The sequence below is a fragment of the Eptesicus fuscus genome, chromosome 24, assembly GCF_027574615.1.
Source record: "Eptesicus fuscus isolate TK198812 chromosome 24, DD_ASM_mEF_20220401, whole genome shotgun sequence".
In the NCBI taxonomy this organism is placed as follows: domain Eukaryota; kingdom Metazoa; phylum Chordata; class Mammalia; order Chiroptera; family Vespertilionidae; genus Eptesicus; species Eptesicus fuscus.
Window position 1 is genome coordinate 4,007,566 of NC_072496.1, and position 121,896 is coordinate 4,129,461.

General features: G+C 55.8%; 5 protein-coding genes across 14 annotated transcripts; 2 read left to right on the plus strand and 3 right to left on the minus strand.

Moving 5' to 3' along the window:
• Positions 1-467: 467 nt before the first annotated feature.
• CAPN9 (calpain 9) lies at positions 468-20,091 on the plus strand. Of its 3 annotated transcripts, XM_054713004.1 has the most exons (20): positions 468-680; positions 4,556-4,625; positions 5,245-5,363; positions 6,393-6,526; positions 6,771-6,939; positions 8,315-8,398; positions 9,512-9,597; positions 9,923-10,000; positions 11,054-11,214; positions 11,872-12,029; positions 12,667-12,875; positions 13,313-13,349; positions 14,028-14,108; positions 14,923-14,980; positions 16,140-16,204; positions 16,519-16,587; positions 17,604-17,682; positions 18,377-18,493; positions 19,209-19,267; positions 20,065-20,091. In XM_054713004.1, the coding sequence occupies exons 1-20, from the start codon at positions 468-470 to the stop codon at positions 20,089-20,091; spliced, it is 2,073 nt and encodes a 690-aa protein (XP_054568979.1). The 3 variants fall into 3 exon arrangements, with proteins under 3 accessions (XP_054568979.1, XP_054568980.1, XP_054568981.1); XM_054713005.1 differs by lacking the exon at positions 9,923-10,000; XM_054713006.1 differs by lacking the exons at positions 4,556-4,625; positions 5,245-5,363.
• A 3,286-nt stretch (positions 20,092-23,377) lies between these two features.
• On the minus strand, positions 23,378-41,962 carry C24H1orf198 (chromosome 24 C1orf198 homolog). 4 transcript variants are annotated; one of them, XM_054713008.1, is made up of 4 exons: positions 41,603-41,962; positions 33,050-33,100; positions 26,120-26,581; positions 23,378-24,727 (listed from the first exon to the last, which is right to left on the minus strand). In XM_054713008.1, exons 1-4 carry the CDS (start codon positions 41,933-41,935, stop codon positions 24,671-24,673), a joined length of 903 nt encoding a protein of 300 aa, XP_054568983.1. In that variant the 5' UTR covers positions 41,936-41,962; the 3' UTR covers positions 23,378-24,670. The 4 variants fall into 4 exon arrangements, with proteins under 4 accessions (XP_054568983.1, XP_054568982.1, XP_054568984.1 ...); XM_054713007.1 differs by having other exon boundaries at positions 26,120-26,620; XM_054713009.1 differs by lacking the exon at positions 33,050-33,100.
• Positions 41,963-47,555: 5,593 nt separating this feature from the next.
• On the minus strand, positions 47,556-91,515 carry TTC13 (tetratricopeptide repeat domain 13). Of its 4 annotated transcripts, none has more exons than XM_028157957.2 (23): positions 91,209-91,515; positions 83,610-83,704; positions 82,315-82,390; positions 79,808-79,878; positions 73,643-73,708; positions 72,470-72,562; positions 69,182-69,298; positions 68,120-68,230; positions 65,006-65,088; positions 63,689-63,830; positions 63,314-63,488; positions 60,060-60,216; positions 58,596-58,726; positions 57,329-57,461; positions 56,252-56,344; positions 55,094-55,177; positions 54,685-54,769; positions 53,022-53,128; positions 52,611-52,746; positions 51,671-51,750; positions 49,654-49,732; positions 49,441-49,520; positions 47,556-48,391 (listed from the first exon to the last, which is right to left on the minus strand). In XM_028157957.2, the coding sequence occupies exons 1-23, from the start codon at positions 91,456-91,458 to the stop codon at positions 48,277-48,279; spliced, it is 2,559 nt and encodes an 852-aa protein (XP_028013758.1). In that variant the 5' UTR covers positions 91,459-91,515; the 3' UTR covers positions 47,556-48,276. The 4 variants fall into 4 exon arrangements, with proteins under 4 accessions (XP_028013758.1, XP_008148077.1, XP_028013762.1 ...); XM_008149855.3 differs by having other exon boundaries at positions 53,022-53,131; XM_028157961.2 differs by lacking the exons at positions 72,470-72,562; positions 73,643-73,708.
• Positions 91,516-91,531: 16 nt separating this feature from the next.
• ARV1 (ARV1 homolog, fatty acid homeostasis modulator) lies at positions 91,532-99,939 on the plus strand. 2 transcript variants are annotated; one of them, XM_028157962.2, is made up of 6 exons: positions 91,532-91,942; positions 93,311-93,430; positions 93,714-93,867; positions 94,926-95,150; positions 96,161-96,307; positions 99,855-99,939. In XM_028157962.2, the coding sequence occupies exons 1-5, from the start codon at positions 91,733-91,735 to the stop codon at positions 96,301-96,303; spliced, it is 852 nt and encodes a 283-aa protein (XP_028013763.2). In that variant the 5' UTR covers positions 91,532-91,732; the 3' UTR covers positions 96,304-96,307; positions 99,855-99,939. The 2 variants fall into 2 exon arrangements, with proteins under 2 accessions (XP_028013763.2, XP_008147994.2); XM_008149772.3 differs by lacking the exon at positions 99,855-99,939 and adding an exon at positions 96,948-97,498.
• FAM89A (family with sequence similarity 89 member A) lies at positions 99,920-112,287 on the minus strand. The gene is made up of 2 exons (XM_054713140.1): positions 111,961-112,287; positions 99,920-101,036 (listed from the first exon to the last, which is right to left on the minus strand). Exons 1-2 carry the CDS (start codon positions 112,240-112,242, stop codon positions 100,764-100,766), a joined length of 555 nt encoding a protein of 184 aa, XP_054569115.1. The 5' UTR covers positions 112,243-112,287; the 3' UTR covers positions 99,920-100,763.
• Between the last annotated feature and the right edge of the window lie 9,609 nt (positions 112,288-121,896).

Genomic DNA, 121,896 nt, shown 5'->3' on the forward strand with positions numbered 1-121,896 from the left:
CAGTCACATGTGCTGTTCCTTAGTGACATGTTCTATTCCTGAGCCCCCTTCTGAGGGCAGCACCGCCGTTCTCCGACTCAGGACCTGCCCTCGTCCTGAGTAAAACCGGCCCTGGCCGCCGCCTCCGGGCCCAGTGTGGGTCCTGCTCTCTCCCCATAAAGCCACCCCCCCACACCCCCGACCCCACTGGGTCTCCCCAGCGTTCGGCAGAGGATCCTGCCCCAGCTTGGCCCTGGCCGGCCTCACACGCCCTGTGGGTCTGCGGGAGCCCGGGAGGGCAGAGGGCTCTCCCTGGCGTTTGCCATCCGGGCGTGTCCCACCTCCGTCGGCAGGGAGGTTCCCGGGCGAAGAGGCAGAGCCAGGGCCTGGGCTCGGTGCCCCGAGCGGTTCCGTCCTGCCTGGCACTCGCGTCTCGCTCCTTCCTTCCTACCCCTCGCCGGCCCGCGTCCGCTGCCCGGGGAGCAGCCATGCCTTACCTCCGCCTGGCCCCGGGGCCTCAGGAGCACCCCACGCCCAGGGATGCCCGCGGCACCCACTCCTCCGGCCAGAGCTTCGAGCAGCTGCGGCGGGAGTGCCTGCAGAAGGGGGTCCTGTTCGAGGACCCCGACTTCCCCGCCACCAACTCCTCTCTTTTCTACAGTGAGAGGCCCCAGATCCCCTTTGTGTGGAAGCGGCCAGGGGTGAGTGCAGCGGGGGGCGGGGCGGGGCGGGGGGGCGACTCCTGGGAGGGGGCAGCAAGGAGAGGAGGGGCTGGAGGGGTGCCCACCCCTGACCGGCTCACCTGCTGTGACTCCTGCACAGACGCGGTGAGGGCAGGAGCTGTAACCGGACGACACAGGGGTCCGGGCTGCCTGTCACTTCTTGAGCCAGTTCAGCAGAGACAGGGCTGAGTCCTGGATGAGCGTGTATTCCAGTCCTGCGGCAGCGAGGAGAGCAGCAGGGCACCCACAAACCTCCGCTCTCCCCTCCATCCCCCATAAGCCAGCTGCTTATATTGGGTGGGAGGACGCGGATGACGTGGGGAAGCAGGAATGACAGGCGTGGGACAGGACGCACGGGAGCATTGCTACAGGTTGCAGGTCATGCGGGCTGGGAGGGGGGTCGCGGAGGGCGGGGGCCGCCGGGCACCCTGGGACCAGATCACAGCCGTAGGGGCTGGGCTGTGTGGGCCTCGAGGCTGTCCGTCTTTCCATGTGGGTGGGCGGCTCTCGGGACAGGAGGGTGGACGCATTCCGACGTGAGCGCCCATGTCCCGGGCATACGGCTCCCAGCCAGGGTGCAGGGCGCTCTCCCTACAGAACAGAGCCGCCACGGCTAACAGAGCACCGTGACTGTGTCTGGTCACGGCCGCTGGCCCCCCTGTTCCATTGCTGCCCCTGACAGAGTGACGTGCAGGGACACACACCAGCAGGTGGGGACGCAGGGGGCTGGTACCCCCGGGCCCCTGGCTGCGCCCCACCCCCAGCTCTCTGCCTCCCCCACAAGCTCAGGAGGCGGTGAGCGAGTGGGGCCGCAGCTTTCTCCAGGACAAGACTCAGGGGACACATCGAGGGGGAACCGGAAGATGGCGGGGGGCCATTCAGAGCCCCCCCCCGTGGGCACCAACGCTGAGTGGGCATGTGGAGTGCCCAGTGGCTTCTGGCCACTCTTTCCTGGGTGCTCAGTGGGGGGCGCACCCCGCAGGTGCCAGTACCGGTGTGAGGGAGGGAGGGAGGCCGTGAGCAGGTTCTCTCCCAGCCGGGAGCCTTCGTGCCCGAAGGGACCAGCATCCGGGCCGCCCCGCCCAGCAGCCCGAGGTCCCGAGGGCCGCCAGCCGGTGCCCGGGAGTCAATATTTGCCAGGCTGCTTCGTCAGGGCCGACCTCTGCCCGGGCAGCGCCGGCTCACTCCCTCGGGGTGGGGACTGGCCTGGGAGGGGCTCCGGGGGGGACAGGTCGCCGTGGGCCAGGAGGAGGGGCAGAGAGTGCTGGCCCTGAAGGTGAGACCTGAGTGCTGGCCCCACTCACCTGCCCTGTGACCCGAGCCTCAGTCTTCCCACCTGTGAGGTGGGTCAGTAAGGACCGGTGCGGACCCAGAGCCCGGCACAGAGGTTTCCAATCAGTGACACTGTTCTCACTGGGACTCTTCAGCCAACATCAGCTCCATCTCCATCGTCAGCTGAGTCTCGTCTTACAGGGGAGCCTCCTGAGCTCCCTACATTCAAGTGATGTCGATGTTTCTCACAAAAACCCCGGGGTTCTCAGGCCCGGCCCGAAGTGCACACACACTGTCGATGTAGTGTAAGCTCTGTATTGCTGTTTCCTGGTGGAGGCAGAGTGTGTGCATGCGTGTGTGTGTGCATGTGTGCGCACGTGTGCATGGGTGTAGATGCATGGGTGTGCGCATGTGTATGTGTGCATGTGTGTGCCTGGGTGTGCATGTGTACTTTGTACTTGTGTGCACGTGCATGTGTATATGTTTGCATGTGCATACGTATATGTGTGTGCATGCATGTGTACTTTGTACTTGTGTGCATGTGTATGTGTTTGCATGTGCATAAGTATATGTGTGTGCATGTGCTCGCCGACACGCCATCCTGCCGGGTACCGTGCTAGCTGCTTCCAGTTCTCTGGCGTCTCCCTGAGCCCGGCAAGGCGGCCCCGGGACGGCTGAGCATTCCTTCTGCGGAATCCCAGTAGCTTCCTCCCCTCCTAACTGGTCTCCCTGCCTGACCTACGCCCCCTACCTCCAGGGCTCCTGCCACCCCTGCCCAGCGCCCTCCGGGGGCTCAGCATAGCCTGGGGATGAGGCAGAGCGTCTCCCCCCGACCCCCGCTGCCCTCGCGCCCCTGCCCCCTCCTCACACAGCATCCCGTCCCCTCCAGCGCGCATGCTCCGGTGGCCCGGGAGGCCCTTCTCCCTGGGAGACTCGGACTCCCGCTCATGGCCTCCCCACGGGGCCTCTTTACCCCGGGCACCTGGCGGCTCTGTTCCATCCGGCCTCAGAACGTGCCCTGTGAGCCCCTTTGTCCCGAACCCCACTGTGCCCTCCACAGCTCACACCACCTGGCACAGTTCAAAGATGGCAACAGCCGACGGTTACCATGGCAACGGCCAACTGTTACTACGGAAACCGCCCACAGCTACCATGGCAGCAGCCAGTGGTCACTATGGCAGCTGCCAATGGTCACTATGGCAACAGCCAATGGTCACTATGGCAACTGCCAATGGTCACTATGGCAACAGCCAATGGTTACTGTGGCCAGGGCAACATTCCCCGTTAGCCAGGATTACTACATCGCTTCATCTCAAACAGAGCCCAGAGACTAATGCCGCCCACGGTGAGGGCAGCCCTCCCCTGCCGCTGCCTCTGTCTCTGTCCTTCAGGCAGAAAATGCCCCCCCCAACCTGACAGCCACCCCTCTGACAGCCGGGCCACCTTCTCTCTTTCTTTTTTTTAAAAAATATCTTTTACTGATCTCAGAGAGGAAGGGAGAGGGAGAGAGAGAGAGAAACATCAGTGATGAGAGGGAATCATGGATCGGCTGCCTCCTGCACGCCCCGCACTGGGGATGGAGCCCGCAACCCGGGCCTGTGCCCTGACCGGGAATCGAACCGTGACCTCCTGGTTCCTAGGTCGAGGCTCCACCGCTGAGCCACGCCGGCCGGGCTAGACCACCTTGTCTCTGATCCCCAGACAACGTCAGCCTGTGGGCGCTGATAATTTTCTCAGGGGTGCCCTTAGGGTCAGCGCCTGGGGGAGGGAAGGGGCAGAGCCGGGCAGGGGGAGCCGTGGTTGTGGTGTGGCCCCAGGCCGGGGTCAGCCAAGCGCACGGGGTGCTCCGGAGCTGGGAGGGTCCCTTGTATTCCACCCGCCCGCCCGCCCGGCTTCGAGTCTCTGTCAAAACTGGAATTTCTCCGAGATCAAACCTCGACACACACAGCTCATCCCCAGACACAGTTTCCTATTCGGGGGGTGGGGCTGGGGGAGGCTGGGGCTTTGCATCGTCCCTTACAGACTGGGGAATGGGGGACAAGGTGTGGGGTGGGACCCGGGTTCCGCTTGCAGGACGGAGCTCAGGTCCCTGGTGGGGGGGCAGCGGGGGCGGCTGGGAAATGGTCAGGTTCCAGCGTCCCCACCCCCCCACCCCCAGGCCTCTGTGGCTCAAGTGCGTCTGCATGTCTGTCTGCTCAGCACGTCTGTGGTGCGTGTCCTGCCCGGTCGGGGAGACCGTGGGGCGGGGTGTGCTCCCAGCACCACCCGCTTGTCAAACACAGCTGAGCTCGGGGGCGGGAGTGGCAGCCGGAATCAGACAAGTCAGGGGTCATCGCAGGGTGGGGGACAGCCAGCCTGGCCCTCCAGGGAGCCCGGCGCAAGGAGTCACCGAGGCGGATGTCCCAGGGTCCTGGCGTGGGGGGGTGGGGGGTGGTAACAGGCTCTCCCAGCGGGCGTGGGCTGCACCAGGCCTCGGGGAGGGGCTGTGGGCCTGAGTGAGTTGGAGCTGGTCTGGGATGGGATCTCCCAGCCTGAGGAGTCCGGGGTGAGTCCTGTTTTCAGAGGACATCTCACTCTTCCAGGAGATCGTGGAGAACCCAGAATTCATCCTCGGAGGGGCCACCAGGACGGACATCTGCCAGGGCGATCTCGGTGAGTGTGAGCGGAGGGAGCAGGGGTGGCAGGTGGGACAGACCGCCCGGGGTGGCCGGCCAGCGGGGCGGGGGGGGGCCTCTGGGGTTGGGGGCCATGCCTGCACCACCTCTGCTCCTCGGTCCCTCCTCCCCGCAGCCCGCCCGGCTGCTCCGTTGGAACCAGGGCTCTGGTTCCCTGGGGTGGAAGTGTCTGGGGTCGGGGCCCATGGCTGCGATGTGGGGGTCTGGAATGACACAGAAAACACTGTCTGATATTTGACTTCGTTTTTTTGTTTGTTTATTTTTTAATATATTTTTATTGATCTCAGAGAGGAAGGGAGAGGGAGGGAGAGAGAGAAACATCCATGATGAGAGAGAATCATGGATCGGCTGCCTCCTGCACGCCCCACACTGGGGATGGAGCCCGCAACCCGGGCAGGTGCCCTTGACCAGAATCGAACCGTGACCTCCTGGTTCCTAGGTCGATGCTCAGCCACTGAGCCATACCGGCCGGGCCGTCCGTTCTCAACACTGAGAGGACGTGCCCACATCCGGAGCGCCCACCTCTCCCGGCATAGCGTGTCCCCGTCTGCTGTGCACGGTAACGGGAACCAGGGTCTCCGACTTCCGTTCCGCAGGCGACTGCTGGCTGCTGGCGGCCATCGCCTCCCTCACGCTCAACGAGAAAGCGCTGGCGAGGGTGGTGCCCCCGGACCAGAGCTTCGGGCCCGGGTACGCCGGGATATTCCACTTCCAGGTAAGCGGGCGGGCCCGGCCCTGACCTTGCCCCTCCAGCTGCCGGGAGAGCCACCCGCCTGGGCAACAGCAGCATCCCCAACCGCGCTCTGTCAACCGTGTGGCAGCCGAGTCCCAAACCGTGGCCTGGGCAGGCCGGGCGGGCACGCGAGGCGAATCCTCGCAGACACAGGCAGCGAGACAGACGTGCAGCGATCGATGCCCAGCCGGAGGGGCTCAGGCCGGGGAGCATCGTCCTGTTCCCCAAAACGCTCCCGGTTCGATTCCCACTCAGGGCCCAGGCCCAGGTTTCAGGCTCCATCCCCGGTCGGTCGGGGCACGTCAAGGCGACAGATGGATGCTTCTCTCTCACATCGATGTGTCGCTCTCTGTCCCTTCCTGTCTCTAACCATGTCCTCAGGGGAGGATTAAAAGAAAAAAGAAAAAAAACTTGCAGTGATGTTTTGGCAAATCTACAGTAAAGGTCCGTGTTAAGAGCTTTGACTTTTGGAAATTCTTTCTTTTTAAATTTTATTTATTTTTAAAAATATATTTTATTGATTTTTTACAAAGAGGAAGGGGGGTTAGAAACATCGATGAGAGAGAAACATCGATCAGCTGCCTCCTGCACACCCCCCACTGGGGATGTGCCCGCAACCAAGGTACATGCCCTTGACCGGAATCGAACCCGGGACCCTTGAGTCCGAAGGCCGACGCTCTATCCACTGAGCCAAACTGGTTAGGGCTCTTTTTATATATATATATATATATTATTTATTTTTTATTGATTTCAGACAGGAAGGGAGAGGGGGAGAGAGAGAGAAACATCCATGATGAGAGAGAATCATGGACCGGCTGCCTCCTGCGTGCCCCCCACTGGGGATCGAGCCCGCAACCCGGGCATGCGCCCCGACCAAGCAGGTGGGCCCGGGGCAGTTGGGTGGGACGGAGGGAAAGCAAAGTGATGAGCGTCGGCCGTGGGCGGGACCTGCCGTGGGACTCACCCCGACGTCCGTCCGTCCGTCCGTCCGTCCGCCCCCACCGCCCGCAGTTCTGGCAGCACAGCGAGTGGCTGGACGTGGTGGTCGATGACCGGCTGCCCACCTTCCGGGACCGGCTGATCTTCCTGCACTCGGCCGACCACAACGAGTTCTGGAGCGCCCTGCTGGAGAAGGCCTACGCCAAGTGAGTGCCGCCCGCCCCCTGCCGGGCCGCCCCCTCCGGGGCCGCCCCCTCCCGGCCTCCCCCTGCCCTTTCTATGGAGCGGGGAGACTCCGCTCCGGGCCCACCTGCTGGGGCCGCACTCAGGGCCGGAGGTGGGAACGGAGGGGCCCTTGACCGGGAATCGAGCGGGGACCTCCCGGTTCGTAGGTCGACGCTCAACCCCTGAGCCACACGGCCAGGCTCCAGGCTCTCCCTGCCCTTCCAGGCTGAACGGGAGCTACGAGGCGCTGAAGGGGGGCAGCGCCATCGAGGCCATGGAGGACTTCACGGGGGGCGTGGCCGAGACCTTCGCCACCAAGGAGGCCCCCGAGAACTTCCACGAGATCCTGGAGAAGGCGCTGCGGAGGGGCTCCCTGGTGGGCTGCTCCATCGACGTAAGTCGCTCCCATCCCGTCCCGGGTCCCGGGCACTGCGCCGGGGCCAGAGGTCGGGGCCTGGTGCCCGGCCACCCCCACGAGGGACAGGACTTCCAGCGGGGAAGGGAGGGGGGGTACTCATTCTAATTAAATGCTCATTTATTTTAATTAAAGCAAAAGCTTTTTTTAAAAAATATATTTTATTGATTTTTTACAGAGAGGAAGAGAGAGGGATAGAGAGTTAGAAACATCGATGAGAGAGAGAGACATCGATCGGGTGCCTCCTGCACGCACCCCTACTGGGGATGGGGAACCTGCAACCAAGGTACATGCCCTTGACCAGAATCGACCTCGGGACCCTTCAGTCCGCGGGGCCGACGCTCTATCCACTGAGCCACACCGGCCGGGGCTGTTTTATGTTTTTCAAATTACAGAGGGAAGGCGTACTTGCCGTGTCAGGTACATCGATCCTGAGGTACCTGAAGGCCCGTGTCTGCCTGCCTCCCTCAGGCCAGCCCCGTGCTGCGTGGCGCGTGCCCTTCACAGCCCTGCCTCCCTCATACATACACACGGGCACGCACATATATATGCACACACAGGGTGGGCCGGCTTGATTTCCCTGAATCGCATCTTACGGTGGATACTTTCTCGAAACTTGCTGACTTTGCATCACGGGTCACGCAAAAGCCTATCAGTCGATAGAAGAAATAGAACAGCATTTAAAATAATTTCTTTTTTAATATATTCTGATTGGTTTCAGAGAGAGGAAGGGAGAGGCAGAGAGGGACAGACACATCCATGATGAGAGAGAATCATGGACCGGCTGCCTCCTGCACGCCCCACCCTGGGGGTCGAGCCCGCAACCCGGGCAGGTGCCCTGACCGGGAATCGAACTGTGACCTCCTGGTTCAGAGGTCGACGCTCAAACACGGAGCCACGCCGGTTGGGCAAATAATTTCTTTATTTTGATGCCAGCGCACACCTGTCATTGTACCCCGTGTGGTTTCCTGTTTCCTCGTGGGGATTTATTCTTTGCTTCTCGTTGCCTGTTTGGCGCGTGCGTTTTGGTTCAAGTTCGCGCTCCCACGTGACGGGGACGGTCGAGTTGTTCTGTTTGGAGGCAAGAGAGTGAACTGACCGCTAGCGTCCTAGCTGGGGGCGGGGTCTCCTGACCTGGGAGAGACGGGGACTTGGCGACCGTCACTGCTCGCCACCCTCGGGTGTCCTGGGCACCCATTTCACGTGCCCTGGACACAGAGTCCGCACCTCCGGGGCGGGAGCGGCTGGGCCGGGCACGGAGCTGGGCCGGGCACGGAGCTGGGCCTGGCCGGGTAGCCCAGGCTCCGACTGCCTCATACCGTGGGTCCAACGCCGCCGCCCTCTCGTGTTTTAGATAAAAAATTCTGCGGAATCGGAAGCCCGGACGCCCTTTGGTCTTATTAAGGGTCACGCCTACACCGTGACGGGAATTGACCAGGTAGGTGACGTGAGCCCCTGCGGGCGGGCGGGCGGGCGGGGTGCAGGGACAGACTCACCAATGCCGGTCCCCTGTGCTAACCTAGTGCCTTACAGAGGGGTCCCGGGTTCGATTCCGGTCCAGGGCACAGGCCCGGGTTGTGGGCTCGATCGCCAGTAGGGGGCGTGCAGGAGGCAGATTCTCTCTCATCATTGATGTTTCTCTCTCTCCCTCTTCCTCTCTGAAATCAATAAGTATCTATTTAAAAAAAAAAAGAATAAAGCCACTTTCAGGCATTTCAGAGGTGGTCTCATCGAAAGAGGTGGCTGGAATGCAGAGCAGAAAAGAGAGAAACAGGGGTCCCCTCCACCCCCCAGCACCAGGCCTGCCGAGCAGATGTTGGAACTGCGTCTTATTTTTCCCTTCCTTCCCTCTTTCCGCTCCTGTGAGGCTTTTCCGGAGAAACAGAACCCAGAGGAGACAGACAGGGAGGGAGGGAGAGCGACGGAGAAAGGGAGGTTGAGATTTCGTCCGAGGACTTGGCTCCTGTGAGGGCGGTGGGTGTCCTTCAAGTTCAAGGGCGGTGCCCAGTCTGGAGAGAAGCCCATTCCTTTGAAGAGTCCTGTGGACTCATTGCCTATTCACCACGATCCTACCTCATTTCCCAGACTCAGCGCCACTGCCCCGGGGGAGTCACGGGACGTCAGGGGCCGCGCTGGCCGCTGGGGGCAGCAGGAATCAGTTCCAAGGGCCAGTACAGCATGGATGAGTTTTGTTTTGTTTTGTTTTAATACATTTTATTCATTTTTTACAGAGAGGAAGGGAGAGGGATAGAGAGCTAGAAACATCGATGAGAGAGAAACATCCATCAGCTGCCTCCTGCACGCCCCCCACTGGGGATGTGCCTGCAACCAAGGGACATGCCCTTGACCGGAATCGAACCCGGGACCCTTCAGTCTGCAGGCCGACGCTCTATCCACTGAGCCACACCGGTCAGGGCGCATGGATGAGTTTTGACGTGTCGTTAGCATGTCGTTAGCGTGTCGTAGCCAAGAGGCTTGCGGCCCGGCAGGCAGGTGGAGCTCACGGTGACTCTGTCACTTCCCATTTCCCGGCGCCTTTACCATCTTCCAGGTCCGCCTCCGAGGCCGGAACACGGACCTCATCAGGGTCCGCAACCCGTGGGGGCAGGTGGAGTGGAACGGCGCCTGGAGCGACAGGTCAGCCCGCCCCGTCTCTCTGGCGGGTCCCCCTCCTCGGCGGTCACGGTCACGGCACACGGGCCAGGCTGGCGGGGGGCAGGGGTGCGAAGGCGGGGCAGCGTGTCCGAGGTCCTGGGGGCCTTTCCCGCCAGCTGCCGGGCCGGGAGGGGCCCCTGCCCGCCGGCCCCCAGGCCCTGGCACCTCGCCGGGCCCGGCGAGCTCTCACCGACCAGGACCCAGCCCCTGCGCTTGGCACACGCCGCTCCCCGGGAGGGGCCGCCTCCGACCGCAGCTGCCACCCAGGGCCGCCGCCTAACGCACACGCACACGTGTCTGCTCCTAGTTCCTCCGAGTGGCGCGCCGTGGGCCCCGCCGAGCAGCAGCGCCTGAACCACGCGGCCCTGGACGATGGAGAGTTCTGGTACAGACGGCGCCTCCGCCTTCCCATCCCGGCGTCAGCCTCGCCGCCGGCCTCGGGGCAAGGGGCACGCCGTCACCTCCCTGGGCATCTACTTCCCCGTCTTTGATGAATTCACTTATTCCTTACTTACTCATTTACTTATCTCCCTTCTCCATTTGTGTGTCTGTTTATCGTGGGCAGATCCGGTCCCTCTGTCTCCAACCCCCCCCTGTGCACCCAGGTTGGCAGGCGGCTCCGTCTGTTCTGTTTTGGGGGGGCCCAGCCCGTCCCCGGGAGTCACGGGGCTGCCGAGAGCGTGGCGTGGAGCCTCTCTCTCCAGCATCCCTTCCTCTGAGCGCCCGCCCGGAGTTTGGGGGTGAATTTGAAGACAGGGGGAGCAGGCTGGTGCTCACGGGGTCCCCTCCCTCCATGCCCACCTTGAGGACAGGGACCCTGAAGGCAGTTACCCTGAGAGCATGTGAAAGCATAGACCGAGCCAGTATCGCGAGAGGCAGGCACCTTCCCGAGAGGCAGGCCGTAATGAGTGAATAAGTGAGTGAATGAATGAATGAATAAAGGAAGGAACGAATGAATGAATGAATACATGAATGCATGAACAAGTGAATGAGTGAATGAATATATGAGTGCATGAACGAGTGATTGAATACATGAATGCGTGAACGAGTGAATGAATACATGAATGCAAGAATGAGTGAATGAATGAATGAATGAATGAGTGAATGAATATATGAGTGCATGAACGAGTGATTGAATACATGAATGCGTGAACGAGTGAATGAATACATGAATGCGTGAACGAGTGAATGAATGAATGAATGAATGAATGAGTGAATGAGTGAATGAATGAGTGATTGAATATATGAATGCATGAACGAGTGATTGAATACATGAATGCGTGAACGAGTGAATGAATGAATGAGTGAATGAATATATGAGTGCATGAACGAGTGATTGAATACATGAATGCGTGAACGAGCGAGTGAACGGACGGATGAAGGGGTGAGTTGCGCCGCCCCCGCCCCGCCCACGCCCCGTGTCCCCGCTCTGCCGCAGGATGGCGCTCAGCGACTTCAAGGCCCACTTCGACAAAGTGGAGATCTGCAACCTCACGCCCGACGCCCTGGAGGAGGACCTGCCCCACAAGTGGGAGGTGACGGTGCACCAGGGCAGCTGGGTGCGGGGCTCCACGGCCGGCGGCTGCCGCAACTTCCTGGGTTCGTCGTCCGCCCGCCACCCCCTCGCCCTCCCCGCGTGGCCGGCCCAACCGGGGACCTCGTGGGTCAGGGCCGGGACCCTAGAGGAAGCCTGAGCCGTGGGGTCAGACAGGAGGGTTTCAGGGATGGGTGGGGAAGGAGGGCGAGGGGCCACCTGGCGGGAAGCTGGGCAAGAACTGCACGGGGCCCTGACCGGTGTGGCTCAGTGGACAGAGCGTCGGCCTGCGGACTCGAGGGTCCCGGGTTCGATTCCGGTCAAGGGCATGTACCTTGGTTGCGGGCACATCCCCAATAGGGGGTGTGCAGGAGGCAGCTGATCGATGTTTCTCTCTCATCGATGTTTCTAACTCTCTATCCCTCTCCCTTCCTCTCTGTAAAAAATCAATAAAATATATTTAATTAATTAATTAATTAATTAAATATATTAAAAAAAAATAATTGCTCAGGGAAGCGCCCTGGTTTCACCACCGGGTTATTTTCCAATCCAGGGGACAGACAACACAACACACACAGTCCTGCACGTGTGTGTGTGCATGCGTGTGTGTGCGTGCATGTGCATGTGTGTGTGTGTATGTGTGTGCGTGTGTGTGCGTGTGTGTGCGTGTGTCCTTCACGCTTTTTAAAAGGGGGAAGACAATGTGCCTCTGTCCCACGCAGACACCTTCTGGACCAACCCGCAGATCAGGCTGTCCCTGACGGAGCGGGACGACGGGCAGGGGGCGTGCACGCTGCTCGTGGCCCTGATGCAGAAAGACCGCCGGAAGCTCAAGCGCTTTGGCGCCAACGTGCTGACCATCGGCTACGCCATTTACCAGGTGGGCGGGAGCCGCCGGGTCTGCGTTCACAGCACGACGTCTCGGTTCTCGGTCCCTCCCGGGCCTCGCGCCTGAGACGCAATGGCCGGGCCCCAAACGGGGTCCAAAGCATGAAAACCGCCCTCGATGGTGTGGGCCTGCGGACCTAAGGGTCCCAGGTTCGATTCCGCTCAAGGGCATGTACCTCGGTTGCAGGCTCCTCCCCGGCCCAGGGTCCTGGTCGGGGATCGTGCAGGAGGCAACCCATTGATGTGTCTCACATCAATGTTCTCTCTCTCTGTCTTTCCCTCTCTCTTCCACTCTCTCTAAGAAATCAATGGGAAAATATCCCCGGGTGAGGATTAAAAAATAATAATAACAAAGAGTGGAGCCCTTGCCGGTGTGGCTCAGTGGATAGAGCGCCGGCCTGCGGACTGAAAGGTCCCAGGTTCGATTCCGGTCAAGGGCACGTGCCCGGGTTGTGGGCTCAATCCCCAGTAGGGGGACGTGCAGGAGGCAGCCGATCCATGATTCTCTCTCATCATGGATGTTTCTATCTCTCTCTCCCTCTCCCTTCCTCTCTGACATCAATAACAATAAATATTTTAAAAAAAATAACACATAGTGGAAACCAACAGCCTTGCCTCTGGCCCCGCAGAGCCCCGGGAAGGAGGGCCGCTTGGACAAGGACTTCTTCCGCTACCACGCCTCCCAGGCCCGGAGCAAGGCCTTCGTCAACCTGAGGGAAGTCTCCGACCGGTTCCAGCTGCCCCCCGGGGAGTACATCCTCATCCCCAGCACCTTCGAGCCGCACCAGGAGGCCGACTTCTGCCTGAGGATCTTTTCAGACAAGAAAACCCTCAGCCGGTGAGTCCCGGGCTCAAGAATCCCGTTCCCCCGACGGCTCGTTCCCAGAGGAGTCACCGTGGGACCACGGCCCCATTATCCCCTTTCCCATGACACATCTGTGAAACGGGCAGAGGTGTTCTCTCTCTCTCTCTCTGTTTTTTTTTTTTTTTTTTTTCAGAGAGGAAGGGAGAGGAAGAGAGAGAGAGAGATAGAAACATCAAGGATGAGAGAGAATCATGGATCCGCTGCCTCCTGCACGCCCCACACCGGGCATGGGCCCTGACCGGGAATCGAACCGTGACCTCCTGGTTCATAGGTCGATGCTTAACCACTGAGCCACACCGGCCGGGCCAGGGGAGTGCTTACCCCATCCGCAAAGCAGGACACAGTTCCACTTGCGCTCTGCTCCTCCCCGCTCCGAACAAGCCATTAAAACGCGCTTCCTGCCTCCCCAGGGACCTGGATGGACACGTGGACATCGACCTTCCCGAGGTGAGCCTTGCCCACGTTGCCGTGGGGGCTTGTCACCAACGCGTCACATAAAACTCGGAAGCTCAGGGAAGGGTTACCTGTGGTCAGTGGTTGAGCGTTGACCTAGGAACCAGGCGGTCACGGTTCGATTCCTGGTCAGGGCACAGGCCCAGGTTGCAGGCTTGATCCCCAGTGTGGGGCGTGCAGGAGGCAGCCGATCAGTGATTCTCTCTCATCATTGATATGTCTATCTCTCTCTCCCTCTTCCTTCCTCTCTGACATCAATACAAATATATATTAAAAATAAAGTAGGTTGTGGTGATGGTTGCCCGCCTCTGTGAACATATCAGAAACCACTGAATTGCATTGACTCTATTGACCCTAAGCTCCTGGAGAATAGGGCTCTGCCTTAAAAAAATAATTATATATACATTGATTTCAGAGAGGAAGGGAGAGGGAGAGAGAAACATCCATGATGAGAGGGAATCATGGATCGGCTGCCTCCTGCACGCCCCCCACTGGGGATCAAGCCCGCAACCCGGGCCTGTGCCCTGACCGGGAATCGAACCGTGGCCTCCTGGTTCCTAGGTCGAGGACCAGCCCCTGAGCCACGCGGCCGGGCTCCGGCTGTGTCCACGGGACAGCAAATGCCAGTGGCCTTTGTGTGGCTCCAACGCGGCTCCTCTGGTTCGTTTCCAGCCCCGGAAGCCGGCGCCGCGGGACCAGGAGACGGAGGAGGAGCAGCAGTTCAGGGCCCTGTTTGAGCGCGTCGCCGGGGAGGTGAGGCGTGGCTGCGGCTGCCCAGGCCTGGGTGTCCGCCATGCCCCCCGCCCAGGAACGTTTGTCAGCTCCCCTTCCCCGAGGCGGGTGCCCCACCCAGAGCGATGCCCAGGCCTAGCGGGGCTAGACGCACCGTGAGACCAGCCCTGGTCCCCGAGAGCCCCCCAGACGGCCTCCCCACGCACCGCCCCTCCCGCACCGCCGGCGACGGGGCCTCGGAGCCCACAGGCGCTCGGACAGCGGAGGAAGCCCGAGGCGGCTCCTTCGCCCTCTGCCCAGAAACCGCCGCTTCCCTCCCCGTTGCTCAGGGGGGGGGGGGGGGGGGGGCGGGGGGCCACGGTTCCACTGCTGATACCTGTCAGCATGTTGTCCCTTCGCACCAGGGCCCTGGGGCCCCATCCCCACCCTCTGTCACGCAGCCGGCTCGTTGGGGGCCCTGGGATGTCCCCGTCCGTGTCCCCGGTCTCCTGATTGACCCGGTCCCCGCCCTCCCCCCCGTGTGGGCATTTCAGAGCTCGGGGCGCTGCTGCTGTGCAGGGCATGGGGCTCGGACCCCACGTCTCCAGCACAAGCGGCCGTGGCAGCCACGCCCGGGGCCCGGGAAACAGCGGCCTGGCCCCGCTCTCTCCCGCTTGCTGGGTTGGGTCACAGCCCCCAGAAGAGGAGCGAGCGGCCGCAGTGGCGGGGGAGGCGCACCTGGGCCCACCAGGCTCCGGCGGCCCGTCGGTCCCGTGAGCCAAATGTAGCTCAGAGCGGAGAGACACTCACCGGGCAGGTGCGGCGGGGTGGAAAGCCACTGTCTCCGCTCCCACAGGACATGGAGGTGACCGCAGAGGAGCTGGAGCATGTTTTAAATGCTGTGCTGAGCCAGAGTGAGTGCCCCCCTCCCCCCCGCATCGGGGTCCGGGCTCCCAGGGGGGGCCTGGGACGGCTCCCCGGCCCCGCTCCTCAGAGCCACAGGCTGCTGCTCTGCAATAATCTAACACGTGGGCATAACTTATTGCCTCATTCCTAAATGTTTCCCACCATAAAGACTCTGATGAGGCCGAAACCGGTGTGGCTCAGTGGATAGAGCGTCGGCCTGTGGACTGAGGGGTCCCAGGTTCGATTCCAGTCAAGGGCATGTACCTTGGTTGCGGGCACATCCCCAGTGGGGGTGGTGTGCAAGAGGCAGCTGATCGATGTTTCTAACTCTCTATCCCTCTCTCTTCCTCTCTGTAAAAGATCAATAAAATATATTTAAAAAAAAAAAGAATCTGATGAGAAAAATATATATATATATATATATATATATATATATATATATATATATATATATTGATTTCAGTCAGGGAGAAGGGGCTAGCAACATCAATGATGAGAGAGAGAGAGCATCATGGGTCGGCTGCCTCCTGCACGCCCCACTACTGGGGATGGAGCCCACAACCCCGGGGCATGTGCCCTTGACCAGGAATCTAACCCGGGACCCTTCAGTCTGCAGGCCAACGCTCTATCCACTGAGCCACACCAGCTAGGGAGATGAGAAAAGTCTTACTTGGTAACACTTTCCTTGGCCTTCTTTTTTTTTTTTTTTAATATATTTTATTGATTTTCTTACAGAGAGGAAGGGAGAGGGATAGAGAGTCAGAAACACCGATGAGAGAGAAACATCCATCAGCTGCCTCCTGCCCACCCCCCACTGGGGATGTGCCCGCAACCAAGGCACATGCCCTTGACCGGAATCGAACCCGGGACCCCTGACTCCGCAGGCCGACGCTCTAGCCACTGAGCCACACCAGACAAGGCTCCTTGGCCTTCTTAAACCTAGAATCAATGGGATGGAAGGATAGTCCCATTTTTAAGGCTTTTCCCACCTTTTTGCAAATTTTCCTCCCGAAAGGCCGTGTCCACTTCTCCCCGCAGCACCCTGGGAGGGCGAGCCCGTCACCCCGTCCCCCGGTCCCGGAGCTGACCCCAGGGCTGGGCTCCGGCAGACGGCAGCGGGCGCCCTGTCCGGGGGTGACCTGAATCCTGCTGTCTGTGTGATTTCAGAAAAGGGCATCCGATTCGAGAAGCTGAGCCTGATTTCCTGTAAGAACATCGTTTCTCTAATGGACGTATCCTCCCCAGCGCACGGGCAGAGGTGGACGCTAAGGTCTCTCTGCGGGGCGGACCTTCCTCGAAGGTGGCCTGTACCTACAGGGCGGTCATTTTTCTTTTTTTTTTTTTTAAGGAATTTTTATTGATTTCAGAGAGGAAGGGAGCGGGAGAGAGAGAGAGAAACCACCTCCCTCAAAGCCGAGACACTGTGTCCCCCAAGTTACCCCCCACGCCACCCCATTGCCCCTCCCCACGGTGGCCCCAGGCGGGAGGTCCCCCGAGGAGCCTCCATGGAAACACACTCGTGTCTTCCTTCACGCGCTCGGCACAGACCAGCGGCAACGGGAAGCTGGAGTTCGAGGAGTTCAAAGTGTTCTGGGAGAAACTGAAGGCGTGGATGGTATGTGCCGTGGGGCGCGCGTGGCCTCCAGGGGCCCCGCAAGCCCAGAGGAGAGGGGGCGCTATATTTTTCAATATATTTTTATTGATTTCAGAGAGGAAGGGAGAAGGAGAGAGAGAGAAACGTCAATGGTGAGAGAGAATCATGGGTCGGCTGCCTCCTGCACGCCCCACACTGGGGATTGAGCCTGCAACCTGGGTATGTGCCCTGACCGGGAATCGAACCCTGACCTCCTGGTTCAGAGGTCGACGCTCAACCACTGAGTTACGCTGGCTGGGCCAGAGGGGGTTTTAAAAGGCCGAAACGCAGCTGGCAGGGGGTCTGTGCTCAGAGGGTGCGGCTGGCCAGGGGTCTGTGCTCAGAGGGTGCAAGGGTGCAGCCGGCCGGGGGGGTTTGTGCTCAGAGGGTGCGGCCGGCCCGGGGTCTGTGCTCAGAGGGTGCGGCCGGCCCGGGGGTCTGTGCTCAGAGGGTGCAGCCGGCCCAGGGTCTGTGCTCAGAGGGTGCAGCCGGCCGGGGGGGTTTGTGCTCAGAGGGTGCGGCCGGCCCGGGGTCTGTGCTCAGAGGGTGCAGCTGGCCCGGGGTCTGTGCTCAGAGGGTGCAGCCGGCCGGGGTTCTGTGCTCAGAGGGTGCAAGGGTGCAGCTGGCCCGGGGTCTGTGCTCAGAGGGTGCAGCCGGCCCGGGGGTCTGTGCTCAGAGGGTGCAGCCGGCCGGGGTTCTGTGCTCAGAGGGTGAGGCTGGCCGGGGGTCTGTGCTCAGAGGGTGCAGCCGGCCGGGGGTCTGTGCTCGGAGGGCTAAGGCAGAACCCAGGATGGGACCCCAGCACTTGCTTCCGGTGTTAAAGCAGCAGCTCAGTGCAGCTGCCCAAAGACAAGGGGAAAGCAGGGACGCCTTCCTGTGGAGGCCCCCAGCCTTTGCTTCCCGCTCCTGTAAGGAACCGCCCTTCCCCGCCCCCCGTTAGTGCCATCGAAGGCGCCGTCGGGGCCTCTGTGGTCCTCACGGCCTCCGTGTCCCCCCAGAACCTTTTCCTTCGGTTCGATGCTGACAAGTCCGGCACCATGTCCTCCTACGAGCTGCGGACCGCGCTGAGAGCCGCAGGTGAGGCAGAGCCTGGCGTGTGGATACGGGCGGATGGGGAGGTGGTTTGAGGGGAGACTTCCAGAGGCCGTCAGGGTGGCACCCACTTCTCACGCCCTAGGAGGGGGCTGGTCTGTGACCTCCCGGGTTTGTGCTTCCTCAGGACACAGAGCCCGGCAGGCGTGGCTCAGTGGTTGAGCGTCAACCTCTGAACCAGGAGGTCCCGGTTCGATTCCCGGTCAGGGCACAGGCCCGGGTTGTGGGCTCGATCCCCAGTGTGGGGCGTGCAGGAGGCAGCCGATCCATGATTCTCTCTCATCATGGATGTTCCTATCTCTCTCTCCCTCTCCCTTCCTCTCTCTAAAATCAGTAAAAATACATCTTAACAAAAAAAACAAAAAAACAAAACAAAAACAGCTAAGACCATGAGCTCAATGAACTCTGAAGGGACAATCGTGACTTCACCTGCACCCCCCCGCCTGCCTCCCAACACACACAGAGTTGCCCTGACCGGGAATCGAACGGAACCGTGACCACCGAGCCATGCCAGGCGGGCAACTCTTCACACACACAGACACACATAGACATACACACGCACACATGCACACACACACACACACTGCCCACTGCATTCAGACCGGGTCTGGGAGCTCTGGTCAGCAGCTCCCCCAGATGCCAGTCACAGGGACTCAGCCCCGTCCCCGCCCGCCCACAGGCTTCCAGCTGAGCAGCCGCCTCCTGCAGCTGGTGGTGCTGCGGTACGCGGACCCGGACCTGCAGCTGGGCTTCGACGACTTCCTCAGCTGCCTGGTGCGGCTGGAGAACGCCAGCCGTGAGTGCCCCACGTCCGGGCGCGTGTCCCCGGCCCGGGAGAGGCCACGCCCCTCGGCCACCTCCCGGGACCAGGGACAGACAAACCTGCCAAAAAGTGGGGCCAAGACCGGGACCTCCTGGTTCATAGGTCGATGCTCACCCACGGAGCCACAAGGTCCCGGGTGACCGTCAGGGGCAGCGGGGGGTGACTGGCTGGACCACCTGGACTGAGAGGGAAACGGAGGCCGAGGGAGCACAGCCACTCTCTCGGGTTATTGGGAGACGCAGCACCCGGCTCAGACGGGCTCCTCCCCCGCGTGGGAGCACCCACAGGGCTCCCCTCTCCTCAGGGACTTCACAGGCTTTCAAGACGCTTGCAAACCTCCACCTGCATGCGCTTTCGTCCTGCGGGGAGGGGCATGGGTTGCAAGGGGTCTCAGCCCCCAAACAGCTCGGATCAGGAGATGTTTGGGACCCAGGAGCCGGCTGGATATTGTGGGTGACAACACGTGCCCCCCCCCCCCCCCAGGCTAAGGCCACCAGCTCCCAGAGTCACCTGAATTCCCCCTTGAGCGGAATCCCATCAGCAGGCCGAGCCAGGCCTGTGTAATACCCGTGCTCACCACCAGGGGGAGCAGCTCCTCTGCAGCCTGGGGGTGGGGGTGGGGGCGGTGCGCTGAGCCTGTTGAAGGACCCATCCCCTCAAGGATGCCTTTCTCCGTCTCTCCCATCAGGCGTGTTCCAGGCTCTCAGCACGAAGAACAAGGAGTTCCTTCATCTCAACATAAACGAGGTACGGCCCAGCCAGACCTCCCGCTCAGGGACCCAGGCAGGGCTGGGCCCGCGGTCTGCGCGCTCCATAAACGTTTGCCGAATGGATGCTGGCATGCGTTTAGCTTTGGGGCAAAACAGCAACACGCACACGGCTTACTATGTTCCTGTCCCGTGCACTTGGCCGTCCACATGAGGGTTACCATAGCCCCTCCGAGCTCAGGACGGAATAGTCTCCCCATTTTGCAGAAGTGGAAACTGAGGCAGAGAGAGATTCCTCCCCGGGAGCAGTGAGCTAGCAAGCCCCGCCTTCTTCTCCTCCTCCTCTTCCTTCGGCCACGAGGGCTCCTCAGCCTGCCCTCCAGGCCCCGATTGGCTCACGCCCCCTGGCTCCTGTCATCCCAGGGGTCTCGTGATTCCTGGCGTGTGCGTGTGTGTGTCTGTGCGCGCACACGTGCGCACGTAGGAAGGCATGCGCACGTGCAAACTCCTCAAAAACCCAGTGACCTGGGCTGATGACAGCAAAAATGATGGAGGGAAGGGCAGGGAAGAGGCGTGGAGGTGTGCATTGCCCCCTCCCAGCTGCCCCCTGCGGTCCCACAGCCAGCAGCGTGGGCGCCACCTAGGGGAGGCGGTTAGAAATGCAGTGACTAGAGGCAGCAACAGGGTCAGAGCCTTCAAAGCTGCTGAGCGTCTGGACCTTGCATGCCTCATGTCGAGGATGGTCAGAGGGCAGAGCTCAGGGGCCTGAGCCAACAGGTGGGGAGGTGGAGGGCTCACCGGCTCATCTCTCTCTCTCTCTCTTCTCTTTCTTCCCAGTTCATCACCCTGACAATGAACATCTGAGGCTTCCCCGAGGTGACGCAGCCGGTCCATTTGGGATCGGACTCTCTCCCCACCCGCTGTCGAGCCCTGTCCGCCCCCGCGGCCCCCACGCCACCTGATCTGGGAAGACGGACGTGGCCCTGCTGTGCTGTCCGATTTCATGCTGCTTCTCTGTGCCACCACTGCCCGGGGATATGGCGATGCCACCGCCGGTGCCTGGCGCCCGGGGCCGGGCCTCCCCACCCATTCCTTCCTCTCCCCCCCCCCCCCCCCGTTACTAATCTCCCAGCGTCCCAGTGTGCAGAAGGCTGGCGTTAATGTAGCTTCAACCACTGTATTCAAATATCCCGTAGGGCCCGGCCGGCGTGGCTCAGCGGTTGAGCGTCAACCTAGGAACCAGGAGGTCACGGTTTGATTCCCGGTCAGGGCACATGCCCGGGTTTCGGACTCGATCCCGTGTGGGGCGTGCAGGAGGGCAGCCGATCCATGACTCTCTCTCACCATTGATGTTTCTATCTCTCTCTCCCTCTCCCTTCCTCTCTGAAATCAATAAAAAATATATATTAAAATATATATATATATATTTTAATTGATTTCAGAGAGGAAGGGAGAGGGAGATAGAAAAATCAATAAAAGATAGAAATCAATAAAAAGATATATTGTCGCCGGGCCACGTGGACCGTTAGTGGGACCACTGTATTCAGTTGATTTACCTTCAGTTGCCCACCTGAACTGATGCCCAGGGGCCCTCCTGGGAAGGGGCCGGGCGTTTGGTCCAAGGGCCTGGGTTTGGTGCCGAGCTCCAGGGCACCAGAGCACGTGGCCTGGCTGGCAGGGCTGCGGGGGTCACGGGTGCCAGCTCAGTTCACACGCTGGCTCGCCTGTGGTAACAAAGCGCCATTATCCCGGGAGCCAGGGCCGGCTGCCAAGCGCCAGGGTGAGGCCTCGTGGGCTCCGCAGCTGTGAACTGGCAGCAGGCGGTGCCTGCTACCGATGCCCGATGCCCGCCGGGGGCACCTTCCCAGCGCCAGCGTGCCCTCCTGAAAGGGGCCGGGGCTGGGGGAGAGAAGGGGGAAAGGAAGAGGGGGGAGGGAGGGAGAGAGAGAGAGGCCACGTCCTTCCTTTCAGCATCTCACCCTGCTCGGCGCGCCTTCATCGTCTAAACTCAGAACTCGGCTTATGCATGTGAGCTTGGCCTTGCCTCTTGTCCCTCCCGGTTGACCGTTAAGTTCTAAAAGGATGGTCCCTAGCCCGTCTGGCGTGGCTCAGTGGCTGAGGGTCGACCTATGACCCAGGAGGTCACGGTTCCATTCCCGGTCAGGGCACAGGCCCGGCTGCGGGCTCCATCCCCAGTGTGGGGCGTGCAGGAGGCAGCCCATCGATGTGTTTCTCTCTCATCGGTATTTCTGTCTTTCCCTCTCTCTACAAATCAATGGGGAAAAATATCCTCGGGCGAGGATGAAAAATAATAAAGTACAATAAAAGCTAGAGGGACTTAGGGGGCTGGGAAATACCACAGGGGGCGCTTTCTTCCGCAGAGAACAATGGGCCCTGGGGTCCCCCCCAACGTGGGGTGCACACACCCTCCCAACTCAGACCCAGATCCCAGGAGGGTGGAGGTGGGCGGGGGAGGCAGCCGTCTGCCCGGGGAGGCGCCCGGAGCCTGCAGACGAGGCACATCTGTGTCCAATTATCGGGAGAACAGGGCACGTGGCTGAGTGTGCTTGCTCCCACGTGCAGGGAAGAAGTACAAGTGCGACTCAGCAGACACCCCCCACCCCCCCGCATTCCGGCTCCCTCAGAGCCTCAGCCCCCCGGGGTCCACCTATCACCTGGGTCCCCCCCCCCCCAAGGAACAACCCCCACGTACCCTCAGAGTCACATTGCTCGGGGCTGGATTTTGACAAGCCCTCCATCCGCGTGAGAAACCTGCAGCCAGGCCTGACTGGTGTGGCTCAGTGGTTTGAGCATCGGCCCGCGCTTTCATCTGGATGCACAGACCCAGGGACAGGTGGGTCTTTGGCCAAAGGCTTCGGGGAACCAGATTTCTGTGCTCGGCAGACTCGTCCTCACAGGCCTCCTGCCTCCCCCCCCCCCGCAGACAGCTCTGGACTCTCTGAAATGGCTTTATTAAAGGCTACTCATAGAAAATACAACCGGTTACAAGGAGACAGTAAGAACGTTCATCGTGGAAAACTGTGTATCAAAGAAGGAGAGGCTGGAAGAAAAGGAGGCCGCCACCCCCAGATCCCCCACGTGGGCGGCGCGCCCGGATCCAGAGCATGGGGGGACCAGGAGGGCAGAGGTGGCGGTGGCGGGGGAGGACTCGGGCCCGGGGCTGGCTTCTCGGGAGAGTCTGCCAGACAATCGCCCGGAGCAAGACGCTGGATCCTTGGGCTGAATCCGGGGCGCGGGGGCCGTGAACCCCAACACATATAGGCTTCCGCTGAAAAGGGTGTATTTAAAAAAAAAATAATAATAAACAGAAACTCCTGGTTTTAGAAGCTCCGTCCCGATGCCCAGGGAGGGAAAAAAGGTGGCAAGCATAAGAGCTTCATTTCCCCCGATTTGCAGGCACGGGGCATGGATTCCCAGGAGGACACAGGCTGCTGCGGATCCGAGGAGGACCCCCAGGTCAGGCGGGGTGCAGACCTCGGGCAGGGCCGGCGTCCTCCGGGCCGTTGCTTCTCTCTCTCCGGTTCCTTTCCTTCCCAAAGTGGAGCAAAGCAACAGGACTCGGGACCCCTCTGGGGTTTCCCAGGAGGCCGTGAAGGGGCTCCGTGAGAAAGTGGGAGAGAGATTTGCATCGTCTCCCAGGACAGACAGCCAGACATCACCTCGTGGGGATGGTCCCAGGACACGGATCTTTCTATCCTGCTACCAACACGGGGGAACGCAAGCTCACGCCTGCACGTCTCCCGGTTCTTAAGGGACCCCGCTTTCTGGGCTGGGGTCTGAGAGTGCTCGCTGCCCCCGTCGGGGCTGGAGGGAGGGTCCCCCCCACCCCCCCAACTGCTCCCGCCTGGACTTCAGGCTCCGTGCCCTAACACCTCGCTGGAAACGTCTCTGCCCTTGTCTAGTTCAACTACATTTACCCGGCACGGGAAGAACCTGTATTTGCCGCAATCAAGGTAGTCAGCAGCCCGGCCGGCCAGTGTGGCTCCGGGGTTGAGCGTCGACCTGTGAACCGGGAGGTCAGGGTCCCATTCCCGGTCAAGGGCACGTGCCCGGGTTGCGGGCCCCATCCCCAGTGCGGGGCGCGCAGGAGGCAGCCGATGCAGGAGTCTCTCCCTCCCCCTCCCTCTCCCTCCCCCTCCCTCTCTCTGAAATCAATACAAATATATTCTTTAAAAAAAACATGAGACAGTCAGCAGAAGGAGGAAGGTCGCATCCAGGACCCCAGGGGCCAGAGGAGGTTTAGGGACACGGAGCACTTGGCGGGAGCCAAGCCCCACACGGGCTGAGCCGCGGCCTTGGCAGAAACTCTCCTGGAAAAAACAACCCAGGAGCGTGGCCGCGGGCCTCCCCTCGGAGCCAGAGAAAACATTCTGGAAGTCCTTTCAGCTCTGTCCCGGGAAACAAAGAGGCGGGTTTAAAAAACAAAAAACCCACAAAAACACAGGCGTGGACCCTGAGCCCAGGTGCTGGCTGGCAGGACTGGCGGGGTTAAGGCGTCGGTGAGCAGAACACAGTGAGAGGGGCGGGTCCATCACGCTGGGGCGCGACCCCGGGGTTCACGCAGCTCTGGGCTGGAGGTGGGGGGGTGGGGGGCGGGTGCAGGGGCCGCCCTGCTCCCCGGGGCCGCCTGGGAGCCATGCCCACTGGAGCAGCAGGGAGCCTCGAGGTCCTTCTCCCACCGGGAGACGCCGTTGCTATGACGACAGAGGTCTCCACGTCCCCGCAGACACTGGGCTCCTGAGCTCCTGCGAGCGGGCGGGCGGGGCTCGGGAGGGTCCGTGATGCCCGGAAGGCGGACCGGCCGGGGGGGATGAAGGAGCCCCAGCCAGGGTCGGGCTGGAGGGTCCTTGCAACTAATCAGGGTCCTCGAGTGACGGACCCTGCCGGCATGCTGATGCCACCTTGCTGAGGACATCCCCAACCACCACCCATCCAAGGTCATCCAAGGTCATCCATCCAAGGAAACCCACAAGGAGAAAAAGGGGGGTGGGGGTGGGGAATGAAGGAGAAGGAGAGGGAGGGAGGCCACGTTTGTCACCTCTGTGACTGGTGGACAGAGAGCCCTTTCTCGGAGGCGGGGAACCCCCTGCGGCCGGAACACACGTTGGAGTGACAGGACGCGCGACAGGAATGCCCGACGGTCTTGACAAACCCCAAACGCGACACGTCGGGCGTCAAGTCGTGGAAAATGGCAAAGTCGTCGGGTCTTAGCAAAAAGGGGGGAGATCCGGAAATCTGGACTCGGCGATTCTCTACCAGTTTCCAAAAGATTAAAAAAAAAAAAAAAACTGCGTACAGAGACCGGGGGAACGCCCCACGGAAAGGCTGCCCGCTCCACCGGCCCCGCCGGCCGCACCGCGGCGGGGATCTCCGGGGGTTCTTGGTTTTTCGGTGGGGTTTGTGCGCGTGCGTCTGGCACGGTTTACCAGTTGTCCAGGAAATCAAACCCCGTCTTCAGGATGACGCTGCTGGCGCAGACCTGCGGGAGAGACAGAAACGCCCGCGGGTGAGCAGGCGGCCTTTTTTTAGCGCCGCGTAACCTAAAAACGGCGCCTCATTTAACATGACCCAAATGAGGGAGCCGGCTTCCGTGGGCGAGGCTCCCTGACCGCAAGTGGCCTCGGCGCTTGGAACCGGAAAATCTTAAAATCAGATTCAGTGCGACCGACGTGCCTCGAGGTGGGGCTGGGGGGACGAGAAGACATAAACCAAAGAGCGTGTGTACTTACAGCTCACAGCCCATGGACACGGGCAAAAGGGGGGTGAGGACCGGGGGGGATGGGTAGGGGCTGGGAGAGGGAGGAATGGGGGGAAGGGGAGATATCTGTAATACTATCAACAATAAAAATTAAAAAAAAAAAATCAAATTCAATGCTAGCTACACTCGGCCCGGATCCACTCTCCTCTCTGTCCCCAGACATGCCTGTGAGCAGCTGCTAGACCAACCTACACAGCAAAGACAGGCATGTGTACATGTAGTCATCACGGAATAAGAGAACACGTTACAAATAGTCTTTCTGATGTAACACACACACACATACACACACATGCACACACACACGTGCACACACACACACGCACACACACGCACACACACACAGCTTGCAAAGCTGAGAGAATAAAAAGTGTGGGGAGGCCGGCGGGCATGGCTCAATGGTTGAGTGTTGACCTATGAACCAGGAGGTCAGGGTTCGATCCCCGGTCAGGGCACACGCCCGGGTTGCGGGCTCCATCCCCAGTGTGGGGCGTGCAGGAGGCAGCCGGTCCATGATTCTCTCTCATCGTGGATGTTTCTGTCTCTCTCCCTCTCCCTTCGCTCTGAAATCAATAAAAATATATTTTTTTTTAAAAAAGAGAAAAAAATAACAAGCATTGGCGAGGATGTGGGGAAACCAGACTCTTCCTTGTGGGAATGTGAACGGGTGCTCCTCAGAGTTACACGCGGAGCCACCACCTGCCCCCGCGATGCCGCTTCTGGGATCTACCCCGGGGAACTGGAGCCCTGGCCGGTGTGGCTCAGTGGACAGAGCGTCGGCCCTCGGACTGAAGGGTCCTGGGTTCGATTCCTATCAAGGGCACGTGCCTGGATGGCGGCTCCATCCCCGGCCCTGGTGGTAGCTTGTGCTGGAAGGCAACCAATGGATGTGTCTCTCTCACATCGATGCTTCTCTCCCTCTCTCCCTCCACTCTCTCCGGAAAAATATCCTATCCTGGGGTGAGGATTAACAAAACAAAACAAAACCAAACCAAATAAAACCACGAAAGCAGGACCTCGGACAGGTCTGTGCTCACGATTCACAGCATCCCGGAGGTGGAAACGCCCAGGTCCCTCCCAGAGCAAGGCCCACCCGCCCGCAGCGGGACCCCCCACCTGTGCAGCGCCGGGTTCGGAGAACAGCTCATCCGCCGCCGTCTCCCCATCCATCGGGCCGGCCGCGGGGGAGAGCGGCTTGCCCACGGGCTCCGAGGGGGCGCCTTCCTCGGACGCCCCGGTGCCCGCCTGCACGGGCGGGGGTCCCTGGGGCGGGACGCCGGCGCCGGGAAGGGCCAGCGGCTCCGCGCGCAGGTGGCCGGGCCGCTCCGCCTTGTCCTCCTTGTCCCTCGGGGCGGGGTCTGGCCGGTAGCTGGCGGGCCGGACCTTTTCGCCCTTCTCCATGGACTTGATCTGGCTGGGGGTCAGCGAGGGGAACTCGGCCTCGGGGCCCTCCCCGCGGGACCGCTCGGCGTTGATCTTCCAGAAGGTGGCCTCCTCGTCCTTCCGGGCGGGGCCCAGGGCGTCCAGGCTGGAGGACTTGCCGCCCTGGGCCGGCCGGAGGGCCTGGGGGCCGGGCTCCTGGATGGATAAGGAGGAGATGCTGAACTCCATCTGGCTCTGCCGCGGGGCACGGGGGGGAGAGAACAGAGAGGACCCTTAGAACCCCGGCGACCGGCACGCAGCGCACACAGCCCCCAGCCCGGCAGCGAGAACCAAGCTTGGTGGTCCGTTTTCTAGAACTTTCTCTCTCTCTTTTTAAAATATTATCTGCATTGATTTCAGAGAGGAAGGGAGAAGGAGAGAGAAATAGAAACATCCATGATGAGAGAGAATCACGGATCGGCTGCCTCCTGCACGCCCCACACTGGGGATCGAGCCCGCAATCTGGGCATGTGCCCTGAATTCGAATGGAACCCTGACCTCCTGGCTCATAGGTCAACGCTCAGCCACTGAGCCACGCCAGCCGGGCCTCCATTTCCTGTATATGGGCTCCCGATACGGGTAACAGAGAAGCCCAAGTCCTGTGATGAGACCCAGGGTGGTGACAAGGCCACAAAGAACTCAAGTTCAAATCCCAAGCACAGAGCCCTGGCCGGTGCGGCTCAGTGGGTAGAGCGGCGGCTGCCCACGGACGGAAGGGTCCTGGGTTCGATTCCGGTCAAGGACGCGTACTCAGTTGCGGGCTCGAACCCAGACCCCGCCTGGGCCGTGTGCGGAAGGCAACCAACCCACGTGTCTCTCTCACCTCGATGTTCCTCTCTCTTCCCCTCCCTTCCACGCTCTCTAAAAACCAATGGAAAAAAAAATAATATATATATATATATCCTCGGGTGAGGATTAACAACATCCACCGCAAAAAGCCAGGGGCCGCGGGGAGGGGCGTCCGCGTGGACAGCCCGCAGCCTTGTCCGCAGCCCGACTCCTAGGTGAAGTGTGTCCGGGATCTCACTGGATTTTTACAAGCCTGTTTCTGAGTAAACCATCTGCACCCAGGGCCTTTTCCAAGTTCCAGGACAGAATAGATACAGAGATGATGGTCGCTTTAAATAAGCAAATGGCTAAAAACCAAAAAACTACAAAAAAAAACAACCCGACTCCGAGAACAGAGCCGACTTTGATGTGGAAATTGCAGTGTGAGGACAAGTGAGGCCTCCGTCAAGCCCCCGGCTTTTTTGGGAGCAGGAATTCCTCCCGCGGGGACCCTGCGGAGAAGCCTCCGGAAAGCCAGGCTGTTGGCCTGCGTGGAGGGGAGGGGGAGGGGAGGGGACGCTGGGCCGGGCCAGAGGCGCCGGGAGGGGCCCAGGCTGCGTGGGCGAGTGGGAAGGACACGCGGGCAGCACTGGGCTGGGTGTGACCTCCTCGAGCGGGGACGGGCCTGCTCCCTCGGCCCCTCGGGCACACGGGGACCCGTCCCCGCTCCTCCCGGGAGGGCGTCCCCTGGCGAGCAGAGAGGGCACTGCGGGCTGACCAGGTCTGGGGGCTTTGGGATGAAGATGGAGGAAAACATCCCGGAGGAAAACATCCCTGGGTATCTGACCCGGAGTCCGATCCCCCAGGCAGACGTGCAAATAAGATAGGACCACAACCTCCTTTAAAAAACAGCCCCTCCTGGCCCGGCTGGCGTGGCTCAGTGGTTGAGCGTCGACCTATGAACCAGGAGGTCACGGTTGGATTCCTGGTCAGGGCACATGCCCGGGTTGCGGGCTCCATCCCCAGTGTGGGGCGTGCAGGAGGCAGCCGGTCCATGATTCTCTCTCATCATGGATGTTTCTCTCTCTCTCTCCCTCTCTCTCCCTCTTTCCTCTCTGAAATAAAAAATATATATGTTTGTAAAACAGTCCTCCTTGACCAACTGTGAGGGTGCCGGCTCTCCGCCCACAGCCCCCCCAGATCGAGGGGTTTGTTTTTAGTGTTTAAGGCGCACCCCGCTGGGAAGGCCCCGGAGGAAGGGAGAGAGGGAGATGGGTCTTTTCTCCTGTTCGATCTCGTCTCCCTGGGTCTCAGGGCTCCAGCATTCCGAGACGGAGCGGGTCTGGGCCTGCCCGGGGCTGTGACCTCCTCCCCTCCGACCTGCCTCTGAAGGTCACGCCGCACGGCAGGTTCTGACAGGCAGGGCCCGTCGGGCCGGGGGACAGACCAGAGCGCGGGAGAGGGGCAGCCCTGGTGGGGGACATCCTCTGCACCCCGTGGTGAGCGCCCGAGAGACCATCAAGCTCCAGGGGCGATTTTCTCATTTCTGGGAAGAGAGTCCGTTTTCCAGGTGTGGAGAGAGCATCCTTGGGGGAGGAGGTGACCCCGCCCCGGACCGCGGTGCAGAGCCACGGGGAGCCCCCCGCCCGGGGAGACGGATGGGTGAGACGCAGCGGCCGCGGACGGCCGGGCAGGTGGGTAGGAGGTCCAGGTAGCCCTCCATTTATTTTTTATTTTTAATTGATGTCAGAGAGGAAGGGAGAGGGACAGACACATCAACGAAGAGAGAGAGCATCACGGATCAGCTGCCTCCTGCACGCCCACACTGGGGATCGAGCCTGCAACCCGGGCCTGTGCCCTTGACTGGACTTGAACCCGGGACCCTTCAGTCCGCAGGCCGACGCTCTATCCGCTGAGCCACACCGGCCAGGGCTGGCCTTGGATGTTTGAGAGGAGAGATGAGGGGTGAATAGGAAGCTCTCTCCCATCGGCGATGCTGACAGCCCCACCCGCAGTGTCCAAGCCCCACCAAGGAGCCGGCTGGGGAGGGTGTGCAGGGGGAGGGGTGGGGCGGGGGGAGTCGGTCCAGCCGGGACAGGGTGTCAGTGACCCCAGGGGGAACCGGGGCTCGGCTGGCCATGTCCGTTCTAAAAACAGAAAGACCACAGCGGAGCCCAGTGTCTATTTTTGGGGCCCACTCACTGCCGAGGAATGTGTAAGGTCCCAGGGACGGCGCGCAGGCGGCCAGAACCAACTGTTTGGCTTGGCGGCCTCGGCGGAGCTGGACGCCGAACAGCGGCTGCGGCGACGCCGTCGGGAGGGAGGGACCAGTTTTCTGGAGCAAATCCTAATAAATCCACGAACCCCTGAACGTCCACGCTCTCCGCGTCCCGCCAAAGAGGGGAGAGGACGGAGAAGAGGGGGAAATAGGGCCCGGCCGGCCGGCGTGGCTCAGTGGTTGAGCGTCGACCTATGACCCAGGAGGTCAGGGTTCGATTCCCGGTCGGGGCACAGGCCCGGGTTGTGGGCTCGATCCCCAGTGTGGGGCGTGCAGGAGGCGGCCAATCCATGATTCTCTCTCATCATTGATGTTTCTATCTCTCTCTCCCTCTCCCTTCCTCTCTGAAATCAATAAAAAAATACTTTTTTTTTAAAGGACAAGTCCAGACATCTTGGGGATGGAAAGTACAGTGGGGGTGGGGGTGGGGATGGGGGTGGGGTGAGCGACCAGCCCAGAGGCCGGGAATGCCAGGCATGCTCTGGGCTCCCGCCCCCTCCCCCCTCCCGGGAGCATTCCAAGTGCTGGGTTTTTTCCTCTCGAAATACCAGGAGCCTGAGAGAGGCGTCCACCGCGGGGTCCCAGGGGCACCCTCCCCACCCCCGCTCGCCTGCCAGGCCGACAGGAGGGGGAGGACGCCGGCCCGACCACCCCCACCCCAGTTGGGCCCCTGCAGCCTCCCTCTGAGCCCCGCTCCGAGCCTCCTTCTCTGATGGAGAAGTCAGAACAGAGGCACCTGGGTCAGCCTGGGAGGGAGGAGGGACGGGGAGGGAGGATGGGGGTCAGCTGGGAGGGAGGATGGGGGTCAGCTGGGAGGGAGGATGGGGGTCAGCTGGGAGGGAGGAGGAGCCAGGGAGGGAGGATGGGGGTCAGCTGGGAGGGAGGAGGTTCGGGGAGGGAGGATGGGGGTCAGCTGGGAGGGAGGAGGGACCAGGCGGGGAGGATGGGCTGGAAGACAGAGGGATCCCAGGAAGCTGGTGCTACACGGAGACCAGTCAGTGCCCCCATCAAGGGCTCTCCTGCTGAGAGCTGTGCTTCACGACCTCTGAACCCGAGCACTGGGCAGCGACCTCTGAACCCGAGCACTGGGCAGCGACCTCTGAACCCGAGCACTGGGCAGCGACCTCTGAACCCGAGCACTGGGCAGCGACCCCAGTCCCCACAGGGCACCAGCTCGCTCTCTGCAGGGGGAACCCCGGGGGCCGGCCTAAAGGAGGGAGCCCACAGAGGCGCCCTGGGGCTCTCAGCTCTGCCCGCACAGCGACCGTGACCGCGACCGCGACCGCGTGGCCGGGGTCCCCGGCCTCAGGTGTCCGACCATCAGCCCGAGCGGCAGAGCCGGGGCGCTGGGGGCACGCAGGCAGCCCGCACGCAGCAGCGGCTGACCTGAGTCGTCGGGGAGGACGGGAGCGTGCAGGTCCCAGCAAGTCACACACGTGTGGCGGGCGGCGGCAGGGACCGCTGTGCGGGCAGCCCTGCTCCTGCGGGTTCTGCCACCGCCCGCGGCTCCCCTCACCGGGCTGTTCCCACTGTGTGTGGGATTTGTGTTGATGTCAGAGAGGAAGGGAGCGGGAGAGAGAGAGATAGAAACATCAACGATGAGAGAGAATCATGGGTCGGCCGCCTCCTGCACGCCCCACCCTGGGGATCGAGCCCGCAACCCAGGCCTGTGCCCTGACCGGGAATCGAAACCGTGACCTCCTGGTTCATAGGTTGATGCTCAACCACTGAGCCACACGGGCCGGGCTCCAAAGGGGCTGCCCAGCCTGTAAGCCAGAAGGCAGAGAGTGGCCAAGTCCGGTCGCAGGGGGCGGGTGGCTCCGAGCCTAAGGCTGGGAGGGGCAGGGGGAGGGGGACTTCCTGGAAGTGGCCCTTGACTCATTGGGACACAGGACACAGGTGGGGACAAGCCTGGGAGGGGGAGGGGCCTCGGCTCTCTGGAATGCCCTCCACAGGCTCAACCCGAAACCACCCACGCCCGGCCCCCAGGTCAGCCCGAAGGTGAGGACGCGGCTGGGAAACCAGTGGCTCCGTGCGGAGAGGAGAGGGGACAGGCCTGGGCGGAGAGCGCTGACCCACAAAGACGCGCCCGGCGGCCGGGACACGGTGACGACGGGTGACAGACCAACTTGATTGTATCGCGCCTTCTCAAGTCACCGGGCTCCCGAGGGACCGGCTGGCGTCTGCGGGCGGTGACGGCCAGCACGAGGGGGACCCCCGCTGGCCCCGCACCCGCGGACTGTTCTCAGGGCCTTTTCCGGCACCTCCCCCTCACGTTGGCCCCGGGAGGGAGCCGAGTCCCGTGCCAACAGCTACCTGGGCACCGCCCCCAATCCTCCTCCAGTTAAAAGCAGACCAAACGGGCCCGGCCGGCATCACTCCGGGGTTGAGGGTCGACCTACGAACCAGGAGGTCACGGTTCGATTCCCGGTCAGGGCACGTGCCTGGGTTGCGGGCTCGGTCCCCAGTGTGGGGCGTGCAGGAGGCAGCCGATCCATGATTCCCTCTCATCATTGCTGTTTTAGCTTCTCTCCCTCCCTCTCCCTTCCTCTCTGAAATCAATAAACATATATTTTAACCCTTTGCACTCGGATGTCGAGTGTGACTCGACATGGTTAGCATTAGAATAAAGGAATCGAGAAAAAAGCAAGCGAGTGCAAAGGGTTAAAGAATCCTATATAATAAAAGGCTAATATGCAAATCGACCGAACAGTCGCTATGATGCACACTGACCACCAGGGGGCAGGCGCTCAATGCAGGAGCTGCCCCCTGGGGGTCAGTGCGCTCCCACAGAGGGAGCACCGCTCAGCCAGAAGCCGGGCTCATGGCTGGCGAGCACAGTGGCGGTGGCAGGAGCCTCTCCCGCCTCCACAGCAGCGCTAAGGATGTCCGACTGACGGCTTAGGTCAGCTGCCTCCCATCCCCCCTCCCCCAGGCCTAAGCTATCAGTCGGACATCCCCTGAGGGCTCCTGGACTGCAAGAGGGCGCAGGCCGGACTGAGGGACCCCCCGAGTGCGTGAATCTCGTGCGCCGGGCCTCTGGTAAAAATAAAAAATAATTAGCCGAAACCAGTTTGGCTCAGTGGATAGAGCGTCGGCCTGAGGACTGAAGGGTCCCAGGTTCGATTCCGGTCAAGGGCATGTACCTTGGTTGCGGGCACAGCCCCAGTAGGGAGTGTGCAGGAGGCAGCTGGTCGATGTTTCTCTCTCATCGATGTTTCTAGCTCTCTATCCTCTCTCTTCCTCTCTGTAGAAAATCAATAAAATATATTAAAAAAATAATAATAATAAAATAAAATAAAATAAAATAAAAAATAATTAAAATGAAAAGCTCCGCTCGCAGCTCTGCCCCACAGAGCAAGCCCTCAGAGCTGAGCCTGCCACACCCCAGGCAACCAGAGGGGTGCTAACTCCTCACCAGCCCTCCCCCTTCCTCGGCTCCCCCTCTTCACCCTCCCCCCCCGCCCCCCGCCGTGTGGGGCCGCTGCCTTCTGAGTCCGGCCAAGGCTGCACGGGACATACACGAGGACGCTGGTCCTCCTGAGAGGCCAGGCACGTCCGGATCTCATCCAACTCACCCTCGTCTCCCAGGAGAAAGGGGCCGAGTGCTCGTCCTGCCAGGTTATGTCCTGAAACGAGAATCCAAGAGGAAACCTGAGCCTCGAACCCGAACGCCCCCCGGCCAACGTCTGCCGGGGCCGCGGGGGGACCGACCTTTAGGAACCATCCAGGCCCCGGCTGGGAGCAGGCCTGGCGCTGGGACGCCCTGGGGCAGGCAGTGCTGACCGCGGTCTGGCTGTCCCCCCCCTTCCCGAGGCCGCGGGGGTGCACACCGCTCCCGGGCCAGGCAGACTGTGCTGACCGCCGGGGGGGGGGGTGTGGGTGGGGGGGCCAGGACAGATGTTGGGTGGAAAGGGAAGGGGCGTTAGGGCCCGGGGCTCAGCCCTACGAGCCGAGGGGCCATGGGATGACGATTAGCCTTTTGAGCCTCAGTTTCCTCGTCCGTCAAACTGAGGGGGCAGGAATAGCGAGGACGGTGAGAGACAGCCATCACGCTCTGTGAGCCGCGATGGCGTCGTTCTGATTAAAGGCCCGCGCTCACCTGGCTGGGAGTAGCCGTGGGACCTGGGAGCTCACCTGGAAATGTGGCCCATCCTCCGATTGACAACCTTGTTGCAGAGACCAGAGCCGCCCGCCCTTTGAAGACCCCCAGCCCTTTGCACACCCCCAGGCCTTTGCCAATGCCCGGCCCCCATTCCCTGGAAACTGCCCATTTGACGTACCCTTTTGCCTCCTTCCCCGTGTCATCTTCGTCCTCCCACCCAATATAAGCAGCTGGCTTATGGGGAGCAGAGCGGATGTTTGTGGGTGCCCTGCTGCTCTCCTCGCTGCCGGCAGGACTGGAATACACGCTCATGTATGACTCAACCCTGTCTCTGCTGAACTGGCTCAAGTCGTGACAGGCAGCCGGACCCCTGGGTCGTCCGGTTACAAAAGGAGACGCGGTCTCCCCTCGCAGGGCTGTGGTGAGGGGTCCGCGGGGTAAGAGCAAGAGAGGCCCAGCAGGGACCTCCCGCCAAGGCGGATGCCGCCGCGCCACCGGCCTCCCCACGCTGCCTCGCGGGCGGGGATCTGCAAGGCCCCGGGCGGCACAATCCGCGAAGAGAAGGCGTTTAATGCAAGTGCCTGACCATGACGCGCACGCTGACACCACTGCCCGCCCGCCCCGCGCAGAACGTGCTGGAGAGAGCCCTTCAGAGCCGGCGCTGGGAGCCGGGCCGCGGACCCACTGTGGGCCCCTGATCGAGCCTGCAACCCGGGCATGTGCCCTGACCGGGAATCGAATCGTGACCTCCTGGTTCACAGCTCAGCGCTCATGCCCAGGTTGCAGGCTCAATCCCTAATGGGGGGCGTGCAGGAGGCGGCCGATCCAGGATTCTCTCTCGTCATGGATGTTTCTCTCTCTTTCTCTCTCCCTTCCTCTCTGAAATCAATAAAAATATATTTATAAAAAAGTTTATAAAAATAATAAAAATGGGAGGGAGCGTGGGCCACCGCCCTCCCGTGTGGAATGTCCGTTAAACCCGAGTTATTTTCATTTACAAACTCCTTCCCTCCTAAAATGGCAATGGGCTGCTCGGAGGAATGCGCCTTAGCCAGCCTCTAGGACCCGGAGTCTGCAGCTGCGGGCTCCTGGGTCTGTCCCTGTGCGGGTGGGTGGGTGGGGGTGGGGGTGCGGGGGGGGGGGGCGGGGGGGGGGGGCAAAGTGCAGTTGAGCTAAATGACCCGAAGGTCCTACAATGCTATGATCTCAGAAATCAGGGAACAAGAGGGACCTTGTTGGCAGATGGGAAAACAGAGGCGGCTGATGGACTAACTCCTTTCACCTCGATTTGGGCCTGGACCAAGTGAAGGGGATTCGGGGGGGGGGGGGGGGCTCCTTCTGTCCGGAGGTGGGACAGCCCAGCGGCCACCTGGGGGGGCGGGACAGGGGGAGTGTGTGCAGGGGCAGGGGCGGGCGCGGGGCCCCTGGCCAAGGGCAGGGCACCCCGGGGCTGCACTCCCCTCCTCGTGGGACACGCTCTCCCTTCTAAACATCAGTGATGCAGGCCGAGTCCCTCTGCTGAGCCGGCTCACGTCGGGACAGGCAGCCCGGACCCCTTAGCTGTCCGGTCCCAGAGGGTGACTGAGTCCGGGACTCTCAGCACCAAACACTCGGCCTGGAGCTCGGAGAGCCAGCCGTCTCCCCGTCACAGCCGGCGGGGAGCTGCTGAGCCAAGGGGGTCAGCCGGGGAGAGCGTCTCGCTGCGATTTCTCCCCAATTTGGTGTCAAGTCGATAGCCTGCTGTTTGCTCCCGCAAGAAACTGAGTCAAGGGGCACATTCCTGAGATTGCTGCCATTCTGAGCTCATAAAAAAATAATAAAGTGCCTGACAAAAATAAACATGCCACACAAAAATGCGGCCGAAGCTCTGATGTCAGCGCTGGCCGCACGCTCCAGCCCTAGGCAGCGCGGGCGGCCGGAGCGGGCTCCCAGGCAGTGGGGGCGAGGGGGGCCAGGGGGGGGGCGGGCAAAGCTGCATCAGAACCGGACCCGCCACGGCCCTGATTCAGGGCGTCACCGGGGGCCTGGATGGGGCTACTGTTCCCACCCCCCCCCCCAAACACCCCTCCCTGCAGCCAGCGCTCCACATCCCACAGGAAATGTCATTCCTGCAATTCCACTTCTAAAGGGTCTGGGTATTTCACTTTTGAGATTTATCTGGTTGCAAGTAACTTCTATAATTGGCTATGATTTGTTTTAAATATGTTTTTATTGATTGCAGAGAGGAAGGGGCAGGGAGAGAGAGATAGAAACATCCATCATGAGAGAGAATCATCGATCGGCTGCCTCCTGCACGCACGCCCCCCGCCCCCCTTACTGGGGATGGAGCCTGCAACCCAGGCATGTGCCCTTGATCAGAATCGAACCTGGGACCCTTCAGTCTGCAGGCTGACGCTCTATCAACTGAGCCAAACCAGCTAGAGCTGACTGGCTATGATTTTTTTTTTTTTTAATTTTGTTGTTTTATAAATCCTCACCCAAGGATATTTTTCCATTGATTATTAGAGAGAGTGGAAGGGAGGGGGAGAGACAGAGAGAGAGAAACATCCATGTGAGAGAGACACATCGACTGGTTGCCTCCGGCACGCACCCCCGACCGGGACTGGGGATCAAGCCTGCAACCCAGGTACGTCCCCTTGACTGGAATCGAACCCAGGACCCTCCCGTCCAAGGGCTTAAGCTCTATCCACCGAGCCAAACCGGCCAGGGCTGACTGTCTCCGGTTTATCTGTGAGAGTCACGTCTATTCCAAATACATCCGAAAGGGAGACGCTCCGGACCGAGCGCTCACTGCGCACCTGGTGGAACCGCGTGAATATTCCCGTTCCCTGGGGGGGGGGGGGGGGCCTTGCTCAGAGACCCCGGAGCAGAGGCGTGAAAGGGAACGCCCCGATCGTGCACCGGTGGGGTCCCTCATCCTGGCCTGCGCCCCCTCGCAACCCGGAACCCCTCAGGGATGTCAGAGAGCCGGTTCCGACCTGATCCCCACACAGGCCAGGCCGAGGGACCCCACCGGTGCACGAATCGGTGCACCGGGCCTCTAGTAAAAATATAAAATAAAATGAACCAATAATGACGTCTACTAAAAAAAGAGGAGGGAGGAGTGAGGACCAATCACTACAATATGCTCTGCTTTTACCAAGTGCTTATTCTTCGGGGCTAACAGCCGCCCACGTACTTACGGGGTCCATGGTTTTCCCTTTGACTTGCAGTATATTTAACTCTGCTGACGGGAGCGCTTCCTCGAGCGGAGGACAGACGGCACTTCCGACAACAGAAAGGCGGTTCTGGCTGAGCTGCCGGGCAGCGTCCACCAGGAACACAAATGCCCGGCCCCCGCCTGCAGGGACCCCACAGAAAGCCAGGCCCACGTGGCAGTGGGAGCAGGGGGCACGTGGAGGGCAGATCCCGGGGAGTGAGCAGGAAGACAAGTAGGAAGTTTAAAAGGGCGGGTCTTGCCCGGCCGGCGTGGCTCCGTGGTTGAGCGTCGACCTGTGAACCAGGAGGTCAGGGTTCAATTCCCGGTCAGGGCACAGGCCCGGGTTGCGGGCTCGATCCCCAGGGTGGGGCGTGCAGGAGGCGGCCGATCCATGATTCTCTCTCATCGTAGATGTTTCTCTCCCTCTCTCTCTCCCTGTCCCTTCCTCTCTCTGAAATCAATTAAATGAATGAATGAAAGGACTGGTCTTATTTTTTTTTTTTTTTTTTCAAGAAATGGCTATTTTGTCCGGTACTGAGGGAACCTCTTGCTTAGAGTGTAAAAGTGACTCCTGCCAATCCAACGGTGACTCCAGACCAGCCAGGGTGCTCTCAGCGGCCCCCTCCCTGTCTGACGGCCAACTAGCCATTTCACTTCTCTGCCAAACCTGTTCCCCGGCAGCCGCGGGGGCCGGGGAGGGGCCTGTGCTGCTGGCTTTTCTCCCAGGAGCCCCAGGGGCAGGGGACCTGCCAGGTGCTGCTCTGGGTAGAGGAACCCCCCCTCCCCCCCCCCCCCCCGCCCGCCGCCATCTGCAGGGCAGCTTGTGCCACTGGCTCTGGACTCGCAGCCACGTTCTCAACTCCTGCCCAGAGCCCGGGCTCAGGACGCCAGGGCAGGGACACAGAGCCACACCATCCTGTCGTCTTTTCTAAAAAATCCACAGATCTGCCAGACGGCGGTGGGGACCATAATGACACATCCACATTCTTAAAAAAACAAAAAACAAAAAAACGAAACAAGTCCAGGATGCTGAAAAGCAACTCTCAGATTTCCCTTTTGCTTTTTCTGCCAAAGGCGGCCCTAGCCGGTTTGGCTCAGTGGTTAGAGCGCTGGCCCTCGGACGGAAGGGTCACGGTTTGATTCCCGGCCAAGGGCATGTACCTGGGTTGCGGGTTCGATCCGGGGCTCCGGGTCGGGGCTCGAGCAGGATGCAACCAGTCCATGTGTCTCTCTCACATTGATGTTTCTCTCTCTCTCTCTCTCTCTCTCCCTCTCCTCTCACTTAAAATGCTGCTATGGGGCCCGGCCGGCGTGGCTCCGTGGTTGAGCGTCGACCTGTGAACCAGGAGGTCACGGTTAGATTCCCGGTCAGGGCACATGCCCGGGTTGCAGGCTCGATCCCCAGGGTGGGGCGTGCAGGAGGCAGCCGATCCATGATTCTCTCTCAGCATGGATGTTTCTCTCTCTCTCTCCCTCTCCCTTCCTCTCTGACATCAATAAAGAAATAAATATATATTTTTAAATGCTGGGAGATGGGGACCCCAAACCCAAGACTGACGACAAAGCCCAGGCTCTATCTCACACAGACTTAGGGACACACTGGGGACCCACACACCGGGTCCTCTTACATCTCCTACTAACAAGGCCCATCCCTCCTCCTGGGCGTGAGACCACCGACTCCAGCCTGGTGCTGCTAGAGCAGGAGCTGGGGTTCCCCGGAGCACCCACCTGTCAGAGGTCCGTCCGGGGGTGCCAGGGCATCGAGCTGGTAAGGAACCGGAGGGCCCCGGGGAGCATTCTCCCAGCTGTGGTGGCTTCGGGGCCCCTGGGACCCCGTCAGAAGACAGATCACGTGGGAAGGGACCGAGTGCCCTGGTCAATCCGATTTGGGGCCCTTTTGGACAAATCTGGGGCCACCATGAGGCCTGCTCTATCCAGCAGCCGATGCAGGGGTCCCCCGCCCCCTTGTCCTTATCCATCACCTTTCGTGCCCGGGCACCAGTCCTCCGCCATGAACGGCCCTCCTCCCGGGCCCGAGACCACCGTCTCCACTCTGATGCCAACCTTTCGCCAGCTCTAGGCGACGCATTTTTATTTATTTACTTATTTTTAACTATATTTTCATTGATTTCAGAGAGGAAGGGAGAGAAAGAGACAGAAACATCCATGATAAGAGAGAATCACGGATCGGCTGCCTCCCGCACGCCCCACACTGGGGATGGAGCCCACAACCTGGGCCTGTGCCCTGACTGGGAATCGAACTGTGACCTCCTGGTTCATGGGTCGCCGCCCAACCCCTGAGCCACGCCGGCCGGGCTAGGGGATGCATTTTCAATTCCATATGGTGCCGTGAAGCCACGGCCACTGCAGGCAGGAAGAGACCCTGGACAATGTCCCCTGGCCTCTCCTCAGAGGCCGTGTCTGTGTCTGTGCTGAGCTGGGCAGGGCCTTAGCCGCCTGCTCTCGGCCCGTCGGGCACAGCCCAAGGCCGACAAACAGGGCAGGTTTGGTCTGGAAGCGCCTGCAGGTCCGGCCGGAACAGTTCCGCTTGTTCTTAAATCACACCCCCCGATGTGCACGTTCACCGAGGGCTCAGCCGGGCACCCGGTGCAGGAAGGACAGTCCCACGTGAACGTGGCCACATCTTCCTCATCAGGGACCCTGGGCCCTCGTCTGGCCGGGGCTTTCTGACGGTGAGCAGGCCCGTGGGTATATTCTTAGCCAGACCCCAAACTGAGGGGGACTGACAGTCACTCGCCAACATTTGGTTTGGTTTTTGTTTGTTTTTTGTTTTTAATATTTTTTTTTTATTGATTTCAGAGAGGAAAGGAGAGAAAGAGAGAGAATGAGAGAGAGAGGAACATCCATGATGAGAGAGAATCATGGATCGGCTGCCTCCTGCACGCCCCCCACGGAGGATCCAGCTCACAACCTGGGCCTGTGCCCTGGACCGAGAATCAAACCGTGACGTCCTGGTTCATCACAGGTCAACGCTCAACCCCTGAGCCACGCCGGCCTGGCACTGGCCAACATCTGTAAGTACAGTATTTACAGGTCAACGTCCTCTCGCATTTATTTCTCTATGACTTTTCCAGAGAGAGGAGCTGCCAGCATTTTTACCCCCCCCCTCCCCCCGCCTCTGAGCACAGACCCTGAGAACATCTTGGGAGAGATGCATATTTTCGCTCTGGAAAGGTCTCCGCTCTGGGAATATACATTTTCGACCTATACTGCCATCCCCGCGGCCTACCCCACCCTCTTTTTCCTGGCAAAGCGTCCAGAAGTTCATGTCTAATGGAGACTCTTTTTTTTTTTCCCCCCTGTAAATATATTTTTATTGATTTCAGAGAGGAAGGGAGAGGGGCAGAGAGTTAGAAACATCCATGATGAGAGAGAATCATGCACCGGCTGCCTCCTGCGCGCCCCACGCTGGGGATCGAGCCCGCAGCCCCGGCGGCACGTGGCCAGACCGGGAATCGAACCGCGACCTCCTGGTTCCTAGGTCGATGCTCAACCCCTGAGCCAGGCTGGTGCCAACCTCTCGCCAGCTCCAGGGGATGCATTTTCATTTATTTATTTATTTTTAACGATACTTTCATTGATTTCAGAGAGGAAGGGAGAGGGGGAGGCAGGAACGTCCATGGTGAGAGAGGCTCTTGGATGCTTTCAGAATGAATCCACAGCGGCCGCCTATTTCCGTCCCCCACCCCCACCCACCCCGCCACGTCCCTGGCACCCGCGTGGGCTCAGGACCACAAACCTTTTGTGAATAACAAATGTCTCCGCAGCCCAAGCCTGGAGCTCGGATGCAAACCTCCCTCCCAGCTGGAACCCCTCCCACAGCCCACAGCTTCCCTGGAAAAACTGCCCAGGCCAGGCCCTCCTCCTGCTCCCTGGCACCCCCCCAGCCTTGGCCACTGGCACCCCCAGCCTTGGCCACTGGCACCCCCAGCCTTGGCCACCAGCCCGTGCGGACCTCCTTTTTGCATCCCTCGCTCCTTCTGGCAAAAGTTGAGTTTCAAAGGCACCCCCCCCCAAAAAAAAAAAAAAATCACCCTTCGACACCTAAGGGCAGCAGGCAGGCTTCAGGTCCACAAATTTCCACGAAAAAAAACACACAACCCACGTTTCTGAGCAGCGCGGGACGCTCAGGCCCCTGTGACCGGGTGCGGGGCGCCCCTGAGCTTTTCTCGCAGAGTCTGTGTCCCCCTCAGTTCCCAGGGGGCCCCCTGGGGCCCAGCCATCCCCGTAGGGATGGACCCAAGTCCTGCAGGCGCTCCCCGAAACGCACCCCTTCGTGTTTCCGGTGGAAACCAGAGGCCACCCTGCTCACCCCCAAAACAAAGCTGGTTCCCCGGGAAACGCCCCCCTTATCTCGGAAGGCGCCTCTTCCTCCCCCTGATCTCGCTCAGCGATTTCAGGGGCCCCTCGCAGCTCAACAAACGCGACTCTAGAGCGTGCGGGGCGCCCCCCGCGGGTGGATCGGAACCCCCTCGTCCGGCTTGAACCCCGCTGTGTCCACCCTGAGCAGCAGCCCCGGGAGGTCCCGCATCCGGGGCGGCCCAGCGGAGAGTCTTTAAAGACCTCCTCCTGCTCTCGGGGAGCCCCCCCCCCCCAAACTCCCGGGGAGCCCCCACGCCGACCCTCGGCTCCCGGACCGCCGCTCGCATTCCCGCCCCCGCTGCCACGACCCGGGGCGGCTCCGCGCGGGCAGGTGCCCCCCACTTTCCCTCCCCTCCCCTCCCCCCTGGACGGGCAGCCTCGGCGCGGGGCGGGGCAAGGGTCCCGGTCCCGGTCCCGGTCCCGGCCCGGCCCGGCCGCGCCTACCTCGTCCCCGAAGCGCACCAGCTTCTGGCCCGTGGGGCCGCGCAGGCCGGGGAAGCGCGCCGGCTCCTCGGGGTCCCCGGGCGCGCGGGGCGCGGGGCCGCTCGGACCCACCAGGCACCGGTCGAGGATCGCGTCCTGCTGCGCGGGCGGCAGCCGCGCCCACTCGGGCCCGTACTTCTCGCGGACCCGCTCCTTGTCCTGCATGATCTTCCGCGCCATGGGGCTCAGCGACGAGAAGTAGGAGAAGCGCTTCCGCTCCCGCTCGTCCAGGGGCCGGTTCCCGCTCATGACGACCGAGCGCGAGGCCGCGATCGCCGCCGCCATGGACGCCATGCCCCGCCGGCCGCCGCTCCCCGCGCCCCGCCCCGCGCCCCCGCCCCGCCCCGCGCGCCCTCCCGCCCCGCGCCCCTCCCCGCGCGCCCGCCCTTCCCCCCGAGATCGGCGCCCTTCCGCCCCGGGAGCCCCGCCCTCCACGGCCCCCCACCCCCGGAGTCTGTCCTCCGCGCCCCCCACCCCCTGGGACCCCGTCCCCCTTACCCCGCGCCCGCCCCCCCGGAATCCCATCCTCCGCGCCCCCCACCCCGGGGAACCCCGCCTCCCGCCCCCGCCCACCCCCCGGAACCCCGCCCTCCGCCTCCGCCTGTGTCCCCTGAGGACACCCCACAGGTCCCGGTGTGGTCCGGGTCCGCCCTCCGGGGTTCCCGTGGTGGCCCCCACTTCTCGGGGCTCCCCCAGGCCAGCTCCGGAGGCGGCTGGCGCGGCCCCTGGTCCCCGCGGCCCGGCCCCGCGGCCGGTGGGGCCGCCATGGCGCCACGTGGCCACGTTGACAAAGGAAACTTTTCCGCCCTGGAATGTGCCCGGAGAGCCGGCGCCCAGGGACCCGCCGCCGCCCGTTCCTCCCCGTGCCCTCCCCCGTGAGCCTCTCCTGCTTCTGTTTTTAAAGGTTCTTTTTTAAAAATATTTTTTTAAATTGATTTCAGAGAGGAAGGGAGAGGGATGAAGATGGAAACATCAATGATGAGGGAGAGTCATGGATCGGCTGCCTCCTGCTCGCCCAGCTCTGGGGACCTGCAACCTGGGCATGTGCCCTTGACCGTGGAACCGTGACCTCCTGGTTCATAGGTCCACGCTCAACCTCTGACCTCGCCGGCCCGGTTCTTCTGCTTTCCTCTGAGCCCAGGACACTGGGCCATTGTCCTGGCGCGGGGAGCTGACACAGGAGGGGTGGGCAGAGGGCAGCCAGGAGGCCACTGGACTAGTGTCCGGGGTTCTAAAAAGGAACTTAGTTCCCGCTCCCCCTAAAGAGAGTTCCCCCGTCAGGGCCCGCTGCCTGCCCTGCGTTTGGCCCCTGAGATGCCACCAGGCCTCTGCTTTCTCTGATGCCACAAGTGAAATGACAGATTTATTTTGGGATCTCAGAAAGCAGGAGAGCTCAGCCGCCAGATGCTTGCCAACACCCGGGAGAGGGGCGGCCGGTTTCCCTAGGCAGAGACATCCCAACAGTGTGGGGGCCGGGTTGGTCATTTTGAAGTGTGGCCCAGACCACAAAAATCCAAGTTATACTGAGCCCGGCCGGCGTGGCTCAGGGGTTGAGCATTAACCTGTGAGCCAGGAGGTCACTGTTTGATTACTGGTCAAAGGCACACGCCCGGGTTGCGGGCTCGATCCCCAGTGTGGGGCGTGCAGGAGGCAGCCAATCAGTGATTCTCTCTCATCATGGATGTTTCTCTCTCCCTCTCCCTTCCTCTCTGAAATCAATAAAAATATATTTTTAAAAATTATACAGAGCTCTTATCCATTTTACCATCTGGCTGATTTGAACAAGACTGTAACCCTATCTCAGATGAGAATTCAGTATCATCTCTTAAAACAAAAACTGCATTTCGGCTGTTCCTTTGCTTTCAAAGTAACACTTGGGATAATTCTGAACACAATTGTACAGATAATTTACAAAGTTCTGGGGGTTTTTTGTTTGTTTTTTAATATATTTTTATTGATTTCAGAGAGGAAGGGAGAGGAAGAGAGAGATAGAAACATCAATGATGAGAGAGAATCATTGATCCGCTGCCTCTTGCATGCCCCCTACTGGGGATCCAGCCCACAACCTGGGCATGTGCCCTTGACCGGAATCGAACCCGGGACCCTTCTGTCTGCAGGCTAACGCTCTATCCACTGAGCCAAACCGGCGAGGGCCAAAGTTCTGTTTTAAATGCAAAATGGCCTTATCATCGTCTGGCCCAGGAGGTCTAAGAAAATATTTTTAGAATGTCATGAATGTAGCAAGCTCTATAATACAAGACGTTGTTATCAACAATGTTATCAACATGATATCCTGGGAACAGCCACCAGATAGAGCCTGGATTGCACAGTATGTGAAAGACTATGTATGATGAGAAGAACTTTTGGGGATTATTCTTCTCTACCAGAGGCCTGGCGCACGGAATTCGTGCATGGGTTGGGTCCCTAGGCCTGGCTGGTGATCAGGGCCAATTTTGGGGCGACCACCGGGGCAATCAGGGGGCCCTCCGCTGGCACCCGCCTTGGCTGGCCATCGCCACCAGTTGGGGCCTGAGGGCTGGGGGCAGCTCCCGTGTTGAGCGTCTGCCCCCTGGTGGTCAGCGCACATCATAGCGACCGGTCGTTCCGCCGTCCGGTCGATTTGCATATTAGGCTTTTATTGTATAGGATTGAAGTTGCTACATTTTCCCAGACAAATTCCAGTACACTAACCTGAGTCCCACTGATTTCTTCTGGGGATCCTTGTTTAGTAGGGAGTGGCATAGAAACGTGTGTTCTTGAGAGTTCATTGACATCTTGGAACTTGCTTTGAAATTCACATCGGAAACTCGGACCCCTGTGGTTTTCAGAGCAGCTGCAACGAACGAATGCTGCTTTCAGAAAAGCACGACCCGATTACGCTTTTCAGACCAAATGTAATTTATTGCCTGAGAAGTCGTGCTATAAAGATGGCCTGACAGACACAATTCAAGGACGTCAGCCAAAAAGTATGTCAAGTCCACGGTCTGGAAGATAAGGGGCAGCTAACGGGAAACGCCTTCCAGGTTATAAGACACTCGGGGAATTAAAGAACGTGGCTGAAACTGGTGGGGAATGAATATGCATATTCATGCACTCCCGGGGAGAAATAAAAATAGACAAATTCTAGATATGTAATAAGGTAAACTAGTGAGATGGCTCTAGTGTAAGAATTGTAAAAATTAATATAAACAGAGCCGTTTTTTAGAGAGAGCGAGGGAGAGAGAAACATCCATTGGCTGTCTCCTGCACATTCCCTACTGGGGATCGAGCCAGCAACTCGGGCATGTGCCTTCACGGGGGAATCAAATCCGTGACCTCTTGGCTGACCTCTTGGCGCATGGAACTAAGCTCAGCCAACTGAGCCACATCGGCTGGGCCCAAAGGGTGCTACTTCCTGTGTGTTCGTCCCATGGCGAGCAGTTAATCTAAATAAAGATGATAGGCCGGCTGGTGTGGGTCAGTGGATGAGCGTCGACCTATGAACCAGGAGGTCAGGGTTCGATTCCCAGTCAGGGCACATGCCCAGGTTATGGGCTCCATCCCCAGTGTGGGGCGTGCAAGAGGCAGCCGATCCATGATTCTCTCTCATCACTGATGTTTCTATCGCTCTCTCCCTCTCCCTTCCTCTTTGAAATCAATAAAAATATTTTAAAAAAGCAAAAAGATGGGGATGACAGCAGCAACCTTTTGGGTGTCATAGGAGGGAGGAGAGGCCTGGGGAAGACCCTGTGTGTGCTGTATGTGTCGTGTTCAAACACATGTCATGTTCATATCCCTGGGGCTTACGAATGGCTATTCCAGGACTGTGATCTTCCTGGTTGAAGATCAGGGCATGGCTCCTCTTCTCTCTCCGCTGCCCATCCCAACGTGCCAACGACACAGCGGAATGTCAGCCACATGTCATGTAGGCTGTTAGTACAGGTGTCTGGGGAATGGCCCGGCTCGCGTGGCTCGGTGGTTGAGCATCAACCCATGAACCAGGAGGTCAATTCCCGGTCAGGACACATGCCCTGGTTGCAGGCTCGATCCCAAGGATCCCCAGTGCAGGAGGCAGCTGAACAATGATTCTCCTCATTGACGTTTCTCTCTTTCCTCTCTGAAATCAATAAAAACATATTAAAACACACACACACAAACAGACGTCTGGGGAATGAATTTGTTTTCCCAGTTTGCGAGCCCAGTCCCCCACGGAGAAACCCTCGAGGTCATGGAAAGCCACAGGGCCAGCATCCCGGCTTCTCCGCGCCCATGACCAGCTCTAACAGTGCCGGCCGGTTGCGGAAACCGAGGGTGAAACGCCAGGCACCGTGGCAAACGATGACAGTTTGGGGCAGGCCGCCTCTTGGTGACAGGGCCGGGCAGTGTATGTGCTGGTGGACGAAGCCGCCTTCCTTACAGACGCTTTCTGTTGGGATGCGGGCAGGCCCCGAGGACGATGACTCATCCGGCATCTGTTACTGGTTATTCCAGATGCCGCCCGGCCTGGGCTCTGCGCTCCACTCCCACCCCCGGAGAGGATGGGCCGGGGGTGGGGGTGGGGGTGGAGGGGGTGGGAGTGAGCCTGGCTTATTTTTTTGTTGTGGTTCATCCCCTCACCTGAGGATATTCCCCCATTCATTTTTAGAGTGGAAAAAGAGGGGGAGAGACAGAGAGAGAAACATCGACGTGAGAGAGACACATGCACTCTGGTCAGGGATTGAGCCTGCACTCGAGGTACATGCCCTTGACCAGAACTGAACCCAGGACCCTTCAGTCTGCAGGCCGCCGCTCTATCCACTGAGCCACACCGGCCAGGGCAAACCCGGTTGATATAGACCAGCAGGTACATGGTGTGGTTGGAGGGCTGAGTTCATGACTGAGACAAGGAGGAAGGGAAAGACAGGATGACCTGACAGATTCACTCTCGGCGGAAATGTGCCCTGAATGTTTTGAGGGGTTGGGGTGTTTCCTCCGATCGTAGGGAGAACTTTCACTGAGATAACCATGGTCTGTCACCAAGTCCGAGCAGGGGCGAGGCACCCCCGTGTCTAAGGAACAGAATCGCCTTCTCCGGGCAAAGCCACAGGAACCAAAACGGGGCCCTTCTGTCCTCTGATGTCATTCTATTTTTTTAAATATTTGTATTGATTTCAGATTGGAAGAGGGAGAGATAGAGACATCAATGATGAGAATCACTCATCGGCTGCCTCCTGCACACCCCACACTTGGGATTGAGCCCGAAACCCAGGCATGTGCCCCGACTGGGGATTGAACCGTGACCTCCTACTTTGTGGGTCGACACTCAACCACTGAGCCACGCCGGCTGGGCTGGAAGCTTCTGGATTCTGGGTACAGAGGCTCTTTGCTGGATAGAGCTCTTACTAGGAAGCAAGTCCACGCTTCAGGTTAGAGCTGTGCAGGGGCATGAGGCAAGCAGACCCGTTTGCGAGGTGTCCCAGGGCCCAGCCTGCATTTACGGGCGCACGCTGCCGTCACAGCTGACGTGTAGGCCCAGGACCAGGGCACAAGTGGAATTTTCCTGGCCGCGGCCGAGGCCGGTAATTTTCCAGACTAATTTAAACCAGAGGACGGTTCCTGTCCATGGCAGTGATTCAAGCCCATTGACAGAGGCAGCAGCCCCAGGCTCGGTGCTGTCACCTAACTCGGGTCAGCACTCAATGGTGACCCTGTTTCCTGGCCCTGGGCGGCTTCCCGAGCATCCTAGCGTTGGGTGGCCAGACGGACGTTTGTCCGAAGGGCGAGCCCCACCCGATGGGTCGCCGCGTCCTGCGGAGCCTGGCGGGTCACTGGCTAACGTCCAGGTGTTACATCCCAGGAGCACGGACCCGCGAGGCCCGCCGAGCGTAAACACTGGTAACAGAACGCAGGGAGTAGGTTCGCTCTTTAACCAAAAGCAAAGAACAAGGAAGACGGGTTGGAAATGGCAATAGTTTAATGAGCCCGTTTCACGCACGCTCATGTACCCTGTCTGCGAAGAATGATCGGTACTTTTCCGAATGCTCTTATGCCTGAAGTGAAACTGGTTCACAAAATAAAAGCATACATGATCCAGTGTCTAAAACCAGGGATTCAGAGACATCACCCCTGTTTATTTTTCCCAACAGAGAGGAAAAAACACAAAAACATGGTTCGGTAATTCCGTGTTTGGGTCCGCACCAAAGCCGCGCTCCGGGCTGCGGGCTCCGCGCAGGCGCCTCCACGGCAGCCCCAGCGGAGAGCCCGCAGGTGAGGTCACGGGAGTCGGAGGCAGACGCCCGGCACGATGTGCATAAAATAAAAAAGCCTGGGAAAACGCAGACCTGCGCAGGGATGCCAACACGCCTGCCGTGTTGGTCTGCTCCTTTCGCTGTTAGGTTTTGGGTGTGAAGTAAACTTTGGCTGCGAGGGAGGAGCCGTAGGACGTTCGAGTGGAAGCCAGCAGGCCCCTGGCGAACACCCACACCTTCCCTCCCCCAGATCCCCGCATGATTGCTGTTCTGGTGCCGAAAGTAAAGAAAGCGATTTCAAGTATTCAATTCCTATCAAAAATTGGTATCAAAAGTAATAAAGGACCTAATGTCTTTGTAATCCCACGTTTTAAAAAATAACTTAAGGAGCAGGAGTCCGGCCGTTTCCTGGACAAGCCCCGCGCGCGGCTACAGCGGCTGCAGGCAGCGCGGCGCGGCGTCGGCGTTCAGCACCTCGATCATGGACCGCAGCGTGGGGAACGTCTCCGACACCGAGGGCAGCGTCTTGTACGAAGGCGAGATGCTGAAAGGGAAGAACACAGGCGGGTGTGAACGGCCACACGATTGCACAAGGACGGCGAAGCTTAGGCTGTATCCCTGCCCACTGTCCTACCCTCTTTCCCACAGCCCACGAGTGGGTGACAGACGGCTATCACAAAAACACGGAGCTGGGAGCGGACACGCCCTCTGGGCACCCCGGCACCCGAAGGCTCATGCGATGAGCTGCTCAGAAGCTCAATCCGAGTCTTTGGGGAAAATATTAAAACTCTGATTTGCACACGAGTGTGAGGTGCACACGTCCCCCTGGCGTGCACCTGTGAAACAGGAAACCCCAAACAAGGCTATCCCGGAAGAACGTGGGCCACGAGACACGTGTGGCAAGGCTAACGGGATGCGCGGCTGGCAGAGTGGCCGCCGTGGCCTGTAGACAGATGGGCCCGGCACCCGGCGGGGGTTACCATGGGAAATGTGAAGGAGGAGCAGGGTGAGGGTGGCCGCAGAGCGAAGCTGGTTTAACCTCTGCTGACGGTCAGAGCATCTGCGAGCGGTTCCATCCCAAGCCCCACTCCTCCGCGGCTTCTGCGGACCGGAGCCAGGAGGGTCGGGGGCGGCTGATCGCGGGGCGTCCGGCAGTGTTCACTGGCGCACACGCGTGTCACCGCAGTGAGGACAAAGCCCACCTGCTCAGAGCCGAGAGCCGTGCCAGGGCCGCTGCACGGGCCGCACTGCACGGGGACTCGGCCGGCGCGGGCTCGGCGCAGAGCCCACTCGCTCCTGAGCACGGAGCCGCAGGGGCTGGGGTGAGTGGTACGTGAGCCACGAGAGCTGACAGTCTGGTTACGTAAGTAAGACATTTGCCGCTCTCTTTCACAAGTGACTTCATTTATTCTTCATTGTCATCCACACACTCGCCCTTGAGGGGTCTTACACGCCCGCAGACCGCCTGCCCTGTAAGCTCACTGAGAGAGTAACTCGGGGAATCGAGCGAGTCCTCAGAGGCAGCGGCCCCGGGAGCGACGGCCCCTTCTGCCCCGTCAGCTCGACCCCCTCTGCGGGCCCCGCGGGACTGACCTTTTCAAGTTCATCCAGCTTTTGGCTGCTTTGCTGAAGGCCTCGGAACCGGGGGCTGTCATGGCTTCGAAGTCAACCAGCTGAGAGAGAAGGAGCGTCAGGGAGGGGGTTAGACACGGAGGAGCGGCTCTCCCCGGGGCATCCGGTCACTCCTGGGGCTTCACAGCCTGCAGCCCGGCTGGCACGGCCATCCGCCCCGGGCCCGCTGCCTACCTTGCCCTTGGGAATCTTCCCGGCGACTTCCTTGCCGCTGGCCATCAGCGCCCCCACGATCACCGAGTACGCGATCACGCTGTTAAGGAAGCAGCGTCAGTTCCCCGGCTCCCCGGGCTGCCCGTCGTGAAAGATGACAGTTCCTTTCCCTTAAAGTCCTCTGAACCTTAAACCTAAGACTGCCTTCCTTGGGCTTAAAGAGCACTTACTAATTCACTACAAAAGGATTTAAAATGGAAGGGTCCATGTGACCAAGAATTACTCTTTTTCTGAGGAATAAAAGCCTTCTTGTAATCAGGACGTTTCTTCCCTTAAGTTTTCCATTCCTGGGGACAATGAATTAGGAAATATGTCTATTTGTATTTAACAGCTGCCTGTGGCTTGGCTGTAACATGCCCACCAGCAATATACTCTGTAGATCCAGATTGATCCTATCGTTTTAAGCATTAAAAACGGGCCTTCAGAGAAGAAACACAGGGCACGCTCTCCCGAATGAGCTAACCAGCGGCTTTGAAAACCGACACGCTGTGTCCGTCTCCTTCCCGCACGGACAGACTCCCCCGATTCTCGCGTCTTTGTGACGCCGGAGCGTGTGCCCGGGCCAGGCGGCCCAGGACGCAGATAACTGAGCGGGGCTCTGGCCTCTGACGGGGGTGAGCGGGCCCCTGGGACAGGAGTCGCCCGGGGCTCCCCCACCAGGGGGACCTCACGGAGGGCACGGCAGGCGCAGGAGGCGGAGGAGATGGCAGGACCGGGCTGGCACAGCAGGAGGGAGCGGCACGTGGGGACTGGAGGATGCGAGGGGAGGTGGGAGGTGGTGGGGCAGGACCCTCAGAGGTTCCGCAGGGCAGAGAGGGAGGGAGGGGCGAGGCCAGGGTGGACCAGGCAGGATGGGGCCGGGCCCGGGCCCGATGCCACCGTGTCTGCACCTGAGTCACAGGCACACAGGACTGGGGCACAGGGCGGGGAGGAGGAAGGCCTGGAGCGGGGAGCCGGGTTAGCAAGGCTGTGCCGCGAGGGGACAGGGTGGTGCCGCGGCAGGGACGGTGAGGACAGGGAGAGAGACCTGAGGTCAGGAGGCAGCGTCAATGGGGTTTAGGGACCGGACAGAAGTGGGGACAGGACAGAAGTGGGGACCGAGGGAAGCATCGAGAGTGACTGCAGCTCGACCTCCTTCACGCGTCACATGGAGCGTGGGGCCGCTGTGGGGACGGTGACGAACCGCCGGGTGTCCGCATAGGGTGCGTAGAGGTGGAGGAAAGGGTACGCACAGGCGGGATGCGCTTCCTGCGCTCAGGGGCACGGCTAATAATAACTTGGGGATGTTACAATACTATGTTCCTATTTTGTTTCAAAGCCTCCTAATATTACAATAGGATTTACTACCACATTGAGGAGAGCTTTACGTTTAAAGTACTAATAAAGACGCACAAGTATGTTACTTGAGCCAGAAACACCTTAAATGCAAACAGGTGCTACGCCAGCACACGCCAGTGACATGCTTTGCTGCACGCAGCACGGGGCGCCCTGCAGACACCTCCCTTGTTACTGACATCTAAACCCTGAAGGGGTCACGAGCCGGCATTTATTCACACGGTGAGAACAGTATGGAATGGTGGGTGGCTCAAAAGTGTAAAACATTAGGGCTAAAGGTCAATCAATGGCCAAAATTTGGGGGAGAGAGGGCACGAGGGTGGGGTAACAGACTGGGCGAATATGAAAATTAAGGAACAAGGAGCACGAAGCCTGCACACAGTAGGCCTCCAACACACCTTCATGGAACAAATGAGCCCCGAGCCGCAGCACTCAAGCACACACCGTCAGAACTCGCTCCTAATTACTGTTGATGACGCGGGAGATCAAGGACATACTGTGGGGGTGGATTTTGAAAAAACCGAAAGGCAGGCTTCTGGTCTTTGATGGGGCACTTTCATACCCACACCCACAGGAGGAAGTGTAGCAAAAAAAGAACATTTTTCTCAACGTAAAACCTTTTACGGTTTAGGCCAGCACTCACCTGGATCCTCGCGAGAGTGGCATTAAATTATAGAAGTAATAAACTAAGGATAAGATTAAGTTGCAAACAGCGTCAGCCTCCTAGGAAAAAAGACACATGCCCGTGAGCTCACACACTCGATGACAGACTGAGTCTTTAAGGGGTGACAGAACACTCCATCTCCCTCCTCCCACAGCCTGCTCCCACTCCTGACACCTGGCCCTCCCCTGTAGTTTTGCTAACAAAAGGGTGCACGGTCCAGTTTAGAGCCTACCTTCCCAGCTGTTTTCACATCTGCAATCTTTTCTGATAAGCACACAAATCTCTATCTGCTTTAATGTTATTTGCAAGGTCAAAAATATACACTGAGATGAAAATAAAGCACTTATTAGTATGGATTATGCCTTTTACAAGCCTCTCTACCTCAAAAGTCTTTGGTAAGCCTCCCTCTGCCCAGAGATGTAGGTGGTAAATATGCTTAATTATGCATAAAACTTGATGCTTAATTATATGAAGGACTTGATTAAAAATGCGAGAGAAAGAAGGTGCCTTCCTGGGGCCTCGGGCACCCGTTCCAGGACGTGGATGGAGCCTCAGACTCTCGGCCCAGGGGCAGCGCAGGCATGGGGGACCGGCCAGATCCCGCCTCCGGGGAACCCCCCTGCCGCTGGGGTGGGCAATGGAGGAGGGACAAGGTCACAGAGCAGAAAAGGTCACTTTCATCAGGGACCGAATTTTTCATTTCAGTCGTGACAAAGCCCGAATGTATGATGATACAGTAAATAATAAAATCATCTCCCCCTCCCCAATGACTGCAGTTACTAAACGTGGGGAGCGTTTTGGGAAGAACATTTAACATACGTACAGGACCACGAAAGCTGATTTCAAGCATAAAATGTACGACCCCCAGGAGAGGGCAGAGGCTTCGTTTACAGCGAGGACGGGAGGGACACACACCCACCCCAAACTCCGACGAGAGGATGAGCACTTTCCCTTTGGCGGTCAGGTCTCTGTAGAGGGCGTCGATTTCCGCGTGATATAACTGAGTTCTTTCTTCTGTGGTCTGAGTCTCCACAGAAAACAGTATGTTGCCAACCCTAAGAACACAAGAACGCGCGTCGGAGGCGTGTGCTATACAACCCAGAGCCAAACAGAGAGTAAAAGAGGAAGCAAATGGCACGCTGACGGGGCACAGGCCACGCGGAGAGCAGGCCGCGCCTTTCCAACCACATGGATGATGACTGGTTATGGCCACACGCGGCCTGTTTCATCAGGGAACAGGGACAGCCCTGCCTGCGGCGTCTCCGTGGCAACCGGCACCAAGCACAGCCCCTCCCTGCACCGGCGACCGCCCACGCGGCCGCGCACGTACCTGTCCCCCGTGATGGTGATGGTGAAGCCGTCATACTCCTTCCCCTGGTCCTTGAGGCTGGGGACCTTGGTGTTCACCGTGAAGCCGTCCTTCGTCTTAGTATTGAACTGCTTTCGGGGGAAGAGGAAATGCACGTTACTCGTGTACACGTCCCTGCCCACCCCACCTGCCGCTGTGCGGGGCGGACTCAATGCCGTGCTCTCAGGAGGTCACAGAGGTCCCCGAGGCACAGACCCGCCATCAGGGACAGAGCACAGGCCCCAGCACAGACCCCGGGCCCAGCTCGCAGCCCGCAGGGCCCCAACGAGGCCGCAGAGAACCTCAGCACCGAAGGCCCCGGCTCCCGCACCAGCCAGGGCGCCGCCCACGCCTGGAGCTGCTCGGGTTTGGGCGGCTTCTCCTGCTCGTCGTCGGCAGCAACTGGCACCGCCACTCAGAGCAGCACCGGCTCCTGCTGCACCCTTCCCGAGCGAGTCTGATTGTTCTGGAACGTGCTCCCAGTGACATTTGCCAACTGGGAACGTGGACCCTCACTCCAACGCTGCAGACCTGGGCAGGATGTTCCAGGGATCCCACCAGACGCTCCCTCTCGGCTGCACTGAGCCACTGCAGCCCAGCACGCTCTCCTCTTTAAACCCACACACGTATAACATACTAAAACCTCCCTCAGCTAATTGAGTGTTCTGCCCCATACAGGGAATGTAAGTGCCTACACACCCACGGGAAACTAGAGATTACGGACAGATGTGGCCAGTGTGCTGAGGGCTGCATCCCAGCAGCCCTCGCGGAGCCGTCCTGCCCTCTGGGGGCATTTGGGGAATTCCTGGGAGTGTTTGGTGGCTACAGCGATGAGGTGGGTGGGGCCAAGACTACCTGATGCCCCTCTGGACTCTCCTGTAGACGAGAACCTAGTTATCTACACTAATAAGAGACATGTGCAAATTGACCATATCTCCGTGACACCCACTAATCAGGAGTATGCAAATTAACCAAACAAAGATGGCGGGTTAATTTGCATATGCAGGCGCAGAGCAGCCAGGCAGGGCAGGACGCCTGCTGAGGGGGAGGGCCGAGGGCGGGGGAACCACAGGAGCGGCGCTCCGGCCAGAGCGGAGGCCTGGGTCCCGGTGCCAAAGGAAAACCGGTGCCAGCAGCCAGGGGAAGGAAGGCCTATGGCACGAATCTTCGTGCACCGGGCCTCTAGTAACTTAATAATGACCTAGGCCTGGGGCTCCTGTTATGCTTAGGCACTAAATGTTTGTTACCGTTGTAATATACGCGGAATTTCCCAGGATGGCAAGCAGCACATAAACTGAGGACAGAGGGTACCGTGAACTGTCTGGAACTTTCCCGAGCGTGGTTTACCGTTTCAGAGAACCTTGTCACCACATGATTGAAGCAGAATTCACGTATTTTTAAGTTTCCTTCTGTCTCCCACATCAACTGCTTCCACCCTTGCTTCTATGCCCGAGCGCGATGCCCGTGTTTTATTTTATTTTGGTTATTACGCCGCGTGGATATGCGAGGGTTTTCGGGCAGCACACTTTATAAACTTTAACCGCTGACGGCGTAAATATTAACAAACATGGCATGTAGCACCTGGCAGAAGGCTGCCGCTTTACTTCTTCCCTGAACACGTGCTGCGGACCGGATGTGACCTTACCTTCATGATCGGGAGGAGGTCCTCCACTTTGTGCACCTTCTCCAGGGCCTCTCTCACTTCCAGCAAGCCTTTGGGGTTGTTGGCGCTAAAGGAGAGAGAGAGAGGGAGCTACAATCAACACAGGTGAGGAGGAATGGGTACGAAGGCTGACGTCCCTGAGAAAGAACGCCAGAGCAGCCTGCCTTTTAGAAGGAAGAGACTAGAAAAGCCACGACATCGAGGTCCGTGGAGTCTGTTAGGTTACGAAGAAGGCTGATAAGTCACCATGAAAGGCTTTATGATCCCAAACACGATGTAAACGTTTAATGCACTTCGTTTGCTCCGTCAATGGGCTTAGTTTTCAAGCTTCATAGACATAACAAACACGTGAAATCGATCCATTACTATGAAAAAGAATTTAAAGGATTACCCGTGATAAATAAGAATTCTGTCTTTAATAAAATGAAGAATCTTCTCAAAATACTCCAGATATCTCATGTTTATCACCTGACCCCTGAAAGAAAGACAATTAGGAGTGTTTACAAAGGAATAGATTGCAAACAACATCGAAGGTCCACGTTAATGTCAAAGAACAATAAGAAAGAGAACAGGATGTTGCAGCCACACCTACAGGGAATTCCCTCGTTTGCAACCAATGCACGGAGAGGCAAAGGCTGCTGGTCGGCTCAAGGAGCCGGTTCTGGGGGGAAAAGTGCCGGTTCTGGGGGGAAAGGTGCCGGCCCTGGAGATGCCCGAGTGGGGAGGAAGGTCCTCAAGGACTCAGCGAGGCTCCGATGTCTGAGCCACTTCCGTCCCGGGGACCCTGGCACTTCTTCAGCGACACGCCTTCCCTCCCTGGTTCTCCTGACAGCGCTGCCGCTGCCGCCTGATGCCCACCCGCAGGCAGGCCACCAGCCCCACCACCCGCCCTGAAGGATTTCTCTCACATTTCCACCCCCCACTCCCACCCCCACCCCCAATCTTAAAACTCCCAGAACTCCATGCTCAGCCACTACGGTGAGGTACACACTCCACGGACACATACACGTACCAGAAAACGTACACACCTGACTGGTGTCATGTATACATCGGATTGACGTACACATGTCCAACATGTACACATCTGACTGGCATGCACATGTACAACATGCATATACCCAACTGCTCCCCAGACTCCCCCAAATCTCGAGTTCATAACAAGAGTCCACTATGGACACTCTCCCAGCTCTATGCCCGCCCCCTGTGTGTCCCGTTGCTACCTGGCCTCCTGGGACACCCACACACCTGAGCCAGACAGGAGTCTCCCTGTGGCCCCACGCTCTCCCCGTGTCCACCAGCGCTCCTCATCTGCCTTTCCTGTAACTCTCTCTGCACAGCTTCCTGACCGCTCCCCTGCCTCCCAGGGACCGCGCTTCCTCCTGCAGCGGGACCCGCTGAGAGCATGCAGGCAGGACTCTGCACGGCAGAGGGGTCCGTGCGGGCCCTGGTCCAGCTCACCAGGAATGAGCGATGGGTCTCTCCTGGGCTCCAGGCTCACGGTTTAGGATAAACTCGGATGAAGACAGAAAAGATGCACGGGGGGTCCTACCTGATTAAATTGATGTGGTTGTTAAAACCTCTGCTCAGACTGCGTGCCGGCATCTGATCTAACCACAGCACCGGCTGGTCCGGGTCGGCGATCCTGTGAAACAGCTTGTTAGAGACGAAGGCCTCCACAGCCCAGAAAGGTTCAAACGCGCTAACAGTAAAACGGCGTCTCTGCACGAGCGGGCAGCAAGCGATGGCTCAGACCAAACTCCAACTGGCTGCCCCGCCCGGCCACGTGGGAAGTCAGGACAGGCTTACTCGTGGGGCGGCATTTTCTCGTGAAAGTGGGTATCACCGTGACCTACGCCGGAGCTGGGCACCCAGGCACACACGGCAGCTATGGAGACACGCACCGAAGCCCATGCCAAGGCCACAGGCACATGCTCTTTCGGCTCAGCTGGCTGAGCGCCGTCCCACGCACAAAAGGGGGCCGGTTCTGTTCCCAGTCAGGGCACACGCCCAGGCTGTGGGCGCAGTCCCCTGTTGGAGGACAAGGGAGGTAACCGATCAATGTTTCTCTCTCCCCCTCTCCCTTCCTCTCTAAAATAAATAAAGATGTATTTTTTCTTTAAAAAAAAAAAAAGATTGCCTTTTCTAAAATACTTTACAAAAAATGTACGTGGACACATGGTAACTGCTATTCTGTAAACAGTAACTGAGTGTATTTTGAAGAACAAGGATGCCAGCAATACTTGACAAATTTAGCGAGGATCATATAACGTAAGAGGCTTCTTGTTAGGAAATAAAACAGAACTCGAAACCTGTTGAGATTTTTTTTTTAATCCTCACCCGAGGATATTTTTTCCATTGATTTTTAGAGAGAGTGGAAGAGAGAGGGAAAGTCAGAGAGAAATACCGATGTGAGAGAGACACAATGAGTGGTTGCCTCCTGCCTGAGCCCTGACCAGGGCCCAGGCCGGGGAGGAGCCTGCAACCGAGGTTCGTGCCCTTGACCGGAATCAAACCTGGGACCCTTCGGTCCTCAGGCCGAGGCTCTATCCACTGAGCCACACCGGCCAGGGCGAGGAGACCTATTTTACGAGGATGAGACCCCGTCTGTCATGCAAATGCTGGTTACCGTCTCCACTTGACCGCGATGTCGAACATGTCCCTCCACTGCATCAGCCGCGTCTTGCCGTTCATGCGCACCTTCGAGCTGGTCCAGGTCCGCTGCACGGCCTGCATGACCTCCAGGGCGGCCAGGCCCATGGCTGCGGAGGAAACCGTGAGGGAGCGGCGGCAGGACGCGCGGCGGGCCTGAGCTCGCGCCTCGGGGGTAACTCGTCGTTACACAGCGGATCCTGGAACACACTGGGTTTGGGGCACGGACCACCTGCACAGCTGGAAACCCGGGGACCACTTTGACTCCCCCAAATTAACTGCCAATAGCCCACTGCTGACCAAAAGCCTTCCTTACTACATAAATATCGATTAACACATATTTTATATGGAATGTGTATAATGTACTCTAGTCTTAGGATAAAGTAAACTTGAGAAATAAAAATGTCATTAAATCATAAGGAAGAGAAACTGCCTCACAGTTCTGTACTGTATATGCCGTTACGGTTACATCGTCCGTTTGCCAGACAGCTGTCTGCCGGCACCCACACCAGTACTGTCTTAGGCGGTGCACTGTGGGGGTTACACCTGCTAGTAACACCAGGCATGACACATGAAAAGCTCATGTGGAAAGCTGAGACGTATCTGCAGGTGTCAGGGTTCATGCGCTGGCAGGGAAGAGCCAGCCATCTGACTGTTTCACGGTAGCCTCGCGTGGTCACGTGGCGGCTTCCCAGTAGAAGGAAATCTCTATGAGTTTCCACAGATGCATGGAAAATACCCACGCATGAGTGGGCCCCTGCAGGTCAAACCTGCGTTCTCCAAGGTCAATGTGAAAAAAAAGAAGGAACCACGAGTGTGGACATGTAACAAGACCGGATGCACGCCGCAATCATGATGGCCCTGCCAAACGCAACCTTTCCGAGGGGACTAGAGACACCCCAAAGGCGTCCCTCCCGTCGGCTCCCTCCCGAAGCTCCGGAGGCCTCCAGGAAGGAAGCCGCTCCGGGGGACGAGGGACACGCGCCTGCCCCGCAGGAGGCCGCCGACCGACCTACGGTCTCTGTTTATGTCCGCACCATGGCAACCGCACGGAGCCGGGGCAGGAGGCAGTCCTCCTTCGGAATGCAGGTGAATGAACCCACACATTTCTGTGACGATCACGTGATGTTGAGTAAGCACAACAAACGTTTGTGGTTTTTTTTTTTTAAAATAAAGCACAGCGTGGTGTAGCCATCCTTGCTCCTCTGTCTGAAACAGTTCCATGTTCGGGCGTTTTCACGTACCTCTGTGTATCCTCTTGTTGGGCAGGAAACCAGGCGTTTCGTACTGCATCAGCGATCCCAAGCGGTCCGCCACGCAGATCAGCTCCTGCACCTCAGGCTTGTAGCTCTCGAAGTTCTGGTGCAGCACGTCTCTGGAAGAAGCCGTCCGGACACCATAAGGACTTTTACAACGGGCATCCGGCCATCGGATTTCCCCCGAAGGGCAGTCACCGCCTCCACCGAAAGCCGATCAGGAAGCCGACGGCCACCGGGTTGCTGCCGATTCTGACATTAACCATCTGACTCTGTGGGATGCTGGGGCCCCAATCGGCACCGAGTTCTTCCTCGGCAGGACCTGCATCTGCTTCTGGTGAGATCCCGGGAGAGCCTCCCACGTGGGGACCCGGCAGCCCTTTCCGGTTCAGCCAAGCCCTCCTGCCTGTGCCTCCAGCATGCTTTTTTTTAGAAATATGTTTTTATTGATCTTTAGAGAGAGGAAGTGAGAGGGATAGAGAGATAAAAACATCACCCATAGGCTGCCTCCTGCATGCCCCTGCTAGGGATCGAGCCTGCAATACTGGGATGTGCCCCGACCAGGAATTGAACCAGTAACCTCTTGGTTCCTGGGCTGATGCTCAACCAGTGAGGCACAGCGGCTGGGCTGCCTCCAGCATTCTACCACCGGAGCTGTTCGATGCACCTGCCTCTGGGACACCTTCCTTGTAAAGGTGCTGACCATTCGCCATTCCGGTTTGGACCGCCCTTCCTTCTTTTTAGAGAGTGAGAGGGTTGATCTTTTGGAATTTCCTTAATTTTTAAGACACTGTGGCCTCCCGGGAATCAGTATCTACTCTAGATCTAACGGTGTTATGATGGGAGAGCCCTTCGGCATCTCCGCTTTGCCCTACGGCAGCAGTCGGTGGCCAGCAGTGTGATTTCAGACCGTCAGTGTGTTAAGTAATTTGTTTTAAAAGTAACGGAGAAGAATAATGCGTATCAAAGGCTGCCAGTCAGTCCAAGCACATCTGAAGGTTAACGACTGCCCACGATTAGCAGGGAAGATCCGACTAGAAGAAATGACAATATCCAGAGGTAAGTTTCATGGTTCTTTAGAACCTCAAGAAGCCGGGTCGGTGCAGCTGAGAGGCTGAGCGTCAACCCGTGAACCAGGAGGTCACGGTTCGATTCCCGGTCAGGGCACATGCCCGGGGTGCAGGCTCCATCCCCAGTGGGGGGCGTGCAGGAGGCAGCCGATCCATGAGTCTCTCTCATCATTGAAGTTTCTATCTCTTTGCCCCTCTCCTTTCCTCTCTTTGAAGTCAATAAAATATATATATATATATATATATATTAAGGAATATTTGCAGACATGTCAAATCCAAAAGTAATCAGAAACGGGAACAGAAAGCCATTTACTGGGGAAGAGAGAGCCTGAGGGACTCATCGTTCCGCCTGGACAAGAGGACACCCCGTCGGGGCACTCACTTGATGTGGGGCTGCAGGCCCGGCTGCTCCTCGTAGTCTTCTATGAGGAAGGGCAGGTTCTTAGCCCAGTGGTCCTTGAAGCTCCCGGGCAGGTCCGCGTCCACGTTGTACTCCGTGAGGGGCGTGTCCAGGTGCGCGTGGAGGTACCGCGAGTACTCTGCGGGCAGAAGTGAGAGCTCACACGCCGCCTGCCGCTAAAGGAGCATCCTTCCACAGCTGGCTGCCACACAAACGTTTGTGACAACTTCACTTAATTACAGTAACTCTAAGTGGGGAGCATCATGCTACACGGAAGCAGCCAGCCAGAGAAAGACAAGTATCACATGATCTCACTCATATGTGGGATCTAATGAACAAAACAGATCCAGAGATACAGAGGCATGAAACGGGGGGGATGAATTTCAGCGGGAAGGCGGGGGTGGGTGGGAAGAGATTAACTGGGGAATTTATATGCTTATATGCATAACAATAACGCAGTGCCTGCCTCCTGAGGGGGTGGGAGCGAGGTGTGTGGGGGGGTCAATGGGGAAAAAAGAGACATCTGTAATACTTTCAACAATAAAGATAAATTTTAAAAAAATCCTAGCCCTGACGGGTTTGGCTCAGTGGATAGAGCGTCGGCCTTCAGACTGAAAGGTCCCAGGTTCGATTCCGGTCAAGGGCATGTACCTTGGTTGCGGGCACATCCCCAGGTGGGGGGTGTGCAGGGGGCAGCTGATCGATGTTTCTCTCTCATCGATGTTTCTAACTCTCTATCCCTCTCCCTTCCTCTCTGTAAAAAAATCAATAAAATACATATTTTTTAAAAATCCTAAATGGAGACTCCAGATTTAATTAAGTCACTATTCTATATGCTAATCGGAGTGACCTGCCACTGACTGGAGTCCGCAGGTGGAACGCGAGCCACCAGCCGGGGCCACTGCGGCTGGATTGTAACCACCTTTCCATGAACTGCACCCCAGAGCTCACGTTTCCGTTCCAGATTCTGAGAATCCAGGCGTCAGACTGAGCCTGGTTCTCTGTCACCTGCCAGATGAGTAACTGCCTATATGGTTTCACCAACGGGCCAAGCGCTGCTTATCTCTCCGAAGCAGCGTGGAAAAACCCGGGACCTGGCACCCTACCCTCGGGCTAGAGCTCACAAGTCCAAGTTCTCCGAACCAGGACAAAGGAGGGAATTTAGAGGACAGGGCTGTGCCGCCCACTAGGCAGCCCATAGCCACCCAGCCACGGAGCACGTAAATGCGGGCGGGGTGACTGAGAAACTAAATGTAGATTTTCATTTAGTTTGAATGAATTTAAACTTAAAAGCATTTGATACAGTTATTAGAAAACTTCAGTATATTTGAAAGAACATGCATATGTAAATCCACTTTTTCAACTTTAAATTTTATGAAATTTAAATTTAGATCAAATACTCCCCGTGAGAATTTATATTTAAATCGAGATGTACTGTACGGGCAAACTTAGAAGACTTAGTACAAAAAAAGTAAAATGTCGAATGAACGGTGCTTTCCTATTAGCTACACGTTGAACTGATGTTGTGGATATACGGGATTAAATAAAATGTTCTGTTAAATTCACACCACCTGTTTGTTTTGACCTTTTTAATGTAGTTACTAGGAAATTTAAATTACGTACACAGTTTGCAATTATCTTCCGTTGGACAGCAGTGTTTGGGAGGGCTCATGGCAAGGAAGGAAAGAGAAGGGATGGGAGGAAAGGGAAGGGATGGGAGGAAAGAGAAGGGATGGGAGGAAAGAGAAGGGATGGGAGGAAAGAGAAGGGATGGGAGGAAAGGGAAGGGATGGGAGGAAAGAGAAGGGATGGGAGGAAAGAGAAGGGATGGGAGGAAAGAGAAGGGATGGGAGGAAAGGGAAGGGATGGGAGGAAAGAGAAGGGATGGGAGGAAAGAGAAGGGATGGGAGGAAAGGGAAGGAATGGGAGGAAAGAGAAGGGATGGGAGGAAAGGGAAGGGATGGGAGGAAAGGGAAGGGATGGGAGGAAAGGGAAGGAATGGGAGGAAAGGGAAGGGATGCGAGGAAAGGGAAGGGATGGGAGGAAAGGGAAGGGATGGGAGGAAAGAGAAGGGATGGGAGGAAAGGGAAGGGATGGGAGGAAAGGGAAGGAATGGGAGGAAAGAGAAGGGATGGGAGGAAAGGGAAGGGATGGGAGGAAAGAGAAGGGATGGGAGGAAAGAGAAGGGATGGGAGGAAAGAGAAGGGATGGGAGGAAAGAGAAGGGATGGGAGGAAAGGGAAGGGATGGGAGGAAAGGGAAGGGATGGGAGGAAAGGGAAGGGATGGGAGGAAAGAGAAGGGATGGGAGGAAAGAGAAGGGATGGGAGGAAAGAGAAGGGATGGGAGGAAAGGGAAGGGATGGGAGGAAAGAGAAGGGATGGGAGGAAAGAGAAGGAATGGGAGGAAAGGGAAGGAATGGGAGGAATGGGAAGGAATGGGAGGAAAGGGAAGGGATGGGAGGAAAGAGAAGGGATGGGAGGAAAGGGAAGGAATGGGAGGAAAGGGAAGGAATGGGAGGAAAGGGAAGGGATGGGAGGAAAGGGAAGGAATGGGAGGAAAGGGAAGGGATGGGAGGAAAGGGAAGGGATGGGAGGAAAGAGAAGGGATGGGAGGAAAGAGAAGGGATGGGAGGAAAGGGAAGGGATGGGAGGAAAGGGAAGGGATGGGAGGAAAGAGAAGGGATGGGAGGAAAGAGAAGGGATGGGAGGAAAGGGAAGGAATGGGAGGAAAGGGAAGGGATGGGAGGAAAGGGAAGGGATGGGAGGAAAGAGAAGGAATGGGAGGAAAGGGAAGGAATGGGAGGAATGGGAAGGAATGGGAGGAAAGGGAAGGAATGGGAGGAAAGGGAAGGAATGGGAGGAAAGGGAAGGAATGGGAGGAATGGGAAGGGATGGGAGGAAAGGGAAGGAATGGGAGGAAAGAGAAGGAATGGAAGGAAAGAAAAGGGAGGGGAGGAAAGGGAAGGAATGGGAGGAAAGGGAAGGGATGGGAGGAAAGAGAAGGGATGGGAGGAAAGGGAAGGGATGGAAGGAAAGAGAAGGGATGGGAGGAAAGATCTGGCTGTACATGACAAACAGAAACATCTAGTTCGCATCCCGCCCCTCACCACGGGGAGGCTGTGGACAGGCTTCCTGGAACCTGATACTCAGGGTCACAGGGGACTCAGGAGACCAGAGGAGCAATGCGCCCTCTAGCTTCCCGGGTCAGAATGCAGTGACCGCCGGTGGGGACTCACCGCGGAGGTACTTCACTTTCAGGTACTCCGGGCTGGCCTTCTGGCCGGGCAGCGGGTCGTTGAGCATGACTTTGGTCTGTGCCTTTATCCCCTCGTAGAACTGCCCCATGGCCACGTGGCTGAGGCCTCTCATGTACTGGCACACCTCGTTGTACGGCTCCAGCTGCAGACACCGCTGAGGCGGCGAGGGAGAAACGCCGCGTTAGTGTCAGTCCGGCTTAAGGAAACGCGCCAGTGCGCTGTCCTTTCATCTGGAACTGGGCGAGCGCTCCCTCCAGGTGAACTCAGACCCAGTCCATGCTGTGAATTAGCCCACGGGACAGGGCTCCCCACCAGCCCATTCATCCCAGGACTGCCCCGGGGAGCCGTCCACACCTTGAAGTTCTTCAGCGCCTCCTGCAGGCTGCCGTGGTGGTAGAGCATCAGGCCCCGGAGCTGCAGGGTCTGCACGTGGTTCTGGTTGAGCAGCAGGGCCTTCTGGAAGCTCTCGGTGGCTGCTTCGAAGTTGCCCAGTTCTCTAGGGGTTTCACAAGAGGCAGGCACACGGTACAGACACGTCAGTTCACACACTCAGGAAGTCATCTTCAGAGTTAAGGTCTAATCTGGGAATCAGAGAGCGTGGCATGGGTGTTCCCTTTTTATTTTTATTCATGTCAGAGAGGGAGAGGGAGAGAGAAACATCCATGATGAGAGAGACTCATGGATCGGCTGCCTCCTCCTGCACACCCCACACTGGGGATCGAGCCCACTTGGGCCCTGACTGGGAATCAAACCATGACCTCTGGGTTCTTAGGTGGATACTCAACCACTGAGCCCCGCCAGCCGGGCCCTCAGAGTTTGGAAGAGGGTCTCTGTTACTGTCTTCCTTTTCTAACTTTTATAGAACCTCTGAGTAAGTCCGAGTGTAATTTCTTTCCAAAGCCTATTTGAGGGCCAGGCATGGAGCCAGGGAGCCAGGCAGCCAGGGTCACGGCACAACTTCTCACTCCCGACAGAGATGCGTCAGAACGGTAACCCTTCGTCCCTCTACTCCAACCCGCACACAGATCATCGATCGCCATGTGGGTGTCAGCCTTAGTGATGGTTTAAAGAACAGCAGCATCTATAACGCAACAGCTTGTAAGGCCACTATTCAAACCATCCCCCTCGCTCTCACTTTCCAGACTGACACACACACACACACACACACACACACACACACACACACGGAAGTTAAGAGCGTAAGCGCACGCATCATGGCACCCTCTGACACGTGGTTCCGTCTGTATCCAGAGCTCTCAGCAAGTGCGTAAATGCCTTTGCGACTTAGAATGACCATTTCTTTTGGTTAAGAAACGCAATTTCGGCCCAGCCAGTGTGGCTCAGTGGTTGAGTGTCGACCCAGGAACTGAGAGGCCGCCGGTTCGATTCCTGGCTAGGGCACATGCCCGGGTTGCGGGCTCGATCCCCAGTGGGGGGTGTGCGGGAGGCGGCCAGTCAATGATTCTCTCTCATCATTGATGTTTCTGTCTCTCTCTACCTCTCCCTTCCTCTCTGAGATCAATAAAAATATATAAAAAAATAAAAATAATAAAAACTGATTTATGAAACAAAGAAAAGAAACCCAACTTCGCTTGGAGATCACTCCTATCTGAGGCTCTGGCTTCCCGACTCGCCACCCGCCTGCTGCCTGCCCGGTGCCCCTCCCCGTACCTGTAGGCCTGGCCCAGGCTTTTGTACGCATCGATGAAGTCAACCTTCTGCTTCAGAGCTTCTTTGAAGGATTCAATCGCTTCCTGCAAAAAGCACATACCACGTTGTTTCACTTGCATAACAGTTAAACTGGAGTTTTGCTTAAATCACTAAAGCACCTGAACGTACATTACACACGGTCTCTGAGCGACTTTAAATAAGAGGACTTCAAAAAAAGAGAGAGAGAGAGAGGAAGTGCAACCAACTGAGCCTGGAGGGTTTACTTCAGTCAGCAGCTCATCCCCAGGAGCCACAGCTTCTCCCTGCCTTTCCTCAGGACCTCAGCCTAAAGCTCTCACCTTCCTGTGAATCAATATCACTTCCTTCAGGATGGAAGCCCCGTGGAACCAAAAAGCCCACCAACTGTGGGAAATAACGCAGACGATCACAACTAGCAGCAATAAAACAGACCCAACAAAAAGGGGGAAAAGCAAGCTCAAGGGGAAATTGTCCACAAAACCACTAAAAAGGCTCCTCGACTGGCTGTCTGAAGGATTCCCATGGTCTACAAGGAAAAAGCAACAGGGACGCAAAATCAAACAGAAACCTTGAAGGTGGGCGTGTGGGCCTGGCTCCTGGCAGCACCGTGGCAGGTCCGCGGCGGAGGGAGTGGGGGCCGCAGGGCACCCCACCAACGGGAGGAGCCGTAGCAAACACAGCGCTGGCTGCCGTGGGGCCCTCCCTGTGAAAACCGCTACAAAACGGACCCTTCTGTTTCAGAACCGACATCCCAGGCTTAAACCGGCACCAAATGTCTTTTTCATTCTGATGGGATCGTGGACTGGAATAAAAGATTACGAAGACATTTCGCACGTTTCCCCAGGAAACCAAGTGTCTTACTTAAGTGAATGGCTACAGAGGCTCATGCTTTAATGAGAAAGACTTAACAGCTTCTGTGATAATCATTTCATCCTCATGAGATAGTTCATAGCAGAAAACTACTAAAGAGGTCACGTGCCCTGCACATGAGAGGCGCTCAATAAATACTGAATGATTCGGCAGGCACACAAGATAATTTTGCAAAAGCAGGACGATCCTAACTCTTTGAAAAAAAAGGTATGCATTCCCTGCTCCTGGGTTTTCTTAGGGGCGAGGAGGGGGCTGCGGGGCAAGAGAGGCTGGCGCTTAAAAATTCTTCCAAGGCCCTAACTGGTTTGGCTCAGTGGGTAGAGCGTCAGCCTATGGACTGAAGGGTCCCAGGTTCAATTCCAGTCAAGGGCATGTACCTTGGTTGCGGGCACATCCCCAGTAGGAGGTGTGCAGGAGGCAGCTGATCGATGTTTGTCTCTCATCGATGTTTCTAGCTCTCTCTCCCTTCCTCTCTGTGAAAAATGAATAAAATATCTTTAAAAAAAAAAAAAAATTCTTCCAAGGCAACCACGGGACAACCTGCACTTGCAGAAATTCAACCAAGAAATGTGAAAGAACACTGTGAACTAAGCCTCCTGCTAGGACGTACTTCGGATTTTTAAAAAGTTTTGCAACTATATTTTCACTTCAACAAACATGTACTGAGCGCCTACCACGTGCCGGGCAGTGCGAGCAGAGGGGAGACAGAGGTGAGCGGGTCACGACCTCTGTCCTCCAAGCACTCATCGAGTTAGAAGCTCGGATCTGCCGGGGGTGTTAGAATCTGCACTAAGAACTACAACAGAGGCACGAGTCCACGTCCGGGGAACAGAGGAGACACAGCTACCTGCCCCGACACAGCTCAGGCTCCCAGAGGAAGTGGTGGGGAGCTGGGCCTCAGAGGACGTGGACGAGAGGAACTTGGGAAGGACAGAGGCCGGGTGGACGGGAAGGGGCTGCGCAGGGCACAGGGTGCTCAGAACTGGGGGGCGGGGGAGGAGGGAGTAGGAAGGGGTCAGCAGGAGCGCAGGCAGCTCGGGTGGGCGTGGTAGAGACGGAAGAGTCGGGGACCAGGCCAGTGTGAGGGTGGGGGCTGCAGGCCGGGGAGGGGTGTGACCTACGGAGGGGCTCTAGACGGGGTCACGGCTGAGCAGACAGACTGGAGAGGGGAGAGAATGGGGGACAGTGTCTCAGGAAAGAAAAGAAGGGTCCGGTTCGGGAGACACCTGTAAGAGCAAACTGAGACGGCGCCGGACGGCTGTTTGGGTGTGGGGACGAGGAAAAAGGGAGTTAGGGAGCATCTCAGCTGAAGAGCCTGGGTGGGGTGAGGGCTACCCATCGGGAGGAGGGCCGGAGGAAGGACAGAGGCGGGAGGGGAGGGTCGGAGCCCGGGGGGGGGGTTCCGTCTGGGTGTCTGCGGACGTCTGGGGAGGTGCCCAGGGCCATCGGCTGCCCACTGCACTTACAGCATGCTCGGACGCCACAGATCTTCAATGTCTGATTTCTCTTCAGCTTTTAAGAGGCTTTGGTTTCGGGGTTCCTGTCTAATGACTGCACAGCTCTCTACCTCATTCTGCCAAAGAGGGGACATAGCAGAATCAAGATTTGAAGCCATTGGGAACAAAGAAACTACGTTCGAATGCATCAGCCTCGACGGGGGTGCGTGGGCTCTGGGCTGGCTGGCGGGGGGGCGGGTGCCGCTCACACCTCTGGCTGGGCCTCCTCCCGCCGGAGGGCGGCCAGCTCTCCCTCTGGCCGGCAGCACAACCTCAGGGAACTCTCAGAGTCAAGGCTGATCGAAATACGTGCTCAGAACATACAATTTCTTAAGTATCCTTGAAACACACATACAACAGAGAGAACCCAATAGGACAATGTTGGCCGTTGTTCCCCTCGGAAAATCCCAAACGCTGGCACAGCTATGACCTGGACAGCTGTGCCGTCTGCCATGCAGTATTGCCTGGTGGACTGCCCATGTGTTAGACCGTGACGTAAATAAGGGCTCACCCATCAGCCACTTCCTGGATTTCTGAACGGCTGTTGGCCTGCAGCGACCCCTTCACCAGGGACACAGAGGTAATCTAAACTAAGTTCGTTCGTTTAATGAAGGCGTTTCACCACTGACTCAGTTTCCAGTCTGTGCCAAACTCAATTCCACGGCATCCTCCCCACCGCGCAGCGAAAGCGGAGTCCGCAGACCGCACACACGACGCACACCGCGTTCACCTTCAGGAGTCCTCTGTGAAAGAAAGTGAGCCCTTTGTACAGCATGGCGATGGGCTGGTTTCTGTTCAGCTCTAAGGACTGCTGGAAGTCTTCGTGGGCCGTGGCGTAGTCCTGCGAAAGGGAGAGCGGAGAGAATGAGGGGGCATCCGCTAGACACCTGGACATTTCCTACATCTGACCGGGGGGAAAAAATATCCCCATTTATTCTGTGCCCTTTTCAGCATTAGAGGAGACAGTTCAGGACCATAAATAACGAATTCTTATACTGTTAAAATAGTTGATTTTCTTAGGAAATTGGTGGGAAAACCGACCAAGTTATAAGTATACTATTTCAACTATTAAAAGAATATTACTTTAAATAATATTCAAGTCATCATCTGTTAGGGGAACTTTAAAATTATTTTTCTGGTACTAACAGGTTGTTATATTAAGTACTTCTAAAACAATTATGCTATAAATCAATCTTCAAGTGTATTATGCTGAGATTTTAAAAATGTGTATTTTTTGCATTAAAATTATTATAAAAATCACATAAACCCAAAAAAGGGAACTGGGCCAAGCATGAATGCCACTGTGATGACAGAAGACCAGCCTGCTAGGCCGGGGTCACCCACAGGAGCCTGCGGCCTGGGGAGCCACATTGGCTCAGGTCATGGTTCTTGGGTTGATACCCAGAGGAATTCAAATTGTACCTCTGGGTTTAACAATCACACTGACAACAGCCCACCTGCTTCCCTACGCGGACCTCTGCGAGAAAGGCTGAAGTGTAATCCAGGAACCCAATTTCTCTTCTGCTTCTCTCTCGTTCTCCCCCCCTCCGCCCCGGCCAGAGTTAGTTCCTACTGACAGTTCAAGCAAGAAATGTGTTCTTGGTATTTGCTATTTCTCTACGGGTTCTATTTCAGCTAAAAAAATAAAACAAAAATGCTCTTAGAACTCACGGTCTTGTAGCACCAACATATTACTATACAGCCCCGAACCCAAACCTTCCCGAAGCAGAGGAGAAGTGAACTCGATGTTTATCGTCGCGGAAGGAAGTGTTTGTGGGCAGAAACCACGCACCTCTGAGATGAAGTACAGGGTCCCCCGGTGTCGGTACAGGCGCGCGGAGGGCTGCAGCTGGATGGCCTTGGTCAGATCGCTCACTGCTTCATTAATGCGTCCCAGAGGGGACAGAATCTACAAACCCAAAAAGGAGGTCAGGGAAGAAAACTCCCAATGATCAACCCTAAAACTGCCGCTGTGTTCAGTTACACTTCAGCACACTCCACCCTCAGCATTCTGCTCTCCGCAGACTAGAGTCCTTGACCCCAGGCGCTGGGCAGTGAGGTTCAAGGTCAACTGGGACTGCAGCCACGGCCTGGTGCCTGTTCCACACTCTGGGTGAGCACAAATGTTGCTTTTCTTGAAATGGGAACATTTCCCCCTCAACCTGTAATGACTCTTTCAGACCCAAATGTGGCGTGTCAGAATCAATCTGAAAGGACACGGGGAACCATCAAGACAGAGAAATGGTTGGGCACAGAGAGAGCCTCCCACGACCTTGGGCTACGTCCTCTGAGGTAGGAAGTGCTGAGTGGCTATTTCTAAGGCTTCAGGGGTTTTGTAAGCCCTGGTGTGTTCATTCTTAACTCGAGGGTCATGAGCTGCATCGTAGGGAGAGACACATCGGCAAGCCTGTCTGGAGAGCTGTTCTGACCCAGCAACCAGTGTGTCCAGGCAACGGGATGACACAGAAGGCAGCTCAGAAGGCAAAAGTGCACCGAGAAGACGTGAGAGACGCCACGTGGGTGTCAGTATGCACGCATCAAGCTCACGCACGTTCTCCTCAGCAAACGTTCTCGGGTTAGGGTGGGTTTTCTCCTTACAATATAGGTCGTCGTTTTGATCAAGTTTTACTAACTGGCTGCCCATTCTGCAGAAGCTGCCAACCAGCAAAACAGAGAGGATTTGGGCGGGCACATGGCCGGTGGCAGGAATGCTGGCTCAGCAAGCGGAAGGAACAGAGCGTAGGCCTGAGAACCCCAAAGGCAGAGTGGGCGGGGCTTCCATTTGGAAGGAAAAACATCTCTATTAGTTTATTAGCCCCTCGGTACAGAACCATGATCAACAGACAGAATGACCTGAGTAACTAAAAATGCTGAATTATGTTCATTAAATACAGACTATTTCAGAAAGTTAAACATTTTTCCTAAGGTAATTTTTGATATCCTCTCTAATAAAAGAGAAACATGCAAATTGACCGTACCTTCGCTACACCCACAAGCCACGCCCACCAGCCAATCAGGGAGAGCATGCAAATTAACCCAACCAAGATGGCGGTTAATTTGCATACCCAGGCCAGAGTGAAGACTGAAAACAGCGTAGAAAGAAGTCAAGTGCTGCAGAAGGGAGCGAAGCTGCGGAGAAGCAAGCAAGCTGGGCGGAGAAGGAAGGGGAGCAAGCAGGGCGGGGGGGAAGAAAGGGAAGCAGGCAGGGCGGGGGAGAAGGGAGAGAAGCCAGCGGGGCTTCGGAGAATGGAGGGAAGCAGGCGGGGCAGCGGAGACCGCAGCAGGAAGCCCTATTGCAGGAATCTTCCTGCAAGGGGCCTCTAGTATATATATAAAAGTGGTATGCTATAATTTAGCTGGAAAAAATCGCCATGTAGTGACATCATTGCCCAATGACACTGTGTATTTTTAAGATAACTGAAAATTTCTTTTCTAATTACCAATGTCTTTTGGGGATACATAATTAGCTTTTTATTAGATATACAAAATTTTTAAACCTTCCAAATAAGTCTTTTTTTCTAAGTAAACTTAGAAATTAAATTCATGCTTTATCCATAACGTTTTAACCACCACGCAGTCACTGAAGTAGAGGAAGAAAGAACCTCAGGATTACATTCCACCATGGTCCAGAGATACTGAATCATATTACCGTTGTTTGAGAAAATTTCCTTCTGAAAGCCAAATCCCCAGTAAAACAAAAAAATGACCTTTAAGAAACTGAACTCTAATTTAAGAGACTATAACTTAGAGAGCAGAAACATCACAAATAGTTTTAAATTACTAAAATACGGCCGGTGTGGGTCAGTGGTTGCGTGTCAACCTATGAACCAGTCAGGCACATGCCCGGGTTGTGGGCTCCATCCCCAGCAGGGGGAGTGCAGGAGGCAGCCCATCAATGATTCTCTCTCATCATTGATGTTTCTCTCTCTTCCTCTCCCAATAAAAACATATTAAAAATAAAATAAAATGCTTAGTGCTTCCTTGCTAAGTTTTCTCTCCCCAAAGAGGAAAAAGAGGTAATTTTTTCCTTTAGTTCAACTATAACATCCCACCTGATCAGGTGACTAAAGTTACGTTTTCTTCCGGTTAAATACATTAACATCAACTCTAAGCATTCCACATGGCTACGTGTGCAGTAACATAAACACAACAGGAAAGGTAGATATTCACTATTATCTTCTGAAAACAGTAAAATGAATACATTTCATTAAAAAACATCAAAAGTGAGTGCCTTCACACACATCCTTTCTCTGATCTGCACCCCCTCCTCCGCCTTGTTCCCCAGGACGTGGGGTCCGATCCGTCTCCAATCTCCTCCCCGTGAGGGTGAGGCCGGCCCCAGCCCTCCCCCTGCCAACCTCGCACAGAACTCTGGGGCCGAGGCCACACCTCCCAGCTCTGAAGAAGCACCCTCAGCTCTGCTCTCTCGATGACCTGGGATTTCCACCTCACGTGACCTCCTGCTCCACCAGCGTTCCTTCAAGGTCTGGGGACAGGCACCCTTCCCTGAGCTGTGTCTCCATGTGGGCAGGTGTGTCTCACAGGAATTACAGATAAACACGTGCATACACGCGAGCACACACACGCTTCTAAAGGCGACACGGTTCACTTTGACCACACTGTCATATTACGTTTGCTAAGATATGTCACATATACAATAATATACTTTTCCATGAACACTGACAGTAGTACTTGTCGTAAATATAAATATTACTACTATGTGTTAAATCAGGAATATCCTGTTTTAATACTGAATATTACTATTACATGCTAAGTCAGGAGTATCCTGTTTTAATACTAAATATTACTATTACATGCTAAGTCAGGCGTATCCTGTTTTAATACTAAATATTACTATTATATGCTAAGTCAGGAGTATCCTGTTTTAATACTAAATATTACTATTATATGCTAATCAGGAGTATCATCGGCCCACAGTTGTTTGAAAGCATTAAGTACCGAGGAGGAAAACATAGCAGGCATAAGGGAGCTTTAAAATTGACAAGTGATGAAATAATAGAAAAAAAACGTGAGCTTGAACTACTCCGGGAAGGGCAGAGGGAAAAGAAAACACACTCACTTCTGCTCGCTGCTCAAATACCTCTGGGCGGTCTGGTTCCAGGGCAATTACCCGGCTCAGCTCGAACAGAGCAAGTTCGGCATTCTTAATGTCCTTGAAAAGGCATCAGCTCAGTATGAGATGCACTGTTACTCAAGACCGGGCGGGACAGATTTCTGCAATAACAACTCAGTAATGATAGAACTACTGATTTAGAAATAAGTGCGAACTTAGCATCTGTAAGTCAAATGAGCTCAAGTACCAGGATTCAACTCACTCAAGTCTACCCACTCATCGACAGCACGCTGCACCCGACTCCTATCCCAGTTCCACAGATGGTAGAATCGTTTCTAAACTTAACCCAGTTAAACCCCGAATCAATGCATCTCAAGGGATGAGCAGGTGGACACCAGTAGGCAGGCAGAGGATACTGCTGACCAGCGGCATTGTGGGAACAGAAGGGGCCAAGTCAGTGTCAATCAAGCCCCTGAGCGTCCTACGCAACAGGAAGTCCAGGTAAGTTCTCTCTAAAATCCGCACAGGGCCCAGCCAGTGTGGCTCAGTGGTTGTGCGTCGACCTATGAACCAGGAGGTCATGGCTCAATTCCCGGTCAGGGCACATGCCCAGGTTGTAGGCTTGGTCCCCAGAGGGGGGTCGAGTTGTGGGGGTGGGGCGAATGCAGGAGGCAGCCGATCAATGATTCTCTCTCATCATGGATGTTTCTATTTCTCCCTTCCTCTCTGAAATCAATAACATATATATGTGTGTGTGTGTCAAAAAAAACACACAAAAAAACCCCGCATCTATGAAAGGAGCTCCAATTCCGAGCCCTCCTGCGCTGCTGATGCCCAGCCGCTGCCTGCACCATGGATGTCTTAGGAATCAGTTCTGGTCTCCTGCTTTTCTCGGTCTGTGTCCAGTTCACTACAAAATGAAGTGTAGGCTGGCACAGACGGTCCTTTTAGGGGAGACAAGATGGCAAAACTGACCTCCGAAGACCTGGGCGGACATTCCCCGCCCACCACCTCCCGGCCCCTTGCTCTCGAGTCAGTCCTCTCCTGCCACGTGCTCCCTGTGACCTGAGCAGCCCTCCGCACGCCCCGCCAGAGCTCAGCCACCAGTGAGCGTTCCATCCACCCTGGTCCACGGCTGGTCGCGTGGGCACTATGCAGGCGCGACTATTCCATACTCACATGTAGGCCTTTCTTTCCATAGGCTATCCCTCGGCCATAAATTGCACTAACCAGATCAGGCTCCTCCTAGTCAGACCAAAACAGAAACACGTCAAAAACTAGAAACAAAACAAAACAAAACAAAGTCAGTTTCTGCTTAAAGCACGTTCACGCCGCAAGTGACAGCTCTATGCCACCGCACGTAAGTCCACACGCAGCCCCCAACCAGGGAAATCTGTGTGCTTAAGCCCATGGGAGTGAGACACGCAGGAAGAGTTTTGCATTAAAAAACAAAACAAAACAAAACACCTAACATACGAGCCCTGTGCTGGGGTCTTTCGCAGGCATCTCCTTTAGAATGCAGGTCACCCTCTCGGCCACTCCATGGCTGGCAGCATCTGCCAGCAAGTCCCCCAGCAAACGGAGGCTCGGGAGTCGACAGCTGGGTGAGGCCCCTTCCCGGTGTGCCTCCTGTCCTCTCCTCATGAAGCCATCTGGAAAGGGCCGGCGCCGGAGCCAGCACGGTGAGGAGCAGGACACCCGTGGGTTCCACGGGCGGGTGGGGACACGTGGGCCTTTGCACTTAGTGGTCAGACCGTCCCGCAGCCTGCTCTCAGATGGCGGAATGAAGCCCCGCTCAGGCCCAGAGGCAGGCAGAGCGACTGCCCGGCCGTCGAGCCCCCACACAGGCAGGGGGAGGGGCTGCCCCGCATGCTGACGGACATGCCTCCCGAGTCCCTCATTTCTGAACCCGCCCCAGGCTCTAAGAAGGAAGAGGGGCAGCCTGTGGCTCTATGATCCTGGGTGGAACTCCCGACCCTGCTGAGGAATTTAACAGGATCGCACCAGACGGGCCACTTGAGAGGCTAATCTACGGCTCAGTTCAGAGCTGAGAGGGTGGCGGCCAGCCCTGCAGGAAAGACACCTCCCCTCGCTGTGAGCGAAGAGAAGAAGTAAAGGGGACGAGGCCCCGCACTGGAGAAAGAAAAGGCTGTTTCAAACAAGGTGAGGTCCATCTACAGCCAGCGGCTAGCGGGTGTGTTGCTGGCTCCGCCCGACCAGCCGACAGGCCTCGTGCCGTATGGGAAGTTGGAAAAGTGCAGGGAAACAATGACAGGTTTCTCGCTTCTCTGGGAAAATGAAAAGACTCAACAAAGACAGCCCACGTGACCAAGAAATGACCCGAGCTAAGGACTGGCTGCCTCTTTCGATGAAGGCTGCATTCGTCTGTCTCCCCAAGTCCCCCCACGGCTCCCTCTCACATCAAGACTGCGCTCATGGCAGGCGCCCCCCTGCGCCCCATGGGGCTGAGGGTTTGGGATGTGTAACTCGTAGGCAGCGGGCGTGAAAGGCTGGCCATGCTGTTTGCTGAGAGGAAGAGGAGGACAAGTCACAGGGAACGAGAGGGGCGGCAGCGGCCCCGGTAGCGGAGCTGACGTGTGACTGTGCGGGTGCCTGACTCCCTCTGGGGTGGGGTTACTAGAGATGTTCTCCTACGTGACACCCTGCTGCCTGCCTTTCGATTGTTTACAAGAAACACGTGTGCATCTACAAACAGAAAAAACGTTACGTACTACGTTACGTATTGTGGAAAATAACAGAAAATTCTATTTCGAATAAACATCTTATTTAAATGGCAAATAAAACATTTAGTATCGGTGACAGAAAATTTAGAAAATAAAGAAAAGCACACAAAAAGAAAGGGCCCCTGTCCCCGGCCACCCAGAGGCGGCACCTGAAGCACCCAGCCCGCTCCTGGCTGACAGGCAGAGCGAGCGGGAGAGGGGCAGCGGGAAAGGGACCCCGGAGGCACGGAGGGCAGACAGCCTTCGGGTTCCCTGGGCAGTAACCCCCGCCGGCGGGCACCGGAGGGCACCGTCAGAGGGCCTTGCCTGCCAGAGGGGCGGGCAGGGAGCCCGCAGAGCTGGTCCCCTGGGCCCACCTTCTCCAGTGAGAGGAAATCCCACTCAGATCGGTAACGTCTCAAAACAACACTATCTGAGTCTTTCTCCCAAAACGGAGAAAACTTTTATACCAGACGATCGTTAGGTGACGCAGAAAGAAGTGAATTTAAATAAATACTTCTTCTCCTGGCAGGACATCACCCCCGTACACCCTGTGGCCACGGCCAGACACTCTGGGAGTCCCCCACCTCCCCGCCCAACACGGCGACGCATGCAATCCTGGAAGTTTCACGGCCTGACTATCTCCCGTGTCTCCTTCCCGACCCATCGGCCCCCAACTGGCCACGGACGCCTTCCTCCTCACCCAGGCTGCTGCCACGGCCTCACCATCTTCCCACCTCCCCCCCCTGCAGACCTGGTCTAAGAGCTGCCTACCAAGCACTACAGTCTGACCATGCCCCTCCCCTGGCTGGGAGTATCCACCTACAATAGCGACATTCCTATTTCTACTCTAATCCACAGTAAGAAATATTTTACATTGCAACCCAGTACACACATGTACATGCACATAACATATATACACACATGTATACTGCGTATACTCCATATGCAGTATGATCCTGATATCTTCTAGTCTGAGAGAAAAAGTGCATTTCTAAAAAGTGCTGTCTTGGCGTGCCAATTTCAGGCCCTACGAAAGGGTGGCAACTGGTAACTTGAAAAAGGAAGAAATCCCATCTAAATGCCTTTGCAGAAAATACCAATCACTCGCCTGCCTTCTGTTCAGCCCGCTCACACGCGCGCCCCGCGCTCTGGAAGTCAGCACTGCGGACAGCTCCCGGACACCGAGGCTCCCCCAGCTCCCTGCACCTGCAAGCACCACCCCACCCACCCGGGTTTCCAGAGAACGAATACTTCCACCTTTTAATATTATTCACTTCGTGCAAATGAAAAACCCTGGTATAATAAGGTAGTTCCTTTGTTGGGACGATGCCCACTTAGATGTCTCAAATAAAGGCCTAGTTCACGATCCTCATCACATTATTTACACAGTGACTTTAAATTTCAAAAAGATTTGTTCTTCCACCACAAAGCTGGCTTTTTAAAGGAAAACTCAAAAGTCAGTGGCTCGAAGACAGACAAATCCAAAAGGCCATCACACAGCAATGTGAGGAGGACTACGTGCGGGCTGAGGTGCAGACACACAGACGTATTTACGTAAAGGGTGTTTATTAAGATCACACCGGAGTCACTTCCACCAGAATCAGACCATAAGCGGGTGAGCTCTAGGTCACACAATCAGCCGCAAAAGCCAACTGACTGCCTCATTAAATGGTCCTAAGGTGGCGAGTGGAAGGCACCGGGCACACGGGGAGAGGCGCATCACCCCTGTTCTGGGGACTGAACGCGGAAAGGTGTGGTTGGGATAAAAGTCAGTTTCACTGCCCAAGACACAGTCCCACTGCATTTGCCAATGATTGAAAAAGCAGAGCAGTTCGGTTTCAAGAGTGATCACACTTCTAAAATATTATTTAAAGAGACTGATTTCTAAAACTGAGTCACGGTGAGAAACGAAGCAATCACTGTTCTTTGCACGCCTGCTACCACCGACTTGTGCGGTTTCTTGATGAGACTGACTATCAAGAATTTGAAGAACTCAACAAAACTTCTCACTTTCAAACATAAAGCCTGATATGGAAAAGTTGTGACCAGAAAAGCAGGAACGAGTTTCTCATTAAAGTAGTAAAAAGAACACTAGCATGTGGTATCAAGTCCTTGTATTTTGTGTTTGTTACAGTCATAGAACCTAAAGACATGGGACAAATGTCACCACGCTCCATCTGAAATTTCAATTGGCCTCAGGTTACTCCAGTGTGCCGTGCGAATATGATTTTCTACACACGTCATGACGTGGAAAACCTACGAGGCACCTAAACGAGGGATAAGAAGAGAGAAATCACCCGGCCGGTGTGGCTCAGAGGTTGAGCATCGACCTATGAACCAGGAGGTCACGGTTCGATTCCCGGTCAGGGCACATGCCCAGGCTTCGGGCCCAGTGTGGGGCGTGCAGGAGGCAGCGGATCAATAATTCTCTATCATCATTGATGTTTCTAAAATATCTCCCCCCGCCTCTCTCTAGCTCTCTCTCTCTTCCCCTTCCTCTCTGAATCAATAAAAATGTAAAAAAAAAAACAAACTTCCCAGACAAAAGCAACCTATTATCTCAGAGATTGATGAAAATGCTCTATTACATTTCAATATATTAATATCTTTTCTCAGCACAAAGAGAGAGTTCCTTTCTGAACACAATTAGAAGAGAAACGGTTTGCAGCAATAAATGGACAATACAAAGACATGTCACAGGGCCATTAAAATAAGATTGTAGAGAAATACTGAAAAACATTTACTTATAAAACTAAATGAAAACATAATACAAAATAGCACATATAATCAGATTATAAGACACAGATGCATATTTTGAAAAGATCATCAGTAAAAAACTTTAAGGGTAGAGTGGCAAAACTGGAATTTTTTCTCTTTAACACTGCTATATTTCCTTCAACTACAATGGCAATAATATTTTCAAAGGTTTGAATGAATTGATAATATATCTGCGAGCTCATACTGTTTTCTGCTGTTGATCACCATAGGTTAATTGACATTTGTTCCTATAAATGTATCAAAACCTCCCTTTCAATCCAGGCCCAGGTGTTCACTGTGTACAAGTGCCAGCTTACCTTTTTTAATATTGCAATGTTAAACAGAAAGGTGATTTTAAAACTATTTACACTCTATCCTTTGTACTTGACACTCTACTGAAGAGTATTAGTCCATATGTCCACCCAAACGCACAGCTCCTTGGACACTTTTAAGTATTAACTAAAAATTAGACCATCAATTTTTTTTGAGAGCAAAGATAGGATTAGCAACCTAACCAAACCCATGTTTAAAAAAGAGAATACAGAAGCACAGCAAAAAATTTCAAAATTATTTTCTTAAAATTAAGTCTACGTGCTATTAGCCCATACTGTATCAGCACAGATAAATATGCCGGAATGGTGCTGCGAGCCGTTAAAATTTACTGAGCGTTTATGTGTGCCAAGTACTGGATACAAAGTACTTTACAGGACATTTCATTTAGGACTAACAGGAATATTTTTGGAGGTAGTTATTATCCTCATAATCTAGGAGGTTAAGTAACTTGCTGGTGAGCAGCTAAGTGGATTGGAACCTGAGTATCCCTAACTCTAAAGTCCACGTGTTCTTCACCGTTCTCTACGTCAACCATCGGTAATGGGGAAGTAGCTACAGAAATAAGGTTAGGGCATATAAGGCCAACAACGCTAGGCTCCATGAAGGGTCCCTTGGCAACTATGTATTTAAGCATTTTACCTTAACCAGATTTTAGCGCAGTTATCCATCATCAAAGGCCCAATAATCCCACCGAGGAGTCTCATAATTATACTTAAACTAGAGGCCCGGTGCATGAAATTCGTGCACTGGGGAGGGTGTCCCTCAGCCCAGCTTGCACCCTCTCTAATATGGGACCCCTCGGGGGATGTCCAACTGCAGGTTTAGGCCCGATTCCTGTGGATGTTTCTAAAATCTCCCCCCCCCCCCCGGATTCCTGTTGATGTTTAACTGTTTTGTTTAGGCCCTGTGGAATCGGGCCTAAACCTGCAGTTGGACATCCCTCTCACAATCCGGGACCGCTGGGTCCTAACCGCTCACCTACCTGCCTGATTGCCCCCTAACTGCTTCCTTGCTGGCCTGAATGCTCCCTAACTGCTCCTCTGCGGGCCTGATTGCCCCCAAATACCCTCCCCTGCTGGCCTGATCACCCCCAAGGCTTTTATTAGTATAGAAGTGAGAAACAAATCCATGAGCGGAACTTAAGTTAACCACTGAGAGCAATTCCTGCATAGAAAGCAAACATCTTAGATTCCAAGAAGCACCCGTGCCCACACTCGTGGGAGAGGCCACGGGACAGAGGAGAGTGAACTGAGCTAACGACTCTCTTTTTAAACTTGCATTTGAATCCCCCCTGCCACCCGCTGGCGGAGACTCGCTCTCCTCATTGACAGTAACACTGCGGATGGAACGAGACCCCGGGACGAGGCCTGCGCCACGGAAGTGCTCCCAGTCAGGGCGGATTTCCTGGGCTTTCGTACATGACCTTAAAATAGATGGTTTATTGCAACACTTCAGCGATGCGATGCGTCAGTCCATACTTTTGTCATGACTATGAACTTGAAATTACACAATTAAGAAGAAACATTACCTGAAGCATTGTTGAGAAATGTCTTATTGCTTCATCATACAGACCACTGCCAATCAACACATAGGCAATAGCTGTGAAAAAAAAAAAATACAAAAAGATTAAAGGACAGAAGAAAGGATCTCAGACTAGAATCAGTAACGAAAATGCGTTACTGAATCTTAAAAGGCAGCTCCAAGGACCAGAAGCAGTTGAAGAAACCCTAGAAGCTAATAAGATGTAATCGAATTCCTCTACCACTCAGCACTTGCTAATCAGTCTCCTAGTTTTATCTAGATGTAAATTATTAAAGCCATCGATAAAACATCTGCCTACCAGAAGTAATTATCTTTTTCCAAGCCCATCACTCACTTTCAAATACCAAATAACCTTTATGAGAGTTCCTATCTATAGCTCAAAAGAACTAGTAATGAGCCTGAATAATATCCACATAACATGTGATTTTACTGTGAAAGTCATGAGAAATACCCAAAGAGCATCACAAATCTCGATTCCTGAGGGTGCTAAGTTTACTACCAATTACCTAATGAGAACCCAAACAGAGGCTCAAATTAATATATATTAACGTCATACTTAACTGTAAATAATTCACACGACTGCAATCTACCTCTCCTGTTCAAAATATAGTTAAAACACTACTCAAAATGTACACTAGTGAAGAATGAGTAGTTTTGATCAAACTGTTTAGGTAAATTTTAATATTATATATTATATTTCCATCGATAATACTTGCCCAAACTCTGTACATCCCCAAATACACCTGAAAAAAATATTCCTCATTCAATGTACCACTTGATGATATTTCTTTGGGAAAAAAAAAAAAAAAGCTGTACTGCAACTCTAATTCTAAGATGTCATAGATATTCAAGAAGATGGGCAACTAAAACTTTTACTGCCATTAAATGCAGAAAGAGATTTAAATAATCTTTATAACTAACTTGAGAAAAGCAAACTTCCAAAACATTGAGCATCATAATAATACAAGAGCTTTTGAGGGCATTCTTCAAAATAAAATAAAAAAGGACTGTTTTTAAACTGACGTCTTTGAAAAGACACATTAAGGTCAAACTTGTATTCGGCATAACAGTGGGTGCTATTCAGACAGTCGTATCGGATAACAAGATAACCAGAGACTTCTCTGGGGGGGCCCAGTCATATCAGAGGTAAAAGCAACAAACAGTGATAACAGCGACGTGTACTGCGCTCCTGACACGTGCACGGCCCAGTCCTGAGCGCTGACACACGTGAACGTCTTTGCTCCTTCACTGCAATGAGGCGGGTCCGATGATCATGCCATTTGTGGACAAGCGTAAAGTCGTTAAACAAACTGTCCAAAGACAACGTGCAGCGAATGAGACGCAGGAACCAGGACGCCCAGCTCGGCTCCGGGACCCCCCCCCAAACCAACACCTTCCTGGGAAATACCCCAAGCTGTAGCGGGGCTGCTGGGCACTGGCCGGGAATACAAGAATGGTTGGAATTCCTCGATGAGGACTTCAGAGAAGACCAAATCTGGGCCTTAAAGGGTAATTCCTTGTCAAAGGCTGCTCCAAAAATATCACCAAAAAGTGATGAATACTTTCAAAGTCGGCAGCTCTCCATCATCTGCAGCCCCAGAGGAAAGGAGGCAAGACAAGTGCTCGGTCCTCATGTACAATGCACACGGCTGCAGAAAGCATACAACGGTCATGTGTAAACTAGAGGCCCGATGCACGAAATTCATGCAAGGGACTCGGCCCTCGCAGCCCCAGCTGCCTCGAGGCCCCGCCCACTGGTCATTCCGGAAGGTCATTCCGCCGTCCGGTCTAATTAGCATATGAGCTCTTTATTATATAGGATTAGGTAGGAAATTGCTGTATAGGTGCCACGGAGCAGGCACGTGCCCCTGTGAGGTCTGCCCCGCTGCCCGGTTCAGTCCTGTGTCTCTCGAGCTCTTTCTACTCCTTCAAGGGTGAGCTGACCAGGCAATGAGAAGACACACCCACAAGCCTACCCGACACGGGCCAGCCCGCCTGTTTTAAAACATGCCCTGGACCAGCCAACTGCACCACCCGCTTGCCGATCCGAATAAACTCAACTTCCTCCGCCCACGTTCTCAGACCCAGTGGGGACGACTGGCCCCAGGAGTGACTGAACCTACACCTACCGGTTTTATTACACAGAAGGCGGAAGTGGGCGCCATTCCCTTCTGCTTTCACTCCTACATTGTTCATACTTGGTGACTGCACACAACCTTTTAACGAGCAACAGCTCCTAGGAACTCATTCCCGTCATTATTAATTCCCATAGAAGCACGGGCTGGAACATCATTCCCGATCATCCCGTCCGAGCCCTTTCTTTCATGCCACGAGGCTCGGACTCGCACAAGATCAGACCACTCGCACCAGCAGGGCCCGTCTCTGTCGGTCTCCGTGCTCTCTCTACCGCTCCATCCTGCCTACCGGCTGTGCGTGCAATCACAGATTTGGGGGGGGGGGGGACCACAGGAGCACCCCCCACGGAAGTCTCACCCAACTCCTCGTTGGTGCTGTCGTTGTCAGTGGCAAACGGAAACCTCTTCTGTTCTGCGATAGACTTGGCCTGGCTCTGAAATTTAAAAAAAGACACACACACACACACACATTAGCTTATCAGAGAGGAAGAGAAAATATGATGAAAACCTATCTTTGGAAAAGTAAAGCTACATTAAATTTATAGGAGAAGCAATAAACTGTCACGGACACATCAAACGTCAAGGGCACCGTCTGCGTGTAACTCATGTGCTCCCTCCCCCCGAAGGCTGGTGGTTCCATGTCCGGGAGCCAGACCTTTCCCCTCCGGAGGGACTCATCTCGCTGGCGGCCTCAAAGCGCCCTCTGCATCCCCAGGGACCATTTAATGACCTCAACTGTGTTGCAAACATCACATTCTAGTGACCCGTTCCTCAGTGGGCCTTGATAACAGGACATTGCTTGTCCACCCTGACACAGTTTAGAAATGAGAGCTACACGTTGTACAGAGAGGACACCGTGGAAGGACCAACAAAATCGGACCTCGAAACAAGACAACCCGCTGAAGAAAGCACAGCCAGGTGGTGAACATGACCCTCCCCGGAAGGCAGGAGAATGGCCCACGCGGAATCCATGCGGACACACGCACATTTGGCAGGACTCAAAACAGAAGTGGGGCCAGGGGAAAACAGATTATGGAAGTTATCTCAGTGGTCGGCAAACTGCGGCTCGTGAGCCACATGCGGCTCACGAGCCACAGTTTGCCGCTCTGTTGACTGAGTTTGCCGACCACGGTCATATACTACCCTTTACCTCTTTGCACACAATATGCCACAACTGCCTAATCCTCACAGCTTCCAACTACACGGTAACATTTAGTCTAGTCCAGTGGCCGGCAAACTCACGAGCCGCGGTTTGCCGACCACTGAGTTAGCTTATAAGTGGGATGAGTTCATAAGCAGCATGGGTCCAGCGCACAAAATGAGGCCTCTTAGAACCGAGTTCTGGAGACCAACTGTGTCTGATAAAGAGGTGCTACTTCCCCAGATATGGCTGTTGATGCTACTGGTAAGACTATACTTTCAAATACCCTAGAAGTAAGGTTCCTGATTGCATTCCTTAGGGCTTCACAGTGACCCGTCCTAGGTCCCGGTGACCGGCCATCCGATTCATAAGTCGTAAGAACTCAATGTGGCCCAATACAGACGCACTAGCTTCGTCTCATGCACACAGACACACCCACTGGGCTCAGCTCCTGGCTCATAAGCAGGGACGAGCCTCACACACACACAGGAGGCGTGGGGGGAGGCGCGTACCAGGATCTTCTCCGTGTTGAGCGAGAGCAGAGAGTCGCAGGGCAGCGGTCCCCGGGGCTCGCAGTCCGAGTCGTGGAAGTTCAGGAAGGAGGACTCTGAAAGGCAAGCATTCCTTGTCACTCTCCGCACCTTCAATGCAGGGCTCTCCGCTGCTCCCCTGGGGACGGGAATGTGAAGGATCCTCCACACCAAAGTGAGGGCAGGTGGACCGTCCACCCTGACAGCTGTGGGCATGTTTCGCAGGGTCCGGTATCGTGCACGCCCACTCGTGTCTGTGCTCACGGCCATCCCGCAAATGACCGAAGCCAGTGAGACTTCCCAGGTGCCAAGACGCGGTTTGGGCAAGTTAGAACGTACCCAAGGCCAACGGGGCAAACCAGTACTAATCCAGCGCTGGTCCCACGGGAAACGGAATCGGATCAGTTGTTAAGGCCCCTTCACTGCCCTCTCCCACCTGCAGCATTTACCACAGGTTAAAAAAAAAATCACAAAAAGGAGAACAAAGCCAGGCCGGGGACCTAACGTTACAAGACATGCATTAAGGGTCTAATATCACAACATACAAATAACTCCTAAAATCCAACAAGCAGAAGGCAACCCAACCTAAAAAAATTTTTTTAAAAATGGTCCAAGGTCTCGAATAGGCAAATTTCCAAAGAATATGTAAAAATGGACACTGCAGCCCTGGCTGGTTTGGCTCAGTGGATAGAGCGTCAGCCTGTGGACTGAAGGGTCCCGGGTTCGATTCCAGTCAAGGGCACATGTCCAGGGTGCAAGCTCCATCCTCAGTGGTGGGTGTGCAGGAGGCAGCTGATCAGTGATTCTCTCATCAATGATGTTTCAATCTCTCTCTCCCTCTCCCTTACTCTCTGAAATCAATAAAAATATTTTTTTTAAAAATGGACACTGCATTCATGAAAAGATGCTCTACATCATTATTCATCAGGGAATGCAAATCAAATCACAACAAGGGGCCACTTCACACCCACTAGGATGGCCATAATTTTTTTTTTTTAAATGGGAAAATCTCAAGTGTTGACAAGGATCAGAGAAACTAGAACCTTGTGCATTGCTGATGGGGATGGAAAACGGTGCGGCCACTGAGGAAAACGGCTGGGTGGGGCCTCAAAAAGTTAAACATACGATGTGTATATGAGCCCATCGTTCAACTCCTCGGTATACCCCCCAAAGAACTGTAAAGAGGAACTCAGGCAAGAATAGTATTCAGCCTTAAAAAGGAATGACTACATATGACAACATGCGAGAACCTCCATGGCCCCACTCTGGCGAAGCAGTGGAGGCGGGACTTCCTGGAGCCTGCGCCACGAACCAATGAAGGGAGAGGGAAGTTAAGAATTTCAGCCCTGACCGGTGTGGCTCAGTGGATAGAGCGTCGGCCTGCGGACTCAGGGGTCCCAGGTTCAATTCCGGTCAAGGGCCATGTACCTTGGTTGCGGGCACATCCCCAGTAGGGAGTGTGCAGGAGGCAGCTGATCAATGTTTCTAACTCTCTATCCCTCTCCCCTCCTCTCTGTAAAACATCAATAAAATATATTTTTAAAAAAGAATTTCACAGGTGAAGGTGGGGGAGAGAGTGGTCCAGGCAGAGATGAGCACCCTGTACATGTGCCGTCTTCTTCACTGGCTAGAGCTGGATACTTTATGTGCCCACATTATTGAACTCTTAACAGCTCTAGTAACATCTCCATTCACTCAGTGAATAACTGTATCGTCTACATGTAGTTATATCAAGGTCTTTTTAATATTTACGCTCACTTGGCATCTTATGGCACTAATAAAACCTCAAAAAAGTGCTCACAAACACGAGTGACCATAGGCACTCCTGCTCATCCTGACGTGAGTATTTCACTCAGATCCGAAGTACAAACGAGAGGCACCGGCCTCGGGTTCGGGCACCGGAAGAGGACCAGAGGACCGGTGCCACGGCCTGCAACGGGAAGTTTAAGAGGAAGGACAGTCCTTGAGGGAAGAACGACCTCTGTTTAAGTCAGATCTTGTGCGATGCGGACGGGGAGCTGTCTGGCAGGCAGGTAGGAAGTTAATTCCAGACAGAGGCAGGTAACAGCTGTCGATAGGAACCTGATAATCGTCACCTTGGGCTCCTGGAACACGTGGAGAAATAAGCTCAGAGTGAATGAACCGACAGGTTCAAGGTCACTAAACGAAGAAAGAGCCTTGCCACATCGGCACTCGAGGCGCCACATCAATAAAGGTCCAGGGTCCAGCTGCAACCACTCCCTCCCCAGCGCTGGGTGCTGGCAGCAAACAGGGCGGCACGGCCATGCCACCCACTTCCTTCCTCCACGCCTCACCCACACCCACGGCCGCCTGAGAGGAGCAGTTTGGGTGCGGAGACAAGAGACAGAAGTTTGTCTTCACCTCTCCCTTAATGGCCTCTAAGAGTAGACAGAGGGCCTGCAGCAGCCAGAAGGGAGCCGTTACTAGAAAGAGCGACAGAACGGGAGCCGAGTGGCCTGAACTGGGAGAGAAACTGACAAGACCTGCTGGTTCAAAGTCCCCTCCGTGTCCCTGGCTCTCTGCACGGAATGGCGAGCAGTTACCACACATCTGTTCTCCCCGTCTCCCTGTGACCAGCCCTCTGTACCTCTGAAGTCCCGGCCCCCCCGGCCCTTTCTTCTCAGCTCAGGATGGCATATAAGCCTCCATGGCCCGACGGACCGCCTGTGGGCTTCCGTCCTTACGGAGGCCCCCGTACAGACAAAATTAGATTTTGTTTTTCTCCTGATGATCTGTTTCATGTCGATTTCTTAGACCAGCCGGAAGAACCTAGAAGGGTCGAGGAGAAATGTCTCCTCCCCAACAGAGCTGACAGGTAGGTTCAAGAGAGCCCTGGGCCCTAGCTGGTTTGGCTCAGTGGGTAGAGTATTGGATTGAGGACTGGAAGGTCCCGGGTTCGATTCCAGTCAAGGGCACATGCTCGGGTTGTGGGCTCGATCCCTAGTAGGAGGCATGCAGGAGGCAGCCAATCAATGATTCTCTCTCATCATTGATGTTTCTATCTTTCTCTCCCTCTCCCTTCCTCTCTGAAATCAATAAAAACTTAAAAAAAAAAAAAAAAAAAAAAAAAAGAGAGAGCGAGCCCTGGGCACGTGAACATCCATCCCCTTTGAGGAATTCTGCAGAGATGAGGTCATGGCGGGAAAGGCCCTGGTCCTGTCGTTGCTGCTTTTTTCAAGATGGGGGCTGCTACAGCCAGGTGATGCTGATGGAAGACAAGAGGGCGTGACATCCCGGCGTAAGGAGAGAGCACTGAAGGCAAAAGCTGCAGACAGGCCCGGCCGGTGTGGCTCAGTGGTTGAGCGTTGACCTATGAACCTGGAGGTCACGGTTTGATTCCTCCTCAGGGCACATGCCCAGGTTGCAGGCACGATCCCCAGTAGGAGGCGTGCAGAAGGCAACTGATCAAGGAGTCTCTCTCATCGTTGATGTTTCTCTCTCTCCCTTTTCCTTCTTCTCTGAAATCAATAAAAATATATTTTGAAAAATCAGAAGAGACTTGTCACAAAATTATGTCAACAAACACACAAAATCAGGATCAAGGAAAAAAAATAAAGGCCTGAGCAAATATACTAATAGTAAGGGTTACCGCAGTTGCCAAAATTTGCTTAACTTCCTCGTAGCCAGAACAAGAAAGGAAACAGCTCTCATTATAAAAGCTCCCGTCTACTGATCCCTTATCACCTCCAAGGCACTGCAGATTGAAGTGCTGTGGGCGATCAGACCGACTGCATTGCTTTAAACAACTGGTCCCTCAGTTAAGGAGGATTCCATCTGTACTGGCCACCTGTGTGTGTGTGTGTGTGTGTGTGTGTGTGTGTGTGTATTTTATTGATTTCAGAGAGGGAGAGAGAGAGACAGAAACATCAATGATGAGAGTGAATCATTGATACTGCCTCCTGCACACACCCCCACTGGGGATCAAGCCCGCAACCCAGGCGTGTGCCCTTGACTGGAATTGAACCTGGGACCCTTCGGTCCGCAGGCCCACGCTCTATCCACTCAGCCACACCAGCTAGGGCTGCACTGGCCATCTTTAAGTCTTATGGACTTGGTCAGAACCAGAGCTGAATGCTAGGTGGTGAGGGCAGGTCTGTCTGATCCTGACGACCTGAGTAATTCTGGAGCCTGGTACGAATCTAGACCCTGATGCGGATCATATGGGGGTTCCGGATACAGAACATGAGCCCCTCGGGCTGTGGCCGAGTTCACCGTAAATCCTGAATTGGTTCCTACACTTTTTCTTCTTCAGACAGGGAGGGGCGAGCGATGGTTTCAAAGGGTCCAGCATCCACCTGCTTGTCCAGGATGAGGGGGGAGCAATGGGACGTCCCAGCGTCTCCACCACATGGTCACAGACTGCAGCCAGAGCCGAAACCGGTTTGGCTCAGTGGATAGAGTGTCGGTCTGCGGACTGGGGGGGTCCCGGGTTTGATTCCGGTCAAGGGCATGTGCATTGATTGCGGGCACATCCCCAGTGGGGGGTGTGCAGGAGGCAGCTGGTCGATGTGTCTCTTTCATCGATGTTTCTAGCTCTCTATTCCTCTCCCTTTCTCTCTGTGAAAAATCAATAAAATATATTTAAAAAAAAAAAAGACTGCAGCCAGGGCAGCCACAGAGCCGGCGGCAGCCCCGAGCAGCACCGACAGTGGCCTCTGGGAACGATTCGACGCCAACAGTGGCAAAGGCCCTTCAGCACCTGTCAGCAGCTGCTGGGACGTGCATGTCAGCCCGCGAGGCTGGCTGAGGGCTCACGCTGCTCATCTGCAACCTCATGTTTAAAATTCCAAGCTAAGAAAAGAAGTACAGCCCGGGGGAGAGACAAACCGAAGTGAAACATTGAAATAAGTGATGCTCCAAGCTTCCCGGGGCACTGTGCCTCCTCCCGAGCAGAGAACGTTAGACCATAGTGTCTGCACGTGAGGAAGAGGAGGGATGGACAGGATGATTCCTCTACATGCCCAGTTTAGGAAAACCCACATCCGCCCGGCCCGCGTGACTCAGTGGTTGAGCGTTGACCTATGAACCAGGAGGTCACGGTTCAACTCCCAGTCAGGGCACATGCCCAGGTGGTGGGCTCGATCCCCAGTGTGGGGCGTGCAGGAGGCAGCCGATCCATGATTCTCTCTCATCATTGATATTTCTCTCTCTCTCTCTCTCCCTCTTTTCCTCTCTGAAATCAATAAAAAATATTAAAAAAAAAAAAAGGAAACCCATATCTATCTTTATTGGGGGGTCGGGCGAGCTGCACACGGGCATAAGCCTGATGCTACAGGATAAAACGAGCTACCTGGATCAATAACATCAATTGATTTCATGATGTAAATCCATTTGTTTCTTCCACTGCCTAGAATCTGGGTCTCCTCTAGCCAGTGAGCATCACACAGCTACACTATAGGCGGGAAGGGGAATGAAGATTTACACAATATACACTGAGTGGCCAGACTATGATGATCTCTGAACGCATAATCATCTGGCCACTCAGTGTATATCCTATAGAATAAAAGGCTAATATGCAAATTGTCCCCTCGACCAGGAGTTCGACCAGCAGGCAGGCCAGCCAACCGCCCATGTCCCCTCCCCCTGGCCAGGCTGGCCAGAACCCACCCATGCACGAATTCATGCATTGGGCCTCTAATATATACACTGAGTGGCCAGATTATGATGATCTCTGAACTCATAATAATCTGGCCACTCAGTGTATATCCTATATAATAAAAGGCTAATGTGCAAATTGTCCCCTCGATCAGGAGTTCGACCAGCAGGCAGGCTGGCCAACCGCCCATGTCCCCTCCCCCTGGCCAGGCTGGCCGGAACCCACCCATGCACAAATTCATGCACAAATTCATACACACACACACACACACACACACACACACACACACTGAGTGGCCAGATTACTATGCGTTCAGAGATCATAACAATCTGGCCACTCAGTGTATACTATTTGCTAGTAAAGACCACAGACGTGTGTTCCTACCTACAACCACTTGGTGTTAAGACAGGGTTTTATCGGGGGCCTAACCACCTGGGCTCCTCTGTTCACAGCTGTGGGACCGCAGGGAAGGGGTGATTTCACTGTGCCTGGGTTTCGCCTGAAACAGGAACTACCATCCTATCTATGCTGCGGTTACGGGTGTCCTGACCGACTGAGAGAAGGGGCTGACCGCCCTCAAGCTCTGACAACACAGCAAGCGCTCAGATAAGGTTAGCGATTTCTCATTTTCCTCACCCGCACGCACTCTTGCGGAAGAAGAAGAGAAAAACCCTGTTATTAGGTATCAGTGTCTTCCCCGTAAGAGGGGGGACCATTTTGCAAAGACAGGCCATTCGCTTGTTCCGATTCACAGAGAGCGACCCAGGATAAAACCCATTCCTTCTTCCCACGAGGCAAGGCTGGCCCTGCGGTGGCTACGCTACACAATAAAGCAAGTCGCATACCCCTCCTCGGGGGACGGGGACTTCCTCCAGGAAGTCAGGCGGTGCTAAAAGGAAATCAGTGTGTGCTAATCTTGACATCTCATCTCAACCCCCCCAAAAAAAAAAGTAAGAAAGAAAAATACTATTGTCTTCCAGGTACAGAATGCCCAAGAACACAGCTCTCAGGCCCTAAAAGCCGCTTCCTACAAGGGAGGGAGGTGGATCCAGACCTTTGAAAAGTGAGCCTTAAGGCAACTCAGTCCAGGGAAGCGGGGAGGGAAGGGAGGGCGGCGGCTGAAGGGTGAAAGCATCGGCTACAGAACTTCAAAACCTGCACAGGGACTCTCGGTCGCCCCTGCGGCATCCCTCCTGGCCGGTTCCACGGCGGCCAAGGGCGCCCGGCGCAATGAATGGAGCTGGCCCGGCTCCCCGACGCGCGCGCGCGCAGCTCTGACTCTCACGCAGGCTGGAGGCCCGCGGGGCCCTTTTCACCTTCGGGGAGACACACCTGACAGGTCCCAGGTCAGTCCGCAACAACCGGAAGCGAGATGCCGACAAGCAGATAAGCCGGGCTCGCGGTTCGGTTCCCCTTTCTTTCCAGGCAGGGATCGAATGGCAGAGGCTGTTTCATTCAAGCATCCGCCCGGGGGAGTCGGGACACCCCATTTCCAGGCCTAAACATGGGCCAGGCATCCCTGCTCCCCGGCGCGGGCCCCGCGGTTGGGGCCGCGTCCCCCTCCGTCCGTCCGTCAGTCCCTCCCCGGTTCCCACGGCACCCGAGGGGGGGGGGCCGGGGCGGGAACGGGGGCTTCCCCGGCCGCCTGCCCTCTCCTCCAACACCCTTCCCGCAGCTGCTGGGACTCGGGGGAGGCCGCCCCGGCCCGGGAGCCTGTGGTCAGTCAGCTCTTTGCTCCATTCACCGCCCTCCCGGGCCGGCGACGGGAGGAGGGCGCGCGGCGGCGAGGGTGCGAGCGGCAGGAAGCGGCGCCGGCGTGACACCGCGTGGAGCCGGCTCGCGCAGGAGCACACGCCGCGGCCGGCGGCCGAGAGGCCGGGGCGGTCCGGCCCGCAGCCCCCCCCCCGGCCCCGCCAGCCTCCCCCGGCGACCTGGACGCCCGCGCGCCGCCGCCGCCCACTCACCGCCGCACTCGGCCGAGAACTGGTCCCCCCAGTCCCCAGACTGCGGGCTGCAGCCGCCGCCCGCCGGGGCCTCCTGCTGCCGGTGCTGCAGCTCCTGCTTGAGCAGGGACAGCGGCGTGTAGTGCTCGGTGGCCAGCGCGCCGGGCCCGGAGGGCAGGACCGCGAGCAGCAGCAGCACCAGCGCGCGCCGAGCGGCGGCCGCAGCGTCTCCCCGGCAGCAGCGACAGCAGCAGCAGCCGGCAGGTGCCATCTTCCCTCACGGCGCATGTGCGGCGGCCCTCGCCGGGCGCTGCGGCCTCCCAGACTTACCCCGCGGCCGGCAGGTGGGCGGCGGGAAGGGGCGGAGAGGCGAGCGGCATTGCCTGCTGGGCGTTGTAGTCCCGCGGGACCCGCTTCGGGGGCCCCCTTTCAGATAAGGGGACTACGACTCCCAGCAAGCACCGCGCGGCGCAGACCTTCCGTTCTAGCTTCTGACGTCTTCCCGCGGCGCTGAATGGGAAGTTCTGGGCTACAGCGGCCAAGAAATGGGGACTGGTGGGCGGGGTGGGCTGCGGCCCGGCAAGGGGAGCCCCGAGGGGGTGATGGCGGGCAAGGGGAACCCCGAAGAGGTGCCAGCCACTCCTACTGCCGCCGCCCCTTCGGCCTCCTGCCAGTACAGGTGCATCGAGTGCAACCAGGAGGCCAAGGAGTTGTACCGAGACTATAACCACGGGGTGCTGAAGATAACCATCTGCGTGAGTGGTCCCGTGGGGAGGGTGGGGGGGTCCTTGGGGAGAAAACGGGGTGGCGAGATTTGGGGGCCGATCTGTACCAGCTTTTGAGGGTGATAAGAATCGAGCGTCGGGATCTTGTAGTACAGTCTGCAGTTGGATGCTCAGCAGACCTGTCCGAGGTCGGTCACGCCTTTCCTTGAATACCTGTAGCGACGGGGAACTCACTACCGCACACTGCTGTTCTCTTGGGGGTCCTGTTTGCCGGTGAGCCCTCACCCGGCGAACGGACCTCGGGCGGACAGGGATGCGGGTGCTGTGCAGAGAAATTAAAAAGATCGGATGAGGCTGACATTTGGGATCACACTAAAGCTGTTTTATTCCTACATGTTCTCCCTTTGATAGACAAGGGCTAGCATTCTCGTACTCTCCATAACCATGGTTAGGGTCTCTTGGTATGAATGAGCCTTGGAAGACCAGAGATGTTACTTATTTTATTTTTTTAAAATAGGTGTTTATAGCCGAAACCGGTTTGGCTCAGTGCATAGAGCGTCGGCCTACAGACTGAAGGGTCCCAGGTTCGATTCCGGTCTAAGGCATGTACCTTGGTTGCAGGCACATCCCCAATAGGGGGCGTGCAGGAGGCAGCTGATGGATGTTTCTAACTCTCTATCCCTCTCCCTTCCTCGCTGTAAAAAAATCAATAAAATATATTTAAATTTAAAAAAATAAAATAGGTGTTTATTGATTTCAGAGAGGGAGAGGGAGAGAGAAACATCAATGATGAGAGAGAATCATGGATCGGCTGCCTCCTGCACGCCCCACACTGGGAATGGAGCCCTCAACCCCAGGCATGTGCCCTGACCTGGAATCGAACCGTGACCTCCTGGTTCACAGGTTGACGCTCAACCACTGAGCCACGCCTGGTACCACATTCTTGACCCGTTTGTAGCTCTCAGAAGCTCTGGGTGCAGGGTTCCTTTCTGAACCCTTTTCTCCAAATCATGTTTCAAGAACCACAACGTTGGGGGCCAACAGGCATCCGTTTATCAGTGGAAGTACGTGATAAATGTATAATGATTCCTACAAACAAAGAATTTTCTGGGATACGTTCCTGCTAAAAATCAGTCTTTAAATCGAATATCCTCTTAGCTTCTTAAATGAGAGATTAAAAGGTTAATGTTTCTCGCCTGGATGATTATAGTTAGTCACTTCTGAAACTGTGTCTTGACCAGATGAACAGTGTGTGTTTGGATGGAAGCGTATTTACATAAATGCTGGTGTGGCCTTAGTGCTGTGCAGGTTCGGAATAGGCCCTGCTATTTTGAAACCCTTTAAGACTTCAGAATGTGTGGATTTCCTTGTTCTCATATTGTTTTTGCATTATTTCAGAAATCCTGCCAGAAACCTGTGGACAAGTATATCGAGTACGACCCTGTTATAATTTTGATTAATGCTATTTTGTGCAAAGCCCAGGCCTACCGGCATATTCTTTTCAATACTAAAATAAACGTAAGTTGTGGCAATTTATTTTTTAATTTTCTAATTTTGCTCGATGATGCTTCTGCATTTTAAAAGAATCATTGGGAACAGAATTAAAGAACCTTTCCTGAAAAAAGGAATCTTGATGAGGGTGGGTTTTTTACTTGACAATGTGTGGAAGTTTCTAGAAATAATCGTTGATTAAGTGCACCGTGTTTAGTGGATATTGAAGAATGTGGTCACTGGTAGGAAACTGAGAAACCGTTATCTGCTGCTTTCCCTGACGGGCCGGTGCCGTGTCTTTGACCGCCAGATGCATGGAAAGCTCTGCATATTTTGCTTGCTTTGTGAAGCGTACCTGAGGTGGTGGCAGCTCCAAGACTCCAGCCAGAACACGGATCCCGACGACTTTATCAGATACGCCAAGGAGTGGGATTTCTACAGAATGTTCGCCATTGCTTCTCTAGGTGGGTACCGGCCACGCTTGCTTTCTTTTTAAAAAAACTGATGTCAGAGAGGAAGGGAGAGAGAGAGAGAGAAACATCAGTGATATGAGGGAATCATGGATCGGCTGCCCCCTGCACGCCCCACACTGGGGATGGAGCCCGCAGCCCGGGCACGTGCCCTGAGCGGGAATCGAACCGTGACCTCCTGGTTCACAGGTCGACGCTCAACCACTGAGCCACGGCTGGGCGTCATGCTTTCTATCCTTAGTTAACTAGCACTTGCTCTTGTGATTGGAAATAAGGCGCATGGTAAGAGGTGCTAGTTAATATAGGACTTGAGGCTTCATTTTCAGTTCTGCCCCTAACCTGCTAAATGAGTTTATCTAAATTGTCTGATTTTTTTACTTTTTTATTTGTTACCACACTCATGGTATGGAAATACCATCAATTAAATGGTCTTTATCCATCTGATGGATATTACCAGATTAAAGCGTTTCATAAAATATTTTGAGACATAATATTGTTGATAAAAATCCTTAAATTTAAGTTCTCACTTTCCATTTTGAAAATGACCTGGGCCCCATCTTTATTAAAACAGATTGAGCCCTGGTCGGTTCTGCTCAGTGGTTAGAGCGGCAACCTGTGGACCGAAGGGTCTCGAGTTCAATTTCAGGTCCAGGGCACATACCTCGGTTGCAGGTTTGAGCCCCAGCCCTGGTCAGAGGCAGCCAATCAGTGTCTGGCTATCTAGCTGCCTCTCTCTCTCTCTCTCTCTCTCTCTCTCTCTCTCTCTCTCTCTCTCCCTCCCTTGCACTCTTTCTAAAAACAAATGGAAAAAATATCCTCAGGGGAGGATTAAAAAATAAAAAAAGAATTGTTAAGGTATATTTCCAAAATTATACCAGCAGGATTTGACACAAAAGGAAATGAGAAAAAAAAAAAAAGGAGAGAAAGGGGAAAAACAGTTGTTCTTGATGATACATTGTATTTTGGGGTTGTGGTTGGTTTGCTTTCATGAGGACATGGTTTTTTTGGATTGGGACATTCGTAAGATTTTTATTTCCCGTTTCCTTTTTTAGAACAAGCTGCCTTTTTCATTGGCATTTTTACCTTCCTGTGGATAGAACGATCCATCGCCACGAAGAAGAACCCCAACTTCGTCTTGCTGCTGAAGGCGTTGCTGTTATCCAGCTACGGGAAGCTCCTGCTGATCCCGGCTGTCATTTGGGAACATGAGTACACACCGCTGTGCCTGAGGCTCATCAAACTATTTGTCCTCACCTCAAATTTCCAGGCAATTCGAGGTATGTCTGTTTTACTCTGTCTCCTCAGCTTTCCACGGACATAAAAGCTTCTAGGCTTTGCCCGGCCAGTGTTGCTCAGTGGTTGAGCTTTGACCTATGACCCAGGAGGTCATGGTTCGATTCCCTTTCAGGGCACCTGCCCGGGTTGCAGGCTCCATCCCCAGTAGGGGTTGTGCAGGCGGCCAGCAATCAGTGATTCTCATCATTGATGTTTCTCTCTCTCTCTCCCTCTCCCTTCCTCTCGGAGATCAGTAAAAATATATATATATGTTTTTAAAAAGCTATAGCCTTTTATTTCTAGATCACAGTTTTTATATGACCTGTTAAAAACTGGAAATCCTTATAGAATAATGACAGTGCCTACCATTTGTATAGTGCGTTCTACATAGCACGTATTCAGTATCTGTTCGGTTTCACCACATGGTACATGTAGTTTTCGAAATGTTATGCATTGCCTCTATCCGGTGGGGTAAGCAGGGCAGCCATTGTCATCTCCACTTTATGAATGACTTATTTATGAATGGCTTGTCCAGATTTGCACGTCAGGCAGCTATCAAGCAAGGACAGCGGGAGAGATGGGCCGCTCTGTGTGTCTTCCTTTTCCCACACACTGTGAGGAGTGCTCTTTGAAACGAGCCGTTACCTGATACTGTTTACCATAAAGCTTATCGTCTTGTCACCGGTAAAGCCAAAAGTACCCGTTTTTTCTGCTATTTCCTTGATGACCTTAGAATCTGTATTTGATTTTCCCTTTTAATATTAATGGGAACCTGTGTCTTGAGGTCAGGAGAATTTTTGTTATAAGCCGCTGCTCTGGTTCTCTCAACAGGTTTGCAGCTGGGAAAGGGGGAGCAGGTAGCAGCATAATAAGAACAAATAAGAGTTTTTCTAAAGACCATTCCCTCCACACCCCGTAATCTACCTGTCACGTCATCTACACGTCACGTCATAATGACAACGTCCCGTCGTTCCACCCTGAAGAACTTACCCGTTCGCCTTTGCCTCCGCAGTGACGCTCAACACCCGCCGCAAGCTGTCCTTCCTGGCCATCGTGTGCGGCCTGCTGACGGAGAGCGCCATGGTCCGCTTCTTCAGGAGGATGGAGTGGGACATCGGGAGCGACTGCACCGTCTACAAGTCGCAGGACTTCTGAGGAGGTACAGCGGCACCCGGTGCCTGCACTCACCCGGGCGTCCCTCCCCAGGCAGACAGGTGTCACCGTGAATAAGGAGGCCTTACGCACCCCCCCACACACACACACACCTGATGCCTCCGGACGTTAGCGCGTGCCTCACAGGGCCCTTCACTGCTGTCCTCTTCAGACATCCGCACCCGGAGCCCTGTCCTCGCCATTTCCCTGCCTCCGCGCTCCCACTCACTCCTGCGAGGACCTCGGACTCAGAAGTCGGTCCCAGCGATACCTTCCCCCATCCTTTCCAACCATCTGCTCCCTCCCACCCCCAGGGCCCAGGACCCAGTGCCGTCCCGGATCCTCTGAGGCTGCTCCCGTGGCGGACACGATGCCCCCTCTATGACTTCCGGTTAGGAAAATAAGGTCACCTGTCTTTGACAGCCCTTTATCCGCCATTACATTAGCTCGAGTCTTATACCGTTCATGCCTGAAAATACAGTCCCCTGTGTTTGTGCCCGACTCCCGCAGACCGGGCCAAGTTCGGTGCCCAGAGTCCAGGCCCGGGTTCCTCTGCCTCCCATAGAACAGGGCCCGCCCTAACAAGTGTTTGTTGATATGATTTCAGCAGAACGTGCTGTTCCAGATACTTCTTTTATCCCCCCCAGTTTTATTCTTTACTGTTTGTGGCATGGCCAGCTCCATCTGAGAAAGAGAAGACATAGATACAGCCAAACTCCTCATTCCTGTGGAGTGAAATGAAGCCAAGACTTAGATAGGCTGCCTGGAAAGAAAGCCATGGTCATGGCCTTCGAAACCCCAACCCTACCACCCTCAGCCCTCACCCCCACCTACGGGAGACAACAGAAGCACAGGCACAGGCAGACGCGCACCAGAACCACACACACACACACACACACACACACACACACACACACACGGCATTGCTGCAGGACGGGGCACCAGCAAAGAGACACGTTGTAGGCACTGCAGGTAAGCATTTAAATGAAGAGAGGACCATGCACTCAGATCCATCCAAATCTGTCTCCTGTCGCATGCTTGTATCTTCTCATTTAAATGTTTGCTACTGACTTTAAATAACACATTTAAAACAATACTTTGTATTCTTATGACTTTTAATAAAGTCAGAAAAAACTAAGCTTTTGTCAATCCTCAATTCAGTATCTTTCCCTGTAAGTTACCTTGCAAATTAACTGATCCAGAAATAACTAAAAACAGCTGAATTGTACACTTTCAGGAGTGGATTATACCTCAATGAAGCTGTTATTAAATCAATATTACCTCTCCCCTTTTCTCTCTTCCCGTTTCACTCATTTGTTCTTTCACTCACTGGGATGTGGCCTACTAACAACAAACAAGGCATTTATACAGAAAACCACTCGAAGGTATAAAAATTAAATCCCTTTTATTTTTTTTAAAGTAGACTTTTATTGATTTCCGGGAGAGAAAGGGAGGGAGAGAGAGAGAGAAACATCAATGATGAGAATAACTGATCAGCTGCCTCCTGCACGCCCCACACTGGGGATCAAGCCCGCAACCCATGTGCCCTGACGGGGAATTGAACCACGACCTCCCGATTCATGGGCGGGCACTGAGCCACACCAGCCAAGCTAAATCCCTTTTAGATATCCCATATGCTGAAAAGCATGGGCATTCAGCCATCAGTCATGGGTCAGACGGTGGCTACGCTGTCAGCGCCCCCTGGTGGCTGCTGAGTTTCCAACAGCCAAGAGCCAGAAGCGCTCAGGGAGAGCACCATGTAGACTTGAACGAGGCCCATGAGAAACGGACAAGGGGTCTTTTGTTCAAAGGTTTTCTATCCGTGTTTGAAGCCCTTTGAGCTAAATTTGGAGGAAAACATCGTGGTGTATATATGAGCCAACGAGAATATTTTTAGATATTTACAAGACAGAAAAAAAGACGAAAACATTTAAAAAGTACTTTTTTTTACTTATTTTATTTGTAAAATATATTTTTATTGATTTCAGAGAGGAAAGGGAAAGGGAGAGATAGAAGCATCAGTGATGAGAGAGAATCATGGATCGGCCGCCTCCTGCACGCCCCACACTGGGGATCGAGCCCGCAACCCAGGCATGTGCCCCGACTGGGAATCGAACCGTGACCTCTTGGTTCAGAGGTTGACATTCAACCACTGAGCTAAAAAGTCGTTTTTAAATCATAGTCTTATATGAAGAAACTAAAGGTTAGGATGGTTAAGGGATGTACTTAGGATGCTTGTCTAGTGGCAACATTGGGACCCAAACCTTGGCCTCTACGCCTGCTCTAATGGGGGACCACCCCCTGGAACTACGTTGGTCTACGCACCTACTTTAGTGGGGGATTCCTGGGTCTGTTTCCCCTTGTTAAGAAAAGGGATAATTTACTGTTCGTAAAACACAGAATAATAAAGAAAAAGAGGAATTAAAAAGGGGCGTGGCTCAGTGGTTGAGCTTCGACCTATGAACCAGGAGGTCAGGGCACATGCCTGGGTTGTGGGCTCGATCCTCAGTGTGGGACATGCAGGAGGCAGCCCATCTTTTCTCGTCATTGATGTTTCCCTCTCTCCCTCTCCCTTCCTCTCTGAAATCAATAAAAATATACTTTAAAAAGACAGGCCCAATTCAGTGGGTCCAGGCAGGCCGGAGATGGTGTGTCCTTCTCACTTCCTTTTTCCTTTTTTTTTGTTAATCCTCACCCAAAGACATTTCTCCACTGATTTTTAGAGGGGAAGGGAGGGGGAGAGAAACATTGATGTGAGAGAAACACATCAATGGCTTGCCTCCTGCACATGCCCCGACCAGGGCCAGGGATCGAGCCTGCAACCGAGGTACATGCTCTTGACCGGAATTTAACGCGTGACCCATCGGTCTGCGGGCCGACGCTCTATCCACTGAGCCAAACTGACTAGGGCTGATCTTATCACTTTCGATTTCTTGTCCCCACTGGACAATATGTCACATGCTGAAAGCCACCCTCCCCCCATGTAGCTGCTCCTTTCAACGCAGGAAATGAGCAGGAACTCGCTCCCTCACAGCACCTCGCCCAGTTCCCGACGCAGGGCCCTGCACACACAGGCCGCCAGCACGCGCTCCCGAGTCTCACGTCTCCTCTCTGCCACGAAAGAGGTGCCAATAGCAATCTTCACCCCAAAAAAAGGAGAGGAGCAGGGGGTTAGAGCATTAAAGGCCCAATAGGCCATAGCCGGTCTGGCTCAATGGATAGAGCATCAGCCTGTGGACGGAAAGGTCCTGGGTTCCATTCCCATCAAGGGCACATTCCTCGGCCCGGGCCCCGGTCAGGGCATGTGCAGGAGATAACCAATCAATGTGTTTCTGTCTTGCCCTCTCTCTCTTTCACTCTCTCTAAAAATCAATGGAGAAATCTCCTCGGGTGAGGATTAACCAAAAAAAAAGGCCGAGCAGCGCTGAGACCTCCCTATAAACCACCCGCTGTGGACACACACTTCCAAGCAGCAGCCGGCAGGGGAACAGAGCTGCTTCCAGACTCTTCCTGGCATGGAGACAGACGGTCATTTCCTCCCCGTTTCTGATTAGATCCAGTGCATTCCAGCTACGGAAGTGGATTCTGACTTCAGGCCAAAAGAAGACGCCACCACAGGCAGAGGTCAACGTGTTTTATCCTCACTTTAACCTACAAAGTGTAACGTGTTCGTAAAGGCTCTGAATAAATAGATTAAGGCTCGAGGTGATCTCTGTTCTGAGTGAAGAGGGGGGTACTTTCTCACATCCCATTTAACATCCAGAATCTTTCCCAACAGAAACGTCTGCCCCCCAACAGCGCATGACACGAGACAGGAGCCCACTTTCCCCCTCGGCAGGCCCTCCCGTTCTCCTCCTCCCTCCTCCAGCCGACGGGCAAAGAACAAGACATATTTCCACAGGAGAACGCAGCGGCCGGTGTGACCTGCAGCGCTTGCTTTGTCGGTAACGAGCTGTCACCGAGTCCCCGGACGGTGGGTCGGTAACGCAGCCGACAGAGAAAGAAAGCTCCGGAAACAGCGGCAGAGGCTGCCAAAGAGGCCGGGGAAGGAAGGAAGGGCGCCGTGAGGTGTCAGTTCCGATACATCGCTCGCCCGGCGAACCCCCGCGACGGAGGGTGCGGACCACCCGCCAGCTGTCCGGGCCTCCCCAGCCCGGAGTCCTCCCGCAGGAAACACGGTGAGCATCTCCGCTGGGGCCCTCCGTCACAGTCTCACTCCGAGTCCTGGCGGGAGTGGCCCGTACCCGGGTGTCCGGGACGCCGCCGGGCACCTCCTCATCACCTAAGCAGGAACTCCGCCAGCAGCACAGACGGCCACCTGGTGTCCCTGCCGCCGGAACTGGCCGCTGGTCCCAGGTGCCTGGGGACCGGACCGCCCAACGCAGACGCAGACGTGCCTCCTTGCCAGAGAAGCAAAACGCTGGCCCTGGGCCCGGGAGTGGGCGGGACCCTCCGGAGACCCTCTAGATGGACTCCAGAATCCAGTCGCCGCCGGAGAGGGGGCCTGCGGGCAGGGCCGGGTCCCTCGGGTCCCTGGGCGGCCCCCGCTGCCTCCCGTCCAGGAGCAAGCTGGGCTCCTGGAGGAACTCCTCCTCCTCCTCGAAGAAGCCGTTCTCCAGGGCGTAGGCGCCGTCGGGGCTGGAGGCCGCCTGGCACGCGCCCTTGTACTCCTGAATGGACTCGTAGAGGCTGTACAGCTGGCAGAGCAACGACATGTCCAGCTGCCGGAGGCCGACCTCGGGAGAGAAAGGAGACGTCAGTTCTGCAGGCTCCGTCAGGGGAGCCTCGGCGCCCGCCTGGGCCTGCTCAGCCGGCACACGCCTCCCGCACCGACGGCCCAGCATGGCCAGGGTTGAGACACCCGGAACTGAGGTGCGATGCCCACACCTCAGACTTGACTCCGTGGGGCAGGGAAGGGTCACGCCTGCGGAATTACCCGGCACGCCCTGCATTGCACATGCCGCTGGCCCCGCGGGTTTCACTCGGGATGTGGAGACAGACACAGGTGTGTCCTGACCTCTCGCTACGATCAGAGTCAGAGAAGCCCCTGCGACAGTCACTGTCAGGCCCTGGGGCAGCACAGAGAGGAAGGGAGAGGGGAGGAGAGAGAGAGAGAGAGAACTATCAATGATGAGAGAGAATCCTGGATCGGCTGCCTCCTGCACGCCCCCAACTGGGGATCAAGCCCGCAACCCGGGCATGTGCCCTGACCGGGAATCGAACCCTGACCTCCTGGTTCATAGGTCGACGCTCAACCACCGAGCCACGCCAGTGTAACCATTGCACATACAAACCTACTTCCTCTTTCCTAAGCACCTTTGAAATATCTGAAGGCGATGTTCACTCTACCCCGCTCCCCCCTGAGGAAAGGCGTCTGTCCTCCCCAGTGAATACCCTCAGGTCCTCCCGGCTGTTCACAAGGGCGTTCGGTCCGTTACCCATCCACCCTTCCCACTGGGCTCTCTCAGTGTTCCTGGAGGCCTCCCTCTCCAGTGTCCGGGTATGAACACAACCCAACCACGAGACCCTGACTCAGCCGGTCTTTCCTAGGATTTACGACAAGGAGCATAAACTTGGATAACGTAAGTCACACCTCCCAGAGTCACACCAGTATTTGCTCAAAAAGCCAGAGGAAAGCCCTGGCGGGTGTGGCTCAGGTGGCTGCAGCATCATCACGTATAACACCAAAAGGTCACTGGTTCGATTCCCAATCGGGGCACATACCCAGGTTTTGGGTTTGATGTTTGATCCACGGCTGGGATGCATTTGGGAAGCACTGATGTCTCTCTCTCTCTCTCTCTCTCTCTCACCTCCTCCCTCCCTCTAAAAAAAAAATCAATAAAAAAATATATAGCCCTGACCGGTTTGGCTCAGTGGATAGAGTATCTGCCTGCGGACTGAAGGGTCTCAGGTTCAATTCTGGTCAAGGGCATGTACCTTGGTTTCGGGCACGTCCCCAGTGGGGGGGGGAGGGTGTGTGTGCAGGAGGCAGCTGATCGATGGTTCTCTCTATCATCGATGTTTCTAACTCTATCCCTCTCCCTTCTTCTCTCTGTAAAAAAGTCAATAAAATATATTTAAAAAATAATATTATATAAAAATATTTATAAATATATGTATGTGTGTGTGTGTGTATTTGAAAAGTCACAGAAAATATTCATCCGGAAGATCACTCTCCTGTGCCACTCGGTTGCCAATAGGTCAGCTGGGGGATCCCAAGACAGTTCCCGGCTGGGAATGAATGGTGGACAGGACAGAAGGGGGGGGAGGGGGCAGAGCTCATGCCATCGAACCCTCGCTGACCGGCACCCTCCCAGGCCTGGGCTCACGGCTCTGGCGCCCCAGGCTTTTCCCTTGAGGTGCCATTGCCAAGGTGTCCCGGGAGGAGACCGACCGGGCCGGAGTGGGAACCTGCCCTGGCCCCGCTGCCTGCAGCCGCCGGTGACTCACAGGGCTGCCCGGCCCGGGGCGGAGCGCTGGCCTAGAAACGGAGGGCTGGCCCGCCTAGGAGTGCGGCTGGCCTGGCTCACACCTGCCACCCCACCCAGCAGATGCCAAGCATTGAGACGGACTGAGCAGGGCCGCGAGCGCACACACGTGCACCCCACGCCCACACACAGCCCAGTCCCTGCTTCTCCAGGCGCCAAACTGCCTGCCTTTCCCAGAAACCCTCCCAAAGGGCTAGGACACGAGGCGAGTAGTGGCAGGTATAAACCTGGCCTCCCAGCCAGGACTCGCCTGACACTCGCCTGTGAATTTTCCAGAGGGAAGTTGGGCATCTCCCTAGGTGGCATTCTGTGAGCTGTTGTCCCCTATCTGCACCTCGTGCAATGGGTCAGGCTGGGTCCCCTCCCCCCCCCAGTCTGTCCCCTTAAAGCCTCCTTCCTGCCCGGCCGGCGTGGCTCAGTGGCTGAGCGTCGACCTATGAACCAGGAGGTCACAGTTCGATTCCCAGTCAGGGCACCTGCCCGGGTTGCAGGCTCGATCCCCAGGGTGGGGCGTGCAGGAGGCAGCCGATCCGTGATTCTCTCTCATCATGGATGTTTCTCTCTCTCTCCCTCTCCCTTCCTCTCTGAAATCAATAGAAATATATTGAAAAGAAAAAAAAACACCTTTTGTCAAACGGGAGCAGAAGACACAAAAGCAGGTCCCCTCCCGAGAGCAGGTGGGAGCGAGGCGTGTGCGCTGGGAAAGCCTCCGGCGGGCGGGCGAGGGCGCGGGGCCGTGGGAAGGGGGCAGGAGGACCACCCACGAGCACTAACGGCAGGGCCCTGCTTCAGGACCGGCTAACACCCCACACGAGAAAGAACCCCTCGTCCTTTCAGGAAAAAGTGGGGGGTGGGGGGGCGCCCACTAACTCCCACCACTGTCCCCCCAATCTACCAGCACAGGAAGCTTGTCGTCCCACGTGTCCCTGGAGGACGGCTGATCGCATTCACAGCTGGATTCCGAAAATAACTCTTTTTTTTTCTTGTGTGTTTGTTTGTTTGGTTAATCCTCACCCGAGGATATTTCGCCCCCCCCCCCGGCCCCCCGGATTTTGAGAGAGCGGAAGGGAGGGGAAGAGACCGAGAGACACATCCACGTGAGAGAGACATCGATGGGTTGCCTCCCCCACGCGCCCGGACCAAGGCCGGGGAGGAGCCTGCAACAGAGAGTCTTGGCCTTGATCAGAATCGAACCCGGGACCCTTCCGTCCATGGACCAACGCTCTATCCACTGAGCCAACCCAGCTAGGGCAGAAAAGAACTTTTTTTTTTTTTTTTTTGAAAGCACACCTTGAAAAAATTCAGATAGGCTCGTGTTAGAAAAACCCCGAATTCCCAGACCCTGTGATTTGTTCCTCGTTCTCGACCTTGGAGACAAGAGCAGTCTGCTCACGCCTTCCTCCCTCCCTCCGTCCGTCCAGGCCGCCTGCTTCCCTCCGGAGAGTCTCCTGGTCTTTTCCCACAGAGCGCCTGCACCCGCCCGCACACACAGGTGTTCCCCGTACCCCGACATCCACATGGCTTCAACTGGTCACAATAGGCTGGCCGCACAGACGCGGCTCAGGCAGGGCGGGGGCTCCCAGCGGTTTCGGGTCACCCGACTTCTGAATGACTTGGGAGGGTGTCATCGGGGAGGGAGTCCTTCCTAGCGTTGGTAAAATGACAACGGAAACATTCACCGCGAACAAACCAGGCTGAGAAGATGGAGGGAACCTCCCAGAGTTCAAGTTTCGTTTACTCACAGCAAAGTATCACGAAACACGTTCCGGTGATTTTCAGCAGTAAGAATCGTGTTAAAAGAAAACGTCTGTTTTGCTGAAGAAACGAAACATAAAAGTTGGGCCCGGCCAGTGTGGCTCAGTGGTTGAGCACCGACCTCAGAACCAGGAGGTCACGGTTGGTTCAATTCCCGGTCAGGGCACAGGCCCGGGTTTCGGGCTCCATCCCCAGTAGGGGTCGTGAAGGAGGCAGCCGATCCATGATTCTCTCTCATCATTGATGTCTCTCTCTCTCTATCTCTCTCTCCCTTCATCTCTGCAATCCATAACAATATATTTTAAAATATACTCCCCAGCTTTTTTTTTTTTTTAATTTTTAAAAATATATTTTATTGATTTTTTCAGAGAGGAAGAGAGAGGGATAGAGTTAGAAACATCGATGAGAGAGAAACATCCATCAGCTGCCTCCTGCACATCCCCCCCCCCCACCTCCACTGGGGATGTGCCCGCAACCAAGGTACATGCCCTTGACCGGAATCGAACCTGGGACCCTTCAGTCCACAGGCCGATGCTCTAACCACTGAGCAAACCCAGCTCGGGCACTGCCCAGCTTTTAACCAGCTAACTAGCTCCCCTCGAGGGATTGGTTGTAGAGAGGACAATGTGGGCTGTTCACAAACTTGTGATCAATGCCCTTGTTTCTGGGAGGCAGGTGTGGACTGTTGAGGTGGGGGACTGGAGCTCTGAGGGGTTGCGGCCACGGCAGAGCGGGCGCTGGGCCAGGCCTGCAGGTCTCCCTCCACCCAGGGCCCTCCTCCGCCCCCGCCCCCCAGCCTGTGCTGCCCGCACAGACCACACTGCCAGCCGTGGGAGAGCAAGGAGCTGAGGTCACAGGTGGCTCTTATTGGGGGCTTTTCTGAGATTTCTAGATGTTCTGCTATGAATGTGTATTCACTGACCACGGGAGGACGTGTGGCGTTACCCGTGTGCCATGCCATGCGTGAGGAAGCATGTACGGACGCCGGCGCATGCGGCTCAGACAGGACGTGGTGAGTGCCCCAAATCTAACCGAGGTGTCTCGCGAGGACCCGCCGGGCCGGAATGGAAGAAAGCAAGCGGTGACCTCACGGATCGTAACCTGGTTTCCGAAGAAAAGGCGTGTTGACGGAGGGACTCTGACCTGCATACTGTTTAGAAAAGGAGGCTCCCGTGGGTTCCGTCTCCTGCGGGACGTCCCCCGCCCCTGGGCCGACACGTGCTTGTGCTACGTGACCTCCTGCAGATGCTTTAGTGTCGCCCAGCTGAGGACGAGACTGTGACGAGGGACGGTCATCCACAGGCGGGAAATAGACCGGGTTGCACGCCTGCACCCCCCGATGAAGCCAGACCCGAAGCTCACCCCACCTCCGCACCTCCCAGAAATGCCTCTGGCTAGGGAAGGCGGGCTGAGTTGGGTTTTCTTTTGTAAATATTTTTGTTGATTTCAGAGAGGAAGGGAGAGGGAGAGAGAGAGAAATATCCATGACGAGAGAGTCATTGGCTAGCTGCCCCTGCACACCCCCTACTGGGGATCGAGCCCGCAACCCAGGCGTGTGCCCCTGACTGGGAATTGAACCCACCGTGACCTCCTGGTTCCTCGGTCGACGCTCAACCACTGAGCCACACCGGCCGGGCACGATCATTCTTTTAAATCTTTGCTGGTCCGTGACATGACACCTCATTGTTTTAATTGGCAAACCTGTGGTGTGTTTTTTTTTTTTGTTTTTTTTTTTTATAAAGGATGTTAAATAGCTTGTCATTTCTCTTTAACACTGTGGAACGTGGCTGTTTTGCCTCTGATTCTGAGTACAGTCAACAACCTCATAAAACACCCTCTTTTCACCATCTCCAGCCTCCACACGCATTTCTGTAACCTTCTGCAGCCGGGCCTCCGGGCTGGGGCCCTGGTGTCTGCAGGGGTCACCCCTCCCCTGGAGTCACCCTGGTCAGAGGACAAAACAGAGGCCCTCCCTTCTCCACCCTGACCCCAGTCAGGGACAGCCCTCCCTCGCCCATCCTTAAAGACAGGACGCTCGTGCCTGCAAAACTAGGCCAGCGCGCCCAGCTCTAAGGGCCGGTCAAGGAGGGAACAGAAAGTTCTCATAAATAAAAACTGAAAAGACGCCCTTGCTGGTTTGGCTCCGTGGCAGTGGATAGAGCGTCGGCCTACGGACTGAAGGGTCCCGGGTTCGATTCCCGGTCAGGGCACATGCCCGGGTTGCGGGCTCGATCCCGAGCAGGGGGGGTGCAGGAGGCAGCCGATCATTGATGTCTCTGTCTCTCTCTCTCTCCCTCTCCCTTCCTCTCTGAAATCAATAAAAATGTATCTTTTTAAAAATATTTTTTACATTGATTTTAGAGAGGAAGGGAGAGGGAGAGGGAGAGAGAGATAGAAACATCGGTGATGAGAGAGAATCATTGACCGGCCGCCTCCTGCACGCCCCCTACTGGGGATCGAGCCTGCAACCCCAGGCATGTGCCCTTGAGCGGAATCGAACCTGGGACCCTTCAGTCCGAAGGCCGACGCTCTATCCACTGAGCCACACCGGCTAGGGCAATAAAAATATATCTTAAAAAAAGGGAAAAGGCCGCCCATCTTAAAAATGTCCGTGGAACCCCAAGGAAGATCGCGGGTTTTCTGTCTCCCAGGTTCTTGGGGGGGAGAAGAAACATCTGTGTTCATTGTCCGTGAAGGAGCGAGCCGCCGGAGAGAAGGAACAATCGGACAAGCCCTGGCTATTTATCACCTGGAAACATCTGGAACATGTGGGCAAGGAAAGGGGTGACCAGGAGGCCGGGGCTCCGGAGGAGGAAGCGGGGCGAGAGGGGCGAGTATCTGACGCGGCCAGGCTCGGGGCTGGTTTCCTGTGCAGGGAGCCCGTGGTCTGTCCGAAGGCTTTCCCGCCCGGGGCCCCTGAGCAATTCCGCTTTCACATCGGGGTCTGAAGTCTCCGTGGCGTTAGGAGGGCCTCCCGGGGGCCAAAGGGCAATACTTCCGGTGGGAGTGAGGTGCACCAGGGCTGCGGCCTTCTTCCCAAGCCTCCACCCCCAGGGCATCCTTGCCCACCTGGCCTCTAAAATCTAGTCGAGCCCGGCCTGCGTGGCTCAGTGGCTGAGCATCAACCTATGAACCAGGAGGTCCACGCACAGGCCTGGGTTGCAGGCTCGATCTCGATCCCCAGTGTGAGGCGTGCAGGAGGCAGCCGATCGATGCCTCTCTCTCTCTCTCTCTATCTCTCTCTCTCTCTCTCTCTCTCTCTCTCTCTCTCTCTCTCTCTGAAATCCATGCAAATATAGCAAGAAAGGAAAAGAAACCAGGACGCTCAGGGCAGAGCAGGGCATCATGGGACAGGACCCTCTGCCCACACAGGCTCCCCCTGCCCTCACACGCCCCGGACACCAGCTCCCCCGGGTTCCACGCTCACCGTCCTCCCATCCATCCTCTCCAGCCCAAACTACCTCCTCCAGCCCCCAGCTCCATGTTCTCAAACGTGTAACATGCTCTCCCACGGATGTAGGAACAAACCACCTTCCCTGGAACACAGCCCCTCCTCCTGCGACAGACCCCGCCTTCCCCATGAGAGTTCAAGGTCATCACTGCCCTAGAATGGAACATGACCCGGCGACCGAAGACCTTAAAACATACGTATATATTGACCTGGAAAATGTTTGCAACATGTGCCCCCCAAAAGCAAACCAGAATGTTTAATGTGCTCCGTGTGTGTGTGTGTGTGTGTGTGTGTGTGTGTGTAACCATGCAGGCAGTATAACACACCCATTAAACAGGCCTTGGGAACTGGAGACTCCGGTTGAATTATGACCGCAGGGGAGGTATTTACGTGTTGAGTGACTTCTTAAAAACTATAAAATAGCCCGGCCGGCGTGGCTCAGTGGTTGAGCATCGACCTATGAACCAGGAGGTCAGGGTTCGATTCCCAGACAGGGCACATGCCTGGGTTGAGAGCTCGATCCCTATAGGGGGCGTGCAGGAGGCAGCCGGTCCAGGATTCTCTCTCATCATTGATGTGTCTACCTCTCCCTCCCTCTCCCTTCCTCACTGAAATCAATAAAAACATATATTAAAAAAAAAAAAAACACTATAAAATGGACTTTGAGTGTCTATCACCTGGAGAAGTTACCAGATGAGGCACAGACAGCACTGACGTTGGGCTTACCCAGGAGGCACCCCAAAATACGGACAGGGTTCTCTCCAGGTGCTAGGACTGTGGGCAATTCTTGAATGGCTTTGCTTCACGGCACTTTCCATAAAGAGCCCACGGCGCCTCTGATTCCTTCTCATCCCCTCCCCCGACTCTGAATATCGAATCAGCAATTCCTGCCGATTCTGCTGCAGAGAAGGGCCTCCCGTCAGGTTCTCGTCCCCCGTGCACGGGTCCCCACCCGGCTGGAGGCTCTCCCCTCCTCCGTGCACAGCTGTGGCCTCTCGCCCTCCCTCCTACACCTGCCCTCAAACCCCAACCCCGTGCCGTCTCCTGCCTCAACACCTCCCTGGCTCTCTGAGGCTGGGCCAACCCTGGCCCGCGTCCCAGCGCCTCTGGGGCTCACGGGCCTCCCCATGCTGTTCCCAGGGGGGACACTCTGTTCCTGCCTGCGGCCGTGGCCTCTCCCCGGTGAGGATCCTGTCGGATCCTGTCGCCTCCGGGGGCCCAGCCCTCTTTCCGTACGGCACAGGACTTGGCTGCCGTTGGCGTCAATCCTCATCAGAGGACATCTTCCCATGGATTTTTAGAGAGCGTGGAAGGGAGAGAGAGACAGAGAGAGAAACGTCGATGTGGGAGAGAAACATCCACGGGTTGCTTCCCGCACACGCCCCCCGACCAGGGCCAGGGATGGAGCCTGCCACCAAAGTACGTGCCCTTGACCAGAATCGAATCTGGGACCCTTCACGCTGAGGGCCGGCGCGCTACCCACTGAGCCAAACAGGCCAGGGCTGAGAAAAAAGAAAAAAAAGAAAAGGAAAGTAGGATTCATCACATTCGGCCGTGAATTCTAGCTGCATCCCTTGACACAGATGTGACCTCGGGCCTCCAGAGGAAAGAGATCAACACACTGCGTGTTCTGCAAATAATTCCCTTCTTATCTCGCCAGGCCCCGCCCCTCCCGCAAAGGGAGCCCCGGCCCGAGCTGACTGCTCAGCCGCCTCAGCCCCAAGTTAGCAAACCTCTTAAAAAGCCGAACATCACAGGACTTTCCAAGACCTGGTGGCGTCTCTCTGAAGGGACTCGTCCAGGCCTTTCCTTCTCTTTATCTCAGCCAAATATCAGACAGACAGACAGACAGACCTACCATTCAGCCAAATATCAGACAGACAGACCTACAGTGCTGTGTATTTTCCTTGTGCTTCAAAGAGACTTAAGAGAGAGCCCTGACCCGCCCCAGGCACCATGACAAGGTTGGGTTATACTTGATCTCCGCCCCCCCCCCACCGCCCCCGCCCCGCCGCACCCGCCAGGAACCTGGAAAATGACTTCCCAGCAGAGCTCTCTGCCTCCCAAGCGGCCACAATAGGACTTCAGAGCATGTTTACAAAGCAGGGAGCAGCCAAACAGGAGGGGCCCCCAGGACTTCCTGTCTGTGATCCGGCAGGAGGGGGGGGGGGGGTTCCTATTTCACCCCCACATGCACCCTCCCTCTGAGTTCAGACCCTGCACACAGCAGGCAGAGGTTTATTATCTAATCCGAACCCAGCCCTGGTTTCTAGGAACGTGGTGGACCCGTCTCCACAGAAACTGCTGGGAATTAAGAGTCACTCGGTAAGCAGCTTCGAGAACCTTCTCAGAAAGGCTTGGAATCCGCATCCAGGCCCAGAAGCCGGGGGAAGAAGGCAGAATCTAGTGGATGAAAAAGGGTGCAGGCTGCATGCGCGTCTACGTTGAGTGAGGTCTCCGTTCTCAGGACAGATGGGCGCCTTTAAGAAAAAGGGTGCACCCGCTGGATTTCGGTCAACAATCTCTAGATGAATAAAGGATTCCTGTGATCAATGTTTTGGAAAATGTATTCTTGGGAGAGAGAGAGAAGCAGTCTTCGTATATACACTGAGTGGCCAGATTATGACGATCTCTGAACGCATAGTAATCTGGCCACTCAGAGTGTGTGTGTGTGTGTGTGTGTGTGTGTGTGTTAGAGGCCCGGTGCATGAATTCGTGCATGGGTGGGGTCCGGCCAGCCTGGCCAGGGGGAGGGGACATGGGCGGTTGGCCGCCCTGCCTGCTGGTCGAACTCCTGGTCGAGGGGACAATTTGCATATTAGCCTTTTATTCTGTAGGATAGACACTGAGTGGCCAGATGATGATGCGTTCAGAGATCATCATCATCTGGCCACTCCGTGTATATTTGATTTCCTACATGGAGTACCTACCTGGGCCTGCAGGTTCTAAAAGCAGGGCCGGCGGGGAAGGGGTCCCTGGCCCCGCAAGAGGGCTGGAAAGAAGGCACGTTTCCGTCCTCGCCTCGCCTGGCCTGGCCGAGGCTGGAGAAAGGCTCGCGAACACCTTAAATCCCTGCCCTTGCCCTGCTTTCGGAGTCACCTAAACCGCGTGTCCTGCTCCCCAGACACCCCAGGGCTGAGCAAAACCAAGCCCCATTGTCTGGAGCCCAGACACGACCCGCAGGCCCGCGCGCTTCCCCCAGACCCGAGGGCGCAGCTGCCGGGCCGGGCCGGGCGCGGAGACGGGTTGGGGGCGCCTCGCCTCCACCACCATCTGCGGCCGCCCCGCCCCCCCTCGCGGTAATCGGACCCTCGGGGAGGGGGGAGGGGGCCAGGGCTGCTCCAATCCGCTGTCTACACTCGCCCGGACAAAGCTGCCCTCCTCGGAGCAGGAAAACGCCATCGCACACCGCTCTGCACCCCCCGACACCCCCACCCGGGCGCGCAGGGAGCGGATCCCGACCCGGGAAGTCGCCGGGAGTTTCCGAACCGGCGGGACTGGGGCGGGCGGCGGGTCTCTGAAAGCGGCCCCTGGAGAGGGGGGACCCCCTACCCCCCGGGCGGGGGGCCAAATCGTGAGCACAGAGAGGGCAAGTCAAAGGGGTGGTGGAGCCCGGCCGGTGCGCTCAGGGGCGGAGCGCCGACCCAGGAACCAAGAGGCCGTCGGTTCGCTGCCCGGTCGGGGCACAGGCCCGGGGGTCGGGGGCTTGCAGGAGGCAGCTCTCTCGTCGATGTTTCTGCCTCTCTCCCCTCCTCTCTAAAATGTCAATAAAAACATATTTAAACAAGAAAAAGAAAAAAAAAGAGGGGGGGGGGGTGGAGAGGACAGTGTCCGTCTCCCCGGGCCGGCTCCTGGGGCCACCCATCCAAAGGGGCGGGTGGGCGCGGGGACTTCCGGAGCGGAGCGCGGGGTCCCCAGATCTCGCCCCCCCCCCTGCCGCCGCCCGGGGGGGTCCCCTTTCCTTACCATCTCCTTGCGCAGCAGGGCGAGCGCGGCGTCCAGGTTGGGCGGCTTCGGGGGCAGCGCCGCGCTCCGGGCCCCGCCGCCGCCCGCGCCGCCGCGGCTCAGCTCGTCCTGGATGCGCGACTTCTGCGCGTACAGCCGCTCCAGGTGCCGCCAGCCGCCCGCCGCGCCGCCCGCCGCCGAGTGCAGCAGCCCGCTCAGGCTCTTGGGCAGCGGGGGCAGCCCGTCCACGCGCAGCCCCCGCGCCGCGCCCGCCGCCTCCCGCGCCCCGCCGGCCCCGCTCATCGCGCGCCAGGCCACGCGCCCGCCAGCGCGCCGCTCGCCGCCCGAGTCCAGGATCCCCCGCCCGCCCCCTTCCCGGCGGCGCCCCACCCACTTCCCGCCGCGCCCCGCCCCGTCCCGTCCCGCGGCCCCGGAGCCGCACCCGCCCCGCGGACTTCCAGCCCCGCCCACTTCGCCCCCGATCCGCCCACCCCGGGGTTCCTCCGGTGCCCGGCTCCCTTCTAACCCCACCCCTTACCCCGGCCCCACCCCCGTCCCGTGCCCGCCTTCGCCCCCGTGCGCCCCCGTGCGCCCCCGTGCGCCCCCGTGCGCCCCCGTGCGCCCCTGTTCAGAGTCTGCCCTCGCTCAGATCTAGCCTCTCGGGGGACACCCCCTCACCTGCCCACGACCTCGCGGGACCGAGCCCTGCCCGGCTGCCCCACTCCCGGCCAGGTGGGCTCCCTGACCAGCCCCCAAAGCTGCTCGTAGTGATCGAGGGGGCCCCCACTTCCAATGCGCCGGGGGAGGCCGACTGGTGCAGGGGGCGGGGTACAGAGAGAGGCTTCCGCTCCGGGCAGCAGGAGGTCGGAGAGAAAGTTGGGGGGCAGTGCTGGCGCTCCGGCCCCCCCGGGGTCGCCGTCCCTGAGACCAGGACCCGCCCGCTGGTCCAGGCTGACCCAGGTCTGGCCGCGCACGACCCGCGCCTCCCCGGTCCACTTAGGCGCTGGGTCCTTGTGAGTAAGAGGCACCTCCAGTAAGAGGCGGTGTGGCTCAGTGGTTGAGCGTCGACCTATGAACCACGAGGTCGTGGTTTGATTCCTGGTTTGACTATCAACAATAAAAAGTGTATTTTAAAAAGAAAACTAAAAATGAAGTTATTTAGCTCTCCTTTTGGAATCGTGACATGATTCCTTCCATTCCTTCCATTAATGCATGCACCTGAGACTAGATTCCCAAAATAATGTCACCAATAAAAGTGAAGATGAGCCCTGGCTGGTTTGGCTCAGTGGATAGAGCATCGGCCTGCGGACTGAAAAGTCCCAGGTTCGATTCCGGTCAAGGGCACATGCCCGGGGTTGTGGGCTCCGTCCCCACTTGGGGGCATGCGGGAGGCAGCCGATCAATGATTCTCTCTCATCATGGATGTTTCTATCTCTTTATCCCTCTCCCTTCCTCTCTGAAATCAATAAAAAAATATATTTTTTAAAAAGTGAAAATAATATGAAAACACAACATCCAAGCGTGTCTTTCAGCCTGGCTCTGTACGCGCGAGTCATTCCACAGAGAAATGTTAGGAAAACAGAGGAAAAGAATTAACTCTCCCAAAATATCCATCATCTCTGAAGCAAAAATAACCCTCATAACTCACACCTCAGAGGGAGAGGATAGAGAGAGAAAAACAGGCTCCCCCCTTATAGGAAGGAAGAATCAACATGACAGTTACGCCCTAGCTCCCTGGTCGGCAAACTGCGGCTCTTTGGCCCCTTGAGTGTGGCTCTTCCACAAAACACCACGGCCTGGGCGCGTCTGTGTTGAAGAAGTGGCGTTAGAAGAAGTTTACGTTTAAAAAATGTGGCTCTCCAAAGAAATGTCAATCGTTGTCCTGTTGATATTTGGCTCTGTGGACTGATGAGTGTGCCGACCACTGCCCTAACTGGTTTGGCTCAGTGGATAGAAGAACAGCCTGCAGCCTGAAGGGTCCCGGGTTCAAGTAGCATCAAGGGCATGTAACTTGCTTGCCGACTCCATCTCCAGCCCCGGCTGGGGCATGTGCGGGAGGCAGCCAATCAGTGTGCCTCTCTGACATGGATGTTTCTCTGTGTGTGTGTCTCTCCCGTTCTCTTCCACTCTCTCTAAAAATCAGTGGGAAAATATCCTCGGATGAGGATCAACAACACAACATAAATAACAGTTACAGCCAGAGAGAGACAGACGAGGTCAGGAAAGAAGGACCAATTTGCGCACACAGCCCCACGCAGGTTGGGTACCCATGCCGGACACAGAGGGGATAACTGTGACGCCCACTGATGATTGGTTTTCATTATTAAACAATTCCGTTTAATAATACGGGCTCATAAATGGCCAAGTGTTCTGAGCACTTCGGTCAGTCCATGTAAAAAGCCCTGCATTTTGGGGGGTTTTCCCCCTTTAACGTAGACACCCACACACACACACAGAGCCCACCCCCAGAATCCTTGCTGTTTTTTTTAAAAGATATTTTACTCATTTCAGAGAAGAAGGGAGAGGGAGAGAGCGAGAGAAACATCAATGATGCAAGAGAATCACTCATCGGCTGCCTCCTGCACGCCCCATCCTGGGGATGGAGCCCGCAACCCGGGCATGTGCCCTTGACCGGGAATCGAACCGTGACCTCCTGGTTCCTAGGTCGACGCTCAACCCCCTGAGCCACGCGGGTGGGGCAGAACCATGGTTTTTAAGGTTGGCAGATGTCTCCGCTGGCCCCGGCCCCTGAGTGAGATGGGCCAGGAGAAGGCCCAGCTCAGGCAGTGTGAGCTGAGGTCACCTGGGAGGTTTCCCGCCCCACCTACCGCCCAGAATCCTCCACCTCGCACCGCGCCTCGCCTTCCACTAATCACCGTGTCACCATCTCCGGATTCCAGGCATTTATTTATCCGCCTCCTTAAACGGCGGGTGTCTTCGGGAGAGTGGCACGTCTGCGTGTGTGGGAGTGAGGAAGCATTTCATCTTTGGTTCCCACCCTGGCCTGCATTCCTTGCATCCCCTGAGTCACGTTGCTGTCTGTCCTGAAGATCACCAGAAGCTAGGGGACAGACACGAGGCGTGGTTATCCATGGTGCCAGGAGAAAAGATGTCCTTTCAAAGTCTCAGGGCAGTGATATCATTTTAAAGCACATACTTGTGCCCGGCCAGCGTGGCTCAGTGGTTGAGCATCGACCTAGGAATCAGGAGGTCAGGGTTCGATTCCCGGTCAAGGGCATATGCCCGGATTGCGGGCTTGATCCCCAGGGTGGGGCGTGCAGGAGGCAGCCGATCCATGATTCTCTCTCGTCGTGGATGTTTCTCTCTCTTCCTCTCCCTTCCTCTCTGACATCAATATAAAAAATATATATTTAAAAAAATACATAAAGCACATACTTATGAGGATTATGGATGACATAAAGGCAAGAGTTAGGGCCGGCTGGATAGCAACATGAGGTCCCTGATACCAGGACGCGAGGAACCGTTTCAAGGATGTCAGCCACAACATTTTACAGGCAGGCTCTGGCGCGTGGCTCAGTGTTTGACCTATGAACCAGGAGGTCACGGTTCCATTCACGTCTGATTTGCGGTCAGGGCACATGCTTGGGTTGCGGGCTCAATCCCTACGAGGGGGGGCGTGCAGGAGGCAGCCGATGGATGTTTCTCTCTCATCATTGATGTTTCTAACGCTCTCTCCCTCTCCCTTCCTCTCAGAAATTAAAAAAAAAAATAGCTTATCTTAAAAAAAAAAGAGAGAGAGAGAGCAAGAGGAAGCACCTCCTGGGGAGGCTGGGCTACACCCAACAAGCCCAAAGGGTCTCAGCTGGAACACACCTGGCGGGAGAGGAGGTGGGACACGGGGTAGAGACGTGGAGAAGTATTTGTGAAAACAAGGCAAGAGGAGACTGAGATGGATGGGCAAGCTGGTGGGAGGGAAAAGCGTCAACAGGAGGGGAGACATGCTTGGATTGTTATCACTAATTCACACCGCCCTCCTCCCCGCCCTCCTTTTGTTTCCTTCCCCTTTAATCTGTTTCCTGCCAGGCAAGGAGCCAGGCTCACAGATCTACATGAGTGACTCTGAGGTAATGAATGAGTTCCTCGGAAGAACATGGTAATTATTTTTGTTAATGAGGTCCCAGCCTCGCCTTGAACATCTGAAAAGAGGTGGGGGTCCCATCATGGAGATGTCAAATTTCTGAATTCTGGAAGTAATTCTCCTCCATGGCGGGGTGGCCTTCTAATGGAAAAAGCCCTCACACAGCCCTAGCGGGTTTGGGTCAGTGGGTGGAGGGGTCCTGCAGACTGAGGGGTCCTGGGTTTGATGCGGGTCAAGGGCACATGCCCAGGTTGCGGGCTCGATCCCTAGTAGGGGGTGTGCAGGAGGCAGCCGATCCATGATTCTCTCGTATCTTTGATGTTTCTCTCTCTCTCTCCCTTCCTCTCTGAAATCAATGAAAATATATTTTAAATAATAATAAGCCCTCGCACAAGCATTATCTCATGTGTCTCCACAAAAGTCCTTATTTAGTCAAAAAAGATCCCTCTCTTAGGACTCGTCTTTAACTTTGAGAACCCAGCTTACACACTCTTCCCCGAAGTCAGCCGAATGGCTGTTTTTCCTCCCAGCTACCGCGTTCCTCTGAGCTGTCCCTCCTTCGCTTAAACACCCACAGGCCCTACAGCCGGTCTTCTCTGAAGATGTGCGTTTGAATTACTTTGCCCCCTGCTCCCTCTCCTCCACACAAACATCCTGGGTGTCAGCATTTCTCTTTGTGGGGGATGTCCGTCTGTAAGTGACAGAGTCCAGATGTGTTTGACAAGCTCTCGACAGCTAGGCCTGGTTCCCCCCTCCCCCGCCCCCTCACTGTTCTGCTTGCTGCTCTTCAAGCTTAAACTCCAGTTAAAGTGGGGAGTTTGACCCGTCACACTTCTGAAGGACACCGAACGTCCATCCAACTGTAGTTTCAGCCCTTTTTGAAGTAAGTTGCACAAGAGAATAACAGGCCATCCCCACAAGTGTTAGGATCCACAAATATATGTTTACTTAGGCCTTGGACGTTTTCTGGAAAGCCATGTAAGAAAGTGGGTTTTTTTTTTTTTTTTTTTTTTTACTTCTAGGGAGTGGGAAAGGGAGGTTCCCGCTGGGAGAGCTTTTCTTATTTTTAAATATATTTTTTTTATTGATTTCAGAGAGGAAGAGAGGGAGAGAGAGAAAAACATCAACGATGAGAGAGAATCGTGGATCGGCTGCCTCCTGCACACCCCCCTGACTGGGGATCGAGCCCGCCACCTGGGCATGTGCCCTTGACCGGGAATCGAACCCTTCTTAGATCGAACACTCAACCGCCGAGCCACACCGGCCGGGCCAGGGTGGCGTCCTTAACCACCAGAGTATCCCAGCCACCAGTTTCGTTGATAAACAGAACGGGGTCAAGGACAGAATCTTGTGCCAGAGACCCTTCTCGTGTGGCAACAGTTTGTTGACCGCCGTTCCCTGTGGACATTGGACTGCTGCTGATCTGTGTGGGATCGGAGAGACTCAGAGTCCAATGTGACAGCCACGAGCCCCAGAGGTCTCCTAACCAGGCGACCAGTGACCAGCCCAAACCGAGAGGCACCGTAGGTATAAAATACACAACTGGGCCCTGGCCGGCTTGGCTCAGTGATGGAGCGTCGGCCTGCGGACGGAAGGGTCCCGGCTTCGATTCTGGCCAGGGGCACATGCCTGGGTTGCAGGCTCGATCCCCAGTTGGGGGGGGGGTGTGTGTGTGCAGGAGGCAGCCGATCAGTGATTCTCTCTCATCGCTGATGTTTCTATCTCTCTCTCCCTCTGCCTTCCTCTCTGAAATCAATGAAGAAATATATTAAAAATAAATAAATAAATAAAATAAAATAAAATTCACAACTGGGTCCCAAACACTGAGTATGAAATCAACACTTGAGATAGCTCCTGAGCCATTGTTTATGTTGATTGCATGTTAAAATAATAATATCTTTGGATGCATTTTGGTGAAATGAAATATATTACTAAAGTCAGCGTGACCTCTTTATTTTTTAGAAGACTACGAGAAGATTTATAATTATGTATGAGGTTTGCAGTTGTGTGGACAGCGCTGATGTAAAATACACTGAGTGGCCAGATTATGATGATCTCTGAACTCATAATAATCTGGCCACTCAGTGTATATCCCATATAATAAAAGGCTAATATGAAAATGGTCCCCTTGACCAGGAGTTCGACCAGCAGGCAGGCCAGCCAACCGCCCATGTCCCCTCCCCCTGGCCAGGCTGGCCGGACCCCACCCATGCACGAATTCATGCACCAGGCCTCTAATACACACACACACACACACACACACACACACACACACACACTGAGTGGCCAGATTATTATGCGTTCAGAGATCATAATAATCTGGCCACTCAGTGTAAGTCCTGGCCGTAGCCGGTTTGGCTCAGTGGCTAGAGCATCAGCCTGTGAACTGAAAGGTCCCGGGTTCGATTCCAGTCAAGGGCACGTACCTCGGTTGAAGGCTCTTCCCCAACCAATCGTGCAGGAAGCAACCCATTGATGTGTCTCTCATACATCAATGTTTCTCTCTCTCTCTTTCTCCCTGCCTCTCCCTGCCTGTCTTTCTAAAATCCATTTAAAATTAAAAAAAAAAAACCACACACACAAACAGGAAATTAAACTTTTATCTCCACACAGGCAATAAAGCCGCTGTGAGGATGGAGAGGAGGTGTACGAGACATTAAAAAAAAAACAAAACACACAGAACCTGATGACCGGTTGTGAAGAGAGATTTGAGAGCTATCCTCAGAGTCCATCTCTGCATGCTCTCTTTTTTTATCCTGAATACATGAGAGCCGAGAGCGCGGCGATCCTGGTCCCTGGGGCCGTCCACCACCATCAAAGCCATTCAGTGGACACGATTCAAGTGGAAACCAGCCATTCAAAAGCCCCACCATAGTGGCTGGCATTTCTAAGAATCCTGGGAACGCATAGCAAGTCCCCGGGTTCAAGTTCACCAGGAGGAAGTGGAGGACTGGACGCTCTCAGCCCTGCGGGGACCAGGACGTGAACGGAACCCAGAGCAGCAGACAGAATGAACTCAGACAAGGTCCCCCGTGTTCCCGGCCTCGGAGTGGACGTGAGCGGCGCTCTGTCCAGCTCTACACGCTCACGCACGGAAGGGCTACTCGCGGTGCTGGCCCTCAAAGAGGCAGCTACCTCTGTGGTCCTTCTGGTGGGAATTTTGGCAGCCAAGTCGAATGAGTCATTTAAATAGATTTATGTGGTCCCTCCAGGCACATTTCTTAACACCAAATTGAAAATAACTTTTCATTTTTTAAAATATATTTTTATTGATTTTAGAGAGGAAGGGAGAAAGAGAGAGAGAGAGACATCAGTGGTGAGAGAGAATCTCTGATCGGCTGCCTCCTGCGTGTCCCACACTGGGGATCCAGCCTGCAACCCGGGCAGGTGTCCTTGACCCGGAAGCGAACTGGTGAATAGGTCGACGCTCAACCAGGTGAGCCACGCCAGCTGAGCTGGAAATAACTTGAAAGGCATGGCTTCATGGTCATCTTCCCTATGTCCTCTGACATCGATCATACTCATCGATCGTTTTCCCTTTATTGGTTTATTCACTTGTTTTTTTTTAAAATGTGCTATTTATTCAACATCGACTAGGGGCCGGCCGCTGTGTTATGGGATAGAAATACAGACAAGCCATGTCTGCCCAGGGAGCACAGGAGGCCGGCAGGTAAGGTCAGAGGGCAAGTCATTGGTCCCCTGCCTGACGTGCGGGGTGGACGAGCCCAGGTCCCTGGGGGCCACGGCAGGACCCCGAAGGCTCGGACAGGAGAGGGACATGGTCACCTTTCACAATCCGTCTCTCGTCGCTCACGGGTTCTGTCTCCGCAGGTTCTGGGTCGGTGAATTCGCCCACTGGCTAAATGTATCTGTCATCTCACAATCAATACGGCGGCACGCCCGCGGTCCTTTGTGGACGTGTAAAGAGAAGCGGGGAACCTCCTCGCTCGGGGTCAAAAGCTCCCTGTCTAGCCCGTCCGGCGTGGCTCAGGGGTTGAGCGTCGACCCATGAACCAGGAGGTCACAGTTTGATTCCCGGTCAGGGCCCATGCCCGGGTTGCGGACTCCATCCCCAGTGTGGGGCGTGCAGGAGGCAGCGGATCCATGAGTCTCTCTCATCATGGATGTTTCTCTCTTTCTCTCCCTCTCCCTTCCTCTCTGAGATCAGTAAAAATATTTAGAAGAAGAAGAGGAAAGTGGGCACAGACATGCACACACATAGACAAGAGCTGGGGGACCTCCGGGAGATGACAGCTGTCCACCCAACAAAAGGCCCCGGGAGAAACCAGCCCTGCCCACACCGTGACCTTGACCTTCTGGCCTCTGGAACGGTGAGGACATATATTTCTGTCGCGTCCTACTTTGCGTTGGCAACCAGTATTTTCTGTCCCTCCGTGACGGTAAGCCAACAAGCGGCTGGGTTCGAGGTGGGGGGTGGCGGGGGACAAGGCCGGCCTGCCGTCGTCGCCGTGTGAGCCGCCCCGTGGTGCCAGCTGAGGAGTCGCTGCCCTCCTCTGCGTGCGCTCAGGACAAACGCGACGCTTCGGTCCCGGAGAAGGACAAAAGCTGCTTTCAGAGGCCGGCAGGAAGCGAAAGCTGAGCTCCATCTGTTCGGGGCCTTGAATGAAAGCAGGCGTGTCTGCCCGCACCTCACCTTCTGCCCGTGTTTCCTTGGGTCCAAACTCAGCACCTTGGCACCGTCTCTGTGTGCCATTTATACGCATGTTGCTGGCAACAGGGAAGGCAGCAGTCCAAGGCAGGTGGGGGCAGGGGGGCGGGGGGGGGGGGGGCGGGGGAAGGGCCCAGGATGCTCACTGCCGGCCATGCTCTCATCAGAGTTTGCTGAGAGAGGCCCTGGTACGATGAATGCCCGCTCAGGAGTAAGCAGGAAGCTACTTTATTTTATTTATTTTAAAATATATTATTTTTATTGATATTTTACAGAGAGGAAGGGAGAGGGAGAGAGAGTTAGAACATCAATCAGCTGCCTCTTGCACGCCCCCCACTGGGGATGTGCCCGCAACCAAGGTACAGGCCCTTGACCGGAATCGAACATGGGACCCCTCAGTCCGCAGGCTGACGCTCTATCCACTGAGCCACACCGGTTAGGGCTATTTATGTATTTTTAAAATATATTTTTATTGATGTCAGAGAAGAAGGGAGAGGGAGAGAGAGAGAAACATCCATGATGAGAAAGAATCATCCATCAGCTGCCTCCTGCACGCCCCACCCTGGGGATGGAGTCTGCAACCCGCTTTTCACGGTGCGCACGAGAGTCCATGCACGGGAACCTAAGGGTGCCTTGAGTGCTGGACCTCGGGGAGCTGGGTCAAGTAGGACCTGGCCTGGCCTGGGGACACAGCGCCCTCTGGGGGCCATTGCAGGGAAGTCCTCCTCCCACGTGCACAACTGCGAGACACCCAACACCACAGGCCCAGTGCAGAGCACGGCGGCTCCAAAGCTTGCCAGGGGAAAACACCAGAGCATCAGGTAGGTGAGTCGGAGAGAGGCCCCACCTGGCCCAGGAGCAGGAGCTGGTGGCAGCATTCTTTTTTAAAATATATATGTTTGGCCCTGGCCGGTTTGGCTCAGTGGATAGAGCGTCGGCCTGCGGACTAAAGGGTCCCAGGTTCGATTCCAGTCAAGGGCACGTGCCCAGGTTTCGGGCTCGATCCCCCAGTGGGGAGCATGCAGGAGGCAGCTAATCAATGATTCTCTCTCATCATTGATGGTTTGTATCTCTCTCTCCCTCTTCCTTCCTCTCTGAAATTAATAAAAAAAACATTTTAAAAAATAAAAATAAAAACTATATATATATATTTGTATTGATTTCAGAGAGGAAGGGAGAGGGGGAGAGA

Excerpts from the sequence above, each read along its gene's own strand:
- CAPN9 (XM_054713004.1), top strand. The coding sequence starts at position 468 with ATGCCTTACCTCCGCCTGGCCCCGGGGCCTCAGGAGCACCCCACGCCC. Across the intron at positions 16,205-16,518 it reads ACATCGTTTCTCTAATGGAC|ACCAGCGGCAACGGGAAGCT; the intron begins GTATCCTCCCCA and ends CGCTCGGCACAG. Across the intron at positions 17,683-18,376 it reads GACCGCGCTGAGAGCCGCAG|GCTTCCAGCTGAGCAGCCGC; the intron begins GTGAGGCAGAGC and ends GCCCGCCCACAG.
- TTC13 (XM_008149855.3), bottom strand. The coding sequence starts at position 91,458 with ATGGCACCTGCCGGCTGCTGCTGCTGTCGCTGCTGCCGGGGAGACGCT. Across the intron at positions 49,521-49,653 it reads GGAAGATTCCCAAGGGCAAG|CTGGTTGACTTCGAAGCCAT; the intron begins GTAGGCAGCGGG and ends CTTCTCTCTCAG. Across the intron at positions 48,392-49,440 it reads AGCTGGATGAACTTGAAAAG|CATCTCGCCTTCGTACAAGA; the intron begins GTCAGTCCCGCG and ends CTTCCCTTTCAG.
- FAM89A (XM_054713140.1), bottom strand. The coding sequence starts at position 112,242 with ATGAGCGGGGCCGGCGGGGCGCGGGAGGCGGCGGGCGCGGCGCGGGGG. Across the intron at positions 101,037-111,960 it reads CCCTGCTGCGCAAGGAGATG|GTCGGCCTCCGGCAGCTGGA; the intron begins GTAAGGAAAGGG and ends TTCTCTCCCGAG.
- C24H1orf198 (XM_054713007.1), bottom strand. The coding sequence starts at position 41,935 with ATGGCGTCCATGGCGGCGGCGATCGCGGCCTCGCGCTCGGTCGTCATG. Across the intron at positions 33,101-41,602 it reads TGGTGCGCTTCGGGGACGAG|GACATAACCTGGCAGGACGA; the intron begins GTAGGCGCGGCC and ends TTCTCGTTTCAG. Across the intron at positions 26,621-33,049 it reads CTTTCTCCTGGGAGACGAGG|AGCCAGATGGAGTTCAGCAT; the intron begins GTGAGTTGGATG and ends GCCCCGCGGCAG.
- ARV1 (XM_028157962.2), top strand. The coding sequence starts at position 91,733 with ATGGGGACTGGTGGGCGGGGTGGGCTGCGGCCCGGCAAGGGGAGCCCC. Across the intron at positions 91,943-93,310 it reads TGCTGAAGATAACCATCTGC|AAATCCTGCCAGAAACCTGT; the intron begins GTGAGTGGTCCC and ends GCATTATTTCAG. Across the intron at positions 95,151-96,160 it reads AAATTTCCAGGCAATTCGAG|TGACGCTCAACACCCGCCGC; the intron begins GTATGTCTGTTT and ends TTGCCTCCGCAG.